The sequence below is a fragment of the Oreochromis aureus genome, linkage group 6, assembly GCF_013358895.1.
Source record: "Oreochromis aureus strain Israel breed Guangdong linkage group 6, ZZ_aureus, whole genome shotgun sequence".
NCBI lineage: Eukaryota > Metazoa > Chordata > Actinopteri > Cichliformes > Cichlidae > Oreochromis > Oreochromis aureus.
Window position 1 is genome coordinate 14,680,052 of NC_052947.1, and position 144,179 is coordinate 14,824,230.

A 144,179-nucleotide genomic window follows, 5' to 3' on the forward strand; every position below is an offset into this window, starting at 1 on the left:
CTTGTACTGAACTGTTTCCAGCTTTTTGGTGTCGTGCTTTGAGGGTCACTCTCAATGCTGACATTTTACAACTGCTCATTTTATGAAAGAGAAAAACTCATGGCCTAGTTTCTGTGTTTTGTTGCTTTTAGAGTAAACTCAGTTGGCTTTTAAGTTCTGTAGGAGGGCTTGATGTGGTATTCAGTTTGACCTGTGTGTGGGGTTCATTACAGCAAATGAAGTAGACACAAAATTGAGTATTTAAGGTGGTATTTAAGTCAGGGCATGTCTTGCTTTACATACAGGTGTATATAACTGACTGTGAATTATACTTTAGGAAATATTTTTGTTTCATTGCAACATATTTTTAGTTGGTTTAATAATTCAGCTGCTGGCCAACATGACTTTATGTATATCTGAGCAGACAACAAGTTGATCCATATAAATACTGACCACCCATTTCTAGAGAAGCAAAGTGGTTTTATTTAAAGATCTGAAAAACAGTGAAGAGGAAAAAGGAACTCAGATATAATGGAGACATTACAGAAAAACAAAAAGTCGGTAAGTTTCCATGGAGGCATTTTATTTAATCTAAGGAGTTTTCAGGGCTGTTAGTGAGAGCATAACAAAAACCTGGTCCCTTTTTTTAAGCGTCTCCAAGTCCACCAAACTGTTTGACTCCAGCCTGCTGTCCTCCTGCTGTGATGCGACTGAGGGGAATGAGCTTCATGGTGGTCTCTTTCAGGGAGTACCAGCGGTTGTGCCACGTGACCCAAATGATGCCGTTGTCGAAGCCAAATTCACCAGCATCCTTTTCAGTGTACCTGCCACCTGCATAAAGATAATTTAAACAGTTTAGACCTCACATTAATTTGTACTTTTGTCTCTGTTTATGCTAACTGTGGCTGCTTTTAGCCAGGAGGGTCTTACCCTGGTAGTATTTTCCATTCAAATGTGCAGCATGACATCTGTTCATCCACCACCCAGAGCCGTCCTGCTGAGCACAGTTGCCGTCGTACTTGTCGTTGTCCTTGTCAAAGGTGCTGAACTGCATGCCGTTGTGTGCTGTGTAGAACTTGTCGCTGGGGTCATCTCCAAAGTCAAAACCATCAAATGCATCTCCTGCATCTCCACCGAAGTAGAAACCGTAGGTCATCCGGTACATGTCGATCTCTGGCCCCACTCTGAACATGTTATAGTCGGCATACCTGGAGAAACACAGCCACAGAGAATCGTGGATCTAAAGTTAGTTTTTGGTAACAACTGTTGAATCATCTCTTTTCTTCCTCTAAGGTAACCTCGCTACTAGAGCGGTCATGTTTGCCTTGTCCACAAGTCCCTTTCTTACATAATCTGTTATCGTGTGTGTGTGTGTGTACCTTTTGTTGCCCTCCCAGTCAACAAGCTCTATCCTGAGCACAGTGGGGAAGTTGGTGCTGGTAGTGAGCGCGTGAATCTTCTCGTTACCTAACCAGAACTCTGTGGTGTCATCTGGTGAGAGATAACCGAAGCCCTCCTTGTACTGGACCCAGTTCTTGTGGAAGTCCAGACTGCCATCACGTCTCTGTAGGCAGGAAGGCGTGATCAGAGTCATCAGTTTATTGGGTGGTTTCACCACTTAGTTAACAAAACATGATTTAATGCCTTCATGACTTAATGAAAATTGTAGTGAATATTTAATTTTACACAAATGTAAAGATTAATTAAAATAGATTGTAAACGTTTAGATAAACAGTTATGTTACTTTTCATTTTATGATTTCTGTTATTAAGTCACTGTCACTGTCATGATTTCTCAGGTCATAGGGACGGTCCAAAGAAATGCTAATGACACTGAAGAGGACTAGTTTTTAAAGCCAAAGCCTCAATTTTTGGTTACTCTGAGGTGTCACGTGTACGTGACCTTTGTCTGACTCTTATTATCCATTTCCATCCCTCCAAAAATACACAGGAATCACTTAGTGTAAGATCAATGATACGTACTCTTTGTATTACTGTGAAGCCACGTCCAAAGCTGTCAATCTCACAATAGACCAGGAACTGCTCCGTTGATTTTATTGGCTTCACATAGTAAAGGCCGCTGGTGGTGGCGCCCTTGTTTGCAACGTCCTGGCAGTCTGATTAGAAAAACATATTTTTTAAAAATGAGCAGCCTATTATGAAACACAAAAACCTGAATATTTTCTAAGTTGGGTAAATAATTATGTAATCACATCCACTACAAAAGGTCACAGGACATTACATCTAGGATAAATGTTTGCTCTGCTCTGAAGCAGCATATTGATTTTAGCCTGTGACCAAACGCTGAAAGACAACAAATGTTGTTCAGATGAGACAAGATTGAGAAACTTCTTGTGAAACAGAAATAACCTAGAGGTCATATTATTTCTTCTTCTTCTTTTTTTACCTGTTCCTGTGGTGGGTTGGATCTCAACTGTGTCTCTGCAGGGCTCATTGCATTTCTGCTGCAGCTGATTCGAGAGCTGTTTCAAGTCTGCCATTCTTCTCTCATTGGAGGAGATTACGTTCTGAAGTTCACTGGAAAGAGAGGATTACAGTCTATGAGCTGTACCTTGGTTTTATACACAGATAAAAAGCTGAGATGAATCCTAAGTATGAACCTGAACTTATACAAAGATCTAATTTAACGTATAAGGTCAATAGATTTTTAGGGACGTAGTGTGGGTAACAAATGTCTCCTGAGTACATTGAACTGTGGGAATAGGTGGACACTGATGCTGCTATGTATAGAAATTCAGTTTCAAGCTTCCTTTGGAGTTTTGTGTTTTGCATCTTCACATTGAGAACCTGACAGAAGTTCATGTTTATTCAGCAACAACACATTATATTAAAAAAAGAATAATTTATATGTCGTTGATTAAAAGCAATCAATCAACAAACGAGCATTGTAACTAAATGCAGTGGAGTAACTAACTGTTGTAAGAGTATAAATTGAACTTTTGGTAAGGTAACTTACAATATTTGCTGTTCTTGAGCAACTATGGTCTTCTCAAACCGAACAACATCATCCAGGATACTTGTTGACTTTTTGAAATGTACGTCTGAAATGGAAAAAATGAGCCGGTTTGACTGTATTCTTGATTTCGCATCAATATGCTGCTCAACCTGATGGCATTAATGTAAGTGTTAAGATGATTAAACGTCACAAAATAACTGCGTTACCTGGGTCAGAGCTCTTTTGATGTGCCACAGTTGAATCTTTCATGTAAGTAATTGTTTCTTCAGCCCCTCGAGTCAAATTGGCAATTGTTTCCAGTTCCCTTAGCAACTGGTCCAAATCCTGGTCCACCATTTCTGTATATCTTTGCATGTAATCAGCAACTCCACATGTGGTTGGACAGTATTTTCCCTAAACACAAATGGAGCATGTCAACAAAACAAACAAAACTCTTTATGATGGTGTGCTTTTATAGAAATATAATCCATACTGGAAGAAGCTTTGATTTAAAGCTGCGCACTTACAAAGCCATCATTGGGGCTGCATTCTTGTATGTTGTCTCCTCGGATTTGCTGCACAAAAAAAGGAACAATAAATATAATTTTTATGCTCAATAAAACTACATCAGCAAAACTGCAAAAGTGCTCAGTGACTTACTGCTGACGAGAAGGAGAAAAGTAACAAAAGTCCTGCTGTTGTAAGAAGTGATGGAGCCATGTTGCTTTGGCCGCCAGTTGTGGTTTTGTCTTGTTGGAGAATGAAGAGCAGCTCGACTCTGTTGGTTATTTATCTGAACAAGGTCCTCAGTCCAGACTTTGATAAGGGGTTCATAGGTAAACAATCCCACTCACTTTGTTGTGAAAATCCCATGACTCAAATGTCCAACAGACATCATTGCCAGGAGTTGATGCGGTCTGCAACTGATAGCTGTGGTAAAGGACACTTCTATGAGATTGCCATGTACTGTACGTCTTTGTAAACTCTGATGATGGTAAGGCTGTCAACAAGTTTGAAGAAATCGTGACTCGCACTTTAAGACCTGACAGTATTATTGAATTTGGAAACCAGCGCAATTGAGCTCGCTCTAGCCAAGAGTTCAGATTGTAACATAGTTTATTTACTTTTCTTAAACTTTGCTTGATAAAACACAGACAACAAGCATTCCTTGAAAAAATGCCATAATATGTTCCTGTGAACAAAAACGGGATTAAACACATTGTTTTTATATTTTAGACTGATGAACAATTACAATTATTAACAGCACACATTAATAAATCATTATGATGATTACTGACTTTGGCTTGCTTAATTCAGACTTGCCTGAATGAGACTTTTCTCCCTACAACAGTAATTTTATTTAATGATCACTTTGATTCTCAGTCAGCCGGTTAAAATTATTGGTAAATGGTAAATGGCCTGTATTTATATAGCGCTTTAATAGTCCCTAAGGACCCTAAGGACCCCAAAGCGCTTTACATATCCAGTCATCCACCCATTCACACACACATTCACACACTATTACTATTCTTTACTATCCTAACAAGGGTCCCCTAACCCTAGCAAAGTAGTTATCTGTGGTTTCTGACATGTGATGATACGGTCATGGTATAAAGCAGGAAATGCCTTCATCATAACTACATCGCGCAGCCTGCTTGTAAAGCCATCACTGAATGCAAACAGCTTTAAAACCTTTCTGTAGTGAATCCACCAGGCTTTATAATGTCGCTAAAATATGTTGACTAGACAAATTGTTTTACTGTAACAGGGCAGGCTGTGATATTTTGAAACTTTTATTTTGAAAGTTGACTGCACAGGCATGTAAAACCAACCACTAGTGGGAGTGGAATCACAATAGACCCCACAAGACACATACAGGACACCAAACACACCAACAAACTGAAGACTTTAGCAGGATTCAGTCTGATGCAGTGAACTGACTTTTAAACGGTTATCTTTTTGTTGTTGCTGAGCAAGAACAGAAAACTTGGGACACAACAATAACACAATTTTCTGAACTATCTAAATCTTTGAAAATAAGCTACATTAGACAGCACTGAAGTTAGCTTTGCCTTACTGAAGTTTCATGAAAACAAGTTTCTGTTACAAAGTGTCTGTGAACAAAATGCTATTGGAAAGAATCATAGTGGAGTAATCCCTGTGGACTTTGCAGTCTGTATGTATGCAGGGGAACACTAACGATCCTCTTCCTTAATTCTGCAGGAAAAATCTACTTTTCTAGGAAAACAAAGCAGCTAAGTTACAGGCTTAATTTATAAGGAGCACATGTGCTGCTGCGTTATTGTTGACTGAGCTGGAGCTGAACTGAAGCAAATACAGACCAACATGAAAGAGCAAAGAAAAAACCCCAAACTGTGGCGTGTGGTCAAAGAAAACTCAGATATGATTAATGAGTAACTGGAGCACTCTTTGTCAGGGGCTAATTTCAATTTCATGGACAAATCAATGTAAATAACAACAGCTTTGTTGTAGATGAATGCATTTTAAAACATTTTATAAAGTTGCTTTATTTTAGAGGGACATATAGTCCTATTCAGTCCATCTGAAGTAATCTCATCATGAATGCACATGTAATTTTCTAGATGATTCTATGACTTCCGTGTCTTCTGTGTTTCTGAGGGAACTTTTATTGTATTTATCAATAGTACTTAGTTGTTTAATACCCATAAGACAATACATGAACACATATTCAGATTTACTCCACAGTGTCCACAGGCCCAGAGGGCTTTTGACCTTTATTATGGTGTTGGGAAATAACAGCTAACTGAGTTAGTGAAGCATGAATCCAGTGCATTTGAGCCCCAAGCCTTCTTGCTAACTACTGCATACATAAAAATACACATACTGATACATGCATACATCATGAGGAATTTTATACTAGCCTTTATACTACTCTATCACATGAATTTCACCCTTGGGGTTCCTTGTTGACAAATCAATCATCAAATTAGCTAATATCCTCTACCCATTTCTCTACAAGTTCATGCTGCCAGCTTATATATGTCATCACACAACGCTCTGGGAACGTGACTGTAATCCCTGCTCATACACGTCAAATGATCAGGTGGGTATTAAATCACTTAAATCAAGTGCTGTGGGGACATAGAAGCACCTAAACACCTAAAACAAGCAGTTCCAAGGACCAGAGTTTAGAAATGAAACATTATTGTAATGTAACTGCATAATGTTGTAGAAAATGACCTACAACAATGCTGTTTTGGTAAATAAGTTAAATCAAAGTGTGTCTTACTTCTTTAAATACTTTAATATTTTAAAAAAATATATTTCTGTACATGCATATTTTTAATATGTTTATTTCAATTTAAAGAGATAAAGGAGACACTAGTCTTAAAAGCAGCTGGCATTACGTCCAATCCGGATTTGGCTCCTGGAAGGATCTCTTCATCCCTGGGTCAAAGGTCAAACTCTCTTCTGAAATGAAATTTTAAGGATCAGTTGGATGGATCATGGATCATACCATGGAGGGTTAAGCTAACCCCCACTAACAGAGAGCGAGACACTACAGTTAACATTAAACTAAACTACAGGTAAAAATGCATGCACTAATGCGATTTTGTGTGTGCCCAGTAAAAGCACCAATTCAGCTCATCACAAGGCTCCAGTTTCATGCTGCTCTGCTTGTTTGAGTCACAGTTACAGGAAACATGCTCTCATGAGGCAGATGAGTTTGAAAGTACCTCTACTGTCTTTTTATGAATGAACTGACTTTTATTTCTACTGTCAAATTGTTTGCAGACTTCACTGCTATAATTTCAGAGTATGGTGGAAAAATCAAATAAGCAGACACGAGTAAGTAAACAGATCCTTCCAAAGATGCTGTGTAGTTTTAAATAGGTGTAGCTGCTGAAAATTGTTTTTCCCTGGCCATCTCTTCAAGGTGCTGTGAGCAAACACACCTCTTTTTATTACAACAGAACAAACACTAAAGATACATGTGACTTAATATAGCTTAATAATGGTTGATCTGTGGGCCCCATGTTGACATTAAATGATAAACCTTGACTACCTTTGTGTGACCAGGTTTTATTATGTGGAAAAAAACAGGCCCAGGATGGATATAAAGCCTCGCTGACCTGAGAATGAACTGCCAGGCCCATGAACCTAAACAGTGTTGAACTTTTGCTGAACTTTCTATAGACACCAGATGGAAAGTGCCTCTTTCTTTCTTTAAGTGCCATGAAGACACGAGCACACTCTCTAAACACCGGGTTCAGGATGTTTAGATGTGTTTTGGGCTGTTGTCGATGCGTTCACACACTCATGCCCGACTGACATTCTTACACTGTCGCACGTTATCAGGATGCAAAGCAACCAAAAAAAGCAAGTTTTTAGTTTTCTTTATAAAGACTGTGTATACTCTGGAAATAGGTCCAAAGAATATTATGCAGAATAAATGCAGTTTTCTTTAAAATGAAAACATTCACATTCCACATCTTAAGAAAATACGTCCTTATGTCAGTAATCAACTTAAGCACCAAAGCTGAAAAACAAAGTCAGCATAGTTCACAGGTCGTCTGACCAGGAATTAAATTTAAAGAGCCTTGTTTGGATGCTTCAGCGGTCACAGCTATAATTCTGGAGCTGTTTGACCGTGGCGTAAATCTCCCCAGGATGGAGGGCAAAGGTTTGCGGTTTGGCCACATTCGGGTTCAACCTGCGGCCGCGCGCGGTTAAGTCGCCTCAGCTGAAGGTGGTGTGATCTGCAGTAACACATGCGGGGACATTGACACTTTGTTGTCCACATATCACAAACTAATGTGTAAAAAGTACATTATCATCATCAGTAATTCTTCTAATATCAGGAAATGTAGCAGATTTGCAGTCAGCGTAATTCACACAGACTTTATTTGGTTCTGCTGGTGTGTTTTTGTGGCAGTAAACTTTTTATGTTAATAATGCAACTACCTGTGTTTGTCTGCTGTATATGCGCATTCATGTGTTAATAAGAAATGCATCAGATCAAACCTTTGTGGAATGCATAACGATAACAATCTTCTGTGCACTGTTTGTGGCCCTCGCACTCATTAGACACAAAGTCCTGAATGATAGCCTAACATTACTCATGATTCCCTTAAAACTGGACCAGGTAGCAGTTTTTATGAAACATTACTTCATCTAAAGTATTGTTGTGGGTTACGCATTTACTTGGCAAGCAAAAGGTCGCTGGTTCCAGCTGGAGACACAAATCCCTTTTGGGATTGTGTCAGAAAGAGCCTCTGGTGTAAAACTCTACAAAATCAAAAATTTGGAGTTACCCACTGTGGGGAGCAGCTGAAAGTGGCTTCTTCTTCATTATCATCCATCCACAGGTGAATTCACAGCTGTGCGTGCTACATGTTGCCTGTTGATGTGTTTTCGACATTAGATGTCAGCTACACAGAGAAATAACCTCCAGCTAAGAGCCAAATCTCTGCTTTTATTCATGAGATTGTTGGATGATGCATAGAAAGATAGAGGATATTAACAACCGTTGTTGTTTTCTACGCTATTGCTAACAACCACTGCTGCCCTGAGAGATTGATATCAGTTTTTCAACTGATTGCAACCCATCGCTTTTTACTTGAGTTTTTAATGAACTCTCATTGTAAATATTGTTTTAGACACTGAATTACAAATCACAGAATCCCTCTATCTTTAGGTCTAGATGCAATACCACTGATAGCAATGGCATCATGTCCCTGGTGTTTGCTGCGTCTACACATTGTAGGTTTTCCGATGAGCAGATATTGGCATTTTTAGACTTCATCCATCCAATAATACTAATAATAAAAGACAAACATGTCTTACTAATACTGTTCAGGTCTTCCTAATGTTTCTTTAGGTTACACTGAAATTAAAGTTAATCTTAATTAATCATAATCATAGCTTTAATTAGGACACCTCCAGCACAAATATTGATATGAGACTTTGATCCTCATCTTTGCTTATAATTTATGAGTGTAACTGAAGTTCTATAGTGAGCTGTATAGCTTATTGCTTTTTATAGTCATTAATCAAACACACACTTCATTAAACCGGCTTTCTCGCAGACACAGTCAAATACCAGCAACGTTTTATCCCTTTTTGAAAGGATTTTGCAGAATCGAGGTCAGCAGACGAATGTGCAACAAACACAAAACGAAACAAGCTGTTGTGTCTCTCAAAGTATTTTCTGGGTTAAAGATGAGCGTGTAAGTGAAGCCTGAAGGATTAAGGTAATCTCATCATATGGTTCCTCTGGGAGAGTGTAGGCCATCCAACATCCAACTTATTTTGGGAGACTGATCCTGGATTGATGATGGAAAAGGACGGCCCAGAAATGACTGTTTGGGCGATAATCAGCTTAATTGTCCAATTTGAAATCACATGTAATAAACAGTTCACATGACAATAATTAGCTTGACAGAAAAAAGCTCCAATGAGAACAAAGTTTTCATTTAACTTTTTTTTAATACTCTTTTATATTATTCTAGTTGTTTTATGTACAAGTATCTAACACCATTGAACTCCGTTGGAGCAAAGTGGTGTGATGGTTAGAACCATCTCCTGACAGCAAGACGCCCCTGGCTTTGAAACACTGGCTGGTTGAACCCACATCTGCATGGGTTCTCTCCACGTACTGCAGCTTCCTCCCCCAGTTCAAGTACATGCATATTAGTTTAACTGTTGATTTTAAATTGGCCACATGTATGCGACTGAATGATTTTGTTCATGCAAATGTTCTTTTTCTTAAGCTTGTGCTTTTGAAACTGAATACTGAATATCCAGAAATCCATCAGTTATTAAGTAAATAATAAGGCTTTGCTGACATGATGTAAAATATAGAAAAACATAACTTAAAAAAAGAGATTTTCCTTTGTAGTTATAACTTTGCTTTTGTTTGTCTCCTCCACTTTTAAACATAATAAAGGCTGGAGCACAAGTGGCTATCAGAGCAGTAAAGTGAAGCAGTAAAGTTGTTATGAATAGAGTTTATACAGCCTCTGTGAAAGCGGACTTCCCTTAAATTACAGTGTATTCAAAAACTTTTGATGCATATTATGATGAGTTCATCTTCAGATGTTTAATATTTCAAATCTGCAGTCTGAACGCAGATGTACTCTGCCGTTCCTCGTTGAACTAATATTTCACACGAGTTTTTTTTTGCGCTCGGTGAGACAGATTAAAGCGGTTTAGCGGAAAACAATTGCGCATCTGTGCACCGCAGAAAACAACTAAAGGCAAGATGCTAAAGAGACGAACTACGAGGAATGCGCACGTGCGCAAGGTCACTCCTGGCCAATCGTGTCCTTGGGATTTTCTGGACGGTCTTTCTCCTCCTCGTGCGAGGAAGGATAAAAAGGCCATTCCACAGACGCACTGTGGTGTACTCCCCCCGCATATGTTCAAGATGCTGCAGCTGCTGACATTCTTGGTGGAGAAGGTCTCCCTTCTCTTCAAGTTCAAACTCTTTGAGTCCAGCTGGTTAGAAAGCCGGCAGCGGGAGCGCGCTGAGCGGCGCGCTCCATCGCCGCCCCTCCGCAGGGGAGACGTGCTAGAGGTTCCCAGATCCCTCTTCACTCACTTCGGCATCTATTTAGGCGACAACAAAGTAGCTCACCTGATTCCAGACATCCTCCCCGTGCTCACGAGCAACGACAAGCTCATCAGCTCTGTCATCACAAACGAGAGACTCATCCTCGGCTGCATATACAGGTGTGCCACGGTGCGCGTAGACACGCTGGAGGACTTCGCGTATGGCGCCAACATCCTCGTGAACCATGCTGATAAGATGATGAAGACGCCACCTCTGCCCGACGACACCGTCGCCAAGAGAGCTGAAAAACTCATAGGAGCCTTTCCGTACAGTTTACTGTGGAGTAACTGTGAACACTTCGTGACGTACTGCAGGTACGGAGCAGCAAGGAGCCGGCAAACAGAGCAGGTATACATCCCGAATTGCCTGGGGCCATGTCTAAAGTATCCCGAGACTTTTAAGAAATGTTACAATGATAAATAACTTTTTTTTTTTTCTGTTTTCTTCCCTCTGCAGTTCTGTGAGGTCCTGAAATCAATCATCAGGGACCAGCGCACTGTTATTGTTTCCGGGCTGCTTGGAATTATCTCTGTTGTTTACTTTGGTATGGCACCTTTAACTACATTACCCACAATTCTTATTCCCTTCACTCTCTGGATGGCTGGTTAAAGGAGCTCAAGGCAAGAAGCCAATAAAGAAGCTGAGATGAACTTTTACTTGGCACAGAAGACTTGGCAAAACCTCCCTGGAACACTGAACTCCAGCTTCATGCTTTGTCACAGTTCTTTGATTTTACTGTCCAACAGTGTTTGATATATTATGTTGTTACAGCATCATTAGTTTCTTATTTTACTCTCAAAAATGTGGGGACTAAACTGATTTCTTTATTAGAAGAATACAGTGAGTTATTTTTGCTAACATTGAGTCACCACAAAAGTGAGTATAGAGTGGACTAAATCAATAATAATGTTGATGTATATAAATAAAGGTTATGAATATGACAGTTGTTTAATAAACAATGCATTTTTACGTGTTTGCCTCGTGTGAATCTGACCCTTCTTACATCGCCACATGAATGCCAGTGGAAGAAGATAACTGGTCACAGGGTCAGCTGTGGAACAGGCTGCATGAGAAAGCCTCCAAAACAATAGTTGACATACAGATAGAGAGCAAGTGATGGATTATCGCAAACGTTTATACTTTTATATCAAGAAAAAGTCAAACTCATCAAAAGACTACATTTGGCTTTAAGATTATTTGACATGAAATTATAAGAACCTATCTCAGCTGAGAGTCAGGGTACATCCTAGACAGGCTGCCAATCTGCTGCTGGACAACCAGCAACCACTCACACCCAGACCTACGATCAATACAGATCACAGATATCTATCTAATACATTTCTCTTAATATTCAGCAAATCACTGAATAATAATGAGACTGGTTTGAACACTTGCAGGCCGATCTAGTCTGCAACAAAGAAACTAACAAAGGGTGCTTCTTTGGGTGTAATGGCTCAATAACTGTGACCTTTAGATTGGAATTTAACTTGTTGCCCAATTAGCCTTCCTGATGGGGACGCTTGACCTTAATACCCCACAAATAGGCCTGAATTTCAAAATCCAACCACACAGAAAAGGGATTAAAGAAAGCTCCTTTGTTTTCCTGTGAAATTCACACTAAAACACTGAGCAACATTTAATCCTCCTCGGGAGACTCGGCCCTCCCATTTCTGTTATAAATAAAACGGTCAGGTGTCAGCCTGTGTGCTGCACACTGCCATCATGTTTCTCTACCAACTGCTCAGCTTTTTCTTTGTAGTTTCCAAAAAGGAAGAGAAGCCCAAATATGATCTCTCTCTGTACAAGCGCGGCGACTTGCTTGAGGTACCCAGGACATTATTCACACATTTCGGGATTTACCTGGGGGACGATCGTGTGGCTCATCTCATTCCTGACATCCTGCCTGCGATCACCAAAAACAAATCTGCGATTGCAAAGATGGTAACAAATAATCGCCTCATCCTGGGGGCCATCACCAAAGAAGCGAGCGTCAGAGTGGACTCTGTGGCAGATTTTGCTTACGGCTCCGAGATCCTGATCAACCACATGGATAAAGTGTGCGCACAGCCTCCCTTAGATGGAGACGAGGTGGCTCGGAGGGCAGAGAAACTCCTGGGCTCAGTCACCTACAGCCTGCTGTGGTACAACTGTGAACACTACGTCATGTACTGCAGATATGGAATGGCCATCAGCTACCAGACATACCAGGTAAACTCCACCTGAAAGGCCTCCCAGCAGCAAGACTAAAGGATGAAGTTCACTTTTTTCCAAGTCTGACTTCAAACAAGACTAAATAGGTTGTTTGTCACTGCGTTTAAACCTCGTGTCCATTCTGGCTGTAGAAATATAAATTTTGAATACCTTGCTGCACACAGAAGAAATGCATTTAAGGAAGTTAGACTGCTACAAAATATTCGTTTGATTGAATTTTGCAAAGCATTTTTCTAAATGAACTATAGAAGACAGTAGATTTTGCAATTCACTTCATTTTGAAAACCCTATTAGAAAGAAATCTCCTGGTATCTATTGCAGACGGGAATTATAATTAAAGCAGCCAGGAGCATATATACAATATCAGACATTTTATATATATTTTTTACATAGGTGTTATTTTAGATAGGAAAAACATTAATTTAGACTTTTCCTCAAATAGGGTGGATTTTACAGGCTGTCTAAATTCTAACTTTTCATAATTACCTCACTAAACAGTGTGTAAAAAATGGTTTATTATTATATTTAGAGATTTATATTGAAACGAAGACTTGCTTTTTAAAGGTTATGTTTATTTTCTGGGGTGGGGGGTTAAGTTTTCCTGCATTTGTTATTTTGAACTTAACTATTTCCTGAGGCGAGCAGCTCCATCTAGTGCTAATTTGTGTCCACATTGCTATCAGACATCTATTACTTTTCTAAATCTATCTCACACTTTGTCATTTATCACAGCCTAATGTTGACATTTTTCCCCCCAGTTCTGCACTACGATACGGAAGATCGTGTTCAGCAGACTGAGCGCCTTTTTGACTGCACTGTGTGGCATGTGCACTGTGCTGTACGTAGGCTGCGTGACGCCGCTGACGTTTTTACTCGTCCTGCTCGTCTCGTTCACCATCTGGATGGCTGCCTAATGACCTCTGGAGCGACGGACCTGAGAGAAAAGACTCTGGCCCAGTTTTTGCTGTGTTACTGAAAACACTGGGAAACAAGGTTTCTAGGTTGTTGTTTCAACTTCTTATATATGGCTGTTTTAATTTCTTTCTTTTTTCTTGTAGTTTTCTGAACTGTTAAGTAAGCTGTGATATTACTGTAGTTTAGCAGGTTTATTTAGCACAAATGTATTATGACTCAGGTGCAAAACTTTAAAGACTTTGAATAAAGCTCAAAGACATTTAAATTAAATAATGACTGAGATATATGCCAGAGTACAGGGATGAGGTGTGGAGTAAGTGTGATAGATGGGTTCAAGGTGCTGGTGGGATTACATCAGGGATCAGCTCTGAGCCCGTTCGTGGTTGCAGTGGTGATGGACAGGTTAGCAGATGAGGTCAGGCATGTCTTCAGATGACACTGTGATCTTCAGTGAGGGAGTGGCTGGAAGAGAGCCTAAAAGGATGGAGGTGTGCTCTGAGGAGGAATGAAATTCAGTAGAAGACAGAATACATGTATCCTAATGAGAGAGAGACAGGTGGATAACTGAAGGTGTAATGAGTAAAGACACTGAAGGCAGACGAGTTTAAATACCTGGGGCCAACCATTAAAAGGGATGGACAGTGCACAGGAGAGGTGAAGACGAGAGTGCAGGCAAGGTGGAGTGGGTGGAGCTGAGTCTCAGGGGTGATTTGTGACTGAAGGACAGCAGCAAGAGGGAAAGAGACGGTTTATAAGATGGTAGTGAGACGTGCTGTGATGTATAATTTGGAGACGATGGCACTGACAAGAAGACAGGAGGCTGAGGAGGTGGCAAAGTTCAAGATGTTAAGAGGGAAGATTGGGAGTGAAGATTATATATCAGAGGGACAGCTCAGGTTTCACAGTGAGAGAGGAAAGGTTGAGATGGTTTGGACATGTGATTATGATGGACATTTTTCCCCCAAGCAGCAGGAAAAGAGAAAGGAAAAAGAGGAGGTTCGTGGATGTAGTGAAGCAGGACACGCAGCGGGTTGGTGTGACAGAAAAGGCCGCTAAGGATCGGGTGAGATGGAGCCAGGTGATCTACTGTGGTGACGCCTAAAGGGAGAAAGATGATGAAGAAGAAGACGAATACAATATATGTCAGTGTGATGGTGTATGCAAATTGTATTGTGATAAGACTCACAGAAATGACACAACTTGTTACTTTTTTTTATCTTGTAGAATAAATTACTGTTTGTACCATGTGGACAAAAGTGCAATAAGTTCCTTCTATTGTAATTAGTTTTTGTCATTCTGTTAAACAATTTGAATTTCCAACCCTTCATGTTGCATTACTTTTATGGCTCATAGATCATATCATTACATATTATCTGCTGGCATTTCAATCGTTTATGACAACGCCTTGTCTGGGAAAAATAGGCTGAGACAACAATGCTCAGAATTAAATGTTATTGCTGATTATTGCAGAGACTGTTGTTAATCTTCTCCCGTTTTAACAAAAAAAAGTGATATATGCAGTACAATGTTCTGAAATCATCTTAATAAAGTCTCAGCAAATATTCAGTATATTATGATTTTTTTTTGACAGATCTGTCTTTGCCTGCAAAGCTTTTAGATATGGGCAGGTCTTTAAAACAGAAATAACAGATTTCAAACTGACCTAAACTGACTAATACATTCATGGGTTCCTTTGCAGAAGTATCAAAACTCAATGTGAAAAAAGGTTTTGGTAAAAAGAAGTAAGAGAAACAACTTTTTTTTTAAAAAGGAGAATATTATCTGATCGACTCAGAGAAGAGGCCGTTTAATTCCAGGATTTATAGACAGAACTAGTGACATGAAAGCAGACTTTACACTAGACAAGCAGTCAGAACAAATCCAGGAAAACAGATGCTAGAAAGAACAACAGGAAATGTGAAACACTGAGCAGGTACATATGTGTAATGTAAAGCTTATGAGGGGAAATGGAATGATAAAAAAATACATTTATATTCGTGTATGACGTAAACACAAAATGAGACACTTATCAGAATTTCACAGCATCAGATGCAAAGACTCAGAGCGCTCTAATAACTATAACTGTGCCCGCCTCTGTGTCAACCTATTAAGTAGATCATGAATTCAGATTAAGATCATGGGCAGTCCCCACTGGTGGGGTGAGGAACCAACACATGTGAGCGTGAATGGGTACGTCTCTCCTGCCTTTATCATATTAAAATTCTGTGGTTGCTGTTTTTTTATTGTTAAAGATAAGAATAAATGATAAAAACACTGATATGTGAAGTCAAGTGAACTTCATTCATTTTTTTCACATACAAACACATTCAACAACAACAGTGGAGCAGAGAAAAGCAATACAAGCACACTAACACGTATAAAATGCCATAAAAATGTATGTGGGGCATGAAAAAAACTACACAACCACATATAAAGTCTTCTCGCATAAGTCAAACTAAGTCCAAGATCCAACTCTTGATGTTTCCATCTGGACATCCACAATGTGAACATTTAACGAGTCATTAAATGAGTTTATAGGAGTCATTTAATGAGTCACTCTATAGGTGTAAGTGTATGTCTGACTTTTGTCTGTAACACAGGCAGACCAAGACCAGAGTTAAAGAAGGATAATTGCCTTACCATTACACTTAGGCACTAATCCCGCAGAGAAGCACTACATATTGATTTAAGATAGGTTGATGTAATGGGCTGAACCCCACAGGTTCTAATAAAAGGAGTGCAGGTGCACAGACCCTGCTGAGATGGAAGTGTAACTGGGTTTTGTCGCCTCTAAAATTGACGATTTCCAGGGCTAAGTTGGATTCACTAAGAGAAATCTAATTTTCATTTCTATAATCTCACACAGTGTCAGATGTTTCCCTTATTCAGCTTCTATTAAATACCTTAAGACATATTTCACATGGCAGCTTTAAGAAAAAAAGGTCTGTGTCTATGAGAAGAAAGTGGGCTGAATCTATTTTAAGAGCCCAAACGCTAAAGCAGGAGTACCTCTGTGCGTAAACACTCTTATATATTCAAAGACTTTCATTATAATCATTTTTTTAAAATTTAAAATACACACAAACTGATATTATTTGAATGACTTTTTTACAGTTGAGACATTGAGCTGTAGGTGCCTTGAGCGTTATTATTGCTATCACCAGTTTTTCCTACCCTAACTGTCAAACGTGGTCCAAACATTAACATTAGTGGCTGTATGACTGAAAAGCAAATAGTTACTCAACTAAATGTCTGGAATTGTCCTTTTAAAATATTTAAAGCACCACAGTGCATTCCGCTGGAGGTCTCTTCCTGTTACAGGGGAGTTCATTGTTGCCACTGTCGCTAAATGTTGCTGATTGGGGATTGTTCAGATCCGTGACAATACAAAGTGCCATGAGGCAACGGTTGTTGTGAATTGGTGCTATATAAGTAAAAATAGTGGTAGCTGCCAGTGCCACGCCTCAGCCTCTTAGAGGATGCACACGTGGTATAAATTTTATCATAGCTGACTTCCATGTTCAGTTATTGCATTCTCAAGATATTCAGAAAATGTGACCTTTGACTTTGACCTCGGGCTCAAGGTTCACTGATATTCGAATTTGTCCAAGGTTTTCAGTACATGCACCTATGGTATGAATTTCAAAACCCCGCATCACCTCCTTCTCCAGTTATTCATTCACAATCTTGGGTGTCCACGCCGTCCACCTGCCCGCCTGGCGGGGTGATGACAATAACCCATCAGCCTTTTACAGCTGAGGGCAAAAAAGTGAATTTTGCTTTCTTCTTAAGAACAGAGAACATTTTTAATTATGTACATCAGAAATCGAAAAATATTAAATGCATGGTGGTGCGGTGGTCAGTGCTGTTCCCTCACAGCAAGAAGGTCCTGAGTTTGACTCCAACCTTGTTTCTGTGTGGAGTTTGCGTGGGTTCTCTCCAGGTACTCCAGCTTCCTCCCACAGTCCACAGACATGCAGTTAATGAGGTTGTGTTAATTGGTGACTCTAAACTGAGGTGTGAGTGTGACTGGTCGTCTGTCTCTCTGTGTTAGTCCTGCATCAGACTGGTGACCTGTCCAGGGTGTACCCTGCCTCTCACCTATGATAACTCCAGCAAACCTGATAAGGATAAGCGGAAGAGAAAGGATGAATGGGTGCAATTTTACAAACTGTGTTTATAAATGTATTTAAAGTCTATCAAAATCCTTTTGTAATGACACCAAAGTTTAACATGGTTCTCTTCAGGACACTGACTGTTCCACCACAACATGATTTGGAAAATAACTAATCTATGAACATAATTTCTGTGAGAGAGATTTGTAATTGTGGTATAGGAAGTTACAACTACTTATCAGAAGGTTTATGGTTTGATCCGTGGTTCTTTCAAGCCTCATGTGGTGCACGTAGTGTATTATTGGGGTGTGGAATTAGCCTTTGGACAGATAAAAAATGTGTAGAATAAAAGCACTATACAAATGTGTGTGAAATGGTAAAAGTGGTTTGTGGTGCAAAAGTGCTTCAGGTGTTTGATAAGACTGGAAAAGGCTTCAAAGGCTTCAAAATACAGTAGCCAATAAAGTGATAAGTGGGGTGAAGATGGCACGAAATATGCTTTTCTGGAGAATGGATGTGCACTGAAGGACGGAATTGAACAGCAGTGCATCCTGATGCGCTGACGTCTTGAAATTACAGTGACGCACATCGAGACTCCACCAGTGTGAGGCTATAAAACATTTGCTACACAAACTGCTTGAGTGAGTTTACCTAAACTCTCCTTCTTACAGATTTAAACAGACCAAATGCAGCTACTGTAAATGAGCCAAAACTGAAATTTTAACCACATAAACTGAACCTTAATGAGGCTGTTGGCTACAGAAAGAACTTTACACCAAGCAAAAATACTGTTTAAATACTGGCGTACTGTAATGTCACGGTAATGCTAATGTATCAAGTGTTGGGGACGTTACGGCATCATCATAATAAGGGGTGGGGGTGGGGGGGTGTCTTTGTTTATATAAAAATCTCATCTTTCAAGTGTTTTTTAAAATGAATTTATACAATATAATAAACATATTATCAAGGTAGAATTGCTGTTAGCCAAATGTACATTTTTCTAGCGATTAGTTTTTAATAACAATAGCCATATTTTTGGTAATGGTAAATGAATGGTCAGACGTGTCATTGGTCAGCTGCATTGTTGATCCTGGACCAACTTTATTATGATGATATAGGAACAGCAACATGAGCATGGGGATATCAGTTTGTGCGTACTCACATATGCAAATGATGCCCACATTTACATGCAAATAAAGTCCAAGAACTACTCCGATGGCAAATCTGGAGGCTCAGGAGGTCCTTCAGTAAGTAAACCAAACTACCAAAACGACTGTATTAGCCTGCAATGATGTGAAAATAGTGTCGCTATATACAACACTGTTATTTGCTCTGAACGGCATGTTCCTCAGATCCATTACATCGCTTTTACTGAGCTTTTTAGCTCATGTCCCGCAGGGACAACACCATTTTTTCAGCATGTTCAACAAGCGTTTTGAACACACTGTCCATAAATGCTATCTTTTGATTGAGTTCTATGAATTTATTATTGTTGGCCACAATATCTTCCTGTTCCTGTTCTCCCTTATTCATTTATTTATTTATTTGTTTATTTTTGTTGCTTACATATTCTATTTGATTGACTAATGATAGTTACATGCTGAACTGGTCTGATCTGAAGGTCAGAACAGAGGCCGAAGAGTTGTTTTCTACAGCTTTATTAGTTACTAGGAGTAAATATGACACAGCAGCAACTGCAGTAATTATGATAAATACTGAGGCAGAAAATTAGTCAACCAGAAGGCAGCGCGGCTATTAGCCCTGGCTGTGCGAGAGCAGTGTGGCAATGCTAATTTTAATTGACTACACTGGAAGCCTTGCATGTGTCTTGTTGTGCACAATGAAAATGTGCAGCAGCCACGAGTGAAGAGACTCGTGATCGCCTCATCTAGATTCATGACAGACTTTTGAGATACACTGATGTAAACACACCAAGCAAGCTGGCTTTAAGTAAGAACTCGGTTTTACTTTAAAAAAAAGCACTGATAACAAAAACACTTGCAAATTTTAGTGTAGCATTTTCCATGCCATTCTTCCTGTCTTTGTGTCATCTCTCTTCAAAATAAAGTAAAAATAATCTTTAAAAGGACAAATAATAATCATGTCCGGTTTACATTTCATTTGGACATCCACATGTGAGACAACAAAACACATGTGGATTTGGCTACATGTTTCAGTTTTAACTCCATTAGTATTGACTCAAGGTAACACGTTTAACAGCATACAGCAAAAAGGCCCCTGCATAATCACTTTAACTACAAACTGACATCTGGTCTTTGGATCTTAATATGGTATCAGGTTCTGCAGCACTGACCAAGCAACATTTGGTTTATCACTATCTTTAATCGGTTAACATCAGCTTTCATTGAAAAAGAGACGTTTTTCTGTCTGGCAGCTTTTGCAGTCAGAATTGTGATCTGTATGCACTGTGGTGTTAAACTCAGTTTGCTTTTCCAAGAACAGCTATATAGAGTCTCTATAGGCTCCTCTTGCTCATGTGAATCTTTTATCTGTTGATTTATTTAATTCTATTTGTGAGTATTTCAGTTATTACATTATATGTGGTACAGTATGCCTAGTGCTCATAGGAAGCGGAGGGTGGGGAAATGTGGGGCAAATATAATAAAAGAATAGAGTACAAATGGAAATGCACAATGTATCGCCAACTGCTGCTCCTTTAAGAAAAACAAAAACATGCAGCACCTGGAACACAAAAATGAAAAAAATATACAGATACATAAACCAACAATCTTCTTGTAGTGTAAATGAGTGTGTGTGAGAGAGAGTGTGTTACAATGCCTGTGTCTTTGTCACAAATGTAATTGCTAATGAGGGTGGGAAGCCACAATAATGCCTCCCATGAGCCAGAAGCAGACAGAGATGGAACCAGAGATGGACAACCGCGCTATCCACAGCCCCCAAGAGTACCTTAGACCTGTGGCCACACATCTCGGTGTCAACCGCACGCCCATCCCAGCAGGAGAAGGAGGGAGGCCTCAGATGGGGTGCCCACGACCAAAGGGTGAGAGTCTCAGAGGCAATGGGCAGTCAACCCTGCCAGAGGCAGGCCCCCCTGGTGCAAGCTGAGAAGAGAAGAGTTGAGGGTCCCAGGCACCCTAGAACTATCCTGCACCTGCCAGAGCCTGCTGACAAAGAGGAGGTCCAAGCCACCCCCAGCCTCCAAGGGAGCGGGCCAACGTCCACACCAGAACATCCAGCCATGCACCCCTGAACCAACAAGCAACCTCATCCCAAGGAGGGGCAGAAGGCCCCAGCAGGGCACAGGACCATGTTCCACAGGGGAAAAAGGCATACAGCAAAAGAGTCCCCTGCATAATCACTTTAAGTACAAACTGACATCTGGTCTGTGGATCTTAATATGGCATCAGGTTCTGCAGCACTGACCAAGCAACATTTGGTTTATCACTATCTTTATTTGGTTAACATTTGGTTTCTTTGCAACAGAGACGTTTCTCTGTGTATTTTATCATATCAAACACTTTGTTGTTCAGAATGATAAATGTCCTGCCACCCTCTACAGACACACAGCAAGCAAAATTCTGCAGGTATTTAGGTTTGCTTCAGTTGTTTTTGATGTCTCCAGTGCACGATTCAATGCTGTCTATGTAAATGCTGTCATGTTCAATTACCTGCTCGCTGCCTGTTGAGTGCATCAAATAAGTCTAATTTCTAAGATGTGAGTTGCGAGAATGAATAACAAAACTGTACTGTAAAAAGGTTATCCATGCACCCATGCATCCATTCTATTAATTGCTTCTCCAAGTCAGGGTCACAGGAGGCTGCAGCCTGTGAGGGTAAGAGGCTAAATAGGATGAATAAAACATGAAATAACAGGCAAATAAATTCTGATTCATTTACATATTCATCCCTGCACTAGCTATTTAGTGAAACCGATGCAATTTAAGAATGAAACTATTAGAAAAAACATTTTATTCTTATTCCAGGGACATAGAGTACACACACACACACACACACACACACACACACACACACACACACACACACACACACACACATAGATATATAATCTATGCGGACCTCTCACTAATGCAGAAATGTTCTATTTTTCCTTGAGCAGGAGCTGAAGCCTTAAATCACAGTGTGAGGCTTCTGCAATGACAAATGAAGAATCGTTTCCTGCTACCATAGAAGATCATTTACACTCTGCTCAACCTGCTGCAATCTTCCTGAAACGCCTTGCCCATTTATTCGGGGTTTCCTGTTTTTTCCTCATTATTTCACCATCTGTGTTGTAGCTCTATGGGCAAAGTTTGGTGGGCGTTTGCCAAGGAGGCAGTTCGACAGTAACTTAGTTCCTAATGGCCACATGGTATCTTGGTTTATAACAGCGGTAATCAAATGATTGCAATTACAAGCCGCAGGCTTAACAATTTGAAATGGACCTGCTTCACTGAACTAGACCTTAAGCTGGAACCTGCGCTGTTATTCACCAGAATATAAAAAGTGAGGTCTCTAATGATGAGTTTGTGGGAAAAAAGAAGTTTCATTGGATGTTGATTGATGGCATCAGTGAAAGAAGCGCAGTTAATAAAACGATGGGAGACTCACGGACGCTGATATAACTGAAACTGATATGGTTTCACGTTAACAGCGTAATTTAACAATGCAAACACACTAATAAACAATCAAAAAGAAAACAACATCAATTACATACAACTTTAATTACAATACATTACATATAGGTGGACTGGTGATTTGAAAGCTTGCCTTGTTTGTAGCTTCTGTATGATTGAACCTGGCTGACAGACTGTACTGGAATAGCTGGCTCCAGCCCTCGTGTCCCTCAGCTCCTAAGTGTTCAGAGATAATAAACGCGTGGGTGGTAAATTTATATCACATTTGACTCACTGCTTACAAAGTTGAGAAGACGCTAAATATGCTCTAGCTTGTGACTTGATTTTAAGTCGCGGTAAATTTTGTTGTCGCAAGTAGAGCATTTCGAGGACATGCTGGAGTCACGTCCTAGCTGCACCTTGACGCATTTGGAGGAATCTGTTTAGAGTTTTTAATGCCATAAAATAGTGTTTATGTTCTAGGCGCAGTTATTAAACTGCAGATACTAATTATGAAAAACTCCAAAAGATAAAAGAAAAAGCTGTAACGGTGCTGCGTAACAGTCTGCAGAGGCACACCCAGACTTCATCAGCGGACTCCCTGTAATACGCAGATGCTGCAAGCACGCTGTCGCCAAGCTTTTTTATTTTTTTATTTTCTACATAAAACATTTTTATAATTGACTTTATAGTCTCATCTTCTCACAGTCTTTACACTTTGCTATTGCTCAAATGCTCCATATAAAGCACGCAACGCATCTGCGCTTTTAGGTTTTCCTATTGTTGGCGCACATTTATTACATTTTGTACTCTCACAGGATGAAGACCCCCCAAAAGACCGCGTTCTCGTTTCTTCTCTGTTACTTAACCCGCCTCGTTTTTCTGTATCTCTCAGTCTCACAGAGCAGTTAATGAACCCTCGATGCCAAACGGACCGCAGTGCGCACTGGCAAACTGTTGCGCGCTTTGGTGCTGCTGTTTCTCAGAATAAGGACACTTTTCTTCCCCCCGCTGGTGTTTAAATGGTTTTGCTCATCTGGACATGACGGGACCGAGAAGAAAAGCATCAAAACTTTCCTAGCGGCACAAACAATGAGCGGAATCTAAAAATCTCACTCTGCAGATTGAGGTGAGTGGATCTTGATCAGAGTAGCTGTCTCATATATACTCAAACTGTCACGTGTTTTTTCTTGATAAATAGCCATCACAAATTGCCACATGACTTAATAACTGTTGCATTTGCAAGTTTTTACAAGCCCCCAAGAGCGCGGTGCATCCAAGAAATAAGGCTGGTGCACTCCTATAGCGCATGTAAATGTTAATGTAAGATTTTCACAATCCAGCAGCTAAGCAGGGGGTTAGTATTCTCAGCTAGAGTCACAGATTTGTGATTGCCGCACTGAAAGATAATTGCGGCATTGCTCGTTACAGTATGTGGCTTTGGTTCCTGCGTTCATTGTATTGCAAGACCTCTTAAAAGGAAATCCACCCCATCAGAAGCGCATTGTGCTCTTGGATAGAAGCCAAGCCTTCAGAGTCAATATCTGCAATCACCCAGCACCTATGTGCCACCAACAAGTGTTCTGTCAAAACTCCGGTGTAACTGTGAGGTTTTTGGTAACTGGCTGATATTTAACATAAATGATGGACTTTTCAAAGTTAAACCACATACAATACTTTCAATGTATTAATTAATTAAATGAGGGCTGTCCCTCAGTGACTTCTCACCTGTAGATTTGCATTTTACAGAGCTTACTTGTGATTTTGACTAATGCAGACTTAATACTAGTACTACTAATAGAGCACTCATATAAACTACTGGCTAATAGTTAATAGACCATTACATGAGCCACAACTAACGTCCATATTTACTTTTTGTTCGACAGATCGACTCTGGTTCTTTTAGTCATGAACACAGCAGAACAATTAAACATGACTCAAGTAGAAGATTATCAGCTTCAACCTTCTAACTGCTGCTCAACCGCGTACACAGTGTATGGTGAGAACTTTCTCATGGAGGATGACAGCACAAGGCTGGTTGCAGTTCAAGTTATCCTGATCCTCGCTTACAGCACAATCATCTTGTTTGGAGTCACTGGGAACTCCTTAGTGATATACGTCGTCTACAAGTTCAAAAACCTGCGGACCGTGACCAATTTCTTTATCGTAAACTTGGCTGTTGCTGACTTGCTCGTAAACACGCTGTGCTTACCTTTCACCCTTGTCAACACCCTCTATGGCAAATGGATGTTTGGTCAGGTGTTATGCTTCATGCTACCCTGTGCTCAAGGCATGGCTGTGCACGTGTCCACCATCACTCTGAATATCATCGCTCTGGACCGCCACAGGAACATTGTCTACCACATGGAGACTAAGATGTCCAAAGACATGTGTGCTGTTGTTATCGTCATCACGTGGGCCGTCAGTGCCCTGTTGGCCAGTCCGCTTGCCATTTTCAGGGAGTACGAGATGCTTGATCTGTCACCGGCCGATACTCTTCACGTGTGTGCGGAGAAGTGGCCGGGAAGCAGCATGAATGGAGGCATCTACAGTATATCGATGCTTCTGGTTCAGTACTGTTTGCCTTTAATAATCAACTCTGTCGCTTACATTCGCATCTGGAATAAACTGAAGAATCACATGGCTCATCGAAACGATCGAAATGACCGTAATCAGCGAAGGAAGAAGACCACCAAGATGCTCCTGACCATGGTGGTGGTCTTCGCCGTCAGCTGGTTGCCTTTCCACGCCTTCCAGTTGGCCGTTGACATCGACAGCAGCGTGCCGTACATGAAGGACTTCAAGCTGCTTTTCACTGTGTTCCATATCATAGCGATGTGCTCAACATTCGTCAACCCCATCCTGTACGGCTGGATGAACAACAACTACAGGATGGCTTTTATGTCTGTGTTTAAGTGTTACCCACTTTCCAGCGTGACCGCGAGATGCTCCAAAGCCAGAGAGACACAGAAAGAGGAAGATGGGGTTTGTACTGACTGTAAATCCACAAATGTCTAAAGTTGCACAATTTAAGGGAATGGACTGATAATTAGTTGTTCAAATGTGAAGTGTGTATTTTATGTTTATTTTGGGCATTTTGACCACACATAATAATGGATGATGAAAATGACTTTTTAAATGTTTTAAAGGGCTTAAACTTTAAAGTAGCTAACTTCTAACATCAAATAGAGCAACAAAGGGGGGTATCATTAACACACCTGTGAAACTGTACTCATGGCTTCGTGACATACATGTCTATGTCTTTAATCTTAATCATTTAAAATACGTCAGGATCCAATCTGCCATCTGCAATATACTGGTGTTATCTACATTTTTGCAGTCTGAAAAATAGCTGACAAATACCCACTGCAATATGAACTTCTTCTCAATTTTGATTTCTGTTGCAACGCCACCAGTACAGCTCTCTTACAATATCTGCATGATATGAATTGATTTTAAGCTTTTCTGATTTTTTCTTTATTAACATTGTTTGAAGTTTATTCGAATTCTTGCCTTTTTCTGATTGTTCATCCTAATAATTTATTTTCCTGCTCACGCTGATGCCAGGCTGCACAGACCAGTACCCTAATGGCGTATTTATTGACACATTTTACTGAAATGTAGCAAAGTTTTGACATGTTTAATTAATTAATTTATTAGCTAATTAGATAATTCTCTCACAATATGAATAAATAATTAAAACAGTAAGCATTTTAGCACAACACCAAACTTCTATGTCAAAATGAAATTTTGGAGTCTAACCTAGCAATTACTTTTCAAACAATTAAACCTTTAGAGGTGCTCACACTGTATCTGGTGCTCACATTTGTGAACAGAGAAAAAGAGAAGTTTGACAACTGTATTGGTTGTTCTTATAGGGTTATATGTCGGTATAAAACTCACTGAAACAAAATAATTACAGAAAAATGAAAAATGTAAAGTAAAGAAAAAAAAAGTACTGTTTGATCCTGTCCTTTGTTATGCTCCACACATCACGTTGTCCACATCATGACCAGTGCCATCTGTGGCTTGGCAACGGGGAAGAGATCCCCTTGCTCTTCTGTTGAGTGGACTGAAATCACATTGATGTACTTGCATGCTTTTCATTGTTTGAAAAAGAGGACCGGACCAAGGTTTGTTCTTGGTTCTGATCTTCTCCCTCCTATTCCCCTTATCTTCCTCTTCCTCCTACTCTCTTTATCTCAAAGTTTGCAGAGTTCTTACAAAGGAGTTGAGCTACTAAGGTTCAGACTGCCTGTTGTATAACTGATTTCAAGTATGTGTGGGTGTTTCCAGGTATGTTTGGCAAAGACTGGAGAGAAGTGTTATCTCAGTGATTGCAAGAGATTTCATTCTTCACCAACGTGTCGGAAGAAACACGTGTGGTGTTTAACAAGCAGTGTTCTGCACAATTGCATCGGATTACAAAGTATTAAAGAATATCTGCCCTTCTCGTGCTTTTGCTAATAGATAGATTTGTTACTTTCATTGTGCATCGTTGTTCCATGAATCTTTGTTCGACAGCAGTCTTTTACACAGGAGCATATAGAATAAATAAAATAAGAAGAATAAAAAGAACCTAGGCCGTACTAAATTGGCTGTTGCTAAGTGTTTGAGTTGGATTGTGCAATTAAGAATAAATACACAATAATAAATAACAGACAAATTATGATATAATTGAAAGAATTGAATATCCAGTGAATTAAAAGTTTAAGTTGCCAGTTCAGCTCAGGCTTCCAGAGTTGTAAAGATATAGTTGGAAAAGTTAATGTATCCATGTTTCTGTCTAAGCATTCACTTTCAACGTGTAAGAAAGCAGCAAAGCTGTCATCACTGGTTTACAAGGTTAACAAACTGTGGCAAAATGCCAATGTGCTATTAGGAGCTCTATAATGACAGTGTTTGCAGTGATGGTACAAATATACTATAAATTCCATCTATACAATTACAGTTATGCTGATCATGTGCTTTCCTGTGCTTCTCATAGCATCAATACATTTAGAGACGATTCAGCAGAAGAGCCCAGCTGAGACAAGCAAGTGAAACCAAGAACAGGCTTTTTACCCGAATTATCATATAACTGTTAAATCCTTGCATCTACTTAATTTTTCCTTAAACTTTTACGTGTGGTTAATGCAAAACTCTTAAACTCTTATTTCTGACATTAAGCTGCTCTTTTCTAACTAATCTGCATCGTAAACAACACTTAATCTGATTGGGTTTTAAATACTTCTTTGATGCTCTTGTTAATGATCATGATTTGAATGCATGGTTTGAATAGGAGTCGTGAATACGTTGAAATTTTGACTGTGATCATCTGTGATTATTCTTCAATATATGAAAGCAGGTTATGCTGAAGAAAACTGTTTACAATGATGACGTTATTGCCTTCCTGTGTGAATTAACCTTCATACACCCTTATTTTATTGATAGACAATGAATATTAAATATATTTTAATTTGTGACATGTAAATTTAACAAATTTAAGAAATGGCATGTGAAGTAAATTCCACAAATTATTCTGTCCTTGTTTTAAATTTGAGATTCATTTGAAATTTAGTGGTGTCTTAGCTGTAGTTGCAGAAGTTTGCATGTTTTTTTTTTTAGTTTAATTCTGAGTTCAACAGGAAAGTAAAATAGTTCCTACCCCTCCCCGACTTGTCTTTGTTTGCAGTGAGCATTGTAATCACCACTATTTACTCTTGCACTGATTATCTCGGCGCTCAGGTTTTGAAGTGTTCTTCCTGTTGACCGCGTCCTTAGTGATTTACTTTACGTGTACGTGAGGAGCCGAGGGACTGGGATATTGGCTGTGGGTCTCCATTTTTAGTAAGCTATTCATGGTGTATTCAGCATTAAATCAATAATTGTTTCTTTGGCTGTCTGGCAGAGCAGGTGCTGCTGTCACAAAGCATCTGTCCAGGATGAGGGTACATGCTAATCAAGTAAATTGAACAATAGCTTTAAAACGAATTCGATTTTATTCTTTTTTGCTGATCGCCATGTCTTTTGGCTTTCATGCCAGAAAGCACTTAAGTCACCTGCCATGTCAATCTCACGACTTTCCGTCAATATGTATTAATATTTAATTAATGACATTTTGTTAGATATCGTGAGCATTGATTTTGCCAATTAATTTTATTCCCATTGTGAAATAATTAGATGGCGTGGCAGGATATTAATCAGTTGGATCACATGTAGAGAAAAGAGTTTTATTGGTTATTGGTGATTCCCTGGGTTTCTTCAGCCACTTGAGGTGGTTTCATTGGCTTTCTGTTATTATATATAGTATATGGCACTGTGCAAAAGTCTCGAGTCCTCCCTGATTTCTTCATGTTTTCCCAGAAAAATTTGAAATAAGTGTAGTGATTTACTGAAATGTGCAAACATACATGGAAATACAGCATATAAGGCCAAAACAAGGTTTATAATTTTAATGAGCTTGAAAGTAAATATTCATTATATATTCGATAATTGTCATGTGAAAAAATTAAGTCATGCTTTCCAGGTCATACTGCATGGTGAATCAAAATCTGATTTTTTTTTACAAGATCTCCAACACTACTGGCTGAAACATGGCCCCAAACCATGACAGAGCCTCCACCGTGTTTTACAAATGGCTGCAGATACTCACTGTTGTACCTTTCTGCTGACATCCTCCATACATACTGATGACAGATTGAGCTAAAAATGTTCAATTTAGATGAATTACTACAAGGCCAGTGATTTTCAGTCCAGTTCCTGTGTAATTTGGCACACCTCAGCCTTTTCCCTTCACTTCCTTTCCTGAAGAATTGCTTCTTGATATGCACCGTTCCACTGAGAGCATTCCTGATGAAGCTTCAGTGAGGAGTAGATGGATCAAAGGTTCAGATGTATCTTTTAGGTCCAGTGTCTGGTCTTTGCTGGATTTTTCCCCCCATTTCTCAAGGACATGACTTTCAGACACTGCTTATCTGCTAAAGATCATTTTTAAGCTTTCCACTTACTCTTTTGTCTTACGCGTGTCCACACTGCACATCATGTTGGGATATGCCAAGGTTTTGGCTAATAGTTCTTTGGGAATCAGTGTGTTGGTACAACAAGGCTATTTCATGTCTGTCAAACTGTATTATCTTTGACTTTTTTATGTATTCAACAAAGGAAATGGAAACAAATGTTGTGTTTTTGCAACAGCGTCATAGTAAAACTTAAATATTGGTTCTCTCTTAAGCTGTCAGTTACTTGTAGAAACAACACTTTTTCATCCTTTGGTCGTTTTTTTATGCTTGAATCATTTGTAGGTCAATGTTAAGTTTTGTAACAAACAACAACATTTATCTGAAAACGATCAGGCACAAGTACTGGACTGAAAATGAGTGAAAAAGCAGTATTTTCTGTCTACTATACGTTCATTGCACAACTGAAATACATTGTATTTGCTTGACTGAAATTTGCATCAGAGGGTAAAGTGGTGCAGGTGAAGTCTAAAATTTATGTTAATGTGTTGATCTAAAGTGAAAGTTTGTGTGCAAACCATTTCCAATAAACTTTTAAGTAATGTGACCAACATCAGATTTATTTTGTGTAAGCAACTAACATGTTAGCAGCAGCTACAGAAACAGAAAATGTCCATTCATGTATCATATAAAAAGTAGCTCATACCTACCGTGACATCTCCAGCTAGTGTGTGAGATACCAAGTCTGGCATTTTGGACCATACCTTCTTATTTATTTTATTTTTTAAAAACTTGGTCCTCAGAGTGGATAAAGCTATGACATTATAATAATATAAAAGTAGAGCTAGGTGCATCACTGATTGTGTTGTAATAGTAAATGTTATGAAACCTCCCGAGCATTTCCTCACTGGCATCGTTCAGCTCTAGGTGTCACAGTTTGTTTGTATCCTTTGAAGTTTTTTCTTTCCTCAGAGAAAGACTATAAAGCTAAATAGTAAATGGCTTTTAACTGTGATTTTGTCCAACTTCTGCAAGAGTTTTCTGAATCTTCAGCGTGCTAGATTTGTAGATTAGTAATGTGTGGTTGATAGCAGTTATGTTTTAATTGACTTAACCTCCTGCTTGGGTGTGTGAAACCTCTGGCTAATTTCCAGCACCTGATTAAGATGTATGTCAAATATACTGACAGGTTTAAAAACATCATCTAGAATGGTCACAACAGAACAAACAATAATGCTATGGCTCCCCCTGCTGTCTCAACAGGTTCATGTCATATCAACTAAAGTTACTCTCCAATATTTTAAGACAGTTAACCATAGTATTGGTAATATTGAGTATTATTGTTAATTTAACATTGGACTAGATCCAGCACTGCAATAGTTGAGATAATGGAGACTTGTATAATTTCAAGGATTTTATAACACTTAACCACATATTATATTTTTATTTTATGACTCCAATTGTGTGCTACCACAGTTTCAATCTGACATCCTGGAAATTAGAATCGGATGTTGACTGAGGATAAAAATAAAGATATTCGGTTTGGTGTGTCTGCAATGACAGATTCATCTGCCTGTTTTGCTCTTTTGCAGACTCAGTTGTGTAACTCTCCATTGTTCTTTGAAATGGTGCATAACAAGGCTAGCTACTCATTCACTCAAGAGGAATTGTGCGATATGGTGCCCAACTAACAATACAAAGAGGCCAACGAACTAAGGAGTGGCTGTCATATTGCATATAGGTGATCTCACAGGGTGGCTGCTGTCAGCGTTGATGAGGTTTTCCTCAAAAATTGTAGATTAGAGAGATGAGGCTGCTGTTTTTAATCAACGCAACCACACACATTCCCAAGAGGTCCAATCAACCACAGTAAGTGAAATCACTTTGATGACTTTACAAGCTTCGGGGCTATATACATGGTACATACCACATGCTATATTAGGCTTTAACTTTGATGGCATCCACTTAATTTGATCGTCTTGCCTCATTTTAGCTTTGCTTTTACTTCAAACTTGACAAACATGAAAATGTTGGTTAGCTAGACTGAAAGGCATCTTGAAATGAAATAGTAAAAACTTCTCACATATACACCCAATCACTGAATTCCCCTTTTCTAGTATCCTTGTCAATCCACCGCTTTACAAAACACTCCACAGACCTAGCATGCGAACTGCTAACAGCTAATGTTGTCGTGGCTAACAAATGCAAATAGCCATAACGCTTATAAATGTACAACATTTAATATCCACCTTTCAAATATGAAGCAGGTGGATATTTCACACCAATGACGGGCATACAACCATGCCAGAGATTTAATGAGTTTGTACATGTTGAATTTTAACAAATACATTCATTTTAGTTTGCTAGCATCTGTTAGCTTAAATCAGGGGTAGGCAACTCCAGGCCTCGAGGGCCGGTGTCCTGCAGGTTTTAGATGTCACCCTGGGGCAACACACCTGAATCATATGTTTATTTCATTACCAGGCCTCTGGAGAACTTCAAGACATGTTGAGGACGTAATTTAGCCATGTTGTTGTTGTTAATAAGGCTACACATACAGAGACCTTTAACATTATGAGCAGAGGCCTTTATTGGAAAGACAGATTGTGGTTTCTCTGGACTCTCTAAGCAACCAGGTGTTTACATTATTGCTTAGAAAATACATCATATCAGTAAGAGTGAAGAGTGTATTCTTACAGAAATATTATTACACACAGCACCAAAGTGCAGACGAACACATGAACACGTATGTAAAGAATAGAAGGGCTTCCTAGATTTTATGTGTCTGTGCTCATATAAAGGAGGCAGGGTTCTATACAGAGGGAAATGTTGTGACGAAGTCATGTCCCTCCGCTGGTCTCATTCTGGCACGAGCGTGGATCTCACAGTACAGCTGTCCCTCCACAAAGAAATAGCCCTTCTGTTTCAGGTTGACATCACAGTCAGAGCACACAAAGCAACCAGGGTGACGATATTTGTCCCGAGCTTTCACCACTGTCCCACTGAAGCATCAAAAACAAACCGATGTCAGGAGCAAAGAAAATACGGCACTTAAAAAGTGGTACAGCTTCACGATAAAGCATAGAACCCAGTTACTGCTGTGCTAACTGTTTATAGGTTAAAAGCACTGGTAGATGTACTCTAAACAGGCTCCAAGTGTAAAGACAATAGATGGACACAAACCAAAATAACTGGAACACTTGTTTTCCTGCAGTGCAACCTCAATGCGACTTGTGTTTTTGCAACCAGAAAAGTCGCCCTCTGCTGCCCATTTAAAAACACACAGGTTCAACAGACTTCTCTCTTCCCCACTCCCAGAAGCTATATCTATCTCTTGATAATGTATTGAGTTTCAAAATGTAAGACATTTGTTTTTCTAGCTGACATTCAGTGGCCACTTTATTAGGTACACCTTGCTAGTACAGGACTGGATCCTTTTTTCCTTCAGAACTGTCTGAATTCTCTTTGGTACAGATTCAACAAGGTTTTGGAAGCATTTCCCAGAGGTTTTGGTCCATCAGACAGCTGCTGCACATCTATATTAGTAATCTCTGGTGATGGTGGAGGCCATATGAGTGCAGTGAACTTACTGACACATTCAAGGATCCAGTTTTTGATGGTTTGGCTGTGCGATTTAAATGATGCTGAGCCAGTACTGGTGGGCTGAAAGTGTGCCAAGAACACATCCCCCATACCAGCAGCCTGAACTGTTTGTACAAGGCAGGATGGATCCATTAATTGCATGTTTATAACAAATTCTGATCCTACCATCCAAATGTTGAAGCAGAAATTGAGACTCGGACCAGGCATCATTTCTGCAATCTCCTGTGGTCCAGTTTTGCTGAGCCCATGTAAACTGCAGCTTTAGTTTCCTGTTCTTAGCTAATAGAAGTGGCACCCGGTGTGGTCCTCTGCTGCTCCAATCCATCTGCTTCAAGGCTCGACGTGTTGCACAGACACATATGCTATTCTGCATAACTTGGTTGCATTGAGTTACTGTTGCCTTCGTATTAGCTTAAAGCAGTCTGGCCGTTCTTCTCTGACCTTTGACGTCAACGAGGAATTTTCACAGAGAGAACTGCCGCTCGCTCGATATTTTCTCTTTTTTAGACCATTCTCTGTAATCCCTAGAGGTGGTCGTGAGGGGAAAATCCCAGTATATCAGCAGTTTCTGAACTACTCAGACCAGCCTGTTTGGCACCAACAACATGCCTCATTCAGAGTCACTTAACTTTCCTTTCATCCCCATTCTGATGCTCAGTTTTCACTTCAGCACTGTGTTACTGCCACTCAGTGCATTATTAGGCTGATTAGATTTTTGCATTACCAATGAGGTGAACAGGTGTACCTAATGAAGTAGCAGGTGAGCACATATAATTTATGCAGCTTCTGCGATCTTCAAATGATGCTAGAGCCTCTGGGTGTACTGCGCTGGACTGTGTTGTGTCTGCATAGATGGGCTTAATGTAAATCGCAGATGAGTCGTTCTATTTTTACTCACACAATCCCATTCCCACACTTGTCACAGACAGGCAGTTTCTGCAGGTTTCCTGTGGGCGTAGTTGGTTTGGTTGTGGGTGCTTTTACTGTCCTGGTCACAATGGGGCGAGTGCCTGATCACATGAGAAAGAAACCACTCAGCACAAAAACCCTGCGTGATCATAACACATACATGAAAAGAAAAACCACAGAGACGGGGACAAAGCGGCATGAATGATCATTCATTTTGGGTCTTTGTTTTTTGTTTTTCAGCACATTATACATATTCTGCTAACAAAGGAAACACGTGGAAAAGTGCTTTTGTATTAATAATACTCAAAAAATAAGGAGAATGACATGTCTCGGGAACACACTGTGCAGCTTTAATAGGGTGTGATATGAGACATTGTCACAGCATTGCATAAATGATCTACTTACTTTCAGTCCTTTTTGTCCAAGTAAATCACAGTATAATTTATTGAAAATTTGTTAATGCCACAGGTAAGTCATCAACATGTAATTTCAGCTGTGACTTTAAGCCAGAGGGTTTTTAGATCAATCCCTGGGCCTTTCTTCCAACCAGGGTTGAAAAATTTGTTCTTTATTTTTCTTACAGGGGGAAAGCTGAAAAAAAAAGGTTTAAAAACTGCAACTTTATGTGAAAAAACAGCATCTCGTGAACTGAAAAGTGTTTGATGACAAAACTACTGCCTGTCAGTGTCACTACAACCAGGTGAAGACTGAAAAAGTGGGAAGAATTATGAATGATTTATGGATTGATTTTTTGGGTAAGAAATGCATAATTTAGGAGGGAGCTCACCATCACTGTCAATAAATTCCTGGAGGGCTTTGAAGGAGCCAGACTGCCGAGGCTCCTGGGGCTCCTCCTGGTCTTTCTGTAACATCCGGTAAACGTCAGAATCCTCAATGCTGGTTAGAGCCCTGGGACTGAGCAGTGCATCGAGACACACACAGAAAAACCCATCAAATTACATCAAATTCTTCTAACTGTAATACAGAACTCGTCTTATAATTCTGACAAAAAAAACCCAATGAAAGTTTCACCCATCACGCTTTAAAGTTGGTGTCTAGCGTGTGCAACAAATGTGCGTAACCAGGTGACGATCACGCAGCATGATGGGTCAGCCTTACAAGGAGAAAATGGATGCGAGACAAAAATAATCACACGGATTTGATTAACGTACAATTTGAGCTGTAATTTAACCATAATTATAGTTTAATAAACAATGATCCCTTCCAGTGTACTGATAATGTGCTGCAGTGCTCGTGTAAATCAGTGTAGAAGTAATGCATGAGTGACTGGCTTTGGTCGGATGTGAACAGTGTCCTATTCAGAAGTTGTGGTTAAGCCACAAAGAGATTCTTTCCTATATTCCCTAAGACACCGTACATCAAACAAGCTAATGAAATCCATATGACCGCATGGGAAGGCTGAAGGCTGACATGCTGTAGCACATCTGTGTGACTCACTGGACAGGTGATTCTGGAGGTGAGTTGTGTAAAACGGGCAAAAACAATTGGTGCAATAGTAGCTCTGTAGGATCTACAGTGGTTATTATTCATTCCTGTTGTTGTATTGCTGGATCCTTATCACTCAAATAAAGAGTTGCCATAAGAGAGGCTCCAGAGGAAAGTAATTAGTTAATCAGTTATTTGGTTAAATATTCTGGGTCAGCTCAGTTATTTTCAACCATAAACGCCGTGCACACTCTTAAAAGCTTCCCCCATACTTAACAGAAGAGTAAACAGCTATTTGCAGTGTATAATTGTCCTTCGCAGAGGAAGAAGGCCTTAGTAAAGTGAGACTAAAAGCCAGAAGGCCAAAACTAGTCCAGAGAATCAGCATGTGTACTCATTTCATTTAAGCTCATGTAAGAATTTCCACTTATGTTTGCTGTGGCAAAGTAGACACACATGCAAGTGAAGCAGAACAGCTTTACATTAGTTGGTTAAGTGGAGTACACAGTGTGTACAAAAGTATTGTGAAACACCTGTTAGGCTTTGGATTCAGGTGCTTTCAGCCACAGGTGTATAAAATAAAGCACCTAGCCATGCCGCCTGCCTTTACAAACATTTGTGAAAAAATCAGTCGTTCTAAAGAGCTCGCTGAATTCAAGCATGGTAGTGTAATAAGATGCCAACTATGCACTTGCAACAAATTAGTTCATGACATTTCTTCAAAAATGAACTGTAAGTGATATTATTGCAAAGTGGGAGCATTTAGTAACCCTAACTGCAAAGTGGCAGACCCCAAAGTTACAGAGCAGGGTTGCCAAGTGCTGAGGTAGTGCGTAAAAGTCACCAACGCTGTGCTCACTCAATAGCTGCAGACCTCCAAACCTCCTTGTACATTAACATCAGCACTGAAACTGTGCGCTGGGAGCTTCATTACATGAGTTTCCTGTAGGTGTAATGTGTTGGTGGCACAGTGTGGCATGCTGTCGTGCTAACACATGTGACATCTTTCTCTGTGTGTGACTTATTAGGCTGTATACTTACACACTTTTATATTTCTGAACATACCAACACAATGACTGATAGAAAAGTATTTCTAAGCATCAGGTTTTTGCACTTAGTTTGTGTAATGTGGTGCTTTTAGAGAAACTAATGATTATTTGCACTGATCACCTCTCAGGCTTGTGCTGGACCAAGCCTCGGATCTGGCCCTCCATAGCATCCTGGATGTTGCCTGTGGAGTAGAGGCCTATAGGCGTGTTGTAGGACGTACTGACTACCTGGCGCTTGTCATCAATGTTCGCTGCTGCCACAAATGGCTGAGCTCTTCTATTGTGAGCTGTGCCAATTGGTTTATATTCCTGGTAGGAGAAGAAGGAAGCAAGGACACTACTGAAGCAGTAACAAGATACAAAGATTTGAGGCATCATAGCTACTAAACATACAGTCTCACAGACCTGCTGCTCTGATTCCAGGTTTATTTTAAATGGGTGAGCTCTCCCGTCCTCCATGACACGTGGAGTCCACAGTCTTGATTCGTTTCTGGAATTTAAAGGCAGATCCTGGTCAGAAGTTCACCATGATGAACTGACTGTTTAATGCCTGTTTTTGAAGCTTGTGCGCACATGTGAGTCTACTAATCCTGGCACATAAAACATCTAAACTGACCTTAGATTTATGTCTTTCCTTAAGTACCACAGGCTACATATTTCTTCCACATTTTTTTCCCACTGTTTTTCTTTTTTTGTAGTAGCAGTGGATATTATTATTATCATTAAAGGGTCAAAACACAAAATTATTTCAGTAACAATCTGCATTATCGAATTTGGATACATTAGTCATGGATTTATACCTTTATAGTAAAGCGAACACCTGTGAAATAGCTAACACCAAATAAATCCAACTTCAAATTTAACTTAGAGTTGAATCAAAAGCTGAATGACATTTAAAAAAAAAAAAAGGTTTGTGAGCATGTGTATACTCCCGCTAACCTTTCAATGGTGAGACAGAGCTGATGAGTGGATTCCTTTATCTTGTTCTGAGCTTCACAATGCAGCATGTTTGTTGCTGGGACTCCCTCAATAGCCAGGATGACATCACCAGGGCACAGGTTGGCAGCAGATGCCCTACTGCCAGGAGTGATCTGGATGGGAGTCAACAAACAAGGCGAGCATCATAGACAAGTGGATAACAAAAAAAAAGGAAAAACAAATATCTTGTCCTTATCAGGGTCGTGGGGTTGCTGGAGTCTATCCCAGCTGCCATAGGGTGAGAGGCAGGGTACTCCCTGGACAGGTCACCAATTTGCCACAGGGTTCACACAGAGAGGCAGACAAGTAATCACCAATTAACCTAACCCCACTGAATGCATGTCTCTGGACTGTGGCAGGAATTCAGAGTACACGGAGAGAACCCATTCAGTTCACTGAAGGTTAGCCCAAATCCTCACCCTTCCACCACCGTGCTTGACTGTCGGTACAAGGTGTTTGTGCTGATATGCTGTGTTTGGTTTTTACTGAAAGTAGCACTTACCTTTTTAGAGTTAAGAGGCTTCCTCCTAGTAACCCTTCCAAATAAGCCATACAGGACTTTTCTATATGTATTGCCATGAACTTCAACATTTACTGTCCCAACTGAAGCCTGTAGAGTCTAGGATGTAGTTGTTGGTAATTTTAGTGTTTCTCTGAAGATGCATGGCCTGATCTTGGGGTAAGATTACTCCTGTGAGGATTAACAGCTGCCTTAAATGTCTTTGACTTGTGAATAATGTTTCCCTGTAGAATGATGGACTTTGGAAATTGCCTTATAACCTTCTCCAGATTGATTGGGACCTGAATGTTCCAGGCAAGCAAACTCCCAAAATTTGCTGATGATCAGTTAATCTGGTGAATTTGATCAGTAGCTCATGGCTGCTACTTAGCCTTTTAAGCAATACGGGCGTACTTTCACAGACACAGTTCATCTGAGGTTGTATTTATCCAATTGTAAGTCCAGATAGATTTTCTCAATTTCCCGATATATAAAACCACAGAGTTTAAACTGGGTGTGCTTTCGTTTGACTGTGGCGGTGAGTAATAATGCAGATGGCTCCATGTAGGACCAAGGATACTTTAACAAGCATATTCTATGGCCTTTTTCAGTTCCTACACAGCGTTCCCTGGGAACACTAAATGGGGCAAAATCTTTAAGAAACACAACAACAAGTTTTTCACCAAGCAACTATTTCTGAAAATTATGGGAGTTAAAAACTGTACTAAGACACAGCATTCATTAGCTAATTCCTAAATAGTCTGTCCAACATCCAACTTTTAATTTCAGCAGCAGCTGTCTTAATTTGCTTTTTGTCCTACGATTTAACTAAATGTTCATATCAGTTTATTCCTCTGAGTTTCAGTGACAAACAAAAACATGCCCTCGACGAATTCAGGGATGCACGGCTGTAGTTGGTGGGGTCATGGGAAAAGTTTGGGACCAGAAGACCAAGTTATGCAGCGGAAAAGGTTGAAACAGCCTGAATTAGTGTCATTATCAATAGAGGGAGAGGAAAATAAGCACGATATTTACGTCTGTATTAAAACTATTTCCTGTTTGTTGTATCATAGTTTGCTAACAATCATAACAACGTTTTCTTCTCTCAAAAACATAGAAAACTTGGCATGTTTGAGCATTTAAATCCAGCTTCAACAGAGTCCAAATGTAGTTCTTTTCAACAGCACCTTACATGAACGAGCAAATACATATAATATGCTTAAAGTTATACATATTTACACACAAAGACTTGAGTAAAAAAAGAAAAACCCCCAACATATTCTGGTGATTTCATTTCTACGGTATGGTCGAGATTCTTACAGGGATTGAAGCTTTAGGTTTATTAAACAGAAACTCTGCCCTTGACTTGGATTCCCTCTGTACATTTATACAGTCCAGTACGTCCAGATGTTGCAGTGCTGTGAAAAGTCTGTTCTCCATCAGCGGCACGTCATCTTTTAATACAGTATTCAGGGGCTGGGCCCCTTGTTTCTGTTCTCCTGCTTGGATCAAAGCTTTATATTACCCCACCCCCCCAAATTCAGACCATTGATGAGCTAAATCTATAAATTCAGCAGCTCGTGCACTCTCCACAGTAGCTGTTAACAGAGAGACGTTGCTCTGGTTGGTATGCATGTGTGTAAACTCTCCTGTCATGGAGCCAAAGTAAACACCGAGTGACAGCGTCCAGATGGTAATATGTATTCTGGTGGTCAGGAAGTGACTGAGAAAAAGAACAAGAACTGCCAGAAAGCCACCAGGGTCACAGAGAGCCTCTCCCGAGGCAACATCAAACACAACCCAAAATTTCCACTTGCGCCACACAGGCCACGACCTGTGCTCAGTCATATTGCATTACTGGACATTGCAGACTGAGCTACACCGAGATGTTACACCGAAACTTAAATTAGGTCATCTGCCTATAAATAACAGCGGATGAAAGTGGTGAGGGGATGTCTCATGCTTCCAAAAGAGGGAGCGGTAATTTACAGTGGAGCATTTGTTTGAGAGCGCTGTCAGACTTTGTCTCGCTGCTCTCATGTCTGGATCGAGTAGGTACACAGCCATGCTTTTTATTTTTTTCTTTAATTACATTCTTTTGCTTCCTCGGAGTTCAGCTGTCATGTCAAACGTTTGTCTTTGTTTAAATTGCAACCACCTGTCTGCCTTTTCTTTCTGCCTGTCTCCTGTCCTCCCTCTCTCTTCTCTTTTTACCTCCCTTGCTTGCTCTAAAACTATTTTCTTAAGAGTCCAGGATAAAATAGGTGATGCAAGTAGCAAGACTGGGAATGTGGCAGGTTGAAGCTGTTTGTGAAGGAGTACCTCAGCCTCCTTGTCAGCTCCAATCTTCTTCTTTTTTTTTTTCAGCCTGTTTGGACCGCTGGTTTCTGATAAGCATATACAGTTGTAATCTTAAGAATTAAGCCAAAGTAATGACATCATGGGAGTAATTCTCTCACAGAGATCCTGCAGAGACACGTAATGCATGTTAGGCAATTGTTTCCATGTGCTTTATACCCCTCATGGAGACATCGCACAGAGATGCAGATCTTCATGGGTAAATCTGGAGCGGCGCCCACGTTAAGGCCCCTGTGCGCTGAAGAAAAAGATGATTATCACTTGTGTTTACTTTCACCAGCTGGGAACACCAACGGCTCATGAAGGGGAGGATGTTCCTAACCAAAAATGGCAGTGAACGGAGCGAGTCGAGTCACTTGTGCTCTCAAATGAATCTCGTGGGTTCACTGAAGTAGCAGCTTTTTAATCTGCCCTGTAGCCATTTTTTTTTTATCATATTTTTTTGTTTTTTCTTACAGCTGTCTCTGTTTCAAATGCATTTGAGGCTACAGCTTCTCATATTGCTGCTCTCATATCGTTTCCGCTTCCCCTCTCTCTTCAATCTCAGCCTTCTTTCATCACTGTGCTCATATAGGCCTCTGAGTGTCCACTAACACAACAGGTGTGAGTTTACTGGAAAGAGCTGCTGGTTTGTGAGCTAAAATTGCTTTTGGTCAGTATTTCCTGAGGTCTCTCCCTAAATATAGATTCACATAACCCCATCATACATAACAGGATTACTGATCTCCATCTCTGGCTGACTCTGGGGATTCAGCCCACAGGCGAGTTTTAACACCGGTGGAGAAAGCAGTGCTCATCGTCAAAATCCTAACTTTTGGATTTTGTAGTGATCAAAACATTTATTTGGAGCTGTAGCCAAGATAAATGCCTTTTAACTGTGGGCATCCATTGAAATAGAAAACGACTATGTAGTTTTTTGTTGTTATTCTTCATTTTCTTATGTGTTTTGTTAATTAGGCTTTTGGAGTCTGAATTATTGAAAAGTTTAAAAAAAAAAAATTGATTTTGACCAACATGGAACAAAAACGCTACAACCTCCAAGTACAAGGCACCATGTAATCCCATTTAGAAATAATCCTCATCAAAGTAACAGTGACTGTTTTTCTTACTCACAGGCTATATGTTCAAAAATATTGCGTCACCTACACGTTACACCTACAGGAAACCCATGCGATGAAGCTCCAAGTGCACGATTTTTGTGCTGATGGTAATGCTATAGGAGGTATGAACGTCTGCAGTTGTGCAGTCAGCAGAGCATCTCCTAAGCACCATGTTCAGCCCCGCTCAGCAACTTACGTGGCTTGCTGTGTTTCCTAAATGCTTCCACTTAGGAATAATGCTTAAAGTTGAAGACATTAAAGTAGTCACCGTGTTATGATCAAATTCACTGAGCTGAGCATGGCTGGGTAGTTTATTTTATACACCTGTGAGAATGGAAATGAAAACATCTGAAGTTATACTAAAAGTTGACAGGAAGTCACCGCTTTAAAGAGACTACAGCAAAAATGACAGATTTTTCACCCATAAGGAAAAAGTTCACATGCCGTTTAGGATATCTGTTTTGAAACTTTGCTTTTGACTGTATGATTAGGTTAGGTTTTGGAAGAAAAAGTTAGCTAGTTCTAAAAAAACAAAATAGTTAATATAATCCTTTTTAAAATATAAATTACATACTAGAAAGCAACTTCTACCAACTGAAATTGGTGGAAGAGTGGCAGCGAGGTTTCCTGCCCAAGCATTAGTAAGCTGGGTGCTACACCACTTTTCTGAAGTTGTAGATAGGTATTCCATAAATGAATGAAAAAACATTTTATGATAGCACTGACTGAAGCTTCAGAATAACAGTCTAAGCTTGCTGGTAGCAAAAACAAGCTTTTACTTTGACACAGATCATTGCTAAGTGGGATTAGCCTCCTTGACGGTTGTTGGTTTCTTGCTCCATATTAGAAAGTACAAACATTTTGGTCAAAAATTATTTAGGTAAAAAAAAACATTTAGGTCCCCCAAATTAGAAGATATAAATAGGTTTGAAAAATACCTGAATTTTCCTTTAAAAATAAGACAATAGGAGCCACTGGTTAGCATAGCCTAGCTTAGCGTTCTGAAAAAACAAAAACAGATAGAAACAGATAGTTGGACTCTCTAGTTTACCTGCACTTTGAAAACTTACTTATTAGAATGCTATTTGCACTCTCACATACACAAACCACAAAAACAATAATTTTATACTATTAGACTAGGGCCTGGTGACTTAAGGGCAGCGATATAAAGAGTCACTTAGTGAGGTCTGAGATATGAAAGACCATCTGTTATCATATTTGTACTAAACTGACAACAACACCCAGTCACTTATTTACAGTATTTATCTTCTTATCCAGCTTTGACCTACAAAATACATGAACATATTTAACATATTTTCAGAAACAGAGAATGTGAACTGTCCCATTTAATTTGTGCTAAATTTACAACATCATTATTGGTATCTGTGAGGATTCCCTTGTTAGTACTTCGTGTCAACAGGAAATACCTAATTTCTTCCAGGAAATTATCATTTTCATCACCGATGACCCCATAAAGATAAGAGTTTTTCCATTTTCTTGTCTTCCAAGTCCACCTCCAGTCAGTCATTCACATGTCCAAATGACTAGTTGGTATTTTTTTTTGTATTTGCAAGTTATTTTTGTTTCTTCTCTCATCTTTTATCTCTCTCTGTGCTGTTGAGGATGACGAGCTGCCTGATGCTGTAAGCTGATCCAAAGTTGTCGTACTTTCTTCTCAACAGCTGCACTGTTCTAACAGACATTTCATAATGCTGCGCTCATCACTCCAGCATCGGCACTGTCTGTTCGTCCTGTAACGTGAGGAGGTTCACACAGGTTTGTCCAAACATTTGTTTAGATCATCGCCTTTAAATTGGTGATTATTCACACAGGCAGCGGGATTAGAGTATGATTTTGGAAATATTTTCCATGCTTCAAAATTTACTCAATGAGACATCCGTGTTTGTGTGTGTGTGTATTCGTGTGTGTGTGCGCACATATGTCGGGTAACAATGCAAGCTGCTATTTGTATCTAAGCCTCTTGCATTTACTGCGGCACAGGTGCAAGCTTCATACCACACCAGAATGTTTCTAGAATGACTCGTCTGGAAGCACAATGTTTACCCTAAAGCTATTTGAAAAATGCACTGGGAAAAGAAAAAAATGATTTAAAGAACTACTTAAAAAAAACTGGCAAACTGATATCACTTTGCTTCTGTTCTTATAATGCAGACATTATGCCACTCACTCACTCACCCTGGAGATGGTCAGGGGCTGGTTGAAGTCCTTTCCTCCTGTCAGACGAAAGCCCCAGGGGGCCGGCCCATCCAGCACCACGTTAAGTGGCATGACCCTTTAAAGTCTCCCTGCTGTTTTAACAGCAGCACAGACAGTAAACTGCACACTGTGGGGATCACAGTTAAAGAGCAGTGGAATATCAAAGTGATGGAGATTTTGAACCAAGTGAGGGGGTCAGGGGGAGGAGGATGGACAGCTCCCGCCCCGTGAGTGAGGTAATTGGTCAGATTTTGGGAACTGACTCTCAAGTCTGTCTGTACTAATTCTGTTTGAGCATGTCTCGTTGCTTCTTTTACAGTACTATTCCTCCTCTCCGAATAGAAGCCAGTGTTTGTCACGAGGATGAGGTAAAACCAAAGCATTGCTTGTTTTACTCATAACCAGTTCTGGCTCAGTCAATGCTTACCTAAATGAACTCGTGTCCACACACAGGCTGAAGATGTAAACCAGCTTCTGTCAGGAGCCAGCCCCCACTAATGCTTCTCATCCCCAGGCAGCTCGAGGTCTGGCTGGCCTCCTCTTACTCTGGTTGATGGGTCTTGCTGCTCCTGTCCTTATTTGGTCTGAAGGCAAAGCTTCTCTCTGAGGCCTTGGAGGTCTCACAGGCACATTCCAGTCACTATTGATTTGGAAGGGACCCAGGACTTTCACTCCTAGCCGAGCTTGATAACAATCCAGCTCTGACTTGAAGTTTTTTTTTAATGTGTTTACAGCAGAAACCGGGCTTTGTCTACTCTATCAAACCAAACCATTTCTCATCTCTTTAAAGACTTCTTCTAGTCCAAAATCTGAATTCGCTCTTTGTGATCTCAGGATTTTATTTTTCAGCCAATACAGAATATTTTCTTTGCTTCCCTTTCATATCTGCATAGTACTATTAATAAGTTAAAATAAATAAATAAAAACATCAAATGGTCCATGCCTGTAAGGCATGCTAATCTGTGTCAACAGTGATAACCATTTAGCCTGAGCAGAGAGAGGCTTAATCATGTAAATGTGCCATTATGAATCCACACCACAAACTCTGCCATCGGCCTTGAAAACCCTTTCCCACTTGCAGTATTTCAGCGTGGATCAGATTCATGGTTTGTTTCTGTGGTTGCCATGACATGGAAGCACTCGTGTTTCCACATTTCTTTCTCTCTGGACAGAATTAACTGGCTGTAACAGTAAGAGTACAGATCCATGCATCCATTCTCTCTGTTACACCAAAACCATATTTAGCACACGTGCAGCGTTCAAGTACGCAATCATATCGGCATTATATGAACTTTATGTTTACCTTGCTTTACCTGAGGAATGGAATAATTATATATGTCATGCAAGTTTAATGCAACATAGATCAGGACTGCTCTACTGGTTCAATGTGTGCTGAAGCTTCAAAATCCACCAATAGCGCTGTTGAACATGACTGAAGCCAGGACTCTGCTTGTTTGCAGACCCACTGAAAGAGCTCTCCTTATTTATCCTTTATTTATTCTTGTTTTCAAGTCCGCCTAGAGGACCCGTGCATATGGTGGATTGTAGCCAGAGTGTCGCGACAAACTGCAGGGCACACGTTCCCCTCCTGATAGTGAAATTTACATCGCTTGGACTGAAGCGGACCTTCCACCCTCGCAGACACCGACTGCTGTTTCTTTGCCTCTTCGCAAAGAATTTGTGACCTTTTGCAAAAGTTTTGTTTGTAAGAAGAAAGAAATGTCCCTGTAGCTGAGAGCCAAAATACTGAGATGGTTTACTTGAACATGCAGCTGCCTTCTTATTGGCACACGACGGCCTTTTACTGCAGATTGGTTTCCTCTACTGGCTCCAAAAGAGAGTCAATCCCTGTCGACTCCTGTATTAAAAGATTGCCTCTGCGGTTGGGGATTCAGTTCAGTGATTTTACGTCACCTGAAGTCAACTGGACTGAAATGGATGTTTGAATTCTTTTTATGGCACCAACACCACAAAAACTTGCCTGGGTGCAGGTAATGGAATTACGTGCCCTGCTTTGAGTTCCAGTCTACAAAATTTGTGTTTTTAGTCAGCTAGCACTAATTAGCAGGTACTCGTGTCCATCTAAATTATATATCGTACCTTTAAAGCTAGGGCAGGCAACAATAACATAATTCAATATTATATAACTTAAGTATAATGAAGTACTCTGAGAGGGAGTGACCCGCCTCCAGCTTCTCTGGGCTCTGTTTTCTGGTTTAAAAAACAAAAGAAAAAGCATCCGACACAAGATTTCTCCAACCACAGGGCTTTTCACCAGTTATACATTGGTCGTTTCCAGTAGTCGTGTATACGTTGTAGCAGTTTACTGCCACCAGGGGGCATTGTCAGTAAGAATTAGTCTGTTGGTCCTTTAGCTTAGCTTCTACCGAGAATAGGGCTGAAGTAATAATAGACAAAGACCTTCTTAGTAGTGAAGTGAAACCAAGTGTTAAAAATGGTTTAAACGGTCGTTCTCTGCAGGTGCTTCCTTTGCTTTTCTGCTCTTTTGATGTTTTAATGAATGGGGAAAAACCCTTCATGGTGAATTCTGACGTCACTCGCTTTCGTATTCCAGCCCACATTTCTATCAATCAGCTTTCAGCACCTAAGCACCTAAGAACATCTGTGTAGGTTGTATACCCAGAACTTTTCACTCTGTTCAGTTAAATACCGATGCAAACCGACAAAAACACGGCAACATGAATTTACGCCTCAGTGTAATGTGTTAAGCAGAGGATTTTCACCTGGGAAATCAGTTTTTAAATCCTGGTTGACGTCAAAAGTCAACATTAATTCATTGTTTTAGACTTGCGTGTGTCCTGTGCCCTTCTGGTAGGAGAGGATTTATCTTGGGGAATTCTAGATTCCTGCCTATGGCACCTGAGATTTTCATTTCAGATGGATGACATAATCATTCTCTGTTGAGTTGAAAGAAAAAAAATGTTGGAATATTTGATCTACCAGCTGGATTTTATTAGCAATACAGCCCCTTAAAATCATCCAACAAGTCCTACGATACTGTAGAAATACTCAGGTCCAAGAGTGTGCATTGAGTTCAATAATAACATGAATAACATAAGATTTACACTTTCATACACGTATAAACATATCAGTAATCAAATTCATCTCCTTGCTTCGAATCTGTTCTTACGCTCGTATCAAAGGCAGACAGAGGGCCTAACGTTTAAACACTGAACACTTTCTATGTTCTCTGCACACTTTCATACACTTTCTAAACTACATATGCATAAATTATTATTTTTGTTTTTGCATCACAGGTTTACATATACATGGCTATTAAATTAGTGAGCTGGATTTAAGGCAGCGATCACCAACTCTACTCGGTCTACCTACAGTAAATTCACTTTAAATACCCCACCAACGTAAAAACGACGAACTGGAGCAAAGAAAATCCTACGAGCCCGGCTACACGAGACGTTCTCAGAAGAATGCGGGTTAGCACCACTGATGATGCGAAATGGAAAGAAAGAGAGGAAACCAAACGTGATGGTGGATGAGAAAAAGCCGACTTTATAAAGCAAGTGGATGTTGGCCATTTTACAGCTCACATACAAAAACAAAAAAGGCTTACAAAAACACGACACGCTCACACTCGCACACGGTGAACTCACGCCGGCTGAAATGGTGAATGACAGAGAGTGACGTGAAGGACAGTGAATGATAAAATATTTTAAGGTGCTTTTACATCGTTTTGTTGTCAGTGTCCATCCTTTGTGAAGAAAAAACAAAACAGAGATCAGTTACTGAGAACGACACGCTAAGATGGAAATTGCCAATCATTTCACAACAGTACACACATGGGTAATGACACACTACCCACTCACTCTGACAACAGCTATAAAAGATCCAACAGCAGTTCTGTGATTTTCAAAATTCCCATCCTGTATCTGACTTAAATAAATTCATCATAAAACAACAGGATGCCCGTAAGTTCTTTTTAGCCCATTAACCATCGTGTTTTTGTTTTTCTGTAATCACTCAGAACCTGGACATTGATTAATGATGACAATAAAATAACAATCATTCAAATGTAAGTTAGGTACTGTTAAAATATGCTTAAAAAAAAAAAAAGCAATGTGGTGCTCCGTTCTTTCTAAAAATCATCGTATAACACAGTGAGACCAGCCTTCGTCTTCTAATAAATATAATACCTAAAAAAGGTCAGTAACCTTTCTGCATACACTTTCAACACACTCCTCTCCCCCGAAGCCAGGCGCAGTCAAAATGACCTCTGCTGTGTAAAATCTGAAGTGAGGTTAAAAAAATAAACCAAAGAGATTGTTTGTGATCAAGTTCAGTAAAAGTGCTTCAATTCTAACGTGAAAATAACTGAACAGCAACAATGTGTTTTCTAATCTCGAGCTAAGTCTGTGATTGTGTTTTTCTTCACGTCTCCAGTATTGAAACTTATTGTTCATTTTATTAAATAATATCCCCCAAAATAAAACAAAAACCCTTTGCTGAACCGTCCTTTTACCTGGCAACACGTTGGCTCCTAATTTGCCAAAACACATCTGGCCTCCTGACACAATACTGCTTTCCTTTAACACTCTCTGCACTAAATCTTTGTGGAGATATCTGTAAATAAACACTGAAGTTAACTATAAGTGATTTAAATTTTGAGCTACTGCAGAAAAAAAGGTATTCTTGGTGATCTTAATGTCCTTAAACAACTGAAACAGAAAGGAAAGCATCACTGCAGATATACTTCCGTTATTGTCAAAAGTCAAAGGTCACTGGGTGCAGCACAAATCTTCGGTTCTCCATAATAGAAAAATAAGGGTAAAAAGATAAGTTTAAAAAATGCGTTATTACTTTATAGAAGTCTTCCATTAAAGATGGCTAGTTAGAGCTAAGTATTTTGTCTGTGTGAAGCTGACAAGCCACACACATACACGCAAACACAAACGTGTGCTGCAGGTCTTTGTTGATGTCCTGCGGGTGCTGTGCTGAGGAGGGCGATGAACGGGTCATAGAAAGGGGCGGGGTCAGTGGGAGTTTGGAATCATTATAGCTGCTTCACGTAGTTTCCTGGGAAGGTTCCAAACAACTTGCTCCTTCGAGAGGTCCCTTCACAAACACAGAACAATGAAAGGAAACTGTCAGGGCTGAAACACGACTATGGCACAAATGTCAGCTGTAGTCTAGAAATCCACCAACTGTGGAGATTCAGAGAACTGAGAACATTTAAGCAAGTTTCATTTTTGAAAAACTGACAAAAACAAAGAAATGTCACTTAAACTGTGCTCAGCTGTGAGGGATACTGTTGTTTTGTCTTCTCCCACAGTCAGTGCTGAAACCACACTGACATCTAGTGGTGTGTCTAGTCTTTCTACATTTTTATGCTTTAGTTTTCCTCTATTTTTTTAGAAGGTTTTAGGTCGAGTTTGTCTTTACACCCTGACTTTAGATATTAAATTAAGGAGGGGGTCCAAAGTCGGTGTTCTCAAATCACATTCATTTCATGGTGTGAAACAACAGCACAGGATGAGACTAAATGACAGTTTCTCTACAATTTCACCATTCGGTCCATTGTAACTGACTAAACTTTAGCTCATACATTAGTAATGGTTAAAAAGCTAGAAACCAGCACAAAAACAACAGGAAAGAAATAACAAACAAAAGCATAAAATGCACTGTATAAAGTGTAAAAGTTCCTTGAGGTAAATTCTGTGATTTTTGTGAGTATCTATGAAATTATATTGAATGCTTTGATATATACAGTGGTGGACAGAGTTATCAAATTCCTAATTTAACTGAAAGTAGTTCAGCGCTTTATTGGAGTCATTATCAAGTTAAACATTGACTGTATTTATTTTCTTCTTATTTGCTGATTCTCGACTAGAAACACTCATTTACCTTCACAACTTCCTTAATTCTTTGTTGGCATTATGACATCAACAATCTGCACATTGCAGCAGAAATCGAGACTCTGACCAACATTTTTTCAATCTTCTGATGTCCGATTTTTCTGAGCCCATGTAAATGGTAGCATCGGTTTCCTGCTTTTAGTTCACAGGAGTGGCTCCCTATATGGTCTCCTTCTGCTCTGTGTATTCAGAGATGCTCTTCTGCCTAAGTTGGTTGTAATGAGTGGGTATTTAAGTCACTGTTGCCCTCCTCTTAGTTGGAAACAGTCTGGCCATTTTCCTCTAACCTCTGGCATCAACACAGCATTTTCATCCAGTGCATCAACGCTTACTGGATATTTTCTATCCAGAGATGGTTATTTGGGAAAATCCTGTAAATTTTCAGCAGGTCCTCCTGATCATTACTACATGCCTAAATTCATTGAGATGCTGCCACATGACTGGCTGATTAGATTTTATGCATTTATATAAGAGGCAGGCGAGTGTAACAGTATCATTATACCACTTTATACACTTTAGTGATAAACTCACTTTTAGTTCATCATGTGTTTGGCTCAATGCGTTTTCTATTTCTATCTCTATTACTTTTGTTAGCTGATGTCTGTTCATCTTACCAACAAACCAGCCATCATCGCATTTCTCCATCACATCAACGATGTCTCCCTCCCGCAGCTCCAGCTCATCCTCGTTGCGAGGCATGTAGTTGTACAGCGCCTGGTACCTGGGTTGGAAAAGATTTGATTTTTATCTTTGGCAAGTATTTCTTCACTGTCAAGTACGGCTAATTTAAACTGGATGGGTGCAGTTGTTTTGATTACAGTTACTGCTATACACACACACACACACACACACACACACACACACACACACACACACACACACACACCCTTTTAAAGCACAGAGAAAGATGTTAATAGCAGTTCAAAGAAAATCATACTACTTACGGGTCTCCTCCACCGTGGAGTGCATCCTGTACAGACCGCTGAGTTTTAGGGACAAAGGGACAAAGAGAGAAACACAAATGATTAACACAAATTTGTGTTCTGCCATTCGTGGAGCTTTTGTTTAGTGTTTGAGGAGAAAAGATTTTAGCAAGTTTTTGCTCTAAGATACTTCTGATTTTTATCTTCTCACAAAGTGAAATTATAAATCATCATATGACAAAAGAACAAAAAGAAATGAACCAAAAAAAGCATACTGTAGCACGTTATCAGTCATGAATGACATGGTTATATCCCAACATCTCCCTCCTGCACAGAGACAGGAGTGCACTATGAGCATGGTTGAATGAAGACATGCCCCCCTACCCTTCGACCTCTAACGGGTGACAGATAGGACCTCCGGGACAAGATGGGGCTACGAGGGGGTTTACCACCAACAATTGGATCCTGCTTAACAGGCAGAAAGACCAGAAGCAACACACCTATAATCTTTAACAGTAACCAACAGCAACCTCGACTCTGAGCTCCACACACAGACAGAGAGTCTAAAGACATGCTGTAAAACATCATCCATCAACATGCTGAAGCCAATAAAAAGCCTCCTAATCACAACACAGTATAGTTACAGCTCACAACTCTATTAACAGTTATTCAAGCATGTATTCTGCTGCACTTAAAATCATCAGCTGGGTACTTACATGTTAACATATAATGAGAATTAGTGCCTAAAACTAACAGTTACTGCTTGTATTGCATCTATAAAACTGTTTATAAATTGTAATTAATCTTTGATATCTATATAACCAATCAGTTACTTTTTCACTTCACATCTTAGTAGTTAGGGAAATACACTATTATGAGAGTTCTTATCATCCTCATCACCACAAATCAATGGCATACTCGTTACATGCCAGCTTTACCTTCACCTTAGGCGACCTACGTCCTTGATGGGGTACAGTTGGGGCAGTGGGGGGACAGCGCTGAGCGGAGGGTGGAGGGGCAATGTTAGCGGGAGGAAGGGGAAAATTTGGCTCTGAGATGGGACATGTCGTGACGGGACTAGAAAGAAAAGGAGAGCTTGAGGGGTGAGAGACAGACCGCTGAGAGGGATCGTCTGGAGGGAAGTGGAGGGGAGGTGGTGAGACAGATGGAGAAACTGGAGGCAGCGGTGACGTTGTGAGCTGAGGAAGGGACGGAGGACGAGGGGAGGCATGGTCACAGGGAGGGACGACACTATGATTGTGCCGCTGTTGTGTGTGGGAGGAAGAGGATGAAGGGCAAGCAGAGGAAAAAGAAGTGGGAAGCAGGGAGGTCACAGGGGGTGGTATGGAGGGGGAGGAGAGACCAGTGTGGGGAAACTGAGTAGATGGAGAGACTTCAGCCTATGGGGTAAAGACACACACGTGAATACTAAAGTGTAATCACAGGATGAGCTGCTCTGTTTGTGATTTACTAAACCTCAGACGGGACATGGAGGAAAGGAAAAACAAAAACAATCTTGGGATAAGCATCCTGATAAACAAAAATGTATCCACTGGTTTCCACTGAGTATAAGATGTTTCCAAAAAATCTTGTGATGAGTGTTGAATGTAAATAAGAACAGAAGTCTATAATGTGATTATAGACTAAGTGATAATAATAAAGATAATGTATTATTTTTAATATCAGATGCCAACAATAATACAGTTAAAAAACCTGGATAGAGAACTCAAGTGCCTCTTGAATTCAGCACTGCCTCTTGTTTCCTGTTACACTAAATACACCCCAAAAAAACCCTGAGTGTACTGCACCTACAGGAGCTGCTCGGCCATGGAAACCAATGCCAAGAAGCTCCTGATGAACAGTTTTTATGCTGATGTTAATGCCAGAAGAGGTTTGGAGCTCTGCAGTTAATGAGTCAGCATAGTGCTAGCGACTTTTACGCACTATGCGCCTCAGCATTTCGCAGTTGTGCAGCAGGAGATGGGAGAAAACAAAACAAAACATAAAAAAAGAATGATGGGACACACTTGGTAATTTTGGGAGTTAATGACAACCTAAAGTATATTAACTTAATTCCTCAATGTCCCTTCTAGGGCCCTATAGCATTTCCAAACTCAACAGATGCAGTGCACACCATGCTGTACCTGTGGGCTGTGCATCTGACTTAAAACTCTAACATCCTCTTTCTCACTTCTAGCTTCATCGTCTTCTTCAATGAACAACTCAGCGTATTCCTTTGCTTGTACTGACGGTGGTCTATGTGAGTCAAAACGTTGCCCATTCACAGTTTTTGACTGCTCTCCCCACAAAACACAAAGGGGCTCCACTGTTACAGGCTTGTGAAGCTGCACTGCTAACTGAACGCTGCCTGTCGAGTTGCTTGCAGGAGCGACCACTGGGGCCTTTGCGTCCGGCTGATGGGATTCTTCCGCTTTTAATCGGAAGAGCCTGCTTTGAGACTTTTTGGTCAGCTTAGCTGCTGAAGAATCTACTGGATATGATCTCAAAACATCACCATCATCTGTGCTGCTGGAACCATCCAGAAACATGCACAACAGCTCATCATAAGGGTCTTTGACTTGCAGTTCAGTGTCCGGGGTTTCCCTGCTTTTGTCTACTCGTACTGTGGATTTGTGCTCTTGTGCAGGAGGTGTGGCTGATTTTATTGGCTCTGACAAAACCTCAGGCGTAGTAATTCCTAAGTTTGAGTCTTCCTCAGTGATATGTAGTCCTCTGCCACAGTTATATCGAAATGAAGAGTCAGGCAGTGGAGACGTTAATGAGAAATGGAGGTTGGGAGGAGGAGGAGGAGTAGGGGGGGAGATGGGTGAGACAGTTGTGGTGTGACCTAAACTGAGGTTTGCCTCTTTAAAAGTGGGCGTTCTGGAAAATTCTTTGCAGGTTGTGGTTGGTGGGGATGACAAGGTGAAACTTTTTTGTGGCGGTGCAGATGAGAGTGCTTTGGGCTCTTGAGCCTTTAGGAGAGATGCAAGGTCAGAGGGGAGAGGAGGCGGTGTGGGCGGCAGAGGGGTGTTCGTGAGGGAGCCAGCTTGAGTGGATGCTGACGGCTCCACTGTGAGGGACAGCCACTCGGTGGTGATGGCTTGCAGGTCAAGGCTTCTCAAAGAGGGGTGAGGGGAGGGGGGTTTGTGGGTGGTGGGTGGTGGAGGTGGATGATAGAAAGGCTCCATGAAAATAAAGCAAAAAAAGAAGGAACAGTGGGTGATTTATGAAACTAGAACAGAGACGTGCTGTGTGTTTTTATGTACGTTTTGACTATTCAAGGTAGAACAGAAGACTTACTTACTATAGTTAAAGTATTCACTAATTACTAGACTAACGTTACACCAGAGGGAAGTTTTGGATCTTTATTTTCTTTTTATTTGGGGTACAAGTTGATAACCAACAGCTTTTTTTAATATGAAGAAATATCCCCCAAAATCACATCTTAATGAATTTATGAAGGCCCTGAAAGAGATGCATTATTTGCATTATTGCATCGTCGTACAGTCAAGTAAAGTTTATTTATAGAGTGCATTTGAAAATAACCAGTGTCCTCTGTAAATAAACAGACACTGTACAACTGTACATACATTCCATACAGCTGTGAGGACTGCATAAAACAGGAAATAAAGAGACCAGCTTCACAAAAACACGTGATTTTAAACAGTAACAATGTAAAATAAACAATAGTTAGGCTCTGATTACTTATAATTTTGATAAAATAAATAATAAAAGTCAAGTCCAAGTATGCCTTAATCACTGTGTTCAAGGCACAAATCTGATCTGAAGCTGCTCTATTGTTTTTTGTGGCTTGACGAGTAAGCAGGCTCTAGACTCTCTTACCTTGACGGGTGTGGAGCTTGGTGTCCTGTTGCTGGGGTAACCATGCGGATCTATGTGATGGGCGGAGCTTTTGGATGGAGATCGCTTGACAAGGTCAACGTAGGACACAGGAAAGATCCCCTGTTTGGTTGTGTCTGGGATCTTCCCCTCATACCAATTCTGATCCACCTGCCTTATCACAATCACTCTCTCACCCTGCACACATCAGACACACCCAACGACACACAAACAAGGCACTTAACTGCAAATCAGGAACGGTGGAATGAACAGGACCCCACAGCAGGTCCTCTCACACTTACTAAAACCACAATGTGGCTTTTTTCCCCATGTAATTATACATCATTTTGGCCCACTCTTCTTAACGGCGTTGCTTCAGTTCTTTGTCATCAATTTATGTGCATATCATTATGCACTTTCTTGCTTTTGACTCGATCATTGTAACACATCGATTCTTTTCTTTTTTACCCTTTATGTTATAAATTTGCTGCTGTGCTTGAGATCATTGGCCTGTTGCATGACTCAGTTTTTTTACTACGATTTAGTAACATCTTTACCTTTAGACATAACTGCGAAACCCAGCACTTCAAATATTTAAATCTATGGCAAAAACATTATAAACATGCTTTAAGTTGAAATACCTTTCTCAGTGACAGCTCCACATTAGTATCAGCGTTAAAGTTGTAGCGGGCCACTGCCTCTCCAATCTCTCTGACATGTGCTGGAGGAGGAGGACGGATCGGCTGCTGCTTCTCTGAAGACGGCATCTTCTGTAAGTGTGTGAAAAATGATGTAAACCTGTATGCATGTCATGTTGGAGGAGATGCATATTCAAATACAACCAAGCCATATTCAGACCAGAAATCAGCAGCCGACTTACCTCTACATATGCTATAGGGAATATTCCCATTCGCCCACGGTGCTCTCCTTCATACCAGTTGTTATCTATCTGCCTGATGATGTTCACTGCATCACCCTTTTTAAATGTCAGCTCCCTGTAACACAGTTTTATGAGTAAAGGGCCTCTGCATGCATCTTTCATCCACTGCATGGACATAACATAGCAGCTGAACAAGACACGGCGACTTCTGCAGCACGAGCATCGGTGACAGAATGTCAGCCAGGAAAGCAAAATAATATAAATAATAAGAGCAAAATAAAAAGAGACAGCAATGCAGAAAGCAGCTTTATTCATGCATACGTCTAAAAGAGAGAAAAAAAAGCCATCCGAGTATGGTGGTAAGGTGTGTTACTGGTATACATGAAAGCAATATTATAACTACAAAATCTGAAAAAAAAATGTAAATAAAGGACATTGAGTTTGCGGACGTGCAGTTAGATGTCTGCGTTCTTAGACTCGGCTCCCTCACACGTGCACTGTAAGCTTGTTGTACTCACTTGCTTGTTTGTGCCTTAAAATCATAAATGGCTCTCGCGGGCTGTTTCTGATGGAGGAGAGAGAACAGAATAAGTTGTGTCATCTGTTTATGGGAGACCTAAAAGAGTGGAGTGAGAGAAAGAAAGCCCACAAGCATTACCAGGTATATAAAACAGGTATGTAACATAATTATTTTGAATTTTTAAGAATAAATATAAATGTCAATGTGCTACAGAACTGGGAAATTGAAGACAAAGATGTTACCCTTTTGAGCACATTGATTACATGTTATTTGAGAGAAATGCACTGTGTATAAATGTGTTAAATGCAGTCTGGTGTTGACACTCCAAGCCACCAGTTCCAGTGTTGTACCTCTCTGTCAGGAGTGGGTCTTCTGTTCTGGGGTGTGTGGCGTCCATCCAGGGTGGAACTCCTGGAGATGTCCTGGTCTGTGACGAGCAGAGACACATGAAAAGGTTTACGGGAGTTACAAAGGGAACATGTCACATCACCTACAATACAAAAGTGTGATCTGGGAAACAGTGATGATGCCACTCAAACAGGTAAATGAGGGAATGAAAGCTTGGGTCATAAACAGGTGTGTTTTATTTGTTTTTCATAGGAGAAAACAAGGTGATTGGACAACAGCACAAATAGACACATGCAATGCTACAAAAGACCCAGAAAACAAAATGAAACACGGGGAATACAGAGCAAAAAAATATGACAAACAACAAAAACGTAGGATCAAAAGGATTACGGGAAAGAAAATGACCTGGTAATAATGCGATAACTATAAATAAATGTTCAAAACAGACAAATGATACAAGAAAAACAAAATGCATTTAAAAGAAAGAAGGAACATTCACAATAATTTACCCCAAACAGCAACCTTGTCTCTTAGAAGATATATTTCTTTACAAATAAACTGAAATAACAAATACAGTTTGTAGGAAACTGTAACCAGATTATTATTTCTTACTTTGAACATGAAAGTAGATTGTTTGAACACATTCACTGACAACACATTTAAAACCAAAGCATTTGATCAATATCCACCTGAAGCAACTACACATCCTGGTCTGTTTTGTGATTTGAGACACAAAACAAGCTTTATCACTGCCTAAACCCAACTATAAATTCAAGTCTACATGTAAACCTCGGCTTCTGGTGAGAGAATTAAATTATTTGTATACCCAAACTCCAAAATCCAGTTAATGACTCATTCAACAGGAACCTAAAAGTAAGTTGTAAAGAAATATTACATCTTTGAGACAGGATTACAGAGCAATATACTGTAAATTCTCAAGTATCTGTCTTCCTAAATTGCAGAAAACAAAGCCAGCATTTGAAACAATCCCACTCCTGTTTCAAACCCTTTTCATCAGAGCTAAAACAGTCTTATTATACTTGGACCACGTAATTTGTATCCCTCACAGTTTCACTGTAATAGTTCAGCTTCTCCACTGTTTTCTTCATCTGTTCATTGAGGATCTGCCAATAAAACTCCACATTCTGTGCAGTGTTTCAAATTAAAGCAGAAGCACTGTCCTCTTATTTTACTAAAAAATTAGCAGGAAGCTTCACCCACATTAACTTAACAAAATAAACAAATAGCCAGATTTGTCTTGAGAATTTACAGTAATTGGGTCTTAATCAATGCCATACAATTAAACAGAAAAGCATGGTAATGGAAGTGTCAGCAGATCAATGAGGAGAACTGGGCAACGAGTGCAGACAAAACTGAAAGAGACACTGAGATAAATGTAAGTGGATGTATATGTGCCTTTGTGTATTTATGCTTGTATGCATGCATGTATGTGTTGTGAAACACACTCATGTTAAGTGACTGCTAAGTGTAGTGTGTATCTGGGGTGTTACATGTGTGTTATTTCCACCTGAGTAACAGAGACCATTTCCATTGCCCTGCTCCTCTCCATAATCATTGTTGTTTGAGGTCTCCAACTGTCGTCCATAACAGGCACTGATTGGTGACTGTATCCGTGGTGACTGTATCCGTGGTGTTGAGGGCTCTCCTCTATATGAGGCGTATCCAGTGGGGCTGCTGTCTGGGTACAACGATGCAGAGGAGTGACCGCCGTGCCAACAACCCCTCCTTCCCCGCAACGAGGAGCTGCGTTCTGGCACATTTGGCAGCAGTTCTGCCAAGATTCTTCTCAGGATGCTATCATCAGGTGCCCGAGGATTTCTGTGGCCTCTCTCTGCTTGAATGTGCTCATATATGTCTCTCAAGGCTGCATCTAGCGCTTCGTAAATTGCCTGTTTAGACTTGGGTCTGCTACCTCGACCTCCGCCCCCACTGCAACTTCTAGAGGTAGGTGGTGAGCCCTTTTTCCTGCGGAAAGGCACTGGACTGACCAGGAAGGCCAGTTTGGACATCGATTGCTGGGATTGTGAGCTCTGGTTTTGGGAATGGCTGCCGCGGTTCTGCTGTGAAGGTCTCTGGTGCTCCTGTCGTGCGCGTTCCCGCTCATGACGTATCATGGTTGTGAAACGAGTATATGAGGCTGGGCAGCGGCCTTTGCAGGTGCTGATGAGATGGCGGTGTTGGTAGCCTTGGATCTGGCCAAGACTCTGGTGACCAGGATGATGGTGGTGATGGTGGTGGTGGTGACGGAGTTGGTGGTGATGGTGGTGGTGGAGGGTGGAAGAGCCGTATAGGCTCTCAGAGGAGGTTAGTGAGCAATGGTCAAAGTCACTCTCACTGCAAAATGAGGAGCCTTCAACCTGAATGAAGTCACTGAGGTCAGAGGCAACAGCGTCTTGTTCACTGTCAGAATAGTCTGGGTTGGCTTGCGGGCCTTGGAGAACAGGAGGAGCGGGGAAGGACCGTCCACGCCCGGGGTCTGGTCCAACACGAGGCTGTCCCTCAGGGGGGCTACGAGGTCGGTGTAAGTGATCCATGGTTTGAGGTACTGTTCCACTGTTTCCATTATTGTCTTCTTCTAGTAAAGACTCTATTGAAAAACGGCGTTTTGGATAACTGGGTGTGACACCACCACCACTGCTAGCTCGAGATGATGAGCCACCTGGTGTGGTGGTGCCTGAAGGCACCTCGCCATCACCCAAGTTAGGCATGGATTTGGATTTCTGAATAAGACGCTCATATTCAGAAATGCGGTTTGGCACCATATCACGTGGCACTTCCACACCCCAGGAGGGTGTCCAAGGAGAGAGGCGATGCCGAAGCAGATGAGGCTGACGCTCTAGATCCAGGATGCGCGCACGGACCGACCGGATGACTTCAGATGGAATTAGCTGAGCTCTGTCGATCTGGTGCATCTTTCGATAGAGCTGGAGAAAGCCCGGCGAGTCGTGTGCTCGTCGTCGATGGAGCCGGGGTAATGAACGAGTAGATGATGATACTGTGGAGAGATTTCCATCGCATACCAGTGACCCAGCACTCTCTGAGCGGGTAGCATTTCGTCCACCTGAGCTAGAATGCCCATCATTGAGTAGGTCATCACAACTGCGTGACTTTAGCTTGGCAGGAGAAGGTGGCGCTTCCTCCGCACTGCTCCACGTCTCAGCATTCTGGCGTTTTGTCTGCCAGCTGTTCTTACAACAGACAGACTGTTTGGAGGAAGAGCTGCCATCTTGGCTGCCATCCTCAATTGAATTGAGAGGGTCAGATGGGACTGGGGGAACAAAGGGCTGCTGATAAGGACCTGGAGAGGTCAAACTGTTTGAATACATGCTGCATGCGTCCCCACCTTTTAGATGTCCAATAGAAAGCGTGGTGAGAGAGAAGAAGGAGGAAAGCAAGTTAAGAAATAATACCCAGCAAAACAGTAGAAGAGCTGGGGAGAGGGAGAATAAACAGGAGAGAAGAATGGATGGAAAAAACAGATGACTTGATGTTCTTTTTTTTTTCCTTCAGACTTCCACCAATCACTGAACTTTAAGGTTTATACCAGAAAGGCATCATATTGCAAAAAACCCAACAGAACCTTTGTCAATTAACTGGTCATATAAGCACAGTTCACATGCATGTGTTGGGAAAAGAAGGGAAAACAAACACAACCAAAGGGTGAGCCTTTGGTGGCTAAACAGTAATGGTAACTTTCTTCTGACTTTGTCAAACAGCAAAATACAAAAAAATGTCTTTATTCGTGAAAAACCCAGAAGTGAAAGAAGCTGCATCTGTGAAAGCATGGCTACCTTTGGCTCTGGAGGGTGAGGATGGTGAGGAACGAATGACAGGTTTCTTTAGGCTGCTGCTGGGTCTGTAGGCATCCACTGGTTTAGGGGAAGTTGCAGCTCGGCTCTGAGATGGAGCATTCACTTGGGAGCTTGACGGCTCAGACTTCCTTCTCTTCCTGTAGTCACTGGCAGCACTACAATAAAGAATAGGCCAAACAGTCAGTGAATCCAGTTTGCAGAAAGCGAATATAGACACTATAAATGTCCTGTGGGAGCACTGTTTATTTACCAAAGTCACGAGTGGTTGAATTGGCAACAGGCAAAAATAAAATAAATTAAAAGCAACCCAATAGTTTTAATAAATAACCTCTTTTGTAAGAAATGCTGCTACTGACAAAAGGAGATGTTGAATTTACATAGAATGCTTTATAGGTTTTATATATATTGAGAGAATGTTAAAATCACTGTCAATATGAAAACCTTGAATACATTTCCAGTATATCTAAGATCATCATACAAAGTACCAAATTATACTTAAATCCAAAAACAAAACAAAGGGAATAAAGTAACTTGAGTTTTAAATGTTAAAAAAAAATCCCAGTGGGCTTTCTATTCAGGACAGTTAAATAAATGACCCGGCCTATTCATCACATCCCCGCTCTGCCCTCTCTCTTCACAGAGTATAATGCATCCGAATAAGCAGGCCAGTGATGAAAGGGAGTGGGATGAGGGGAGGAACTGGGGTTGAGGGAAGGACAGGAGGTGAAGAGCAGCATCAATAGGTTTGCTGGGTTCATTTATTCTGGCTCAGCTTGTGAAAAAAAAAAAAAGAGGCAAAGCGTCCTACCATCAGTGAGAAAAGCAAAATTAAGACTTCACAAGTCATCATTTACTGCACACGCACGGGATGTTTGTGCGAGCGACAATGTGAGAAAGACCTTAGTTTTTCTACTGAGCTGAATCACAACAAGGACAGCTGAAAGGATGGGGGAGGGGGGGATGAGGGTGATGCAGGGGAAAATAAAAGAAGCAGCAGTTACCTTGCAGGTCTCTCTGGAGCCTTGTCAGCAGGAGTGATGTGGAGGGATGTCTGGAATAGGGCAGACAACAAAAGAGAAAAGTGAGCCCCGCAGGAACAAAGACTTGAGGCAGAGCAGCTTACAATGCACAGCCTGCATGCGGTTGTTGCTGTGCCACACTCAAAACACTCCCCCAGCGTAAGGCGCAATGGATGCTGGTTCCACATGGCACACCTGACCAAGAAGAGGCCCTGCTGGTACACACATACCAAAGACAAATTTCTGGTCTCTGTCGTGCTGCTCTGAAGGATGATGGAAAAGGTGATGCACTGAAGGGTGTTATGGAGGTTCAGCTCAGGGGGGCAAATGTTGCCCTGCAAAAACTGGCATGGATCAGCTGGAATGGGTCTCACTGGTATAGAGTGTTCAATGCTGATGATAAAAGTAGGGAAATCAACAGCATCGATTGCAATCACATTTACACTGGGATAAATGTGTGATTACCCTATGATGACCTGGGTAGGTGCTAGTCCTCGACCCCCATGATCATGAACTAGACTGAACTGGATTGAGAAAAATGATGGATGGACACTTATGTCTTAGTTTTCTGAAATTTTGAGCTCCTACTTCTCCAAGACAAAAAAATGTTACCAAAGGCAGATAAAAAAAGAAAGACATCAATAAAGTGCAATCAGCAAGTTTTCATTCCACTCAAAGTAAACAGAGAACCAGCACTTCAAAGCTTCAAATGTTCAACAGTCTTCACAAAACAACCCACTCAAATTTAGTAAATGGCTAGCATTTTAATTTAAACTCACAGTACATTCATTTTTAGCAGTCGTATCTTAAATATGTCTTAGCAATCGAGATCCTGATTGCTGTGACTGGTTAGAAATTGTACAATTAACACTACTGGAACACTTGTGAATGTGAGATTACCTCAATGCGCTGGCGAGCGGAGATGTCTGGATTATAATCCAGCCGTTTTTTAGGAGGCTTGAGCCCCAAGCAGCAGCAGTGAGCAGGAAGGGGGGGAGAAGAGGAGGAGGAATAGGAAGGTGAAGATGGAGGAGGTGAAGGAGGAGAAGCGGTGGTGACATCATGGGGGGAAAAAAAAAAAAAAAAACGTGGAGAGAGTGACACCTGTTAGAGAACCTGAGTAACCACACACAACCACAGCACATGTGATTTGCTTGTATCAGAAACGTGTGCACTCACTCCAACACACTAACACACACCTACATATATCTATTCATCACACACGTTCCTTGATATACACTTTCTAATGTATTCTATTTATTATTTTTTTCCCTTAAACTGCAGATTGCAGAGGCTAAAACAACGCAGGCCTACTACACCAACCTAAAAACCACACCAACACACGCAACTGTGCCTATTTATCACACACACATGCAGAGTGTAAGAACAAGCTGTAAGCAAAAAGCAAAGTGAAGCACAAGCTGCAACATTGTGTTTATTTGAGAGTGCAAGGACTTGCACAATCAAATGCTGTGACTTATCGCCTCAATCGAAAACTGAACACAGTGTGTGGTTCTGACCGTGGCCGTATCAGTCAGATAAAACGTCTACACTCTAAGGGCTTATTGAGTGATGTGAAACAGTGGAAACATTGTAGGTAGAAATCTCACCACACAGCTAAACATGACTGTGAGAAGACAGAAAGTCATGCCAGATCTGAATGTGAAATTTTCACCTGAACATTTCGAATAAGCCCAGCAAGTCAACACCTGATGTCATGCGCTGGCATGGACAGAGGCATGTCCATGTGACACTTTGTAAATCAGACAGGTTGTGGGTAATTTGATCCCACATTTATGACTAGAGGCGATCTCTGCCTCAAGCCACTATGACATTATTACCACTTACATCCATCAGAGGGCACTAAAGCATTTAGCTTCAAAGTATGCAGAGAATTCCCTCATAGTACTGCAAGGATCAAATGAATAAACAGGGTATGTAAAGGCAGATTGACAAATAAATACTGGCATGTACAGTACTACGCAAAAGTCTTGAGCCATTCTTATTCTTTATGTGTTCTTCACCACAGTCTGAATTCTCTCAGGCAGCTTTCTTGTTATTTCTTTAAGTAGCAATAGTTCTCCAGGCTCCAGCTCTTTTTTCAGTGTTTCTGCCTTTTGTTTTGTTCTCTGTCAAGATGATACCACAAGGCTTCATTAATATTAATGTCCCGGCTCTGGGAAGGCCAATACATAACTGATAGTGTTTTACCTCCCAGGTATGCTTTTACAGCATTGGCAATGTTTTTGAGGTCATTATCATGCAAATGAAGCCACCAGACGCTTTCTCCCAATACCACTGGCTGAAATGCAGCCCCAAACCATGACAGTGCCTCCACTGTGTTTTATAGATGGCTGCAGACACTGTTGTACCTCTCTCTTGACCTCCTCTGTACATACTGATGACAATTTGTGAACCAAAAGTTTCAAATTCAGATTCATGATTATAAAGCCTGCTGCCAATCAGCTGAAGGATTAGCTGCATCTCTCAGGGCTTGTCAGGTCTTTACTGACTTTTTTCCTACTTCTTGAGGACATAACTTTTAGCTGTAACCATTTTTTATGCCTTCTTAGGTCATTTCTTGTTTGGTCCCCAACTTGTCCAGTTTCCTAGAAACTTTTAAAACTCACACTGCACACCAAGTTTTACAACAATAGCATGTTATGCCTGTCAACTATTTTCATGGATTCAGCTAAAGAAATGGGAACAAATGATGTGTTTTCGTGACAGGCTGCTAGAAACAAAGCGCCTAAAGGTAATATTTAAAACTGCTTCTTTGCTAAGTTGTCATATGTGTAGAGACAACATTGATTCATTCCTTGACTTAGGAGCCTGTTTTATGCTTGAATGATTCATAGGTCAGTGTTGTGAGGCGTAGCTAACAAAAACACATTCTTCTGAAAATGGTGAGGTAGAAGGACTGGAATGAAAATGATTGAAAAAGCAGCCAATGTCCAAAGAAAACTTTGGGAGACCTTCAGAAAGAGAACTAAAGAAATTACAAGAAAGTCTGGCTTCTTAGAAGCAAAATATGAAGAAATGAGAGGTGGCCAAAGACTTTTGCAAAGTACCCTATGATAGATACTGAAAAAAATTACACAAATTATTTATGAAAGAGTTTAGAGCAAAAGGTAAATATCAGTAGAATCTCTGCTACTGCATCTTTTTATTAATGTTTTGACTGTCATCTCAAACGTTTGGAGGCCACTGCCTTTAAACCATTTCCTGCTTATTTTTGAACAAGATGCAGAAATGAACCAACTGAAATAAAAGTGTCCAGGTTCACGTGTGAGCATTTTAGTGCCTGCTAGTCACCAGACCAAAAACCCCAGCAGCACAGAGATATACCGCAGTTTGTCACAAAGGTGTTTTGGGGGTAAGGAAGGGGGCACCAAACAAGCACCAAACAAGTTATCACATGCCCAAACAACTAGCCCCACCCAGTCTAATAGCACAGACATAAAAAAAAAGTCCCGGGTGGAGTGGAGAAAGTGGGTGTATGCCTATGGCAGAGTTGTGTTTAAACGAATAGCTAGGCCCTGACTTACCGGCCGCCCAAACTCCAGCTCGGAAAAGAACTTATACCAAGGCTCGTTCTCTAAATCTATGTCATCATAGGTCTGGGAAAGCATGACAGTGACAGAGAGAGGAAGTAGAAGAAAGACAGGAGAAAGGAAGTGTGGAAAGAAGTCACACACAAAGAGAGACATGGTCCTCGTGGTTAGGAATGGGCACAGGTGGCAAAGGGAGATGGGCACAGGATGAACCAGGATGAAGGCTGGCCCACGGAAACAAAAGTGTAGCAGCAGAGCCCATTTACAGCTCAAGTTTCACTTCTACAGTACAGTGGTCAGTCAGTGTAGAGCAACAAACTGCCACACTCCAAAAAGGGCTCAGGCTAAACATGTAAATAATAACTGTAACTGACTACGCTTGTGTGCTGCTGTATGCATTTATAGTCTATAAACATCAAGCACAAACAGCACCATGAACCACTCAGAAGTGAATGTTTTTGAATGAAAAAAGACAACATTTAGATGTTTTTCATGTTTTAAAATGATGTCCATATTAATGTTTCAGTTGCCTTAGTTTTCTTGTATGTCTTGACGCCTTTTAAGACACGTTTAAATAAAGGGTCAGCTTGTTTGATTTGTTTCCATTTACTGTTACTTGAACTGTAGAGATGGCATTGTGTGTTTTACCACGCTGTCTGCTCTTTCTAACCCGAATCCCATATAAAATGGAGTTTTCATGCCAAATGAAACACTGCCAGGAGATGTTTTGTAGGTGTTGTAGTGCTACATCTCTGGCTTAAAAGAAAATTCAGCTTTCAGATGGATGAGTCACCCTGGAAAAAAAAACAAAAAAAACAGAAGCCTGGAGCAGAGACTGCCAATCACACAAATGCATTAGGGACACTTGCACACACATCTAAAGAACAAGAGTAACAGAAAAACATTTTTTGCCTCTTAAAGGCCATAATTACCCAAATGGGTGCGTCATCAACATACAGGTTGTTTTAGGGGTGACACTTTTTTACTTTGGTTAATGGAGAAAAAAAATTATACTGAGCAGCACATTAGACAGCGTGGGTCCTTCTACAGCTTTCTCCTTTATTACCTCTGTCTATCAGGAACTGACTCATGCATTATTGCCCTGGGAGCACTCTCAGCAGTCATCACATTAAACATCTGCGAAACATCCACAAAACGCTTCCTTTATTCCTTTTTTTTTTTGCAAACACACCTCATCTGTAACACATTATTCATTATTCCGTCCTAATCTCAAATACTATTTTTTTTCAGTCCCGCCTGTCAACACAGTCAGTTTTTGCATTTTTCCCTGTTATCTGCTTTGTCCTTCACCCCACACAAACATTAACACTGAGTACTGTCGCTAGCGGATGTAAGCACTGGAAGCGTTTAACGCCCACATTGTCTCTGACAGAAGGAGAGCCATGTGAAAGCCAACAATATAATGACATACTAATGTCTGTCTACCAGACTAGCAAGTTTAAAAAAAAAAGAAAAGAAAAGGCGCTCTTGCTTGTGACTGTTTTTTCACTCTAAAAAGAGCCTGAGCAGTGACTGAATTATTTAATCTTTTACCAAACAATACCAAGAAATACTGTGAGGAAATCACTTGATGTGTCGCCGTTCTCACACGATGCCAGGGTGAAGATAAACAGGGAGGCATTTTTCTGTGTATTTTAAGAGGGGTGGGAAATTTCAGTATTTCCCCAAAAAAAAAAAAAAAAAAAATACTCACTGGTCTTTCATGCTCCAGGATAGAGGACTTCCCAGGCTCGTACTCGAAAATACTCTTGGGTTCTGCGCGGTACTTTCGCGTGTCCACTTTTCGGTCTGGAGGACCCCACTCATTGCTGGTGTGAGAGAAACAAACACATGCTTTTTCAGAAAAAACGCTTGAGATAACTGACATTAAAATAAAGATTATTATAAACATTATAGCATATCAATATATCATCAATATTAGATAATATTGAGAAAGTTTGCACTTACGCGTCTGTCAAGTCCCTCTCCCGATCACTGTCTCTCGCCCTCAGTTGGAGAAGGGATGGCATGGGTGGAGGTGGTGGGGGTACAGGGGATGGTGAAGGCTCCCGAGGTCCAAGATGCCCTTCATTGTTATCTGAGGGGCTCTTGGACAGAGGCCTGTACGTATGTGTCCGAGGGGGAGGGTGGGCCATGGTGGCGCTGGATGACAGGCTGTAGTTATCTGGCAAGGACAGGACGGAGGAGAGAGTGGAGGCAGAAGCAATGAGGCCAGTAAGCCAGAAAGGAAGGTTGGGAAGAAATTATTGATTTTTAGGAAATACAACTTGTGTTACACAGAAGCAGGTCTCACCATTGTTTACGAGAGCATATGAAGCATTGTATGTGTCGGAATAGTCGTCATCTGTAGAGGAAATGTACAAAAGAGTTGATTGGGAACACGTGTAAGCACACTTTGCTGTAGACAAGGTACAAGTTTGTCCTCAAAATAGCACTTTTAACCAGCCTGAAAATGAACAGTTACACAAGTAATTTTCTTTTCAGCAACAAGTATAATAAAAGCACCAAAGCAACATGAGCCACTTTCCCAGAACTCTTTCTGAACCTTAAAGATGAAAGATGACTGAAATTCTGACTAAAATGAATCAAGGTTGCAGGATAGGGAAAGCATACTACTGCCTGTATTTCCAGTAAAATCACAAAAATAAAATGCATCAAGACCATATTTGAGCCTTTGGATGAGTTCTCAGCGCACACACCCATGAAATAGTCTGTGTATCTGAGAATGCATGAGTTTTTTGTGTGTGCTCTTGTAGCAGAAGGCTGAGCAGTTTAGAACAAACAAGCCTTGTACTGATTCTGTGATTCTGTCAAGCCCACAAAATTAGAGCAGATTTCCCAGGACGGCTCTGTGTCTATTAGAGGTTTCTCTCCATTCCTCCTCCTCTCCAGACTCTGTTGCTCGCAATCTAACGAGCTCTGGCTCTGGGATCATCTGGGTCTTTTGGTTTAATGAGAACTGGCATGCAAACACACACACACACACAAAATATGCACATGCATACAAACAGCATGCATACATGACCAATTCTGCATGAAATGTCTAATAATCTAGTAGTTGCACATCGTTCAGCACGCTACAGCAGAGGCCTTACCTGCTTTGTGAACTTTGTGAATCTGTTTGAACATAGTTTTGTACCAGTCTTTGGGCCTATCCACCGTCTGCACAGAAAGAAATAACCATAAAGAGTTATGTGCCGTTAAATGTAACCCAAACGTGAAGGCTGAATTTAGAAACTATAAAAGGACTCGCAACATGTTATTGGACATTCTAGAGCTGAAAAAACACAGTAAGCCTTTTGAAGCATTTATACTTCACACAGGGATAATATAACTAATATAAATAATTTAACTAATATAAACATACTAATACTAATATAAATATAACTAATATAAAGAATAAAACCAAGACTGTGTCTTATCCAAGAGAAATATTTATGTTTGCCAATAAGGTTATTCTGTCATGGCCGCTTGCATGTTGTTGTTTTCTGTTGATTAAACAAACAAACCCGTTAAATTAAGTAAGCACTAATTATGAAACCCTGGCCAACGTTTCGTTGGTGCATCCCTACATTAAATATCAGGCTAGTGTCTGACCACTGGCCAAAGTCGCTTTATTCACGCAACTCCTGCTCTGTATGGCTGCTTTTCACATATAGTGTGTTTGTCACTTGTATAACTGTTTTTCACTTGACATTTGTTAACATTTTAAAAGGTTAAGATAGTCTTTTGTTTAGACAGCTTCAGAATATCAGTTTGCCAGAAATTTTGATAATATTCAGTAACCATACAAGTCTCCCAAGAACTTACACTGAATATTCATATGAAAAGAAACACAAGAGCTGTGAAAAAACAGATTTTTAGAATATTTGGCAGTGATAGTGTTTAAATATATGGAGAATATGTGGAACCTCTGTTTGTGTCTGCATATTGTGCCTCTGTTTGTGACCTTTAAGACATGTTTTGGTTATATCAGCTATTATATCGTCATTTTTGCAAGCAAACAAAACGGCTAAAATTACTCATTTTTAGCATTTTGTGCCTATAACTCCTTATAAAATCATCTTATAGGTTAAATTTCATGAGAATAACATTCAACAGATATACACAAAACTCAAATTATGCATGATACATTATTATTACATGACATCATAACTTAGCAATGGGCTAAAATGACCCATTTTTAGCATATGGCCCATATCTACCACTCCTATTTTTTGCTTTTCTCAGTGTGATTAAGTGTCAACAGGACAAACGATACTGTATTATGGGCAATTACTTTTGTAATATTCTAAAATCAGACACTTGCTGCAGCCCTTAGTAGGACTGTGGGGTCCTTCTTTATAACTATAACTTTGAGATCTTAAAATGAGCAATTGAAAAAAACAAAAAACATGATGTTTATGTAAGGTCAGAATATTCAAATGCATAGCTTAAATAGCCACAAATGATAGACTATCACTTACCTGAATGACTACTGTGTCAGTTTGTTTTGGTATGACTATCAGTGTGTATGTTCAAGTCAAGCTGCCTCAGCAGGTTCAGTTTTGAACCACAAAGGTGTCGAATCCTTGTTGGTACAAAACCAAAGTGGGGGCTCTGCTTGCTGTGGCTGGAGAATCAAGGAGAGACCCTGGTATGTGTGCCTTTGTGTAAACAGTATAGATCTAACAGACACTTAAAAAAAGACCCATCAAATGGCAGAGAGACTTAATCCTCTCTTTATTCAGTAGCACTAAACAATGTGCCTGCATTCCGGTCAGAGAGGAGGCATTTTGGCTCCACAGAGAAAGAGTGTGTGACTGTGCACGCAGCACTGGCACAGCCAAGAGACGCGCCAATTACCACTTCACTCTCCACGGTTACCAAATAGAGTGGCCGCAAAAATGTTAGCCCGCTTAAAACAAGGAGCATCTGTTTTTCTTCTCTCCTGCTTTCGTCTCTTTTCAACTCTTTTCGTTTATTGCTCGTCTCTTATTCTCCCCATTTCTCTTTCTCTCATTTTGCAGCTCAGCGTGCATTCCTTTAAATGCTGCTCTTCAACCAACCGATAACTGAGTGAAGTGTTAATACACGGAAAGCCTTAACAGAGATAACACACAGGGACACGCTCCTTGACAAGTAATCAGCAAGAACCTTGTAGTACCAAAGCAAAGACCTTGTTTGAGCACATCTTCATGACTAGCACACAGAAGGAAGCGAAAGCGAGATAGTGAGAGTGGGAGAGAGTCTTTGAACATGGGGTCAAAAGCTGCTGACAGCTTCAAGTAATTCCTTGCTTAAAAAACCTGTTCACACAAGAAGGCAGGAGGAAGTGGCTTCAAGGAAACTCCTCTGCTTTACTACAGCGTCTATGAGAGGAGGTCTACTGGAAAGCAATGTGTTGAGCTCCCTGTACGAGTTCTCTCACCGTGCGGATGGCAATAGGAATGCCTGACTCATCAACCGGGCCGATGCCTTCGTAATGGGGGGCTTTGATGACAGACACCTTCTTTTCTTCTTCTGAGAAACGGGCAATGGGCACAGTGCTGCTGATGCTGGTGTGCCCCGACACCACAGACTCTCTGGTGACTATTTCACTGCCCTCTGGATTCGAGAAGGAAGCAGAGAAAGAGGAGACAGACGTGTTAGTAATACAGGTCCTCCACAGGCTCCAGTTTAATGTTTGTAATGGATAGACTGCTACAGATATAGATTATATATGAATCCTAAGACATAGATACATACACCTTACTTAGCATCTTAACGTTTACAGTTACACTGTAAAGACCCTTTTACATTTACAATGATGTCAGCGATGATGTAACGTCCTCTGTGAAATGTTTCAGTTCACTTATCTGACTGATTTTAGGTTCTATTTTCAGCGTGTAGTCTTAAGTCTTAAGTCCAATGTCTTTCGTTCTTTTTAGGATTGTCATATATCACCACAGATCAGTGACTCACCTGAACTCCTGCTCTGTCTCTGAAGCCCCGTGTGGAATGAGACAGGGGGTGGAGGATAAGATGGGGGAGACAGCGGCCTATGTGGATGGCTAGTACTTCCATTCATTGCGTGAGAAAGAACCTGGCCCTAGGAGTGACCCAAAACCCAGAAACAGAGAGTGTAAGAAAATCACCAACAGCAGACAAAACCTACACTACTTACGGTTGTAAAGCTCTATAACATTGGCTTAACATAATATATATATATTAAAAAAAAAAAAATTGTGGAAACAAAAGGATTAGCTGCCAGATAACACTTCATGATAACCATTGCTAAAGATGGATACTGGTGGACTAAAAATCACAAGACTTGGGAACCTGGACAGTGACGTCTGTGTCGGTGTGTAGTTTTATTGTCACTTGCTGTTTACATTTGTTGTTTGGTTTGGTGCAGGCCCTCAAAATACTGCATATGTTTATGAAAAGATTGTGGTTTGGGTAAATATTCAACCAACCAATATAAGACCAAGGCTAAAGGACACCTTGTGCATACAGGTGAGACACCTGCACAGTTGAATAAACAGCAGTATTTAATCCCCGGGAGTGAGAACAGGCTCCCTCAACAGTAAGGAAACTCTGTTAATCATTAGCGAAATGCTAATGCGCTTTTGCAATAAACACATAACAGAAGTTTATCAAATGTTGCTTGTGTTGGTGACATCATAATGTAACAGCTACTAAATCTAAGTTATAACTTCATTAACACTATTAATAATCATTTGTTTATAGTACATTAACCATTTAGTAAAGATTAATTAACAATCAATTTGTGGTTTATTAGCAATGGCTATTACAAAGTCTTACCATCCAACATTAGTCATCACATTGTTCCAATCAGAGCGGTTAAAAGAACCAGTTCTGATTAAGAGTGGATGGACATGTGAACATACAGTGAATGTGATTCACAGTAAGTTGTGAATCTGAAGTGACTAAAACATAAAGACAGTTAGTGGGGGGAAGGGTCACTCACGGAAACACGTCACAGTGTACATAAAACACATGAAAAAAGAAAAAAAACAAGACTAAAGCAGTGACAGTAAGCCCATTTACATTCACACACATCTCATTAATTAGTTAACAAACATCTGACATAAACAAGATAGTGGACATGATATCTTTACAATGGGATGCTCTTCCCATTCAATATGCCACAGGAAGAAGTTATATTAACTAAAAAAAGAATAAAAAGACTGTACAGTGCTGTGAAAACTATTTACCCCCTTCAGGATTTCATAGTTTTGTTTTTTCCCCCAAATTTGTCCCTCTTAAATGATTCAGATCATCAAACAAATTTGGACATCAGAAAAAGATAACCCATGTAAAAATAATGCAGTTTTTAAATGATGACTTAATTTATTAAGAGAAAAAAAAATGGCATCCATGGGAGAGTTCCAACGAGCAAACCACTGCTGACCAAAAAGAACACAGTGACCGTCTCACATTTACCAGAAAACATCTTGATGATCCCCGAGACTTGGATACAAAAGACAACCAACAAACCAAACCAAAAGGCAAAGTCTGGACTTTAATCTCATTGAGATTTTCTGGCATGACCTTAAACAGGTTGTTCATGCTGGAAACCCTGCATGAATGGGACAACATTCCTTCATAGCGATCTGACACAGATCATTGACAGTTACACTTGCTGCTGTGGGTGGCATAGTTATATTTTCTGAAAGGTGTGAGAATTAAGGGCGAATACTTTTTCACAGCACTGCATTTCAGTTTTAAAGTTTGCCTGTTCACACCAAAGATTCATGGTGAAACAAGAGGGATGTGCTACAGAGCCAGAGCACCATCATCTTCAACTATGGTTTTAGGTTTTGCCAAACCAGCTAACCCAAAGAAAGAGTGACTAAAAATCTAATTGCGTTTTTAAGTGTGCTTGGCTTATAATGCTATTATGTTGTCATATGAGTAGTATAAAATTATGTAAAAAACAAAAACACACACACACTTATTATTATTTTTATACATAGGTTCAAGTGAGATTGCCTGCCTGTAGTACCCTAAGCTACTTACACAGAAAATACTAATTAAAGCTACTTATTAGAATAAACATTTTTAAATATCCTAAATAAAGAAAGGCCAATATGATATTTTAGTCATAGTGGTCATACAGTCATATAGCAGAAAGATAAATAATTATTTATATAGTGCCAATGGCCTCAATGTGTTTCATACTGTAAGGTAGAGACCATACAATAATAGAGAAAACCCCAATATCAGACAACCCCCCTATGACCAAACACTTTGTGACAGTGGGAAGGAAAAACTCCCTTTTAACAGGAAGAAACAACAACAATGACTAATTAACTTCTCAGGGTAACATTGTATATCTCACTGAAAAAAAAAAAGGTTTGAAGAATTCTGTATTTAGAATACTTTTGCAAACACTTGTTATCCAGATAGCGATTAGCAGTGTAGTTACATACATTTGAAAAGCACTGCATGCTCTCCCCAAAGGCAAAAGTTAGATTAAAACGCTAAGAAACAAGTTTAACAAATGAAATCTACTGCTTTCAATATCATACTTGCATAACTGCAAACACAACATACACATGCATGTTCTCCTAGCATAACATAGAGAAACAAAGTAGAATATGTCTATTCGCAGTGTAATATAATGAGCTGAATGGCCACATAAATACAGTCCAAACACATGCTGCAGTGCTAAAAAAAGAAAAAGAAAAACAGCAAGAGTTCAGTCTTTTTAGACGCTAATAACCGTAGCTAATGGCTTCCAGCAGAGTACTTCACCTTCACCTTAGAAAAATCACTTCATTGCATCATGAATTTTTGATATGAACTGGCCTTAAGAAACAGTGTAATAGCACACGATGGCAAAAACGACAAAAGAAGGAGAAATATAGACACGCATAGACATGTTTGAATGAGTACAGACAGTAACATAATAAGGGAACGAAGAGGATTTAATTTCAGTATCTGACAGGTAGGATGTAGCTAACAGTTAGTAAAAGTTAAAAATTGGTAGTGATCACACACTTTTAAGAGTTCTGATTCAGCCATCAAAATGAGTGGAGGGAGCGTGGGAACCAACTGTTCTTGGTAATGATGTATGTTACAGAGGTGACTTGGATAATTACATTAGTGAAAGTGGCTGCTGCAGCAGTGGAGGCCACAGAGGTTGTTAGCACATCATCACGGCCAGCAGTGGGCGTGTAGGTAGAGACATGGCTCAGAGTGGGCGATGGCGTGGGTGAGGCGACAGGTGAGTCCAGGCTACAGATCTGCAGCTCGTCCAGCAGACCGACCGTGGATGTCGAGTAGTGGCTGAGAGCTGACACGGTAACGGGGGAAGCCGAGGGCGAGGCACAGCTCACGCTGCTGACTGCGCCGTGGCTTGGCCCGCTGGCCGCACCAGCTGTGCCACCAGCTCCACTTGGGACATACGGAGTGGGTGATAGCGCCTTGGGCATTAGACCTGACAGGTAGTCAAGTGACTCTGAGCTGTGGTAGCGATAGGGGGAGTGCCGTGCTGTGGGGTCAGGCGAGGGAGGCCCCTGAGGTTGGAATAAAAGGTAATTCATTGGAAAAGGAGGAAAGGAGGAGAGTGCTTAGTGATATAATTTATTAGACATGGTGTCAAAAGGGATGTGTAAAAATAACATGTGACAACAGGTGAATTACTGGTGTGAAACCAAACTGTGTCATAAAGCTGCAGCACCCTCTTCTGAACGCATTAATGCTGGAAACTGAAGATGTTTTGTTAGTTCACACTTTACAGAAAAAGCACCAGATTACATGGTAATTAACTGTGGTGTACAACATATTATACACTTGGTTAAAATGCAGTACAAGTTCACACAAATATAGAATCACTGTTTGGTTCAGTGGAAGGTATTATCAACAACAAGAATGAACTAAAGGGCAACACACACAAGTAGAAGGCATCAAAACCCCTACAGTATATCTGCTTTAACAGAATGCCACAGTCAGACTCAACATATAAGAAAAGAAGCTAGTTTATCTCTTATTCTCTTAGAATTTGTCCCATCACTGTAATAGTAGCTTGACTACTTCTGTTATTTCTGGGGACTTGCTGCAACCAAGTGACGTGATGCAGTTGGTGTGTTACCCTTTAATCAGTCTTGATGTCACCAAGACGTAAACCCAGTGACTGGATTAAAGTGACCTTAAAATGAACACATCTGTGTATTTTGCTCTGTTGTACCGGTCTGTAGTCAGTTATGTACCAACAGTTTTGCAGGAGAGGGTCTTGGTGGAATTGCAGGAGGAGGCTTCGTCATCTCCACCTGGGATGGATCTGGAGCTGGGGTTTGATCTGAGACCTTGAGTTCCACTTTGGAGTTTGTCTTAGATGAAGCAGGATTTTTTTTATTCTCTTTGTCCAAGTGGACAGAAATCGAAGCTGTCTGTGTCACGGGTTGGGATGGGACGGGACTTCTTTGTGGAGGTGAGGAAGTGGGTGGAGGGGACCCTGTCGTTTGGGTCTTAGGTTGGGGATCAACACAAGAATTGAGGTGTGCAGGAGGGTCAGGGATGGTGACAGGGGTCAGTGTAAGGGAAGACACCTTACGCTCTTTTGTATTAGCATTGCTTGTGTCATTCGAGACAACAGACTCATTCAGCTGCTGGACTGTGTTTGCACTGGTTTCTGAGTATGAGTAGGATGATGTGCTTCTTACAGTGTAGGACTCTTTCAAGACTGCTTGCTCATTTTTAGTGATTGTTAGCATTCCAGGACTCAAATCATTAGCCAGGCCAATAAGGGAACTGTAGTTTTGAGGATTAGTGCCTGCAGGCGAGAAGTGAAAACTCTCTTTCCTGGGGGGTGGCAATGGCAATGGACTGACATCCTTGTTAGCCAATTAGAAAGTGGCAACCAATGTAAATTCAAACAGCAAAAAAGAAAAACAAAACAAAACAGAAAAAAAATCATCAGCACAAAGCGTGAGATCAGAAAGTTTAAAATAGTTGTTTCAGAATACAACAAGATATTATCCAAATTCCTAATGATATTAAAAATAACTTTTTTCCCCACTCAGACACTCAAAAGCCAACAGAAGCACAACACATCATGAAATTACACTTGTAATTAAATTTTAAATAGCAACAACAGAGAAATAAATGCGTGAGTGTCTGTCAGTGTACTGTGAATGATGTTTCACCTGTGAGGGGGACTTTTTGTCCTGCAGATTGGGTCTGACGCTGCGAAAGCCTTTGGCAGCAAGCGATGAGCTGCTAGCATCTCCGTTTTTAAGGCCGTCTGTTGCGCTGTGTGACCGCCAAGAATCTGAAGATAAATTTAGTAATTTTAACATCATGTACTCTGTTTTCTGACCAAGTTTGCTGGGATCATGTGGGATGTTTTACAGCAGTGTTAGGATTGTCCACCAGAAATCACCAAAAGGATCAGGCACTTACCCAAGTCCGATGAGTGAGAATCACTCCCTGGGGAAAAAAGGACACAGCAATAATAAGCAACATGGCTGAGTGTTCCTTGTATTCATCTCTGTAACAAACTCCAATATACACCTACTGTGCAAACATTTCAAAAAAGCTCTTAAACATCAAGATAAAATTCACACCTAATTACCAAGAACTACTTCTCCTGCATTTTTAACAGCTAATGATTTTCCCCCCTGCATGTTACAACGTGTCTGTGGGTTTCCTCTTGAGGTTGCTTTCCCGTCAGCTTAAAGGATAGAGATAGAAAACTAATTCTTGAAGCAATTTTCACGCTTCAGGCTGTAACAGGACCATCATCTAAAGCAAACGTTAAAATCCACTATGAGCCACTTCAAGAAATGCAAGTTGGAGCTTTAGGAAAATATGTGAGATAACCTAAAAATGTCTTTGAGTGAACTTAAAATGATCTAAAAGGAAGAAATCAAGAATATGAAGACTCTATAGAGACAGTTATCAAACTGTAATATCAAAATCTATGCCAAAATGATTTTTTTCTGCATTTCAAGCTCCTGGCATAAAAAAATAATCAGCATTTGGTTCAGTGACTGAACTTGCTTCCTATGACTAAAAATACAATCAAATAACTGTAATCTAATTTAACACTGAACTCACAAACAATTGTACTCTGTGGTGAATCTAATGTAACATTAATTTCATTAACGATGCCATTTTCTGTACACACAGTATCTGAGGATAATTTAGCTTAGGGTCAAGGAAACAGTGTAATGCCTAACCAAAAAAGAAATAAAATAAAGAAACATATATTTAAAAAACCCTTTAAAAACATTAAGGTAATATACACATATAGACAGGGAGAAGACATTGTGGGATGTGAGAACACAATATCACTTTCACAAAGAAGAAGCAAAAGAATAACAGCACGTAGATACAAATATGATATATGAGTGATTTAGGAAGCAAAAGAAGGAAAAGAACAAAAGGAAATGAAAGAATTACACAATGAACCGATTAGGAAAAAATAGCATCCCACAATCCAAACATTGCTTAAGCATACTGAGGCAGCCACAGCCTATTTCAAAGTATTTCAAATATGTTCAAGCCATAACAGGATTTTCAACAACAACAAGCTATTTAGACGTACCTCATGTCCTTGACCGATAGTTTGACCCAGCCAACACTTGCAGTGGCCTTTTATTTGAGTTATTCTGGGAAATAGTTATGTTCATTCGTATATTTGTGAGTGTTAGTACCTGTGGCTAGATTTGGTGAGCTCTGGACCCTCTTCATGGGAGAGAGCATGAGTGACAAGGCCACACTTTTGCGAGCATATCCTCCGCTATCTGAGAATCACAGCCAGGCAGATGATCATAGAAGCAAAAGCTGAAGCATACATGCACATGCTTGTGCGCATACTGCCATAAACAAATGCATTCAGCCGGGAAAATAATAATTACAGTAACAATATTGCAAACAAAGGCAGATTTGGAGGCAAAGCACATGCATTTCAAGTAGCTGATTTTTACTGGCGCTCAATAGAAAATTAGGAAGCTGTGCAAACACGAGAACTGCAAAAGTGAACAAATCAAAGTAAATATGTTTTACTGCATTAGCTTACACTAACCTAAATATTTACAAGAGATAAAGTGAGACATTAGTTGTTTTTAAATCAATGTGATTCTGAATTGGGTTATTACCAAGAACTAAATACAAAAAAAATCCCAAACTAATGATTTTATGATCATGACATGATGACAGGCAGAAATGTAAAACATGCTCTTTCTTGTTATATTTCTCCCATTTTTCTCATAGATGAATCAATTTTACACCTATAATCTGAGGTCTTATATAAGACACCGTTTTGTAGTAAAAGTTTCATGTATGCTCATCTGACATTAGCGACTTCACTGTCATGGCTGATAAACCACATGACAAAATTATTTTAACTTTTCCAAACAAAAGCAAGACATGGATCGGACAGGTGGACGGGGGACTTCCCAACACTCCTGTAAACGCTGCACTCTGTACTTGTTTCTGGATATGTACTGTACCTGTATTCATATTGAAGAGCACTTCTTACTGATCGACAGCAGGGGCACACACTTTCCTAAAAAACAAAACAAAATACAAAGTATTTTAGAAAGAGATTTAAACTGTTTGAATAGAGTTTCAAATCCAAGACCTCAAATTGATCTTCTTGAGGGTAAAACCTGAAAAGCAGATTTTGGAGATGCCGGTGTTAAAACACAAAACTGTAGCGAGGTACCTGCTTTACTGCAACAGCACCAAGCATATGACTGTGATTAGTTTTTTGTGTGCTCATTAATTTGGCTTTGTTTCACTCTGAGAAATGATGGCAGGCTGGGTGCATAATAGGATTTTGTAAACATGGAATAGATCATTTTTCACTGAGAAACAGCAATAAATGATTTCTAAAAAACTTTTTCTGACATTTAACAGATTCATTGGTTTGAAATGTTTATATAATTTGATTTTTAGTTTAGTTTAGCCATTACTTATTTTTTAAAGTAAGTAATGAAAGAATATATCATGTTTACACAGTTACATAATCACAGCCATACAGTATGAATATTTTTTCTTTTTTATGAAACTATTAGATATACGAGTGACAGGAAAGGAACACCAAACGCAAAGAATCATTACAACTGACAAGCAAAGAGCACATCTGTTTTACAAATAAATAAGACTCACATTGCTAACACTGTCTAATTCTGTTTAACTCTGTTCTTTATCTTTCTATTTTTAGAGCTGAGGAGAGAAATGCACAGATGTTTGGGCTATATGCCCCATAGCTGTATGTTGCCAGTTTCTTAAAAAGGATGAAACAGATTATATTCACCGACAAAACACATGTATCACCAGACATTTGTTTCAACACTGTGACAGCTTAGGGCCTCTCTGCACGCATGTGAAGTCCTGATAATTACAGCTGTCATTTACTGGTGCTTATTTGGGGGAAGGTATGCAACTGTATTCTGACATAAATGTGTAAACTGCCTTAGCAGTTGTCCCTAGTAATGAGTGGCACGAGATGGATGACCCAGCATTTTAGTACATCCTGTATTAGACCATACTCACAACTCCAGTCTTAACAAGGAGATAAATACAAAATAGTTTTAATGACAGACTAAGTTTGAAGTAACTAAGAAACATTTATTGCTGCTAACTATACAAGACACTGCAGCACCAGCCTCTCAGAACCATTTCATTTACAACCAAGTAGGTTATGTGCACATGACAAACAAAAGACAAAAAACATGCAGCTACAATCATTAACTTGTAATACAAAACATAGTGAAACACATCTACCATCACAGGGACTTTATTTTCCTGTCAGCAGATTATATTTGATTGCTTGTAATGGTTTTAAGAAATGCACAAGGTGTGATGAAACTGTCTTTGGCCCCAGTCACACAGAGCTAAAACTCATTCAGGGCTAAAGACCATCAGGCAACTACCTGCCATGAGGGAAAACTGTATAATCCCTGATCGGTTAGGAGACAGTTGCTAGCATCTGCTGTGAAATCAATTGACGCAGGCGTAGAGACTGGAGACCCCTGGTAACCACTAGTCACTAGGGAAAAGTGTGTCGTGGGAGCCTGTTGACAGTCGATTTGGTTGCAGGGGTATGCAGTGCTGCACGACAAACCTTCTTGTGATTGCTTTGGTTCCCAATTGAAGACACAGCAACTTATACAAATACTGACAAAATACTTGCTAAGCAATAGTAAAACTAATAAGTGTGATGCAAACGGGGGATGGAGACTACTTTCCTTCATAGTAAATGTTTTGAAACGTGTTGGTTGCAGCAGTTATGCACAACTTTTACTATGAAGGCAAACATTCTTTGCTTCCAGATTGTGTTGGACAAAGTTTCACAGCTTGGAGAGTAGACAGCGAGTGTTTGTAGACGAGTGGCATCTGTGCGACAACCTCTTTTCGACTGATTTTATCAGGCATCAGCCAGATACCTCCAGCCAACACTGGGGGAATAGACTACAGCAACCAAAGGTTGCCAGGGGGTTACCAAACAGCCCAAGCCAGGGTGACTGAGGTCTTACCTGATTTGGCCAATCACCCAATAAAGGTTGTCCTTTTAGATCACCCTTTTGGCCTGATAATGCTCCTCACTTGACTGTAAGGAGCATCATCGTTGATGAGAACAGCTATAAAGAAGCAGTTTTCAGCTGCATCGTCACTTTGGTCTTAAGGCTGAGACTGTCAGCTACACTATAACTGTGTTTTCTAGCCACACAAACACAACCTTCGCTCACCACCTGGACTAGTCACCAATCTTTGCTTCCTGCAACTTCAACCACTTTCCAAAATTCAAAATCCAGCTGAAGGGTAGTCACTATGACAATGGGGGAGATTCAGCATGCACTGCAGAGGCACAAGTGCAAAGGGATAAAATGTAGCAGTTACACAGTGACCTCAAAATGCTTGAGAGGTGTGTAACAAGTTGAGGAGGGCCAAATATAAATCAGGTAAGGGTTTTTATTTTGCCCACAGATCTTTATTATCATAACTTATAGATATTTTGCCATGGCTTTGAGATTTTGAGTGCTGAATCTTTTATCACTTAGAGTTACACAATATTATTTTTACTACACGTTCCTCTGCTCAGCCCTGTGTCCATCTGCTTCAGAGCAGGGTAGACCCACAGTAAAACAGTTACATAAGCAAACTCACCCTGAGATGGAACGAAACAAGAGTACATTAAATAGATAAATTAAAACACCAGAGGTATCCTGCTTATCACCCAATAAGAGCTGGGATCAGCAATAATGTTTTTCATTGTGAAGTAATGTTTACTGACAAATTCTTTTTTAATCTGTATTTTTCTTGACATAACCTTCAAGCACCATGTCTTTGAACAGTTTATCCATATTCACTGCTTTGTTTTTCAAACACAGCTAATTTTGGTTAGCAAATAAAATCCTAATATTTGTGGGAGTGCATGAAGACAACATGAAGGCAACATGGGATACTTTCTGTCCCTCAAGACCTAATCCTCACCCTCATACCCTGTGTCCTCATAAATCTTGCTCTCAGAAACAAACATGCACACATACACACAAGCGCAGGCACCCAGGGGTAAATCATGGGTCTGGCGTCACAGGCTGTCGGCGTCCAAATGATGGTCAGATTATAAACAGCATCATGTTTCTTGGGGACAGATCAGCGGCGACACAGCAGCTGTGGCCGTGGTGTAATATTAAGGCTACACACTGGAAGTAAAACGCTCTGGGCTCAACACCTCAGTTCAACTCTGCCTACTTGTCAATATAGACCTTTTTAAAGCTTTTAAATACAATCTAGCAACCCCGTCTAAACCCTGGGATAGACCATTAGTAGCATTTTAGCATGTGCCTCACTCTATTTGAAAGGAAGTTTCCAAAATAATCCTGCAAATACTCCTCTAAAATGCTTACTGTGTTGCTTGAAAAGGAAGCCTGGGAATAAATGCAGAAAGACCAAACATCTGATACTCTGTCAGCTCCCAAAACCTTAAATAAATACTCAATAATAAAGAAGAGGACTTTATTTTCCAGCAAGATGTTTTCGATTCTTGTACTACTTTTTAAAGGCCAAAGCATGTTGGTATGTTAAGTTTCTTTCGAGACATTTTTTTTAACTTTGCCGTGGTTTTTCCACCGACTGTAATTTAGACATTGGTTGGCCACTCTGGAGACCAGTGTGTATATAATTACTGAGTGTAATAGCTGTGGGACAGCAAATATACAACTCAGAGCTAGAAGCTGCAGAAAGCTGTGATGTCCAGTATCGGGGCCATCAAGTCTCATTAGTCTGCCGAGTTGCCCTCTGAGACCTACCTGGTTTACATTATTGGACTAATAGGGCTTAAACTTTCTATAGACAAGAGACTGTTACTGTAAGAGGAAGTTTGTGCTGTGTTGTGCCAGTAGTAGAAAAACATTTTTGCTAATCTCAGCTTCTCACCATGAGCCGTTTTCTTAATTTTCCTTCCCTTCATCACATGGTAAGCTTAAACAGGAAGACTTTTAATATTGTTGACTTGATCAATCACGTGTTGACACAAATGTCCTTCTGAAAACAACTGATAAGTTTGAGTACATGTAAGGGAATTTCCATGTGTAATCTGAGTGTTGTTTTAATTATCTCATAAAATCCGAGCGGAGACAGAACAACAAAGCTGGACCACTAGAGACCGGAAGGAACATGTGTCTTTGCCAGTATTAACAAAAAAAACCAACAACAGTCACTTAGCTAGGATGCTGTGAAAAATTAAGATATGCCCTCAAAAAACGTTCGTCAGGATACCATTAGTCACTGACTGCTTTGACATAAACAAAACAAGAGTCTTAAGAATAAACATGCCACCATCTTTTAGGGGGAGTACTTAAAGAGCTGAGAGAAGCACTTTTTAATATCATGTGCCTGCAAAAACTGACCTTATTAAGACTGATGGTGTTTCCTTATAAGCTATAACTGCACTGAAAAAAATAATTATAAACACAATTCTTTGCTGTTCAAGATTATACAGAAGAGTGTGTATGGGGGAAAATCACCAGGTGAGAGTGAATGGTCATTAGTGATGAGGTGACATCAGCCTCAAAGGTCCTGGTACTGAAGTGGTCACTCACTAAGATGCACTCACAGATTAAAATTTGAAGCAAATCTGTTAAAAGTGTTGCATATGACCCTGAATGTCCCACTGGAGGAACATCTGAGACCAAAACAAACATTTGCACCGACCACACCTTTGTGTTTCATATACAACCAGAAACTGTGTGTGCACGCAGTCCTGCAGAACACGAAGCCAGCCTGCTTCAGTGGCAGCTTTAATTACATTTACATCAAGATAAAGGCCATAGTTAAACCAATGAAAACTCTGGTTGACTGAAACTGTACCTACTCTTTAAACGATCAACTGGTCTTGAGGAAAAAATATGTAAATCAATGCACTAAGACCACTGTATATGATAGCTTTATTGGACTATGAGTAATCAATACATTTAATAGGTAGCATTTGCAGTATATTAAATCTGTATTTTACACAGAAATGATAACAACAGACTCAGAGCTGCCCAGATTCATCATCCATATGATGTCAGAAAAACAGAACAGCTATATATCAACTTTATGTCCAGCTTGGTTTGGCTGTGGCTGCTTACTTGAAGGTGAGGCTGGGCATGCCTCTTCATATAAAGTGACTTTGATATTTTGGGCCTCTGTTTTGACAAAATATAACCGCACCAATGTCTTCTTTGACTTCTTGTCTGTTTACAGTTGAGATTTGTGCACATATGTTGCGTAAATTAAGCAAACCAGTTTTATTATTACTCTTTATTTTCTGGGGAGACCAGCTGATGTGCCCGACTGCACTCTAAGGGTGGGAAAAAATGTTTGATACAACACAGCATTGAAATATTTTGCATGGCAATATTGTATCAATACAGGGGCACCAAATATCAAAAACTATAAATGATGTGAGCAAACGTATATTAAATAAGTTCACCCGAAAAAAAACAAAACAACAACAACAACAACAAAAAACATCAAACGCTGGACACACTTAGTTTGACAAAGTTACCTTTTTAATTTAGAGCAAGTTAACGGCGCAGTCACACAAGTAAAATTATGACAGCGGCCTCCTTACGTCACCAAAAGTCAGAGGCAGCCTGGTGACAGTATTGAATTTTCCCCACGTTCTGCCACATAACTCGTGGTGACTAAATAGATACCCAGAACTTGAGGGCGTTGTACAGTCACAACCACTCTGATCTGATTTTAATGCAAAAAATAATAGACGTGAGACAAGTTTGTCAATATCTTTCTTATCCAATAAGATATTGACAAAGTATAACTTTCTGGACATAATTTGCAGTTAAAAAAGGTGATGAATCACAGTTTATGTTATTGCAATACTCAGCATATTGCAAAATGTTAAAACAGCTTCATGAATGTTCAAAATGCTTGTTACAAGCTTCAGTGAAAAAAAGAAGAGGCAAAAAACAAAATACTGCAGCAGAAATATTAATGGACACGAGCTGGAATGTGTGCTCTATGTATTACCTGTAGGGATGCTACACAGTCAGCATCAGTAACAGCCAGGCCAGTGCATTTGACGCTGATACAACAACAGCAAACAGAGAAATCTGGAAAACCTATCTAGGAGGAATCAGAGAAAACAAACTCCTTTTTTAAACAGGGAAACAGAAGGTCCCGGGAGATTCAACATAAATCTCAGTCAAGATATGACGAGCCTGAAACCAAACCGACGGGGACAACAACGCCTCCAAAAAAGGCAGGATTTAGCATTGCTTCATTCCTTAATTACTGAAACTGAGCCAAGTTTTTAGGTTTTTTTTCTTCAGTGTTGCATTTTTGTGGTAAAAATGTGGGGAGTGTGGGATTGTGGTAAAAGAAACGAAAGAATCAAAATAGTAAAAAGAATTGCCCACTGTGCTCTAAATGGACACTGTAGCCACGTTAGCCCAACAAATGTTTAAAAAAGTAAACATTTAAATAGTTTATAAGCCTTTTAATAAAGCTGCAGAGGAGGCTTTAAGAGCATGTAACCTTTTCCTTTTTCAAATAATGAAGAGCATAAAACAAACCAAGTTTTTGTCTATGCTTAGTTTAAAACTCCAAGTATCTTGGCATCATTAAGCAACACATAGAAATGTCCTAATAAAGTAATGAAAAATATAACCTCCCATCATGTTGGCAACAAATTCAGATTTAAATATTACATTCAGAAAGCGATGAGTAATCCATGTCACGGTGATTTTAAGCACTTTAACACAGAGGCACGTGTCAAAATCTTTGCTGAGCAGCGGTGTTAAAAATCCTTTAATGGCCACATCACAATGATTCCTGGTAATATGCTGGTCATTTCCCATTCATGTGATTGAGGTGCTATTGTTTCAGCATGCTGCCTTTCCTACATACCTTAAGAAACTTCTGACCTGCATTTCACTTTAGAAAAGCGGATTAATCGAACCATGAAACAGTTTAGGCCTCACACTCCAGCCTGCTAGAAGTATGTTAAATACCCAGCCATACCACTAAAATCTGAATAAATGCTCTTTAATGATGCCTTAGAAAGGTTTCTTTTTTTTTTTTTAAGTACAAAAAGAACAGCCCCAATCCTCAAGTAGAACACAGATTTAAGCCTCTCACAAAAGCACTAAAGTATTTGTTGTTAGATGCAGGAATGTTTTGTCGGTGCCATGTTACTGTTCTACCAGCACATTACTGCCAGTAGTTGAACAACAACCACTTGCAACAAAGTCTCTGTTATCAGCCTTGTTTGCTCAACCTTGCCACTCATTAGCGGACCCCCCTCCCCTCTGGCTGTAAGAATGGACAGGGGAGGTCAACACACTGACCCTGCGTGCCCACTCACTGCCCATATGGCAAACAACAGAGGGCCGTGTGTTCTCCAGATTGCATCACAACGACGCTAACAAGCACAGCCATTGGCCCGAGAGCACTAATGCAATTATGTAACACAAGCCCTGGTACTTTGAGTCGGGGATATGGGAGAAAAAGAATGAACTGGATGTGACACTTGGTGGGTTTGTTATCTCAGTCTTCCTATACAGAACTTACGATGCGCTCTGTGTGTAAGGAGAGAGGGATTTAAAAGAAAAAAAGGTACACAGAAATCTAATAAAATCAAGAGATGAAGAGAAAAGCTTCCTATTGTGCTATGTTTAGTGAAGCAAGTGCAAAATAAATGGCATCCTACTGAAAATGGAAAATTATATTAGTTGCATTATGTAAGCTCTGTGCCAAAAGCCGCCCGAGGACACATCTGAGCAGCCCCGCTCAACAATACATTTAGAGCTGCCACAGTTTCATGCCTGCGCCTTAAGAGTTAGCACAACACACACAGAGATCTAACAAAAGCTTGAAAACTATTATTCAGACTGCAGCCGACACAACAAGCTAATATAGGCAGAGCTACGAGAAGATAATAGAGTGAGCAAATGAGAGGACAGTGTGACATTAGGCTAAATGTCAAAGCAATTTCAAAGATGAAGCTTGAGCGTTTCCTGACTTGTCATTTTGACGTAATGTAATAGTCAAGCTCCAGCTTTCTGAGTGAAGGAAGAACAACTGTTGTTCAGCTTGGAATCTGAAACATTTTGAGTTTAAAATATGATGTTTGAACTACAAATGCCATCAGCTGATGAAGAAAACTATGCATTACAACTTAGTGTGGACTTCATAAAAGCAATATTTTCCTTTGTGTTTGCAGAGGATGCAGAAGTTAGTTTTTCCACATGCTACGAGTAAACACGCCCATCTCGAGGGTGACAAAGTATGATGAGGTAAAGAAATGTATCCTGAAAATATGCAAACACCTCAGAGAGATGACAACAAAACAAAATTCCAAATTACAACATGTAAAACAAAGTGTTTACTTTTAAGACTTTTTTTAAGTTAAACAGTTCGAAAATATATTTTTTGATTTGAGACAGGAGGTACACTGAAGCGGCAGGGCTATCTGTTGTAGCCAAGATTAAATTCCCCATACATAGTCTGGATTCCCCAGGTACCAGTGTTAAGTGTCGAGCATGAAGATAAGAGGAAGTTGATTAGAAGAGGCGCTATATTTAATGCCATTAGACGAGACCTTTTAACCTCGAAGCTGCTCAAGAATATTATAGAAAACATGCAGCTTTAAAATTATTATCAGTGCAACAATCGGCATTTCTACTTAAAATTGACAGTTTATCCATGAAAACATTCACAAACTCAAAGTTCCTGATTATTTCAGGGCTTCAACAATGTGTAAATAAACATTTTTCTTCTTCATGAAGAGCACTGCTTACTTTGAGGCTTACTGGTGCCAACTGTGAGAAGTGACAGTAGACAGCAAGTATCTGTTTATATGTTTATGTATTAAGTATTTCTACACAGAGTTTTAAATGTCAAACAGAATGAAAAAGATGTTTTTCCTATTTCCAGGATTCTAGATATTTGCATGAGAGCCTCAAATAAGAGCCTTGCATTTGCTTTGATTCAGTAAAATAAAAAATAAAAAAAAAAAAAAAAAAATCAGCTTTAGAACAAACAACCAGTAATCAGGAATGCGGAAAAGAAGGGCTGAAACAACAGTTTGTTTTTTTTATACAGCCCGGGTAAGCTCATAATCATAACTACCACAAAATATTCTATCCTTAATTGTAAACACAGATACTGCAGAAATAAAATCCCTGATTTCATCCCACATTCATTTAATTTTTCTAATAACACCAGCTTCATAGAACTGCCACTCCACATGACACACATCTAACCAAGCAAATGCCATCAGCTGAAGAAGAAAACTATTCATTACAATGTAGCGTGGACTTTATAAAAGCAACACAAGGATTTATCTAACCAAAAAACCTTTACAAAAGTATTGCTGACCTCTGCAATCAGTTTTAATGAGGCTGGAATGACGCATATGAAAGAAAAAAAAAAAAAAAAAAAAAAGAGGTTGCCCTGTGACGTTTGCAGGGAACACACAAAGTGACTGTGTATGTGAGATCCGGAAGAAAACAAATCCAGCGGTCCGTGATACGAACCGAGGCTGGGAACCACCCCTTACTGTGTACCCAAGGGGTCAAGGTGACATTCCACAACACCTCTGAGATTGGCCTAATGGAGGAATTGGTGCATGGCTTTTGTTGAATAGGAAATAAGAAACCATGAAAAAAGGCTGTAACAAGAGCCTGAAGTATGTAAAAGGGCCTGACGAGGTAAAGGATTCTGGGGCAAAAGTTAAAAGGTTACGGGGTTCTTATAAATATATTTACAAACAAACGAATAAACAAAAATCTGATAAAGTGATGCTCAGGAAGTTAACGCTCAAAACTGTAATCTAAGCTTTTTTTGTGATGCTATTTCTTAGGTGACCGCGGTCAAAATCGCCGTTTTTATTTGACACCATTTCCTCTGTCCACTGTCACAAAAGACAAAAATTCTACACTTGGGCTATAATTTTTGGTTTTGGCAGCACAGATAAACACTATTCCCTTTGGGTGTTTGGGCTGTAAAAGCTATTCGGATCTCTTTTAATTTAAATCTTTTTAAAGCGTCTGTGTTCATAACAAGTAAATATAGACACATGACAACCGAGTAGACAGCGCTGCGATATCTGCGTGCCTTCAAGAGGGTCTTTGAACAAAACAGTATAAGGTATACTGAATAGCACAGATTAGGACAGGTTAATCCAAAATATCCACAGATTTAAATCTGTTTTAATAAAAATGGTTTTGTGTGAACACCAGCAAAATGTAATCCTGCCCCACTGCAGACAACAGAGTGCAGGTGCAACGGTCCATCAAGCAAAGTAAATGTAACTCTTACCGTCATAAAACCAAAAGACTGGAGAAGTGCTAAGAAGAGTCACGTATGGCGTTGTGAGTTAAAGTCCCCCCGTGCCTTCCACTTTCTCTCCTCTGCTCAGGACAAGTATCTCCTCCCGGTCAAGCTTTAGTCCCAAGATCCCCGTTCAATGCCTGGGAAGCACAGAGACAACAGACCGAGGAGAAAGTTAAGAGACGGAGTCGAAGAGTGGGAGTGACAGGGAAAGAGAGTTGCCTGTTTGGGTGAAGCAGTGATCAGATACGGTTATTTTCAGACTCTGGCATGCTTGTCTTTGAGACTGGAAAGTAACCCCCCGGTGTGGATGGGTGGGGGAATAAGTGACAGGCCTGAGTATCTCTATTTTACCACACACATGTTTGCATGCATGCCACGCAGTATAAGCGCACGCATGCCCATGAAGACAAACTACATCTAAGCACAAGTTCACATAACTCATACATTCCAAAGGAGTCGCAGAGTGATTCTACTGTATGCAACATCGGGTAGATACACCTTTCAGATGTTAGGCTCGCCTGAGGCGTGAGAAGGGTGTAAGAGAACCTCGATGTACTCATCTCCTCCTCCCAGGTTTTATGTCACACTGTGGCCAAAGTTGTCAGTTTGTGGCGATGTAAAGTGGCGGCATCCACACAGAAACTGACAGGAGTCTTAAATCCTTCTCACATGAGATTTTCTCTTTCCTTTTTTGTTGTGGTCAGCTTGACTTTGTGTCAAGAATGCTCCCTCAGAGATGTGAAAATCCAGCCACATAGACATGACATGCAATTGCACTTTTTCTTTTCCCTTTTTAAATCCATGTAAATACATCTTGTACTGTCAACGTCATACCAGGCTCTAAATATACAAATAATATGACCACTCACCTGTACCATTAATAATCTTTCCCGCGCTGTAATCCATATGGGACTGTATATTTGGAAAATGACCACACACATGCACACACAGGCCGAATATACACAGGAGAGAGGTCAGCCAGAAGCACCTCTAGACCCCAGACTCCCTGCTATTCCTAGAATGATGAAGTAACTACTGCTATTAGCATGTCATATTTAGAGCCTGGATACCTAAAACCAGCCAGGCAGCTACTGTGCAACATGCTATTTGGACAACATCCAACGCATCCACTTCGAACAAGTATTCGACAATAAACAGAAGAGGCGCAAGAATCCGCAACTTACAAATTAAAGTGCGGTAAAGGCTCGGGCAGAGCCAAGGTGCCACAACAAAAGAAATTAATTAGCTTCCATAAACCAAAACCTGAGATATAACAAAAACAGATGAGATTCATACTACAAACCGTCCACCAAACAGTGAGGGGAGCTCTTTAGTTTGCTGTCATTTTAAATGTATTTATCTTACTCTACAGTAGCTGAGCAGCAACTATTTTAGTTTAAGGCCATAAATTAGAAAAAAAAAGCTTCATAGCCTCTGCCAAACCTGTTGCCAACTTTTAAATCAAACATGGACAGAGCTAAGTCTTGATCAACACTCTCTGCGCCTGCTGTCATCGTGCAGATGATGAAGTGGTAATGTAAAAATCCTGTCTACATGGGCACGAATGGATCCAGTGACGAGTAGCACTCCTCCAACTATGTCTCCCAAACACCCAGGCTTCAGACCTTGGGTTCCCCAAAGGCCCCACAGCAGCGATCAGTGTGTCAGCAAACATAATCAAACAGCAGCTGCCCCCCAGAAACATCTCATCATGTGGGAAGGATCACTGAGGTATGGTGAAAAGCTGACAACTGACAGGTGCTAATGATGCAACCTTGAGGCCAAAATCAGGGCAGTACCAGGGGACCAATAAAGGTCTATCATAAGTGCTATCAACTATAGACTTAATCCTGTAACCTGGCATGATAAACACAAGCAGCAGGATCTACATCACACATCAAAGCAAACAGATTTTTGACCACATTCCTTACTTGAGATCTTATTTTGGCTCTTGTAGGTGTGTCCTACTGAGTACTGCATGTGGAAGAATGATTTATAAAGACAATTTAAAGCAAAGGGACAGAGCAGCAGCTTAGTAATGATCTTATTAAAGTACCAAAGCAAACTATTTTTATAGTGACTGACACAAACTCACACTCAAACGCACCGACACTTTGACCTATGAGCCACTCTGGACTACAGTAGCCGTGTCGACATGCTCTCACCCGTACAGTTTCAACACCTAATTCATTATCAGCTTCTCCAAGGCCCTGCCATTCCCAGTTAAGTAAGTGGCAGGATATAAAAAGCAGAAGAGCTGCGCATGTAGTAAGTGTCACTTACTGGAAAACACTTAAATCCGAAGATCAAAAAAGGAAAAGCATATTCACAAAGCAGCGTGCTCTTTAATAGAGACGGTGCTAATATTTGTTTTTCTAAGAACTTTTTTTTACATGTATTATATAACTGGCGTCGTGAGCTCCTTCAGTATAAAGAATACATTCAGATCTGCCCATTTTTGAGTGGCCAAGTACCGTACTGGTTGGCCCTCTCAAAGACGATTCTCGATTTGAACCACTTGCGTGATGAGTTTGCTCATTCTCCCTGTCCCAGTTTGGGGTTTTGTTCAGGTTGCTCCAGCTTCCTCCCATAATTCAAAGACACGAATACTTGGTTGGTAGATAATTCTAAAATTGTCATATGTATGAGCGTGCATGTTTGCCTCATGCGGTAGCCCTGTCTGTGACGGTATAGTGACTTGCTGAGGGTGTGCCCTGCTTCTTGCCCTTTGTCAGTGGGGATAGGCCTCAGCCCCTAATGATATAGGGATACAAGGGGCTTATTCTGATGTATGACAAGCTGGATGTTACCGCAGCAAGTAACTGTGCTGTTGCATGGGCTTTTGGTCCACTTTTCTAGATTTACCATAATTTGAAAGCACCTGGCAGGACTTGAATAACATGAAGTGTAACAGAGGTATAGCAGGCCCACTCAGTGTACTCAAAGGCTTAGTGTTTCTGCTGTTTAACAAAGCTGGCTGTGTATTACTTTCTGTGTTTAGCCTTTATATTTAGAAACCTGTGGTTGTTCTTACAACCACTGAAATAGATTAAAAGGCCTCATGACTGAAATAGGATTGACGTGTAAGGATTAAATTAGGGAAGGATCTTGGCTGGAAATACAGGTGAAGATATACTTGTCAACTTGCAGTGACAAGTACAGCTTTTAGACTTTTAATTTTCCAGATACAGTATAATTTGAACATCCCTAGCGGTGTATAGATTCAGAGGTTTTTCACAAAGACAGAAAAAAGTGTTCAAGCCCATTTTATAAGATCAGATATTACCATTTTTACACCTCTGATTATTACACATCACATACATATGCACAAGTTTGCCACTAAGCAAACCATATTGGGTGGGATTAAGGTCCCTGTATGGTCGTCCGCAGGTGCAACACAGAGGCTGGCTGACCTGCGTCTGTGTGCTGTCGCTGTGTACTGTCTCCAGGGGGCAGTGTAAAAAATATGTGGAACAACCGGTAATGTGGGCTCTTGTTTGCACTCTTGTTAGTCATTTTGGTCTGGCTACTGTCAAGTCATGATCTACTAGAACGTCTCTACAATGGAGTGGGACTAATAAAGAATCAGAACTGTCCATCACAGCCATTGTTCGTGTTTCCTATCCATGCTTCTTTGATCTCTGTTGTTTTTTGCTTTTCTTTGTCTTTGTGGTAACTCAACTACATTGCACACCACAATCAGCATCTCTGTTACACAGCCAGATAACTAAGCAAAATGATTCCAATGCAGGACCATATGAAGTCAGTTTTTTGTGCTACAATGTGTTGCTTGTTTGTCAGAATAAAGTATCTCTGGTTCAGTAACCAAGAATGACTGATTACTGTGCAAAAACCAGGATTTCTTTAGGAAAAAAGTGGCTCAGCAGATGAGATTAAAAAAAAAAAAAAAAGTCATCAGCATGACAGTTTATGATGCACGCTACAGGACATTGTTAAAGGGCTCTGGGAGCAGGCTCACACCACTTCTCAAACACCACTTGAGCCATGACATCAGACTCTGGAGAAGGGCAGAGTGAGGGGGAGATAAAGGAGGAAGCAGAGCAGAGGAGACAATGAGAAAAGAGAGGGCACCAAAACAAAGAACAGACATGGGAAAATTAAAAACAAGTGTGAGAGAGTGATAGAGTGAAACAAAGGAACTGTGATAGTAACCCCCTCTGCTACATTCTGTACTTTCAGAAGAAAATGTATCACATTCGCCTATTCCCTGACGACCTGCCTTGATCCTCTTTCTTTCTCTCTCCCTCTCGGACACACATGCACCACACAGCTTCTCTCCCAGTAACTCTAAACTAGCAGGTGCAACTGAGTTAGCAACAGATACACTTAGTTTTGGGCTCTCTGGCCATTAATCAAATCAAAAATGCTACGATTGCTCATTACGAGTTTATATTTAAGTCCCTGTTATTGGTCCTCTGCGAAACAGTCAGTAGCCAACTGTTGCTCGTCACACTGCATCCTGCCCGCTGCTTCCTCATCAGAGACAGAAGAGTGTAGTCACAGAAATACATGAAAGACAACATCAGAAACACCGGCCAGTATGGCCTAAGGCACACACACACACAGAGCAAAAGACACTCACAAGGTAGGTAGACAGGTAGGCCTCATTGGGAGTGGTATGCGGTTCCCGGAGTGATAGTGTTACAGTCTGTGCATCCTGGACACATCCCCATTTTCCCTGCTCATCCAGCATTCAAATGCATCTTACAGATACTATCCATTGCCCCTCGTTACATCATCCTTTTAAACAAGTTAGAAGACTGGATAGAAAAAGCTGTGTTGTCCGTTTCATTTTTGTTTGCTTGTTTTGAACTGGGACAGCAATGGCTTTGAGGAAGTCAGACAGCAAGGCAGCAGATTAGTTTTCCCATCTGCATAGAGACTGACTGATAAAGCTTTAATGGCAGGTGAATGTGAACTCAGGAAGCAGGAATAAGGAAAAACTCAGTGATGACTGTAGGGTGGCCCTGCGCAGAAGCATCGCTCTACATATTACACACAAGATGAAGTGAAAGAATTGCAGGAACAGTGTTACTATTATCATCACAAAACCAAACTCAATAAGTTATTTATTTTCTAACTGGCCGAAGAACATATATCTGCTATACGCTTACATCCTTTTTTCTTATACATACGGGAAACTGTATTGCACCAATGCACAAGTGCAAGCTAACAATAGAGATTATCCTAAGCGTTTAAGATCTAGGTTAAACGTGGATATTTCAGTTCATGTTTACAACTATCAGGAGGCTGCATGTTCTTCCCACACTGCTCTCATAATGTCGGTCCTTACGGTTTTAGAAATATTCTTTGTAAAGCTTAAAAGCTTGTGGTTTCGCTATTTATCATCCTCCCAGTCCCAACCGCATCTTCCTCTAATGCACTGGAGACACCAGTCCACCGGAATGCACTTTAAATGGAAACCGAGTCGACCCGACCGCATCCCGGATAAGCTAATTCATTTTCTCGAGTTTCGTCAATTACAACTGTAGGGTCATTGTTGCTTGTAAGGCAGTTAAAACAACCCAAATAGCCTTGTTTACCAGCTCTAACACCACGAAATTGAGCCGAGGGTCAGATCCAGTGCTGCTGCTGGTGGTGCAGCTGCTAAAAGCGACGCGGAGGGAGAGAGAAATATATAGCCCCCCTGTGTTTTTTAAACAACAAACTGATAGTGTGTACTTACCTTAACAAGGTGCCACCTCACCGGACAAATTCCCGAAACATGTCTAATAATCAGCCTTTTCCATATAAAACGAGTGAAGTCCTCGGACAGGCGCAGAAGTGACACACACCGTGAAGCTACGGCGGCTTCGGGAGCTACTGTGTGATGAAACCGTACACCTGTTTTCAACGCGCATGGATGTTGTGCCAACCCTTACTGAAGGCTACTCCCTCTCTCCCGGGGGGTCACTGGGCCTCGGGCAGCAATGCGGTGAAAATAACCTGTCCCCTCTCCTTAAGACACTCCAAGGAGAAGGCGGCACAATTAAGTTACCGCCTGCCTTTCTTTCTCGACTACATGCGCGAGCCGCGCCGCAGTCCCGACCCTAGCGACTCTGGAGAAGAGAAGCGGCGTCAGTCCAGAAATGGACCGGCTCTGCCTCCGTTTCCGTTTTTCGTTATTAGTGAATGATGTCTTGGCTTCGTTCGCAAAATGGCCTCTGTTATTTTCATTCAGCAACAGTCTACCGCGAGCTTCTCATTGGGTCTGCGTGTAGCCATGGCAACGCCCGCGGTTCAATCAGTGTTTGCAGAGGACACACACAGCACACAGCACACGGGAGGCCTGTGTACGGCTCACTAACAGGAAAGTGTCACTTTGCCTTCTATCTGCAGCAGAAACACACAATAGACTGACCTCAGATATGAGGCGGGGTGCTGACGGTTTGTTTTAATGGTTAGACCATGACAGTAACACAGGCTAAGGCTCGAAGCCTAAATAGGAAATGATTCATAGATGTTTGCTAGGAATAACTTTGAAGCTGTGTTAAGATTTATATCTATGCTGTCCTGGTAGCATTTTGTCCTTTGGCTTGTAGGTTTAAATGAGTTTTTGTAGCTACCATGTCCCTACCGTGAGCTGTAGGTATTTGCTTCTAGACACATTTGTTTCTACTTTTTATTATTATTATTTGGCAGCAAAATCCTGTAATTACCAGGAAATACTCAGCTGTGATAGTGTGGGTTTATTTGAGTGCTGACCATAACCTGTATATAAAAGATGCACATGTCCACTATGACATCATCTGGCCATAAGTTTGACATTTTGGCATGCGCCATCTTGGATTTTTGATGATCATATTTGGATATAAGTTTTGAGCTCTGTGTCATCAGCTAATGCTAGCTACCTGTTTTGCGGTTTGGAAAAGGCCTTGGAGGGGACTGGCGTCGGCTCTTGGGATGGGCAGATACCCATGTACTTATGAGAAGTGAATAAATTGAAAAAGAGAGGTAGGGTGAGGGATAAAAATGAGAACAAACTTGTAGCTTGTTGTGCAGGGGGGTCATATATAGACAGAGAATCAAAAAGGGAGTGTACAAGGTGTGGTCCTGGATTTAAAATTTAGATCAATTATCTAAGGTGAGATCTAGGAGAAAGCCAGCAGCTACAGCTGCTCAAAGTGGCTACACTCTTTATGTATGACTTTAGGCTATACAAAACTCAAAACAGGTCAGTTTTAATTGTTTTAAACGCTCATTGGCTAACGACTTGTCAGTCACATAATATAATCCTCCTCTCTGACACCAGACTTTACAAAATGGACTTCAGTATGCCCCAAAACACGCAACACAAGTCAGTTTTTACAGAGGTAAAGGGAGAGAGCTGTTATCTCATAGACTTCTGTAGGACCTGAAGCCTTTCATGCAACTACAGGTGTCGCCCCCTGGTGGCTGTTAGAAAAGAATGTATATTTAGGGCACTGATGCATTGGCTTCACTTTGGAAGCTATGTGCATTTCCCCATCCGAGCCCCTGCTCTGAGTTTAACTGTCTGTAACACACCCAGATATTAAATAATATATAAACTTGATCTACAGTAGGCCTTTATAGCCAACATAAGATATTCTTTATGCACATTTAATAATTTGTTTTTAATGTGTCCAATAATATCTATCTATCTATCTATCTATCTATCTATCTATCTATCTATCTATCTATCTATCTATCTATCTATCTATCTATCTATCTATCTATCTCTCTCTTTGTTGTGGCTGGTCTGTTTATCTATTTAGGTCTCAGTGTAACAGAGACAGACTGCAGATGTGGTGTAACTCTAAAGTGAAAGTAAGCAGCTTATTGCTCATAAATTCTTAAAAACCTTTTGAGGGCCATTAGAGATGGTCTAGCGAGTTGATACAGAATCACACACAAAGCCAAAAATTTGAGTTGTTGTAATTTTCTAGTAATATGGAAATTATTGAAAAAATTATATGTAGGGTTTTCATCTTTAGATGATGCCAAATTTATGCTTAAACTATGTCTTGCTTTGATTTTCAAGTGAGTTTCTTTACTATAGTGCACATTTCTGATACAAATTCACTGTTTAATGCTTCAGTAAGAGTGACTATTATTTGTGTCATCTTATAACTTCAGTCAGATTAACAGCATTTCATCAGCAGCGTTAAAGCTGAGGTGTTATGTTGCCGTTAACACATCCATAAAGAGCCCTTTCTTCTGTCAGCTTTAAAGCTGTACGAATTTAGAGCATTATTGATGGCTGACCTTTGTGAGGTGTCAGCAAGACCACATCTGTTAGTGTGTATGTGTGCATATGTGTTTCTGCGAGCGCGCGTGTATGCAGGCATCTGCTTGGTCTTTTATCACCAGCACTCATGTGCTGTAAAAGCAGCCCTTACTGTCTGTTACTGTGGTCAAGAGGGTTCCTTTTTATAGGTGATATGTTATCCGCTGGCATACTATCAGGCATGCATTCTTACAGGGCCAGGGAAGACGATGATGATACATTGTGTCTGGTATGCAGAGATCCACAGGAGGTACAGGTATAGACATACTGAGGGAAGAGGCTATGGACTTTGAAAATTCAAGTAATAGAAATGAAATAACTAGGCTAGAATGCCCACCTGGACTAAGCACTTGATTAGGTAGGTAGGTTTCAGCGAGTCTGTGTAAATTGGAGCCTCAGTTTCCTGTTCTTAGCTGACATGTGTTGGCGCTTTTAGGTTCAATGTGCTGTGTGCTCTGAGATGCTGTTCTGCATACCTTGGTAGTAACAAGTTGTTATTTTGACACAGTGTAGCCATCTGAACCTCTGGGATCAACAAAAGCATTTTTTTCCAGCTCGGTGGATTTCTTTTTGCTCTTTCTCAGAACACTATCTATAAACCATAGAGATGGTTGTGTGAGAAAATCCCAGCAGATCAGCAGTTTCTGACGTTAGCCACTGGCTTAACCAACCACACCACATTTAAAGTCACTTAAATCACCTTTCTTTAAAGCTTTGAGCTTCAACGGAACATCTTGACATGCTTAAATGGACTGAATTGCTGCCATACGATTGGCTTTTTTGATATTTGGAGTTGAAGAGATGTAGCCAAACAAAGTGGTCAATGAATAGAATTGCAGGAATCCTTACCAATCTCCCCTGACATTCAAGAGTCATCCTCAGTGCAGGCGACTCTCATAGTGCATCATTCATTTAGTCAAGTCTTAAATGCATTCCAAATACTCACATTAAATACAAGACACACTGACGCTGGCCACAGCCAAGAGACAACACACTGTATGTCACACACAGTATCTCTGTACCTAACGTTTAAACAACTGCAAGTGTTTCATTTTCTCGTGACTACAGCTACATCATACTGTAGAACTCATTCTACATAAAATACATAAAAGTTCCCACATGACTCCCTCATAATCTACTGATGTGTTTATTTAATAACTTTATTATATTTTAATGAATCCATGCAAAATGACACTTTCATCATGGACACTCACTGTTTTTTCCTGGAATGTGGTGTTTGAGGCGTTTTTTGTAGCCCTAACATACAGTGTATACTAAAAGCACCCTCGCAGTCTCTCTCAGAATAGCCCACGGGACAAAGGACAGCAGGGTGGCACACTGATCTTGTGAGAAAATGACTCTTTTATCTGAACAGTGGCACTCTGTCACATCTTTCAGCCATTGCTATCCAAAGAGATCCACATTTGGAACAGCTGATACTGAGGTCCACTCGTCTGGCCAGTGTTAAACAAGTGGTACAGAATGAGTGCATGGCGTATGAGTACAGGAGGACATTGTCTGGGAATGACATCATGCTACTTTCACTTCTATTCCTGGCTTACTTTGATGTCTAAGAGCTGAGCAGGTGAAATGCCAAAGCAGATCTGTAAGAGGGCGATGATGTTGAAGTCTACGTCCTCTCTCTGTTTAGCAGAGTCATTAAAGACAGCTCAAGTATTAAAGTTAATCTTTGACCCCCTAACTTCCATTTGCTCGCATTTATTTTACCCAGCATGACTGCAGTTAGTCAGATATCTATCTTAATCAAGCTAGCTATTTCTACAGTGTTTTACTTGGTTAAGAGTCAGTTTCCACCTTACGCAGATAGAATCGAAAGGGGAAAAAAATCTTTCAGCCTCCCATCAATCATCCAGTGGATAGTGTAATTTACCATGAACCCAGCACTTTGGCTTCTGCCCTGCTCCTGTGCTGTAATCGGTCAGAAAGAGTGAACATTGCCCAGTGTAAAAGCCAGTGTCACTCATGACTCTTCAGTTTGAATAAAGTATTGCTCTTCCAGTGCTTTGACAGATGTTAAGGAAACGCTGATGCAGCTGAAATAAAAAAAATGGTGCATGAGAGAAGTTCAGGAATACCAGAGAATTGAAATATAATAGCAATATAAAGGACTGTGTAGAGCTCAGAGGACGAGAGGGGAACCACAGGTTGATGCCATAATTACAAAATTATACTTGATAGCATGTTGCTGCATGCAGAAATTGAATTAAATTATTCTGCAGACGTGAAATGCTGAGCATAACCCAACCACACTGTCGTGTTTATTATATTTCGAATTAATTAAACAGATTACGCATTTCAGCCTTTTTCCTCGACCATAAATTCTCACCTAGGCTTCTCAGACTCTTATTGCCCTTTGGATGATAAAATCAATCATGACTCACTTTTCTAGCATACTGGTACAAAACCGCTGCCGATTCGGTTTTTGATATTTTGCAATTACCAGTAATCCAATAGTGCTGAAGATGTTTGGCACAGTCAGACTGGAGGGAGAGGAAGAAGATGCAGGACTAAATTAATTTTCTGCAAGATTTCCCATGCACGTGTTTTCAGTATTGTAATAGAGCTCACAAATGAATTTGCTGACTCAGTGGCTTTAATAATCTATGTGTAGCTGTTTGGAAATGCTCCCGGCAGTGTCTTTGGTCTGCTTGCAGTGCTTGTGAAGTCTTCAAAAAGTCCACTAATCAATATGTCCTATAACAACAAAGGATAAAATGACTATGTGTATTGTGTAAATTGCCAAAGCTACAGATTATTAGGCCTGACTCTGCAGTACTGTTGAGCTTTTTAGGCTAATTTCGCTAATTGTTTTGATGGTACTGTCCCCAGGTTCCACTCTCATAAACTCCTCTTTCAGGGAACTGTTTTCATTAAGATAAATTGAATAGAATAAAACAATATTGGACTTCACTAAAACCACAGAAGCCAAAGCAATCTCTATTTCTGAAGAAGCTGAGGTCTTTTAATATTTGTTGGATGATGCTCAGCATGTTTTGAGTCCGTGGTGTCCACGGGCAGCAGACTGAGGGTAGGGGGCATCAACAAACTGCTGCTGGCCCAGTAGGATCGTGGCTGTAGAGCTTGACGCTCTGATGTCAGTGTCAGAAAGGAGGATGCTGTCCAAGTTAAGGACAGTTTTGGATGCTTTACACGCTTTCCATGTCATGTTGGCCAGTCAGAGCAGCATTTGCATAAAAAGACTCCTTCCACCACAATGCAAAACAGAATGCCACAGGAAATCGTTCATTATGGCCATCAAACTCTACAACACCTCCCTTTGACATCCTGAACTATTTTTTCACTTGCCATTTTTTGGATACGCTACCTTCCCAGCACCACAATTCAGAGAGACAAAGTTAGGTACTAGCTGTGTTTCCCTAAACTATGATTTAGCAACTATTGAGCAATCAGAGGCCAACAGAGGGTGTAGCTATATAATGAACACTGTAATTACCGCAGCAGGGCACAAGGATGCGTTTAAGATAACTACTAACTTCTGTCTATATCATTCCCTCTTCTAATCTGTGTGAAGCTACACAGGGCGTCAAATTTACAGCTGACATACAGAGATAATCTTTTAAAATGGAAAATAGTATGCTTTATAGAAGGAAATAGCCAAATACTGGACATGTTAAGCAATGTCATCAAGATATTAAAGATGTCATGTCTCTTTCACTCTGAATGCTGGTAAGTTTCTCATGTTGTAATAAACGTTTAAGGCAAATTAAAGTTCAGCTTTCACCCAATTTGAATAACCAAATTATCCTCACCCTTTAACCCATCATTATGGAAATCATTAAGTCCTCATAGGCCTATCTCTTTTTTTAGCCATGATAATACATGAATAGGCTCTTTAACACCGTTCTATTGAGTGAATCAGTGTTAGTCTGTTATTTAGTAGTTCCCACTGTGGTCCAGACTGAAATATCTGACTAAATATTGAACAGATGAGCCATTAGGTTTGGAAGACCTTTCCATTGTGTCCAGAGGATGAACTGAAATGACACTGGTGTTCCAGTGTCTAACATCTACCCCTCCTGAAAGGGTAGCAGTAAAATCATTTTGAATCATTCTGTGTGTTTTGTCCAGTGCCTTCATTTATGATAGGCCTGCAAAAATGAATGGCATTCCATCAGTGTCAGATGGATTATTACACTTAGTACTGTGTAATCACATGCATGTGTAATTGTTGTTTTGTCAGTGTTATGAAGACTGCAACACCATTAAATCTGATCTAACCCTGATATTGAAACGCACAATCTTACATTTGAAACCTTTGGAACCGCATCCACCTCTCTCCTTTTCCTTATCAGGGCATGGAAGGACGGCAGACTATCTTGTGCTCCTTACGCAACATAGCTACCTCTTCATGTTTCCCACGTGCGTCTTCTAAGGGTAATTGCTGACAGACTCTCTGGAACACATTTCTAATACACCTCTCTACTCTTCACTGTGGGTAAGCCAGGCCTCTCCTGTGTGACCGCTGAGTGGATTGATAAGTGGTGCTGCGAAATGTGGCCGGTTGCTGATGCGAGCTTTGTGAATATGCCAGTTGGCAGAGCCGACGCAGAAATGAGAACCAACAAATACAAAAGCAAACTTGATAGATGTGGAGCTGGGTGGGGGACCCTGACAAAAAAGAAGATAATGGACTATTAGCAAGTGCACTGAGAGAGTATGGAGAAGTAGAAAGTATGAAAAGTGACTGATAGTTAGAGGTGCTAGTCAAGTGGGGATGCCAGCTGGCTCATAGTTAGCCATTCCTCACACATCTAAGTGTTTAGTGAGGATAGACACCCCTTCTCAGCTCAGAGCCTGAGTGTTTGGAGAGTCTTTGGTTGATTTTGTAAATGATTAGCTTACATTGTAATCAAAGGCCAAGGATGGAGTCTTATTACAGTTCAATTTAAGAAGTATTGAATATTTGATAAGTTAACACATCTCTACTACTAACTACTGACAGTATAAACATTTCAAGTGTTTGCAAACTCTTTTAGCAACCTCTTTTATTTTACCATGTAAAATAGCAGAGTTTGGTCCATAATGACACGATAGCATCACGCTGTCGCTGCACATTTTTCTGCTGCACATCCACGATTGTACTGAGATCTGGTGACTTGCATGATCAACAAACCAGTTTGAGATGATATGACACTTGTGACATGACGATGCAGCCAGCAGGGGATGGGTACACTGTGGTCACAAAGCGATAGACATGGTCAGCAACAATACTTAAGTAAGCTGTGGGATTTAAACAACTCGCATTTATTATGCTTGTGATTATTTGGCCCCCCGCCCCTCCCCTTCCTTTAAGGTGTGTTCATGAACAAGTTGGAGCCCAAAGTGTGCCAAGAAGATATCTCCTACTTCATTACATCACAATTAGTTGCCTGAATGGTTGATACAAGGCAGGATTGATCCGTGTCTTTATGTTGTGTATGCAGAAATTGAGCATCATCAGCCCAGGCAACATTTATCCCATATTCTATTGTTCAGTTTTAATGAACCTGTGTAAATTATGACCTCAGTTTCCTGCACTTAGCTCAGCAGAATGGCACCCTGTGTGGTCTTCTGCTGCTGTAGATGCTCTTCTGCATACCTTGTTTGTAACTTGTGTTTATTTAAGCTACTGTTGCCTTCATATTAACTTGAAAACTCAAGCCATTCTCCTCTGACCTCTGAGGGGCTTGCTAACTGGATATTTTCTCTTTAAAATGTGTTGTATAATATTCTGTAGAAGTATAATCTTAAATCATCCCAAACTGTTGATCATGCAAGTAGGCTCGCTGTACTCAAATGTACAGTCACCAGATCTCAGTACAGTCGTGGATGTGTGGCAGACAAATGTGCAGCGTGATGCTATTGGGCCAATATGGAGCAAACTCGCTGCTGTTTTACATGGTAAAATAAAAGAGGTTGGTTTGGAAACACTTAGACATGATCTCAACTCTAAAGCAGTGTTTACGCCGTTAATAGTTAGAGAGTAGTAGAGATGTTGTGTTAACTTAGCAAATACTGAATATTTCTTTTCAAAGCTTTTTTTTCAGTTGTAATGAGACCCCATCCTTGGTCTCTGAGTTCAATGTAAGCTAATTATTTACAAAATCAGCAAGCAATGAGAGTGTAGCAGTGAACCATTATGCCAAAAGTCTACAGTCTAAGCCTACAGTATGATGGAACAATTGCACTGCTTTCCTTTGCAATTTAGAGCTACTAATCCTGATTGAACATTTTAATCATAAATTTATTAAACCATTTTCACATTCTAACAGTGAGTAATTATTGTAATGCTCCTGAACAGCATTGGAAATGCTACCTGGGGATAGCAGAATCAGCACCAACACCAGCTCTTTCCTTCATTTCCTTGCTAATGATCCTGTTAGTGGAAAGCATTTATGAAAAAAAAAAAATCTGTCCTTGATTTATGGGAAGTGCTGTAAATCCTCCTCATAGATTTTCAGCTTCTTCTCAAGCCTGTAATTAAGTAATGGCTCGATTAATCCTATCCAACCTGGGGGGAGCAGGGATATTTATTAGAAGCCAACAGGAGGAGATTAATACAGGTCAAACACATGATGGTGCTGGTAGACAACTGTACAGTCACAATCACGACAACGCACAGTTTGCAGTGGGATTTGAAAACTAGGCGACCAAACAAAATGTCTAAGTTCAGTCAGAGACCAACAAGGGGATCCAAACAGTAGCAAAAGGGCAAAGTGTTTTGTGTATGAAAAAACAGTGCTTACTTTTAGTTTGCCTAAAAAGGGAGAACTGCAGACAGGACTGTCAGCAAATATTGACTATCTCGTTCATCAAAATACTTTTCCTCTCAATTTTCAGTGTCCTTCGTTCTGGTTCTGTTGCATTAGGAGTAAAGCAGTCTGTCCATTTTTTTTTTCCGGTGTGAGGAATGTGACCCCTGAAACTCCCTCTTCCTTCTTTGGTAACACTGCTGCTCTGCTACATCAAAAGAGACCTAAATCGCTAAATCAGTTTTGACCACATGACCAAGAAAAATATTTGTGTTTAGCCCAAAGGGGATGAACTTCACACAGCAGTGAATGAAAGTATTTTATTTAATTTATCAGCTGAAAATAAGACATGTAGTAATTACTACGTTGAGCCTAAATCGTTTTTTTCTGTTGTTTTTCTGTTTTAGGACAATCTACCCTGTTAGACATTAGTTATATTGTAATTACACATTAATTACATGAACAATACTAAAGGAGGATCTGCAGGTGACTGTACTTTAGGATGCTCTTACATTAGAATTAAAAAGACTGAAAAAAATGTATTCTAAATATAATGCCCTATTTTTAACATAAAAGCAAACCACTGAATCTCAGCACTCACTCAGTCTGCTTGGCTTTTTAAATCAAGGCATTTAGTCCCATCTGCTAACCATAACAGGCAGGCTGGGTTGTTAAGACTGCCAAAGCTTAAGGTGTTGGAACAAAGCTGTGGCTGCCTCCTTTACTTTAAGGCTGGCGCTAGAAAGGTGTAATCTCTCTTTGAAAAGGCCACATGTCCAACAGCATTTATCACACAGCGAAAGCTCAGGTCTCAGCTCTTCACAGAAAGGCTCGCAACCTTGGGAAACTTGGGTCGTGGGTCAGCTTGGGCACTGTTTGTGCTGTAGGCAAAAATAAAAATGTTTGCTGTAGATCGCGTCAGGTCAGCCTGAAAAAGCTGCACACTGTCTGTAAGTCTGATTAGAAGGAAAGCCACAGCCAATTTTTAATTCATTAAAGCTGCTCTAATTTTTATTTTATTGTAACACAAAGTGATAAAGATGTGAAATCATCACATGACTGCCAGTTTACCTTCTCAACTACAGCCCTAAGACAAGTTCTACAAAATGTGTTTAACTACTGTTTCGGCCCACAGGTGTTCAGTACGTGGACAAACAAACCTCTGATGCTGACTCACTGCCCAGACAGCAGTAGCTGCTGTTTGGTCTAAATGTGGCCCACATCTGCAGTTTTCTATGGGCCACTGAGAGAGATGACTCACTTTGACTCAGACAGAAGTTCCACCTTAAATGAGCCAGATGGAAGGCGTATTGCAAATTTTTGGCCAAGCATAAAAAAACAGAACATTTTCTAACACTGTAACTGAGCATAAGAACGAAAATAAGTAGAGATTAATTCAAATGTGAAAGAAAGAAAATTAGCAAAAGGAAAAGAAACGCCACTTGCAAGACAACATTTTAAAATTTCTAAAAACAAGAAGCTGATTTCAGGTCCTTCAGATCCATGCATGCATATTTGTCTGGCATTTTTTTCAAACTGTGCCTCTTACACACTGAATATCACTGAGCTGCACTGCACACTGCAAAGAGTTAAGAGTATGGTAGTAGATCCATGCTGCTGATTCCAATTCAGTATTGATGTCCTGTCACCCCCGGGGACTACTTCTAGTGAGAACAGACCCGAGTCAGCACTTAGTGAGCACTAGCCAGTGATGAGAAACACTCACATGCAGTTAAAAAAAAAAGTAATTATTTTGTTTATTCCTCCACAGCACTTGTTTTAGTCAAAATAAGGAAAAAACTGTTAAAAATCTGAGTTTCCATGTGCGTGCAAACCTAAATTATCTGGCCACATCTCTGTTGTCTGACATCGGCTGCTCGTTTTCCTGCACTGAAGACAAAACAGCCGTTTCTGTGCAGGGTGACACATCATGCAGTCATCCGTGCTGAGCAGCTTTATTTTTTGGGTAACAGTATGCTGAATGCATATATTTGCACATTTTCGCTCACTAGCTTCTCAGCAGATGGCATAAATATGTGCATATATTTTGCTTGTCATTATTTGCCCCCCCTCCCCTCCGCTTCCTTTAAGGTGTGTTCCTGAACAAGCTGTGTGTCATGGGGCTGACAATAGTCGCAGAGCTGGGAGTCTGACCTCCAAACATCATTGGTCAGCAAACTGGGGAGGGGGAGATATGCTGCAGTGTCTTTTTTTTCTGCAGAGGGAACATGCTACAACATTGCTTCTACCGCCTGCACCTCTCCTTGTATGTGCACTAGCCGTTCCCTTCTTCCTCTTCCTCTCTGCAAAAATCTCTTCATTCCAGTTTTCCACTTCACCTACTGTGAGAATTTATCCCATCGCTGCTAAAAATGTCAGGCTAACAAAGACTTAAAGTAACACTGCTTGTCTTTTTTAAGTCCACACATGTCCACCAAACAATGGCAGTATGCTGCTATAAGACTACAACTCCCTACAACCACACGCGCAATCATATTCTGGGAGCAAATAAATGGATGCATGTCCAAAAGCACAGGTGTCACTCAGTCAGTGTGTAGTGAGGGTTTGGACACGCTGAGGACGAAGATTTATTTGCGAGTTAAGCCTGTTGACATAATTACATAGCACAGGTTAACAACCGCTACAGCGAAGAGCCAAGAGGGCAAACTCACCTTTTGTGTTAGGGCATTCCAACACTCCGGAGACTCAATCTATAAATGAGGGAGAGGAGATTAACCCAAGCCGCACACATACTCCCACTGATGGAGCTGCTGCCTCCCACCAATTATCCCTTTTGCATGAGTGCATTCAATCACAAGCGCATGCACGACACGCACTGGCCGCAATCTGGCTACAGTAAGTGAAATAAGTACAGTAATGCCTGTCACTCAGTCCACAGGTAAGTAGGGATGTTTCTCCTTATTCTTAATCCCTCATTCCAGCGCCAAGTTGTTCCTCTTGGTCAGAATCAGATGGTTACCTGATGGTTACTTTTCTTCTTCTCGCGAGCTGTTCACAGTGCATCTCATGAGTTAGTTGGTGTTATGGCAGAGGCTCCTGTTCTCATCACAGCCCTTTCCACTCCATGCGCCTTTGATCTCACTTCATTTGATTGCCCCTATTCCTGCCCCCCCCCCCCTGCTGAATCCTTTCAGTCTATTCTTCCTGCTTTTATTTATTGCATTACTAGCTTGACCTCCACCAGCACCACCACAGTGCTGACCATGCTAGCTGTCTTCAGGTTTTACAGGTCTTCAGCAATCCAGGAGTTGGCACAAAGCCCTGTAAGCTGCCTCAGCTTAAGCGGTGGGGTAAACCAATCAGTGGCCTCAGGTCTGTTCCAGGAAGGACCTGCTCTGCAGCCCAATAATCTGAGGGGGGGATGAAGGAGAAAAGGGAGGTGACAGAATGGTGTGTTTACATATCTTCGGGTCTGACTACAGAGAGAAGAAGGCTTTTCTTTTTCCAAACTGAAGCAATGTAATGTTTCCTCCTTTTCATGCAACACAGCTGTCCTCATCCATAGCACTAATCCAGTTACTAGACAGAGTAAACATGCTGTGTTGAAATGTTGCTGCAGGGTCAGTGACCTTCCTTCATCCATCTCTGCATAATTAATCGATTAGCAGTGTGCAGGAGAGATGGAAAACGAAAAAGACAGGAAGAACGCTGACGCGGTCTGTGGAGTTTAAGAGATTTAAGATGTTAATCGCACGTTGCTACCTCCACATTTTAAAGATATTACTTATGTATGCAGTTCTATGATACTATAAATCCAGAAAGTGCACAGCTGCAGCTCTCTGAGGCTAAATGTTAACACGCTCACAGTGAGAATTCTTAGGATTGGTCAATTTTTTCCTCTTTTTTTTTTATCAGGCCACAGTTAAAAAAATAAATAATGGGTGAAAATACAGGAATAGTTCAGTGAAAACGATTTCAGTAGCACTTCATTGCAGGTTTGAACTAGGGCAGTGTTATATGGCAAAAGATGGGACATGCAACCCCTGCAGTATGATAATTGATGTTAAGATAATGAAAATGCTTTCGCTCAACTGGCACTTGTATCTTTATGCTTCCATAAAAAAAATAAAGGTTTTTATCTCTTTTATCTGAAATTCAGTTTAAAGAATAATTGTCAGTCTAACATTATTGCTTTTAATTTAATATATTTTTTAATGTGGTTCAAATGAACTTTGTGTCACTTAGCACCAGCTGTAAGTAATTTCTGCTTTTCTATCACTGCTGACCTTTTAAAGGCCTGCCAGGGTGATTACCTTCAGATTTATAGGTATTTGGACTGCCTCGGTAATGCACTTAGCTGCAGCCTACAGCTGCAATGATAGTGATATATACTTTAAAATGAAATTACCTGCACTGTACATCTCTGGAGGAAGTCATACATCTTTAACTCCCTGCAATAAATAATTATGGCGAACTGTCTGAGATTACTCGGATTTGAACTAAAATAAATATAAAAATAAATAAATAAATATAATCAGTGTCACAGGTTGCAAGAGTCAGGAGTGAAATAACATTGATGTTTCATTTATGTCCATAGTGTAGATATGATTGCGTTCTGAACTGTGGTGTTCTGGGTCCTTACCAAAAGGCCTTCTTATTATTCTATTTTCTAATAGAATAATAAGAAGAAAAGTTTATGCAAGGTCAGATAATATATTCAATTATAGCACCCTGCAAAACAGAAACAAAGCCATAGATTTTTAGCATATTATCCAGTATGTGTAACACACAATCTCCAACACAAAGATGCATACAAACTGTATAATACGGGCTCACTGACATTTGTTGTGTCATTCTGTTGCAAGACGTGTCACTATAAATATGTGCTGTACCCTGAAAGAGGACTCATAGCGCCCACCAACAAACAGCACAGCATTACTGTGGCCGTAAGATGATGGTTTAATAGCAGTGTTTTACTGCCCTCCAGTGGTTACTAACACCAAGTTCAGATTTACAATAACAAGATTTCACTTCTCTGTCGTTCTGAGTAAGGACATATCAGGTCATGTAATGAGATGTCAGTTTGTACGCTGCAGTGTTCCTGCAGGCCTCGGAACAATCAGGGAGAACTTGCTACTCTGTGAATAAATGTAATAAAAGTAGAGAGAGAGAAACTGTAACGTGTGCTTTCTGTACATTTGTTCAGGGTGTACTCTTAAATATAACTTAACAAAAACACAGTCTTAAATGACTGTGTTTATGCCTCTATATTGATTCTGCATCTTTTGGCTGGATCGGGAACATCTCGTTAGTGGTTTATCTAATACTTAATTTCTTTGTGTTGCATTTTCAGATGGGTTTTAAAAATGTCGAGTGTTGGAGAGATCCTAAGATGAAGAGGCAGACTGTTCCAAAGTTTGGGCACAGCAATCGCAAAGGCCCTAGCTTGTTTCTAGGGACAACTACAAGTGACTTATTAGCTGACCTGAGAGTTCTATTTGGAGTATTTTTAGCTAAAAGGTCTGAGAGGTATGACGGAGCTAACCCGTCATAGCTAATTTAGAGACTTAAAAAACAAGCAATAACATCTTAAAATCAATTCTACAACATACTGGAAGCCAGTGTAAACGAGCCAAGACTGGACAGATATATTCATGTTTACTAGTGCCTGTCAAGAGTCGGGCAGCTGCATTCTGAACTAGCTGAAGATGAGAGAGCAGAGCCTGGCTGATACCAAAATAAAGACTATTACATGTATGAATGGCCGTGAGGGAGGCCATGTAGGAAAAGCTTTAAAACACAGTTAAAAGTTCAAAATTAAGTCCTACAGATTTAAAAAAGTTATGCAGTGGGCCGGATTGGACTCTTAGCAAAGCCAATTTTGGCACCTGGGCCTTGTGTTTGTGACCCCAAATCTAAACCTTATCAGGGTAAGGGAAACCATATCCCACAGGTGTGTGGTTCACTTGCTATAACAAGTGCTTAGCTATGAGATGCTACTCCTCTTAAAAGAGAAACAGCAGTTTTTTTGGATAGTAAAAACCTCATATTTATTTTGGTCCTGTCACTCTAATAAGTGTGCGTACCACATGTGAACTTTGGGCTACCTAAATGACATCTGGCTAGTTTCATATCCTAAAAAAACCTAACAACAAACAAAATAAATAAATAAATATAATGTAAAGTAACAAAATTATTCTTTTAATAACTTATAACATAATAACTATAATTAATTAATAATTTAAAGGATGCCTAAAAGATAAAAAAGAGAAATAACTACAAATGTCTGTTGTTTGAAAGTACCTGCACATATTTACTACACTTTTCCTACACAGCAGTGTATTTGCTCAGGCGCATCTCAGTCGCTGTTTAACTCACCGCAGATGTTAAATATGTTTGAAGAAACAGTTCCCGATTTAATTTATGAAACCACCGACAAACGTTTCAGAAGGCACGAACATAATAGACGCCGGCTGGGTGTAATCTGACTCAACCTGTTTACACCACGCCTTCCTGAATCCTGTCTACGGTCTACACGCAAGTCCAAAAAAATATGTTCGGAAACTAGAGACGTTAAATCACCCGAAGTGTCTCTGGAGTGTAGGATATGATGCATATAAATTTTATGCAAACTTAATATCTCAATACTGTGGCTATCCGCCTGCGTAAAATGGTTAGGTCTCCAGTGGATCCCCACCACCGAAGAAGAAGCGAAACCAGAGTTTCGTTTCCTCATAAGCGCTGCTGTGGCTGTGTGCATTCAGCGATAGAAGCTGTGCAGCTGCAAGAGGGGATCTTCTATCTGGACTCTGACTGTCGAAGGTATTGTGCAATGTCCACATCTGGTAAGGAATCTTTATGGACTGCATTCAAAATATTAGTGTGCTTGTAACGTCAGCGTGGCAGCGCTGTAGTCCCCCGGTAATTACGAGGCCGGATATTTTTGAAAGCTTTTAAAGTTACAGAACTGCGCAAAGGGCTGGATCCACCTCTCATCTCTTTATATTTTGATAGGAAATACGAAAAAGTTGCCGCGACTTATTGAAACATGAACGGAAATACAGTGTAAAAGGTAAAAACAACGAGCTTGACAGTGAATATTTGGTATGATCACCTTTACTTTAAACAAAGCCTGAGCTCTCTTAGGCAGCTTTCTTCTAATATCTTTAGGTAGTCTTCAGGAAAAGTTATCCAGGCTTCTTGGAGGACGTTCAGAGCTCTTCTTTGGATGTTTCTGCCTTTTGTTCTGTTCTCTGTCGAGATGATCCCACACTGTTTCAGTAATATCGAGGTCTGGGCTCAGTGAAGGCCAATCCATGACTCATGATCTTTTATTGTTTATTTTTCTATTCAGGCTTATCTAGCCTGTACTGCACGCAAAGTCTAGCGAACTACTGCCCAACAATGTTTGGCTCCTTGGAAGCAAACTATAAAGAAATGAGGGATGGTCCAAGACTTTTGCACAACAGTGTTTACTAGTTCTACAGTGTAATGTCAGAATTTAAATCATTGGTACATTGTTTTTGTAATTTTCCCAGTATAGCAAATATTATATTTTTATTTAAACAAATTGTGTAGAGTTATAATTGCTATTAATATGGACGAAATTTAAAAAAAATGAATAAGTAAGAAAAACATGTCTCAGTTCCACTCAGCTCCACAGAGGGCTTCTCAGCCTTTTCTTTAGTCTTAGCATCCCAGCAACAAATTTCAATGCAAATCCACCCTTCTCTCTTCTTTAAAGTTCTTTGAAATGATGTGCGCCCATCATGCCCGTCTCCTGTCATGGATCCTCGTCACGTGTTGTGTTTTGACGGGACCGTACCATTGCGATGCCTCTGAGAAGAAGACCTCCTGCTATGTGGAAGACGGCCGAGCTGACTGCAGTCGCCTCCGCCTCAGTGCGATCCCTTCAGACCTTCCCAGGAACATCACCAGCCTGGATGTGTCCCACAACATACTGAGAGGGATTACCCCGCCGTCACTAAGCCCGTACCCTGGCCTCCTGCACCTCGACGCCGGTTACAACAGCATCACCAAGGTGGACGCGGGTTTGTGCCAAACACTGCCTCTGCTGCAGACGTTGAACCTGGAACACAATCAGGTGCATTTGCTGAAGACTGGAGATATGAGCCACTGCACCAGACTGACATCGTTGAACTTGGCTAGTAATAGACTAAAGCTGCAGGGAGAACCCTTCTCGTCACTGCAGGTATGGATATGTCGGATCACTTAGATGGCTAATTATCGTTTGACTCAATTATATTTCAAGGCCAAAAATTGTACATTTGCTCTCGATTATTAATATGACAGCTCTGTTTCAGTTTGTTTTCTTTTTATCACTCAAATCATCGGTGATCAGTGTTTTGGGGATTTAGGTTATACAGCCTGCTGCCCAAAGCTTGCTGCCATTTGTTTAATATTTACAGATGTGTTGGTATCCAAACAAACTAAATTTGGGGTAAAGAGTATGTGTGTGTGAGGAAATATGGAGCTTCCTACTTCCTCTGAGAGAGATATTGAAGCAGGTTTGGCATATAGCATGGAAAGGTCAAGTGTATTAATTTCAGTTCGATTTTCCCAACTTCCCATGATTAGCAGGAAGTGAAAGTTCCTGCGTTTTTTTTCCAGTCTTATTTGATGGTCTTCTTATATACACATATATACATCAACTTTTTCTAAACTAACTGTTACAGCAGTTGTCAGCTGCTGTTTCATCACAGATTCTGTCTTCCAATCATCTTTTAGGCTGGGATGCATTTGTTGCTTAGCACATTTCTTCCAAGCCACATATTTCATATGCGTGACTCACCCCCACCACAATAAACTCTGACAGTCTTTTTCCACTTGCTTCAGCCAGTCTTCATTGTAGCCTTATTTCCTTTTTTTAATGGTTGTTTCCATTAAATTACAAAATCTGCACCACTTATATCTTTGTGGTGACTTGTAGTTTTCTCGGTTTTGCATGCATCTGCAACAAAAGACGGGCACATGGTAACCTGCACTTGATGTTTCCTGGTTTCTTCACAGCCACTAGATAAAAAAAGCCAGACTTTTTGACAAAAAAGCATCCGTCCTGCATTGTTAACTTTGGGAAACAAGAGCCAGTGAAAAATGTGGGACGCTTTCTTTATGAATGGAACGATGGTGGTGTTGGGGGGGTTATCCCCCCGTACATTGCAGTCAGTCCCTAGAGAGTGGGAAACCTGATCAGCCTATGAGAGTGCTGCAGATATTCTCATGCATTAATGCTAACCCACACTTCTGTGCAAAAATTTGCACAATGGCAGAAGAACCCTTTGGAGTTTCTCTGCCATTCTTTAATTTGTACTTAATGGAAATAAAGGCAAATAAGAACAGTTAAAACCTAATAACTATGGACTTTCCTGCAAAAGTAATACACATGAGTAACGTAAATTCCACCTACCATCAAAATTAAAATAAAATAAAACAATCATAACAATAATTTAAAAAAAGAGCCGAGAAGTTTAATATGAAATGGATGGATGGTGCATATGTGAGCTGTCTTTGTAGAGAGATGGAGCAAACTATCCTGTGACCTGAGAGAAGTGCTGCTTATGAAGTTATGTCTGACATATGCTGTGGATCAATTGTTTGCCTCTTGTGCACAGCATTTATTTTATTTTTATTTTTTTTTAGAAAGAGGGGCAATACATATTAATGAACATTTTAATAAATGTAAATATGCCAGATTATAGCCTTGGGCTAATTTCCATCTGCAGACCCTCTGGCAGGTTGGTGTTAAACACAAGTTAGTAAAAACATACAGAGACACTATTTACAGGTCATGTAACAGAGACAAAAACAGTCATCACATTATACTAGAACAAACAAATGACAAGAAGAGTGGACACAGAGGACAGCATAGATAACAATAACGGAAACACATCAATTATATTGCACAAACCCCAGTATTGCATATGCCCTGACTGTCGTGATATTGCGTTCACCCATTGCACTAACAGTTGTTTCCCTTTTAGTACAGTTGTTTCCCTTTTAGTCATTAAATAACCCTTCTTCTTGTCTCCCTCTTCTTTAATAATCCACAGAACCTAACCTTTCTAGATGTTTCCAAAAACAAACTGCAGTCACCCAAGCTCGGCTCTCAGCCTCAGCTGCCCAGCCTGGTGAACTTCAGCCTGGCATTCAATGAGTTCACCACTCTGAAGAAAGATGACTTTTCATTTCTTGACCATTCATCCTCTCTGCAAGTCCTCAACCTGTCATCTGTGCCTTTAAAAACAGTAAGAAACTTGTTTAATCCAGAAATGGGAAATGAAATTCCGTCAAAATCGGAACTGGCAGTAGAAAGTAGCGTTACTGTAGCATGTTGATTTCGGTTGTCTGTTTTGTTTCCGTTTTCCGTCTCACTAAAAAAATCTCTGTGATTGTTTGTTTGCAGTTGGAGCCCGGCTGCTTTCAGGCCATTTCAGGCCTGCGCACTTTAATCATGGATGGAGGCAACTTGGGAACTCTGATGGTTTCCAAACTGTGCTCAGAGTTGTCTGGAACAGCCATTGATGCTCTCTCTCTTCGAAAAATGAGTCTGGTCATGGTCACAAACAAAACCTTTATGGGACTGCAGAAGACAAATCTAACCTTCTTGGATCTGTCCAGTAATGCCATGGGTCAAATTGAAGAAGGCTCATTTCAGTGGCTATCTAATCTTCAGACTCTAAATTTGTCGCACAATAACATCAAGCACCTGACCAACAGGACATTTCAGGGGCTCAGTAGATTGAAAAAACTGGCACTTACAGAAGCACTGGTGAAAGGTCGTACCTCTTCCCCAGTTATCGATGATTTTGCTTTCCAGCCATTAGGCATGCTAGAGAGTCTGATGTTACAGAGGACTGCAATCAGGGAAATCGGAGAGCACACCTTTGCAGGCTTGAAAAGTCTTAAAAAACTTGACATAAGCTGGATTAACTGTCCGTCACTCCGAAACATCACCAACAAGACCTTAGCGTCTCTTGCAGATTCACCAGTCAGATGGCTAAATCTCATAAATACAAATATAGCGCAGATCAATCCCGGAAGCTTCTCTGCTTTGAGAAACCTCACCGTTCTTCTTTTAGATTACAACCATATCAAGCAAACTTTGACAGGCAGAGAATTTGAAGGCCTAGATCAGGTTCAGGAGATTCACATGAGCAATAACTTCCAGTCAATTGACCTAAGCTCCAGTTCCTTTGTTAATGTGCCCAACCTTAGAGTCCTGACTTTGGGGAGAAGTCTTAAAGCTTTAGCCCTAAACCTAGATCACTCTCCATTCAAACCCCTGACCAACCTCTCTGTCTTGGATCTCAGCAACAACAATGTTGCTAACATCAAAGACAATCTGCTAGAGGGGCTTGCAAACCTAAAGGTGTTGAAACTCCAGCACAACAACTTGGCCCGACTGTGGAAGAGTGCCAACCTTGGTGGGCCGGTGTTGTTTCTCAAAGATGCGCAGAGGTTGGAATCCTTACAGATGGATTATAATGGACTGGATGAGATCCCACTGAAGGCTTTGAAAGGTTTGACTCACCTCAGGGAGCTAAGCCTTAGCAACAATCTCATAAACAGTCTCAAGGACTCTGTTTTCGATGACCTGAAGTCACTGCAGGTATTACGTTTTGAGAAGAACTCGATCACAAGCGTGAGACCTGAAGTGTTTCGTACTCCCATGAGCAACCTCACCCAGCTTATCATGGGCAGAAATCCATTCGACTGCACGTGCGAGAGCATCCTGTGGTTCGTGACGTGGTTGAATACCACAAATACGACGAGTGTGCCAAATGTCAGGGACGAGTATGTGTGCAACACTCCACGAGCTTACTTTAACCACTCCATCATGGATTTCGACCCCCTTTCTTGCAAAGACATGACCCCATTTCAGACTCTTTACATAGTGAGCAGCACAGCCGTCATCATGCTAATTGTAACCGCACTCACGGTGCGGTTTCATGGCTGGAGGATCCACTTTTACTGGAACATAATGATCAATCGCACATTAGGATTCAGTGATGCCAAAGTTGACGAAGGCAGAGAATATGAGTACGACGCTTATGTCATACGTGCGGAGGAAGACTCCAGTTGGGTGGAGAGGAGGTTGGTCCCTTTAGAGAATGAAAAGTGCCAGTTTTGTTTAGAGGATCGAGATTCAGTCGCTGGCATGTCACAGGTGGAATCCATTGTGACAAATATGAAAAAGTCCAGAAAAATCATGTTTGTCGTCACCGAAAGTCTCCTCAAAGATCCCTGGTGTAGACGGTAAATCAAACATACACTAGATTATGCTTTATTGTGATTTTATGTATCAGGTGAAAGCTAAGTAAAAGAAAGAAAATGGTCACGTGCAAGTCAGTTTTATCAAATTGTCCTTCCTTTGATTTAAAATCAGTACACTTACTCTTTTCATATAGTGTTTTTAAGGCAATAGTAGTTCATTTCAAGCAATATGTAGAACTTGTCCCTATTCACCTGTAAATTTAAGCTCTCCGAATTGCTTGTTTTTTACATATTCACACACTAACTCTATAACTTTGAGATCAAGCAGTCATTTATTTATTGCAAAAGTTGCAAAATTATCTTAGTCAGATAATATTGTTTAATAGAACAATGTCTTCTCTTTCTTGTCATCAGATTTAAAGTCTATCATGCGCTTCAGCAAGTCATCGAAGAAAGCAGGGACTCAGTCATCCTGGTCTTTCTTCAGGATGTGCACGACCACAAGTTGTTTCACTCACTCTTCCTCCGCAGAGGAATGTTACGTCCACGTTGCATTCTGGACTGGCCTGTCCATAAGGAAAGGATAGCAGCATTTCACCAGAAGCTTCTCATTGCGCTCGGCTTGACTAATCGGCTGAAGGACTGACTGTTTATCTTTGATAATCATGACAGATATCATTCTTACTTCCTTCAACAATAAAGACAGGATTTGACGACCTCAAGTGTATTCTAAATGATGAATTTCACAACTCAGTGTATATCAGTAATGATGTATACAGGCAGAGACCGCCTTCACTTAACTTTAATGCACACCCAGTGATTTTATTCTACAAGCAGCTTAAAATATGACAGAAATCATTCCGTTTGGAAAAGAACCTCAGGGGTTCTTAGTAGGCTTTAAAGGGTAAAAGAATTAACATTAGCTAGTGTTTGTATGTTCCTTCCAATTTCTGATTGTGTTGCCTTTTGTATAAACATTGCACTATATTACAAGAGTTGTATTTTTGCATAATAAATGCAATAAAACGATATAAATATTTTAAATAAAATATTAAATGTTTTATTAATAATATGAAAATCGTGGGATTCACACATTTATTGCTTGCTCATTTGTTACATGCTTCTTATTTATTGTTGTTTCCAGTCTAGTCCTATTTTATATTGTTTGCTATTGTAGAGGGTAATATTGAAAAACAAACAAAAAAGAAGAAGTTGACATCTGACATCTAGTGGCTAAAGCTCAGTATTACAGTTTGTACTAAGGAGTCAAAAGCAAGCCACGACGTTCTAATTTGCAGTATATTTCCAGCGACTCAGGCACTGTCTTTACCTAGTTTTTTGTTTTTTGTTTTTTGTTTTTTTTTTGTTATTTTTACCAGCAGAAATGTTTTACCGTAAAAACTACCAAAATAATTTTTACTTTATTATCAGTCAATATTTAAATAGCATGCTTATTTTCCAACAAATTCTTTTTCAAAACATTCCTAAGGCTGAACAAATTGTCTTAAGGATGTTAGTTTCTAAAAGTGATTTTTAAAAAAGCACAGACAGACATTTTTACAGTCTTTGTAGACTCCAGTGTCTGGAAATTGCTGAAAAACTAATCACAAACCCAGAGGTTCAGTCTTTCTTGGGAGGATTTATCTAAGAATTCATCACTTAGACACATGATATCCTTAAAAGATTCAGAGAAGTCTCTGCATGAGTCAAGGCCACCACTAAATTAGCACAATCTCCAGTTTAAATGGACTGAGGCAAAGTTAAAAACTCTCCTGTCATAAACTTTTTAGTCCGGATTTTCAAATCCTTTTTGGAAACCTCGGGCACCACATTGTCAAAACAGAGACTTTCCTTCTTGTTATCAGCTCACAGTTCAAAAGCCAGCATCCGGGAAGATATGAGTGCTTATTAATGCTGATGGGCAGGATACATTGTTCATCTATTACGTTAGCATAACATTAAGGAGAATGTCAGACCACATATTTTAAAGCAGGGCTCTCTAGTAAAGGAGTGTGGGTGCTTACAGTAGCTGTGTGGCCTGGGCAGCAGAAATCCTGGATCAAACAGGAATGAGATATTACAGGCTCACTCCTTCCATTGCTAAAGGTAATTAGCGTTCAAAGCTGAAGAGCTATGATCACATAAAAAAACAAAACCTAAGGCAATCACAGATAAGACTGTCACTTATTAACCAGGCAGGTAGGACAAGAACTGTTAATGTGGATAAATACACGGAGATAATAAATCGGACAAAGTTCTTGATCACGCAGTAAATAATTAACACGGGTCATGTAATTCGTGCCTGCAGAGAGCACGTTTTTCATATTTTAAAATGTACGTTTACCTGTTGCATTTATCCCATGCTATAAATGTCAGTTTAATAAACTTTCTATAAGTCCCCTACACATCCTCATCTCCTCCTGGGCAATAGATGGCAATGTAAGACCGGGGGTCCCCTTTACCCACTACAGGACAGTAGAGGAGAGGAGGAGTAAAAGGCAGGGCAAAAACATGTCACAGAGCTTTTAAGGACAGCCTGGCACTGACATTTCAGCACACACAGGCTGAGCACACACACAGGCACGAAAAATGGCAGTTTTAATTGGCAGTTACAGCACAACTTTACTCGGAGTTAGCATCTTTGTTGCTTTTCTGACCTACTTAACCTACAAGCTGCTGAGCGATTACCTGCACAAATGGTTTGAGATGAAGCCGATCCCTGAGCTGGGAACCACTTACCCCTTCATTGGGAATGCTCTGCAGTTCAAAAACAATGCGGGCGGTAAGGAAGCAAGATCATTTAAAGTACTCAAAGTGATGAAGCACATTGAGTTTCTCATGATTTTTGTACCCAACATCTTTATTTTTCTCTTTAAGACTTCTTTCGTCAGATTCAGGATTTTACCTGGGAGTTCCGAGATAAACCGCTGTTTAAACTCTGGGTCGGGCCGGTCCCCTTTGTGGTTCTGTATCATGCTGAGACGGTTGAGGTAAGCTGACTGACACCTATCCAAAATACAGAGTGGATGCAGCACGTCTTATACTGTAAATATGCCTGTGATGAGTAAGCCCATGGATAATTTCCATCCCCGTTCAGTGATGCGGAGCAGGTAAACAAACCACACATGCCACTGAAGTGGAAGCTGCACTGTCGTTACAGATGGATTGGATGAGATCCCGTTGAAGTCTTTGAGATCAGCTAAGCAGTCTGTGATGAATTCTTAGGATGTTTTTGCACTTTTATATAGTGCAGGATACAGAATTCCTGCCACCACTCAAACATTAAACTGAAGCCAGTTCTCTCCTCTTAGCACAAATTCCTCATGTTCCTTAAAGAGGTTTCAATCTGTCCCACCTAAACTGTATGTGAAACTTGTTTTCATCATACATCTAGATAAGATAATGGACGAAGGTGGATGCTTGCAGGGTCAGTCTGAGTGAATCATTTCTTTCACCCTGTGACGACAGGGACTGTTGGAACATAGCATGCTCGATTGTGCACGAAAGATTTCTTTAAGTAAACAACTTTTTGCCTCAAATATTACTCATGACATGTTTCTGTCTCCTTTTTCTTTAAGCCGGTTCTGGCTAACAGCATTCACATGGAGAAAGCTTTTGCATACAAGTTTCTGCATCCTTGGCTGGGAACTGGTCTGCTTACTAGGTATAACTGTGGCATAGCAAACATCCCATCTGTCCATCAGGAAAGATCAAAAGATTTAGATAGTTCATATATATTAAAACTTGAGCTAAGACTATGCACAAAACAAAAAGAAGCTCCTATCTACAGTATTATTATTGCAAATGAAATAATATAAAGTGCATAACGCCTTCTTATCTTTGATCAGCACTGGGACCAAGTGGCGTCAGCGGAGGAAGATGCTGACGCCCACCTTTCACTTCTCCATCCTGGAGGACTTCTTGGAAGTGATGAACGAGCAGGCCGAGATTCTGGTGGAGAAGTTGGAACGGCATGCAGGGAAGGGTCCATTCAACTGCTTCAGTCTCATCACCCTCTGTGCTCTCGACATTATCTGCGGTAAGCAGAACGTGCAAATCTGGGACAACTTAAAGGAAAACCCTGCGTTAAGGTGATACGCATCCAGAAAGGAGCAGATTCAGCATGGCATGGTTTCTCCTTCCAAAATATATTCTCTCATTAGAATTGGTAATGGTAGGGATTAGCAGTGAGACCATTCATCCACTCATGCAGTCTAATTGGGTTGAAATGATGAGTGGGTCTCGGTCGCATTATTTGAGGCCTTATGCATCATGTCATTCTGGAAGAGACGAGTCCAGTCATCAAATGATGACGATGATCTCCCAGAACCACTCTAGATTAATTTGTCTATAAAAGGTGGAAGGCGAATCCAATCCAGTGAAATATTTGCAACGGCATAACAAAGATACCTGATCCCTTTACTGTAAGGTCTAAAACTGTAAAGGTTTTTCCTTTAATTTGTCAACCCTTTAAGTTGGATAAACTTTTGACCCTTTTTGTGCTTAACAAATGCAGGTATATAAAATAAATAATTAGAAAAAGGGTGTTTTATATTTATATACCCTTAATTTCTTGACAGAAACTGCAATGGGAAAGAAAATTTATGCACAGAGTAACTCTGACTCGGAGTATGTTAGGAGCGTGTACAGGTGAGTTACTGCTTTTATCATTCTAATGCAAATTATAGTAGAAGATGAAAAATGATCTAATCTGCTGTCTTTGTCTTTATTCTCAGAATGAGCGACATTGTCAGTCGCAGACAGCGGTCACCTTGGTTATGGCCTGACTTCATTTACACTTACTTTAGTGAAGGCCGCGACCACGACAAAACACTCAAGGTCCTCCATTCCTTTACATACAAAGTGAGTAACGGACTCGGTCGCTTTTCCACGATCATGCAGAAATCATGAAATTGTTCAGAGAAAGCATCTCTTCTTCTCTTCCCATTTATTTTCAGGTGATCCATGAAAGAGCTGAGAACATGTCCTGCAACGAGTCAGACAGCGAAAACGACCAAGGCAAGAGGAAACGACGGGCATTTCTGGACATGCTCCTGAGCACCACCTATGAAGACGGCAGCAAGATGAGCCATGAGGACATTCAGGAGGAAGTGGACACTTTTATGTTTCGGGTTGGTGGTTAAGCAATAAAAAGGAATACTTAAGGCTGCGCTTATTAATACATTTATATTACCCAAAAAAACTGCACTTTGTGCCAAGAAAGGATTTACTTTCTGAGATAATGATGTGAGACTCTTCTGGCAGAGTAATCCACATGTCCTGTTTCAATAAAGGGTCTTTTAAAAAGTCTCTAATTAACTCTTTATTTGCAGGGCCATGATACTACAGCCGCCGCTATGAATTGGGCTCTCCACCTGCTGGGCTCGCACCCTGAGGTGCACAAGAAAGTTCAACAAGAGCTACAGGAGGTGTTCGGTAATAATAACAGGCTCTACCGCTTTAATGGTGTTGTTTTGTTCCTGCCTGAGGGCTTTTTGACTCATCTTTGTTCAAACTCATTTGTTCTTTGTAATGCACGGGGAGCTTTTTCAGGGATAAGAGCTGTGAACATCCCTGCCAGAATACACAGAAAAAAGTGCAGCATAATAACTGTCTTTACCGATGGCCTTGTAACCATAGGCAACCAGGCTAATTTGTCCACAAGTAGAGAAGGATAAGTTTGCCATATGGTCATCACTTATATTTCCAATGTAAACCCTATGCTACAGTCACAGCTGGGGAAGCAGTGATTGGAGACCGTGGCATGACTTTTGTAGCCGTGTGGAGTGAATTTATAATCTTTTTGTCTTTGAAATGGTTGCTTTGAAGACGGGGACCAGGGTCCGTTGCCGTCTTCAGATCGACTGTGGTGCATTAAGATGGTGATAAAACAGCCATAACACGGAGTCAGTCTGCTATCAGTCTGATTGTGATTGAATGGGGGCAAGTTAGCAATAACTTTCAATCTGTTTATGATAGTACAGCAATTTACTGCAGTGAATCGACCAAATGTCCGTACACAGAAATTAACATTTCTGACATCAACCACTTATATTCAGATTACAGACAGAACTGCATAGATCTAAAAAAGAATTTAAAAATTCCGATTTAACTACCAGCATAGATGCAGCTTTTTATATAGGACTATAACAAGAACATAAACAGCTGGTATCCAGTTGAGTCAAATCACAGATTGCAAAGAGATGCATCCCAGATGAGTTGCACTGACTGATCCAGATTGATTGCAATGTCCTCATGATCTGCCTGCATTTATAAATTCGGCCGCAAACGTCTGCAAACCTTCACCAGCCCATATGGGCTGATTTGGATCACGATTATTTGGAGACAGGTCGACTCCCACCACGCGACCTGTGCAATTAGTTGGAATTAAAAGCAGTTGTTCTGAGATAGCTGGCCACTGCAAGTACGTGCAGTCGGTTGCTAAAAGTGCATAAAGTTACCAAAATCCTTGTAGCCCCACCCTATTTGCAAAGAGGTTACTGTCCTATTTTTACCCTGTTGTGTCTGAGCTATTAGATTACCTTACCACACCTAGTTAAATAATTAATTTGTTATGTTAATGATTGTTGATTTATAGTCACAAGGTTGATAACAATTATTGCTCTATAGAGAGTTACAGATCTTGAGTGCTGTCCTATTTACAGGTAATTTTTAGGATGTCTTAGATACTGTGCTGTTGCACTTTTACCTACTGAGGCAGGTTAAGTATCAGCGTATCTCTAATCTGTGCTGTGGTGCTGTTTAATGTTCAAAGGTACATCTTCCCGGCCCACCAGCACCGACGACCTGAAGAAGCTCAAGTACCTGGAGTGTGTGATCAAGGAGGCTCTGAGGCTGTTTCCCTCTGTGCCTTTCTTTGCTCGTAGCCTCGGTGAAGACTGCTATATCAGTGAGTTAAAGATTAGATCGTTGGCACCTGAAACAAATGGCTCATTGATCCCAAACACCCGAGGGCGCTGATACCTCTTCACAAAAAGGGAAGCCAGTCTTCCTCTGTTGTCCTGGCCATGTAACAGATGCATCTGAGTAATCGGTTTTGCCTGTTTTTGGTGTCATGAGTACTTATCTCAGCTGAAGTTTAGTTTTTTCTTCGTACTCTTAGATGGTTTCAAGGTTCCTAAAGGTGCAAACGCAATCATAATCACCTACTCTCTTCACCGTGATCCACGGTACTTCCCCGAGCCCGAAGAGTTCAGGCCTGAGCGTTTTCTGCCGGAGAATTCGGTGGGTAGGCCCGCCTATGCATACGTCCCCTTCTCAGCTGGACTCCGCAACTGTATAGGTAAGGACTTTTAAATTTATAGTCTCCATATGCGCTCCGTTGTGTGAGGTTTCCAAATAGGTGCGTCACGTCTTCGTTTGTTTTATTGTCATTTTCTTTAGGCCAGCGTTTCGCACTCATGGAAGAAAAGGTGGTGTTGGCGGCTATTTTGCGGAACTTCACAGTCGAAGCCTGTCAGAAACGCGAAGACCTCCGCCCGGTTGGAGAGCTCATCCTACGACCAGAGAAAGGCATCGTGATCAAATTAGAAAAGAAGACGCCTCAAACGTCATCAAACTAACACCTGATCCAGCATCCTGGGGAATTTTCCCTGCATGGTTTTTATCTAATGACACATAACAAAGTGACATTTTTAAAAAAAATATTGTAGTAATTTTAGAAAATTCCTATTTTCATAATGATAAATATTCATAAATACAGATGATAAAGCAATCCTGAAATGCTGTTTGCTGTGTTGCGTGTTATGTGTGGACACAGCACTGGTCCATCTTTGAGCTGAATGATTCACAGGTCAGTGTGAGGAGGCTTAAAAAATCCTTGAAAGCAAAATATAAAGAAATGAGGAAAACTCAAGAGTTTTCCAAACTACTATTTCTTTAAGATTTACAGTATAGATTTACACCATATTGTGAGTTACATTAATAAAAATGAACCGACGATTTCAAAACACGTGACTGATTAATAACTCGTGGAAAATGAGATAAACAACTACTTAACTGGAGTCAGTCACAGATAATTATTTTCTGGGTTACACCCGTTTTACCAAAAAAATGAAAGCATTCATCTTGATTCCCAGCTGGGATAGGCTCCAGCCGCCCTGCACCCTGAATTGGATAAGTGCAGGAGAATGGACGGATGGATGATTCACATCCACTATGCACTCTGCAAGAGTTTATACCCATGTATGAAACATTTCTGTTATTTTGTATGTGGCTGTGTAACGCAGATAAATAGTATGGAGGATTAAAAATGTAACTTTTTAAATGTACATGCATATATATATATGTATATATATTTTGTAGTATCAGCTTGTAATGAAGTCCTGAATCACACCTTAAGATATTAATAACACTTCCAGCACAAACAAGATCTGTCTTTTGACTGTGCAGTGTTTCTAGTGCTATAGTAATTTTCAACCTTTAGCCATTGTGTTTTCTGTGGAACGACCCCCCCTTTTAAAAAAGAAATAGTTGCTGTCTTTATGTGTAGCTTTCCTTTTCTTTACTTACAGAAAACCTACTATTCAGTAAAAATATTCTCTAATAAAAAGTGTTGCTTAAACTGTGTTTTTCTGGGATCATTTCAAAGAGTCATTTGGACTTATGAGAGATGCACAGATGAACCGGTCAATTTCCACATCATCCATCAGCTCACAAGCCACATTTGTGCAGCCAAGTCTGTAGCCTCGAGTCAAGCTGAGGCTGTAGACTGCATGGAAACGGCCGACACAGCCACCGTCATGTAAGCGTGGGGTGAATCTGACTGTGGAACTGAGATATTCTGCTTCATCATAGTTGTGCTCAATCACAAGGCTGGCCTGCTCCAAAGTATACCCTTATGTATTGTTCTTGTGGACACTGATGTGAACCGTAAATGTACAAAATGAAGATCATATTGAATTCATAACGAGTCCATAAACCAGATCAGGAAAGTGTTTACTGTGGTCAAAGAGAAAGTTAGCCTTGGGTCATTTTCTTATAGACTACTATAAAACTAGACGATTCCCCCCCCTCCTGTTGGTTACTCGTCAGGTTTAAGGTACTTCTGGGCTAAATCCATCTTTTGTATACCGTCTTTGGTCCTGTTATTCCAGCTCTGAACACATATTTCTAAAAACTTGTCCTTAAAACTTTTTCCTAAAACTTCTAAAACTCTCCTCGGTGTACTTTCAAGACCAAAACTCACTAAATCAGAATTGAGGTCAAAAAGGCTCCTTTGTAAGAACAGGTAATCACAGCATGATACAGTTACAAATGACCCCATTCATTATGTCATCGAATGATTTAGCAGGTGCGCCTCCAAGGGTCATTGCCTAACACCCAAATGACTTGACTGATGATGAATAGCATCCTCTTTCCCAATGCTATTTTTTGAATTATTGAGCACGTCTCTAATCAATGAGCAGAGCTGAGGTGCCCGAGCTTTAAATGAAGCAGGAAGAGTTCATTTATCTGAGGATCTCTAATAAATGGCTGAGATAGAGGAGCTTTATGTGGGGCTCGAGTATAGGCGGATTATAAGAGATGACTTTTCAGGACACCTTTATAACAATAACACATACATTTACTCAAACTGAGCTCATAATACGCAATAAATTTAAGTATCAAAACACTGTAATAAAACTATAAATTGAAAAGTATGTGATACATCATCTTACAATGTGATGCTGTTGAAGTTTGAAACCACATTGGTTGTAAAGACTGTCAAGATCAATTTACTCTCACTGCAGCCTCAAGCAACTGTTCACTTTATTAGACATTTCTGCACAAAACAAAGTAATGTTGGTATGACAGAAGACCTGCAAAAGCTGCAGAGGACTGACCCCATTAATCTGCTAAAGTAACCTCATCGCGTACACCCTGGCTGCTTTTATTTTACAGCACTGCAGTTACATAATAATTTCAACAGCATTTTAGATTCTCACTGTAAAATCTTTGTGGCTTTTTCTCCGTGAACAACGTTTTTTTTTCCCTGCTCTGCAGACGTAATACTAACTCGGAGTAAGCCAAAGTTTAAATGTCTCTAAAGTGTGCAAAGGCAGGTTTGCCGAAGAGGGGCAACAGACAGTTCAAAGTACATGTGCAGTTGCTAAAACAGCACAGGTTCATAACTGGGCCGTGCACGGGGTTGCAAGATGAATTTGAGTGGTTGTGAGAGTCACAAGACATACAGAAACAAAATATGGCTAATTTGTAGGGTTTTTTCTGAGTTTTTGTCAGTCTTTTAAATATTGTTTCAGTTTGAGTTGCTGGTTAAACTGCAGACAGCTCACAGACAGAAAGGCCAGGAGTTTTGTTTTGGTAATACTGAGGTTAGAAGTCTGACAGCACCCTCCCACGCAACACTGAAAAGGCTCTTGGAGCGAATTACAGTTGCTTTGAATTCTTTAAACAAAAAACACAAACCCCAGTGTGCAGTCAAACCTTCATGTCCTTAACTTTGAAATACATTCATGTTACCATAACCTCAGTTAAAATACAGCAGGTCGTGACCTCTTTAAAGGACTCCTGACATTGCTACATTTTGAGAAGCAACTGGAAAAAAACCCTCTCTTCAGTTTCTGACCTTACAATGGTGTTGATATACTAAACACTATTTTTTTAAAAATCTGATTTTAATTTTGTGAACCTCTGAACATTTTTGCCTCTTTCTTATTGTTGAATCATGAACTCTGACCTGAATTGAGGCAAGTGAGGCCTGTGGTCCTCCTTGCTGAATCATCTGTTGGAGCTGGAACCACAGACATTCCTGGGAAGGTTCACCATAGCTCCAAGTTTTCGCCATTCGTGGGTAAAGACTTTAGAAGAGGCTCTGTAACCCTTTCCAGACTGATAAATGTCAGTGACTAATGCGTTGCTTTCTGAGATCTTCTAGCCTACTTCACTTTGTCAGACAGTTTCTATTTAAGTGATTCCTGATTCAGCAGGTGTGGTAGCAAAAATTAATAGTGGAAATTAGTTTAATGATCTGAAACAAGTAAGTGTGACAAATATGCTGAAAAAAATCAGGAAGGTGGCAAATGCAAAAAGCCCCCGAAAAAAACAAACAAACAAACAAAAAAAACCATGATCCATCAGATGCAATGAAAAACTCTGTGAACTAACAATAAAAACAACATAAAAGACTCCTATCACATTTCAATGTCAGCAAGCTTTATCCGAGATGTGCGTGTGCCTCATGGGGCTCTCTGACGAAATGAAATGAAACCAGAGGAGAAATGTGAAGACAGTTTTTTTTTCTCCCGTTTTGCTTTAAAATTCAGGTTTTGCTGAACGTGTTATGAAATCCTGCTACTTGACAGAGAAACACATCTGTACTGTACTCCGAGATCAGAGAGACCACACTGCTCATGAATACTGTGCAGTTCAAACTAACGCCCAGAGAGTGGCAGTAGTGTATGGTTTTTCTAGAGTGCAAAACAAAGACAAGGAGGAGTTGGCTCTGTGTGTGTGTGTGTGTGTGTGTGTGTGTGTGTGTGTGTGTGTGTGTGTGTGTGTGTGTCTCAGAGAGAGAGAGAGAGAGAGCAACACACACAGCAGACTATATCTACATTTTTTTCTGTATCACTGCCCAGCAGCTTCATGTCGATGTGACTGACAGCTGTCTTCAGCACGTGTGCAGCCTGTGAGTTTCAGATCCTCTGCATCTTTGTATTTGAATGACACGTTATAAATGTATGCAATGTTCCTTTCAAAATCCTTAATTAACACCACGTGTCCAATCTTAGCAACAGCCAACAGCGAAAGCCAGATGCATAAAGAAAATGCAGAAAAATAAATCAAAATTCCGAATCATATTTAAATGAAAAACTCGAATGACACTGATTTACATATGACAAGATCAATCTGTGTGTGAGACGAGCAGTGTGTCCCCCAAAGCTGCCAAATGGCTGCTGTGTTTGCAAATGGCACAAAGCATCGTAATCTCTCAGCAGTCTCTCGTCTCCTTGATGTGGCAGACCTGAACTGACCTGCTTAAAACTCCTCTTAATCCTCTGGATTTTCTCAAGTTTAGAGTATAGCAATACAGAGTGACCTGCTGTCCAAATAAGGTTTCGTTTTTCCACTTCCTATGACTCACAATATGCAGTCACAGTAATAACATGAACAAACAGGCACTCTAGCAGGCTTAGATCACATATGTTTGCCAGGTGGTGCATCGCTGGTTAGGCTTCTGCTTCATTTGTGCCAGCTCCCTCATTTTGTCATGTTCTGTGATCCTTATAAGGTATCGTTTCGCACAGAACAAACAGCCAGAAATGAAATTTAAAGGTAAAATAGAGATTTAAAGGATCAAGCTTACAGCATTATACTTCCATCAAGAGACCAAAGGCGTATTAAGTGCAGCTGAAAAAAGTTCCAACATGTGCATGTTTCATTTTATTTTTTCACTCTTCTATTATTTTATTTCTTGATCGGAAATTCCTCACCCTTTGAAAAATGATTAATTCTTTTCTACTACAAACCTAACTTGACCTCACAGGAAAAAACTGGATTGGATCTGAGTGCCACAGACTGTAAATGAAAAAGTAATACAAGGGCAGTTTTAGAAAAATGACAAAACTTAGAATGATGCTAGTGTAGTCTGAAAGAAAATCTGAACTAACCAGTTACCACTAATAAGGGTATTAAAAGCCATATCACTGAACTTTGAAAGGAAAATAGAAACAGTTAATGTGCATAATCTGACACTGGCAATGCATAAAAGATAAAATTTAAATATCTGAATTCTTGGTGATGTTATGCACCTGATCTACTGAAGCACAGACTGCTGGTTATACACAATGAATCCTTGTATTATTATGATTTTAAGTGCTTTCTTGTATGCTACCAATAAATCATTCATATGAGCCTAGACTACAAATTTAACCTTCAAGTATTTAATGCTAATTAAAGGACCCATTAAAATCAATGGAGTACTGTTTAGTGAAGCTTCACTCACTCCAGCACCAGTGTTGGGTTCCAAGGTTGTGGGGCTATAAAGCTGTTTGTATCTGATCTTAAATGTTGCAGATATTCACTATACTAACTGTGTAAATGGAACATTTGCATCATTGCAAAATCTGACTGAGAAACAGGCCACTATATACCCATACCACACTGTCAAACAAAAGGTGGGTTGGCTAAGACAATGTTTTTTTGTTGTCGATTTTGGCTTTGTTGGGTAACCCACATATTTAGCTTGCACTATATTGCTAAAAGTATTCGCTCTTCTATCTGCACACTCAGTGGCTTGGATGCAGCTGCTCAGCCATTCCATGAAGCTCTCTACGCACTGTTCTTGACTCTGCGGAAAGTTGTCAGCATCTGCCCACTATGCACCTCAGCATCCGCCGACCCCACTCTGTGATTTTATGTGGCCTACCACTTCATGGGTAAGGTGCTGACGATCCCAATTGCTTCCACTTTGTTATAAAATCACTAACAGCTGTCTGTGGAATATTTAGCAGCGACAAAATTTCACAACTTGCATTTGCTGCATAGGAGGCGTCCTGTCACAGTACCAGTGCTCCTGAGAGCAAATAATTCTTTCACAAATGTATGTAGAAACAGTCAGTGTTGATGTGGGGGAGTAGTCGCTCTACTCTGAGACAGAGAAGCTAATTTCTGCCACTTTTATCTGCAGTTCTTTCAGTCACTATCCAGAGTAGAGGAGTTTAAGTATTTGCCAGTTGAGAACCATGGCCTCTGACTTGGAGGTGCTAATTCTCATTCCCACTGCTTCACACTCAGCTGCTCATCTGTTGATGAAGAGATGAGCAGCACACAAACACACCAAGAGAACCACATCATCTGCAAATCTATGAATCAAATCTTTGACAAAGAACAGCCCAGGTGGAGACCAGCATCCACCATTGTGCCAAAAATACAGCTAAAAACAAACCACAAGCAGCACAAACATTTGCCTCATGCTATGTTCAGGGCATGCTAATGTGTGACAATGATGATGAGTACTTACTTTAATTTAGGATCTATAGCAAACATTAACTGATTAAATGGAGGAGTGGACAGTTTCTCCCTTTTTATCTGTTTGTTGGGCGCAAAGGTAACAGCTTTTTCAAGTCAATTTTCCAGCTGACTGTTGGACAGTCACGACAGCACTTCGCTCCTTGTAGGGGCATTGCTCACTCTGAGCCTTACAATGCCGAAGCACCAGCTCTGTTTTTTCATGTGTGGTACGTCCAGGGCACGAGTCAGCCGTCTTCGGTAGATCTGGTGCATCTCCAACGTTCTGATAACTTTAAATCATGGGAGTTCCCCTTCCAAATCATGACACTGATGATGATTACTTACTTTAATTTAGGATCTATGGCAAACATTAACTGATGAAATAATTGCATTTCTTAAAACTGCATTGGAAGAATCGGATTGTTTTGACTGGGGTCTTCTGAGACCCTACAACATTTTTATTTTTTAAGAAAAAGCACTAAACAAAACAGAAATGTGACACGACATCACTGGGAACAAACTGATTGAAGTTATTTCCATCTTTCATGTAGTAGTCCAGAGTTATTAAACTAAGGGTTCATGTCACTAGTTAAAGCAATCTACTATATTGAGTTGCTTTGCTGTTATCCCCAACCCTGCTCAGGACAATAGAAAAAGTTATAGTTAGGATGGTGAAGTATTTACATCTGCAATATCTTGCAGATCTCGCTGGCACACAAAGTCTGACCAGTGATGATGAGGACAGGATGTGACAGCATCCCTAGATCTGACCGACATGACACACTGCCGTTTCTATTGGTTGCTTTCAGTCACTCTTCCATACGCACACATGCCTGCACAAATGCACACATACACCAAACCAGCACTTTCTTCTCAATCATCCTTGATTCCGCCTGTTTTCACATCAAACGAATGCCCGCATTAGATAGTAAGTAATAATAAGCAATAAGGATTGTGTTGTCCAGCGTGGAAGGATGCAGGGGGACGTGAAGGGAGAAAAAGCTGAAAAGGAATCAAGCGAAATCTGATTGATGGGAAAGCAAATAAGATGTCAGACTGAGTAAAAGCGACAGATTGGCTGTCTAGAAGAAGGACAAACTAAAAATGGGGATCAGTGAGAAGCAATGATCAGGCAGCTCAGAAAATATACCAAAACTATCAGCCAAGGATATCAGTGTCGCAACACAGAAGGCATTCTTCCATGTTAAAATAAACCCCAGTGCTCGCTAACTCACCGTTCCCACAGAAATGTGAGGGGTGGGTAGCCACCAACTTTGAGGTGCACCGGTGCACAATGCTCAAGGCACCACGGCCACGCATTCTTCACTTCCTTTGAAGTACACCAGTACTTAATCTCGCCGCTAAATTGTTTGAAATGTGGGTCATGGCTCCAATTTTACTACAGTGGGGGTAAGACTTAAAAGCCATCCACAGCTCAGTATATCAGTCCCTTTTGTACCTTGACTCCAAAATAATCTCTCTATATTCATTTCTCATTAATCACAAGAGTTTCTGGACATGCTTCTGATTAAGTTTCAATTATAGGAAGCTCAGGGTAAACAAAGGTGTTGGATTGGGGTCAAAACAATTTGCAGAAACTGCTGATGAGAAGTCCAAAGAAGGATTAGACGTAAATGAATGTTTGAACAACTGAATGTTAACTATCTAGACTTTTACTTGTTCTTCTTCCTCTCATTCTGCATATCCGTGTGTTAGACTATGCTTTTGAAAGCGGTGACTTTCTATAAACTGACTTGGTGATTATTGTTATTATTATTTAAGCTTGCTGAGTTTTTATTATTCATCAAGAATTAATCCTTTGCACTCCACAGCTTTCCCCCCACAGCACATATTCTCTCACATGATCTGACAACGCTCCAAAGAACTTCATGCCAGGAATGTTTGGTTTTGTCAGGCTTCAAATCTCCCTACAAATAGTGAGTGGGGTTGAGATCAGGTGGCTGTGGAGGAAATTCTATAACCGCTTTGGCCTTCAAGTAGTTCTTGCAAAGCTTTGAAGTGTGCTTGGAGTTTGTTTTCCTACCAACAGTGCAGTATGTCTCTGAAAAATGAAGTGCTATTTCACCACGGCCAGTGTGGAGCTAATTCAGCAAAGGTAACCAACACCAGTGAAGCTAAAACTCCCCCCAGACCTGAATATTCCCCCCGCCATGTTTCACTGTCGTTTTGATACGCTGAGGTATCATTCTTAGTTATGTTCATCCCCTCTCATTCGCCCTTCTTCTTATGTTACTGCCAGAATTCCTTATTCCTTCCCAATAACTAGACTGGGACCTTTTCCCCGGCCATCCACTGTGAAATGTATTTGTTGAGGCCAGTTCATGGTTTTCACAGCCGTGTGAGGTGACTTTGAATGTAGATTCCATTTTCAACCTTGCTGCAGGTCTGCTGCAGTAGATCTGTTGCATTGTTCCTCTCATTTAACAAAGAAAAACACAAAACATCCACAGGGCTCCTGTGGATGTTTTTTTGGAAGTCTGACCAAGAAATTATAGCAGCTCGTTACAGATACAGAGAGGTGTGCCAGGTGCTAAGAAATAGCCCACAACTGTATTTTGTTGACACCCTATCTCAAGCACAGTGGTTGATATTTAAAAGTCAAAGTTGCTTGGCACCACTTTAATTACAACTCTTTAACAAATGAATAACAAAGATGTGGATTAAGGCCAAATTTCCTCAGTCCTCTATGTGTTCTTGGTGACCGTGCAGTCAGCCTGCTTGGAGTGTAATTGCACAAAGAGAAAGCAAAGTAACCCCTTAGAGTTCCTTGCAGAGATGTAAATATGAAAGCATGAATTGACCTTTAGCCCACCCTAAGCATTTGGCTTTGTTTTCCTTCAAGTAGTGCGACATTACTTCCACTCTGAGATCACGACTGGATTCTTGATGTATTATACAGCAAATTCTGTACTTGTGTATTTCTCTTATGGTGGAAAGGAACGTTTGTGTTCAAGAATTGCTTTATTCTACCATTTATTCTACTAATACTATTTATTCCACTTCTAACAATAAAGAGGAAGTTACTCAGCTCGTGAAGCACTGTTTCTCATGTAGCTCTGTTTATAGTCAAGCCCTTTGCTTTGTTATTTGAGAGACTGTCTTGAGATTATTCTTTGTGTGTTCTTTCTGAGTTTTAATTTGAGTCTTTATCCTGATACTCAGTTAATACAAGAAGGGATCCAACTCTACTTTTGACCTTTTTGTAAAACAATGCTATTGTGTATATATGCAGGTGTAATTGTTGGCTATTGAAATAAAGTTTGTTCGATTTACATTAGTTCATTAGGTCAGACACACCCACACACAAGTGAAACTCTGTTGTATTAAGGTGCTGGAACACAAAGACAGAGAACTGCTTCAGTGCCATCACTGTTAAACACGTGCTAAGCAGATTTTTCATATATAAAAAGATGATCACGGCTGTGTTGAAAATGTTACAACAAAAGCTCAGTTGTGCTATTATCGGTCAAGCCATCAATGTGGCTCAAGCTGAACGCAGAAGAGGATGAACACTGATAAGTGACCTCTCTGCAGGTTCTCTCTAATGCAGTGGAAAAGAAAAGAGAGGTTTTTTTTACACCTTATCAAGTTCTCCGAGACTGGTTTCGTCACGAGCTCCTGAGGTTTGTCCAGTGGGACAGACGCACACACAAAAAAAGGAGGAACGAATGCCATGAAGTGCAAGCAGAATGGATGGCGTGGCATCGAAAATTGCTCCACACCAAAGTGCGATTACCATTTTCAGAGTGAAGGAGTGTGCGGAGAAGCAAAGTGGCATAATTATTAGCAGAGCCCAAAATGCACAAGAGGACCGAGGCTAAAGCGTCACAAAGGTTAAAGCAGGACTTAATCCTTATCGGCTTCAGCTCCATATATGCTGAAGACTTTTAGTGACCATTCAACTATCAACTGCCCCCCTCTCTTCAACACACTCTTGTCCAAAATGTAAACACATTCTCCAAAGATGGAAATTAAAAATTTAGCTTCAGGGTCCTTTTTAACCAGTGGCTTTGTTTCCTTGCTAAGCAATTTGTTTTCCTTTCATTAAAGCTCGAATTAGAATAACTGCTCTCACGCTTGACTTCTTGTCCTCCAGCTCCTTCACTGTCTGTTGAGCTTTCTTATTTGTGGCCTGTGCTGGAAAAAAATATTCGGCTCCATTTGAACATCGAGAAATTACACCAGTATAATTTGATATTAATAAATTCATCTAAGTTCAGTTTTGCATTTATTTGAACTGTCAGTTTGGAAAGGAAAACCTCACAGTACATCATGGAGAGGACGGTGAGTGACGTGTGACGCAGCAACAAAAGACAGCAGAGAAATATTTAGTCTGGGAGTCAAATTCGGCCAGATGAGCTCTGTTTATTTGGATTGAAACAGATTTGTGTATAATTGTCACTCATGCTTAAATTGCTGGACTAAATCAGACCATCTGCTTGACTTATAGAAGATGAGATCATGCGTCAGCTTATCCTATATTTTAAATCAAAACAGTTTAAGGGTACTCAGTTACCTATATTAATTACAGTTAAATAGGCCTGAGATGATAATGAGTAGAGGTATCTGGCTCCTCATCTGCACATGAAATAATATTCCAGCTAAATACATACATAAGCTGTTTTACCTCGTGTCCATCTCGATTTCTCATCCTAGTTCTCGTGCTCCGACCACCTAACCATAAAAGGCGATACTTTCCAGCGCTTCACAAATCAAAGTCAGGCAATCGCTTCTATTGCACATTAACAGCTACAATGACAAGGTCATGGTGTGATTATCGAGCATTTATCTCTGTGAACCGTCAGTTGTTAGCCCTTTGCTAAATAACTGCGTAATGGAGATTACTGCTGAATTGACTCTCTGGAGAAAGCACTCCTAAAAAAAAAGAAAAAAAGAAGAAGAAAAGAAATTACTTTCATTGTTCACCTCTCTGAATAAATAAAGGCTCTAATAAAAATATTCACTACCTTGATTCAGCTGAACATAATTGCATTCATCTGGCAGAAAACTGCTACAGCGGTTATTATCAAAAATAAATATAATTAGGTAAAAAGAGACCCGTGATATCTAATCAGAAATGGGACTTTTTGTTGGAGCTTGTCACAGATTTAATGGCTCACACAAGATATCAATAAAGTCACAATTAAAGGAAGACATGTCCAAATAATTTTTTCACATAGTTTTTTTTTAAAGCTGAATTAACTGGTTATTTGACGATGCTGTAGTGTGACTTTTTAAGATGTCACAGTTAAAGAAAGAAAAACCCTTCCAGTGTCTAATGTTGCCACCATTGAACGCCCGCAACCTAAATGAGGAGGATGCCAAGGCTTTGTCCCTATGACCTTTTCTCTTGCCCTGGAGTTGTCCTAGCTTTGATGTGGCCATTTGTAAAGACATAACAGTGATGAATTAACTCAGTCCTGTATAGGATGCCACTGACCGGGTATAAAGTGCCTTGCACAAGGCCTAAAGTTGTTGCTTGTGTCATATATAGAGAATCAAGATTCTCATTTTATTGAATATCTTAAATATATATATAAATATATTTTATATATACGTGTTATTCAGTTTTTTATGCCTATAACCCATCATCAGAAAGTGGTAGTACTATATTTCTGAAAATATCAGTACTGTGCAAATGCACTGAAATTTCTTTAAGAGTTTTTGTTAAAAAAACAAAAGCAAGTGCATGATGTACCTGCTGCCTGGAGGATTATTGTAAAGATTTCAAGTAATGAAAATGTTTAATATGTTTTTGCTTTGGGATTTTTGAGTGTTTACCAATTGCAAAATGTTCACTTTTATTCCTTTGAAGTATTTTAAGTTTTCAAAAGTCATTATCATTGTGTGGACCTCATGAGGTATCAAATTTAGTTCTGACTACATGGACAGTGATGAATGTATATGAAGCCATATTAGACTCATTCATCCCCATTAATGCTTTGCAGTCTTGATTTTTTCCCCTATAGGCTATACTTATCTTCCTTTGCACTGCTCACAGTGCAGAGGGTATATTGGGTGGGGGAATATTTTCAAATTTCAGCTTACCCTTCCATATGAAACACATTTGTATCAGATTTTTCATAGTGATTTGTAATCTCTTTACATTGATAGCTATAAGCTGCAGTCAGGAGTCATGTGGCTTTTAAACACAAAACATCTGTTTGTGGTGATGGGTGTCTCCACACAGTTATCAGTTTTACGATCCTTGCAGTTTTGAATGACTACATCGCATGAGCCCATGGACATGGATCTGACTGATGTCTCCCAGTTATAAATATGCTCAGAACAAAAGATTATGTGAAAATGGGCTTTCAAACATAATAACTGAGATTATCCTACTGACTCCTTTGACGTCACAACTTCTAACCTTTCAGGAACTTGCACAATCCAATGTGACACCAATCAAAACATCAGTGGAGACAGGCACGCACACCAAGATTATCTTGCTTTCCTGATAAATAGCTTTGACTCTCAGCCTCCACTATTGTAAAAATGCACAGCCCAGGATGCTTTACACCTCCTGTATATAATAAAAGTTTGTGTTGTGGTACCTTAATCTTAGCAATTTAAATGGTAAAAAAGCAGTGGAATAGATTCTGTTAAATATTACATTGAGTATCTTGTAAAATTAATGCTTACTCCTGAAAATTGTAGTTAGTTTCTCATATACAGTCGTCAGCCACTTCATTAGGTACACCTGTTCAACTGCTCAATAACGGAAATATCTAATCACTTGGCAGGAGCTCAGGTTTTAGATGATATACTGAAGTTCAAAGTAAGCATCAGAATGGGGAAGAAAAAGAAAGAAACTCCTGTAAACCAAGAACGAGAAACAGTTGGTAAAATTCACATGGGCTTATGAAAACTGGACAATACATGATTGGAAAAATTTTCTGTGGTCTGAAGACCGTAGATCAGATGTTCCACTAAAACATTCTGCTGGTAGGCTTAGAATTGGGCATAAACAATATAAAACAATGAATCCATCTTGCCTTGGATCAACACGTCAGGCGGCTGGTTGTGTAATGCTCTGGGTGGTACTTTGTTGTGCCTTTTGTACTAAATGAGCATTCTTTAAAAAACACAATCTGAGTATTGCTCATGGGCATGTCCATCCCTTTTTGACCACAGTGTACCAATCTTCTGAAAACTGCATCCACCATGATAATGCATCGTGTCAGAAATCTTAAACCATCTCAGCTTTGCTGGTGACATGACAGTGGGTTTATACTAGTAAATAGTTGTTTTGTTTGTTATTTTGGCCTTAGCTCATCCTTATGTTGTCTTATAGTCTTTTGTACTTCATCTTAATCTTTGATTAAAATGTGGATGCCTTTTTCATGAATGGATATGACATAAATTGGGGGATTGTCCGAGATAAAAATCAAACCCACTGGAAAGGAAAATCCTCTTGTGACAAGGGATATGGGACATGGAGTTTTAATTTCAAGGTTCAAATACTAAAAAAGCTAGATATTACAAAACAATGAAAAACATAACCAACCAAATTCTGAATTAATATAAAACCAACCATGATGCATATTGCATGGTTCCCTAGCAACACATTTTCTTTACACACATTCATATGAAGGCTGCTATAATGTGAGCCAGAGCTAGCCAGATATGCTGGACTAGACTGTAGTCAGATAAAAGATGAGTAATTTCTGCAGGGTGAACAGGTCACAGATGGGTCATAGAGGTGAATGACGAATGAGTGAAGAACTGGGATGAGCCGGGTCCAAAGGAGCACTAATCTAAGCAAGTAGAGTGAAATTCAGAGCAGAATGCTTGAGGAGCAGAGCCGAGGAGGTGAGGGGCCACAGACTGATGGAGTGGTGTGGATGGTGTAATAAGAAAGAGGGTGCAGTTCCAGTGCTGGATGGTGTGATAAACTGCAACCATTGTATTTTTACAGTAATTCTTATCAGAGTTGCAGGAGTGCTGGAGCCTATGCCAGTTACTATAGGGGGAAAGGTGGGGTACACCCTGGACAGGTCGCCAGTCTCATGCAGGGCTAACACAGAGAAAAATACAATCATTCACACTCACATTCACACCTATGGACAAGTTAGAATCACAAATTAACCTAAACTGCAGATGTTTGGACCTTGGGAGGAAGCCGGAGTACCTGGAGAGAATCCACGCAAACATGGGGAGAATATGCAAATTGCACAGAGAAAGGCCCTGCCCTGATGGTGGAGTTGAAGGAGTCTATGTAAATAAAACTATATTGGGTTGTAGTTTAGGGTTATGCCAACAATCCATAAAATTTGGCTTGCGTTAACCATGGTCTTCAAGGTCTCCAATTTACTGATTTATTGGTCAAAAATTGACAAGAAGCCTTGTCTATTTTCAGCATGTAGAAAGGTACTACAGGGTGGGCCATTTATATGGATACACCGTAATAAAATGGGAATGGTTGGTGATATTAAAGTCCTGTTTGTGGCACATTAGTATATGTGAGGGGGCCAACTCCTCAAGATGGGTGGTGACCATGGTGGCCATTTAGAAGTCGGCCATCTTGGATACAACTTTTGTTTTTTCAAGAGGAAGAGGGCCATGTGACACATCAAACTTATTGGTAATGTCACAAGAAAAACAATGGTGTGCTTGGTTTCAACGTAACTTTATTCTTTCACGAGTTATTTACAAGTTTCTGACCACTTATAAAATGTGTTCAATGTGCTGCCCATTGTGTTGGATTGTCAATGCAACCCTCTTCTCCCACTCTTCACACACTGATAGCAACACCGCAGGAGAAATGCCAGCACAGGCATCCAGTATCCATAGTTTCAGGTGCTGCACATCTCGTATCTTCACACCATAGACAATTGCCTTCAGATGACCCCAAAGATAAAAGTCTAAGGGGGTCAGATCGGGAGACCTTGGGGGCCATTCAACTGGCCCACGACGACCAATCCACTTGCCAGGAAACTGTTCATCTAGGAATGCTCGGACCTGGCACCCATAATGTGGTGGTGCACCATCTTGCTGGAAAAACTCAGGGAACGTGCCAGCTTCAGTGCATAAAGAGGGAAACACATCATCATGTAGCAATTTCAAATATCCAGTGGCCTTGAGGTTTCCATTGATGAAGAATGGACCCACTATCGTTGTACCCCACATACCACAGCAAACCATCACTTTTGTTGGTCCAACAGTCTTGGAGGGATCCATCCAGTGTGGGTTAGTGTCAGACCAATAGTGGTGGTTTTGTTTGTTAACTTCACCATTCACATAAAAGTTTGCCTCATCACTGAACAAAATCTTCTGTGTGAACTGAGGGTCCTGTTCCAATTTTTGTTTTGCCCATTCTGCAAATTCTGTGCGTCGATCTGGGTCATCCTCGTTGAGATGCTGCAGTAGCTGGAGTTTGTAAGGGTGCCATTTGTGAGTAGCTAATACCCGCCGAAGGGATGTTCGACTAATGCCACTCTCCAGTGACATGCGGCGAGTGCTAGGCTGGGGGCTCTTGCTGAATGAAGCTAGGACAGCCACTGATGTTTCTTCATTAGTGACAGTTTTCTTGCGTCCACATTTTAGCAAATCCAACACTGAACCAGTTTCACGAAACTTAGCAAGCAGTTTGCTAACTGTAGCATGAGAGATGGGTGGTCTCGTAGGGTGTCTTGCATTGAAATCTGCTGCAATGACCCGGTTACTGCGTTCACCAGATATCAACACAATTTCGATCTGCTCCTCACGTGTTAACCTCTTCGACATGTCAATGGCTGTGAACAAAGAGAAACTTGTAAATAACTCATGAAAGAATAAAGTTACGTTGAAACCAAGCACATCATTGTTTTTCTTGTGACATTACCAATAAGTTTGATGTGTCACATGGCCCTCTTCCTATTGAAAAAACAAAAGTTGTATCCAAGATGGCCAACTTCTAAATGGCCACCATGGTCACCACCCATCTTGAGGAGTTTTCCCCCTCACATATACTAATGTGCCACAAACAGGACTTTAATATCACCAACCATTCCCATTTTATTACGGTGTATCCATATAAATGGCCCACCCTGTACATAAAAAGGTCAAATGTCATGACACATTTGAGCTTTGGCTTTTCCTTCAAGGTCAATAGCTTGATTTGATAATAATGCCATAAAGAGCTTATTAAAACTATGTTTGCTACTTTCATTGTTGATATTGATAACATTTAGGCATAAAAGGAACGATATATGGAAATTCTAAAAAATCTAATGTGCATTACAGTAACAGGTTAGAACTATTTAAATACATAATATGTACAATGTTCTTGAATAAGTATATTTTCTTCTGGAAAATAAAAAAAACCTTGTTTAATTAGGTCAGCTCATATGCACTTTATATTCTGTGCGGTTTTATGGATAGGACAAGATACTAACCATTTTGATGTGACCTGCATTGATCACTTCAGGGTTCATTGCATGATTCACCGATTTATTGCATGAGAAGTCAAGCCTGAAGTTATGATGAAGCAGACACTCTTTACTGAGCATGATCTCACATTCCAATAGAGACCGCAGGGAAATCCACGTGATACGCATTTCGACAGTCAGTCAGAGGGTTTGTGCTTCAAGGTCGACCACTCATCCCGTACTGAGAACACATCACAACATTTATGTTTCACACAGAATTAAAACCTAGCATCTGCCAGACACAGATGTTCCCACTCAACATCAATAAATCTTAATGGGACTGAAAATGTAAGAAAATCTATTTATGAAGCTCCTCAACTACTGTTATTTATCGCTGAAGTGAGTTCTTGAGAAGCAACCTGTTCCGAACGGTGAATAAGACAGCTGGCTGCTATCATCTGTGTACTTTGATGAAGTGAGATTTAAGAGTGCCAAAAAATTAGGAGCACAACTGTTTGGTCTGCCAGTTCTCCTGCACCTACTAAACAAATAAACAACTTGAAGGTTACAGAGTGCACTGACATTCTGCTCATGTGCTGAGATTATGGGAGGGGGTAGGATTAGGGGGGGGGTCCTTTTGAGTCAAACACCCCTTATTTTTTCATGATTTGATAGGAAAATGGGAATAGGTGCAGTGATTTGTTAAAATATGGGGAAAAGTTCTCCAGGCTTCCTGAAGTACATTCAAAGCTCTTCTTTGGATGTTGGCTGCTGGCTGCCTGTATTGTGTTGTCAGTCAAGATGACCTCATACTGCTTCTGTATCGTTGGAGACTGGGGAGGCCAATCCATGACTGATATTGTTCCTTTTTGTGTGTGGTTTTTAATCCAGGTATGCTTTTACTGCATTGGCAGTGTGTTTGAAATTACTGTTTTGTGGAAAAGATGAAGTTGCTGCCAATTAGATCCTTTCCAGATGGTATTTCAGGGCAGATCCCCAACGGGTGCTATAAATCTCTGGTGCTGGTATCCTTCTCCTGACTTCCTTCATACATACTAACAGAAATTTAAAGGAAAAATTTCAAATATGGATTCATTATAAGATCTGTTGGGGATTATTTTTAGTCTTCCTTAATACTGGCTTCTCGGCAGCCACACTTCCACTGAGACCATTTATCCACTCAGTTTATTTGCTGTAGGGAGTTTTTTAGTCCTTGTTGTGTTTTCAGCTAAAGCTTCGGGAGCAAGTGTTTTTGCAACAAGCTGCCAGTAACAAAGTGCCTGAAGATACAATTTAAAATGTGTTCTTTTTAACTTTTAAACGAAGTGCAGACACACACATATTAAAGCATTTCAATTCAATTCAATTCAATTCAATTCAGTTTTATTTATATAGCGCCAAATCAAAACAACATTTGCCTTAAGTTGCCTAAAATTGGAAGGTAAAGACCTGATAATACAGAGAAACCCTATCAGACATTTCCCTATGAGCAAGCACTTTGGTGACACTTGGAAGGAAAAACTCCCAATTAACAGGAAGAACCCTCAGGCAGAGCCATGGTCAGGGAGGGGCAGCGATCTGCCACAACCAGTGTCCAGTTAGAGACCTTTTCAGAAAGTTTGGAGAAGTGTTGCTCAAGGCTGCTTTAAAAATGACAAGAAAGTCTGACTCCTCGGAAGCAAAATAAAAAGAAATGGGGAGTGACTCAAGACTTTTGCACAGTACTCCATTATATATTCTTCTGAACTCTACAGGTGAGCTAAATTAATACTCAAAACTTTCTCTTGGATTGCCAAACAGCACATTTTTACTGACATCCCTGTCAGTCTGAATGCTGCTTCTTTTCCGTCCCGTTTTGTAATTGATGCTTGCAAGCCCCTACGCTTTCATCTTAAGATACAGCATCTGTGGAAAGGGGAGAGCATTTTGTTTCAGCCTTGTCATCACATTCTCGCACACACGGTGAAAACTGAGAAGCGTTCAAAAGCTTCCATTTTGTCAGCAGAAACACACACATGCAGCCCTCCAACAACACAAATCAGATTTGATGTGTTTTGGCTTTTTAAAACGCTCCTTTAAATGACCCAACTCACTGAAATCTGTATCAAAATACAGCTTTTAATTTGACTCAAGCAAATCTCAGGAATGTGTCTTTACTGTGTAACTCTCACAGTAAAGATCTTCCGGTGTCAGTAAATGTAATGCAAGAATTTGCAGAAACATAAGCGGACCTTCCGATGTTGGTTGTGCACAGATTCCTGCATGAGGTTTTCCTGCAGCAGAAAGGACAAGTGCTTCATGAAATTGAGAGGCATGCGTGCGTTTATGCAGGTGACACAGCGGCTGACACTTCATTAATACAGGATGTCAGGCTAAAAAATGCCCTGCTCTACTCTACACATCTGACTGGGCAGCTGTTACACACAGATCTCAGGTTTATACCATGAAATTGTTGGCAATAAAGCAGCCGTTCTCTCTGGTGTTACTGTCTCTTCTGTTAGAGCTTTTTTTTAAATATCATGTTTAAAATTACATGTCAGTGTTTTAATTGTCTCATAGCAGATAAAGCTGCAGAAGCAAAGGCTTTAGCAGCTCAAATAAATCTGGTCCTCTTCCTTTTTGACCAGTTTACAGGGTTACTTCACCCTTTCCCCCCCTACACCGTTATTGGAATCATTCCATTCAGAAAACTTTGGCTGATCAAAAGCCTGATGATCACAAGTAACAGACATCCAGCAAAGCAGGAGCGCTTAGCATGACGGGAAGAATAGGATTGGAAATGGCAGGCACCAACCCTGGTCGGAGACTTGCACGGACTGATTTGCATACTGAATCAAAAAACATTTACTGGCCTTAGAGAAAGGAGTGCAATGATCCAGGGCTTCAACAAAGCTATAGTAGTGTAAAGTTTATTTTCATTTTCTCAGTCATGGTGTGTTGCTCCAGTTTAACCCCCGAGGCGGAGAGGCAAGTTGGTGAGCCCTTTTCTCGCCCTTTTCATCGTGCTCCATTTTCAACACCATGCCCTGTTAATCGCTATTACAAGCAAGGCATTCATGGTTCATTTACCAGCCTTTTACTGCAGCTAGATCACATTTATCAACAACACAGTTTTATATACTAATTGAACAATTCTAATTAAAGACATGAAAAATAGGTATTGTTAAATGTAAATGCAACAACATTTTTTATATCATTGTTGATGTTGAATAACCTAACCCTAACCCTTTAACAATGTCTTCAAATGGTAGCATCTAGCTAATTTATTCACATTATAAAATGTAAAAAATGGTTAAATTAGCTTCCTGTTCTTAAAGATTAAACTAGTGCTGTCAGCGTTGATCTCGTTAAAATGATGTTAACGCCATTGTGTCTATCTTAATTGCCCCTTGGGGTTAAATAAAGTCTCTCTGGCTTTGACTCTGATAACCGCATTAACACGGCAAATCTCCGTTAGCAAGTTAACGTGGATCGGCCCGTGCGAGGGGCTAACGCGTTAACGAGCTAACCGTGCTAACGCGTTGACGTCGTGCAGCCCTTGCACGGGCCGATCCGTGTTAACTCGCTAACGGAGATTTGCCCTGTTAATGCGGTTATGGCGTTAACGCCATTTTAACAAGATTAATGCTGACAGCACTAGATTAAACCAATACTGTAGTGCCCATTCATTCTAATGTCCAGCAGGGGGCGACTCCTCTGATTGCGAAGGAACATTCAGTCATCTAAAAATCTGCAGGAAACCAAGTCTTTGATTCTCCTACCTATGACCACAGTAAACACCTTCAACCTAAGATTCTAGTTTCAAGTCTTGCTGAGTACAACATGATATTAATCATCTAAATCCCAGGCCCAATGAGAGAGAAACAGGTTATCTGTGCAACTGCAATCAATTAAAATATGTCTGCATTTTTCACTGCAAAGGACTCAAACAGGAAATCTTCAGGACAAAAAGACAAAAAGTTCGCCTACCGACCCAACAGATCCACTGAAGACGCCATCGCCCATGTCCTGCACACCACCCTCAGCCACGTGGACAAGAAACAGGGTAACTATGTGAGAATGCTGTTTGTTGATTACAGTTCAGCGTTTAACACAATAGTGCCCAGCAGACTGTTCACAAAGCTGAGGGACCTGGGACTCAACAGCCGTCTGTGTGCATGGGTGTTGGACTTCCTCACCGGCAGAACTCAGGTGGTGAGGGTGGGTGGGTGTGTCTCCGACAGCATCACCATCAACACAGGAGCACCACAGGGTGTGTCCTCTCGCCACTGCTCTACTCCCTCTACACTTCAGACTGTGTGGCCACACCACGGCTCCAACACCATTGTGAAGTTTGCTGACGACACAGTGGTGTTGGGTGCCATCTCCAACAGCGATGAGGCGGCCTACATGGACGAAGTGAAGAATTTGGCATCATGGTGCCAGGACAACCACCTCCAGCTGAACGTCAGCAAGACCAAGGAGCTGGTGGTGGACTTCAGAAGGAGTCAGCACAGAGACTACAAACCCATTTTCATCAAT

At 40.4% G+C, this 144,179-nt stretch overlaps 8 protein-coding genes and 1 long non-coding RNA gene across 11 annotated transcripts; 6 read left to right on the forward strand and 3 right to left on the reverse strand.

Moving 5' to 3' along the window:
- Positions 1–442: 442 nt before the first annotated feature.
- Positions 443–3,754, reverse strand: fgg (fibrinogen gamma chain). The gene is made up of 9 exons (XM_031729799.2): positions 3,595–3,754; positions 3,462–3,509; positions 3,162–3,348; positions 2,956–3,040; positions 2,386–2,516; positions 1,962–2,095; positions 1,359–1,543; positions 910–1,187; positions 443–810 (listed from the first exon to the last, which is right to left on the reverse strand). The coding sequence occupies exons 1-9, from the start codon at positions 3,652–3,654 to the stop codon at positions 626–628; spliced, it is 1,293 nt and encodes a 430-aa protein (XP_031585659.1). The 5' UTR covers positions 3,655–3,754; the 3' UTR covers positions 443–625.
- Positions 3,755–10,345: 6,591 nt separating this feature from the next.
- lrata (lecithin retinol acyltransferase a) lies at positions 10,346–11,475 on the forward strand. Its single transcript, XM_031729827.2, has 2 exons — positions 10,346–10,879; positions 10,988–11,475. The coding sequence occupies exons 1-2, from the start codon at positions 10,346–10,348 to the stop codon at positions 11,138–11,140; spliced, it is 687 nt and encodes a 228-aa protein (XP_031585687.1). The 3' UTR covers positions 11,141–11,475.
- A 778-nt stretch (positions 11,476–12,253) lies between these two features.
- si:dkey-30k22.5 (lecithin retinol acyltransferase family protein) lies at positions 12,254–13,656 on the forward strand. The gene is made up of 2 exons (XM_031729815.1): positions 12,254–12,739; positions 13,501–13,656. The coding sequence occupies exons 1-2, from the start codon at positions 12,254–12,256 to the stop codon at positions 13,654–13,656; spliced, it is 642 nt and encodes a 213-aa protein (XP_031585675.1).
- A 9,637-nt stretch (positions 13,657–23,293) lies between these two features.
- On the forward strand, positions 23,294–29,903 carry npy2r (neuropeptide Y receptor Y2). The gene is made up of 2 exons (XM_039613175.1): positions 23,294–23,496; positions 24,254–29,903. The coding sequence occupies exon 2, from the start codon at positions 24,276–24,278 to the stop codon at positions 25,383–25,385; it is 1,110 nt and encodes a 369-aa protein (XP_039469109.1). The 5' UTR covers positions 23,294–23,496; positions 24,254–24,275; the 3' UTR covers positions 25,386–29,903.
- A 1,967-nt stretch (positions 29,904–31,870) lies between these two features.
- LOC116312387 (PDZ and LIM domain protein 3) lies at positions 31,871–43,583 on the reverse strand. The gene is made up of 7 exons (XM_031729800.2): positions 43,444–43,583; positions 37,252–37,403; positions 36,718–36,802; positions 36,434–36,621; positions 34,605–34,732; positions 33,807–33,918; positions 31,871–32,307 (listed from the first exon to the last, which is right to left on the reverse strand). Exons 1-7 carry the CDS (start codon positions 43,534–43,536, stop codon positions 32,118–32,120), a joined length of 948 nt encoding a protein of 315 aa, XP_031585660.1. The 5' UTR covers positions 43,537–43,583; the 3' UTR covers positions 31,871–32,117.
- On the forward strand, positions 37,410–44,340 carry LOC120440680. Its single transcript, XR_005613442.1, has 4 exons — positions 37,410–43,023; positions 43,420–43,700; positions 43,784–43,832; positions 43,918–44,340. It is a non-coding gene; the product is annotated as an uncharacterized LOC120440680 (long non-coding RNA).
- A 2,075-nt stretch (positions 44,341–46,415) lies between these two features.
- LOC116312388 (sorbin and SH3 domain-containing protein 2) lies at positions 46,416–94,308 on the reverse strand. The gene is made up of 26 exons (XM_039613343.1): positions 93,788–94,308; positions 88,066–88,217; positions 77,742–77,797; positions 76,944–77,033; positions 75,688–75,714; positions 75,432–75,556; positions 74,496–75,119; positions 73,386–73,802; positions 70,240–70,366; positions 69,707–69,882; positions 67,392–67,458; positions 66,590–66,640; positions 66,244–66,460; positions 65,990–66,104; positions 64,270–64,341; positions 61,622–61,678; positions 60,704–60,753; positions 59,682–59,857; positions 55,872–55,948; positions 55,520–55,617; positions 55,002–55,116; positions 54,763–54,891; positions 54,125–54,319; positions 50,300–50,337; positions 49,970–50,076; positions 46,416–48,555 (listed from the first exon to the last, which is right to left on the reverse strand). Exons 3-26 carry the CDS (start codon positions 77,749–77,751, stop codon positions 48,494–48,496), a joined length of 3,222 nt encoding a protein of 1,073 aa, XP_039469277.1. The 5' UTR covers positions 77,752–77,797; positions 88,066–88,217; positions 93,788–94,308; the 3' UTR covers positions 46,416–48,493.
- Positions 94,309–109,587: 15,279 nt separating this feature from the next.
- On the forward strand, positions 109,588–116,361 carry tlr3 (toll-like receptor 3). Of its 3 annotated transcripts, none has more exons than XM_031729805.2 (5): positions 109,588–109,928; positions 110,828–111,295; positions 113,154–113,348; positions 113,507–115,359; positions 115,732–116,361. In XM_031729805.2, the coding sequence occupies exons 2-5, from the start codon at positions 110,837–110,839 to the stop codon at positions 115,961–115,963; spliced, it is 2,739 nt and encodes a 912-aa protein (XP_031585665.1). In that variant the 5' UTR covers positions 109,588–109,928; positions 110,828–110,836; the 3' UTR covers positions 115,964–116,361. The 3 variants fall into 3 exon arrangements, with proteins under 3 accessions (XP_031585665.1, XP_039469803.1, XP_039469804.1); XM_039613869.1 differs by having other exon boundaries at positions 109,588–109,905; XM_039613870.1 differs by lacking the exon at positions 109,588–109,928 and adding an exon at positions 109,979–110,155.
- A 1,439-nt stretch (positions 116,362–117,800) lies between these two features.
- LOC116312391 (cytochrome P450 4V2) lies at positions 117,801–123,905 on the forward strand. Its single transcript, XM_031729807.2, has 11 exons — positions 117,801–118,099; positions 118,195–118,307; positions 118,896–118,981; positions 119,166–119,356; positions 119,898–119,967; positions 120,054–120,180; positions 120,276–120,449; positions 120,651–120,753; positions 122,093–122,227; positions 122,441–122,620; positions 122,722–123,905. Exons 1-11 carry the CDS (start codon positions 117,907–117,909, stop codon positions 122,898–122,900), a joined length of 1,551 nt encoding a protein of 516 aa, XP_031585667.1. The 5' UTR covers positions 117,801–117,906; the 3' UTR covers positions 122,901–123,905.
- The last annotated feature ends 20,274 nt before the right edge of the window (positions 123,906–144,179 follow it).

Excerpts from the sequence above, each read along its gene's own strand:
- fgg (XM_031729799.2), bottom strand. The coding sequence starts at position 3,654 with ATGGCTCCATCACTTCTTACAACAGCAGGACTTTTGTTACTTTTCTCC. Across the intron at positions 3,349-3,461 it reads GCAGCCCCAATGATGGCTTT|GGAAAATACTGTCCAACCAC; the intron begins GTAAGTGCGCAG and ends ATTTGTGTTTAG. Across the intron at positions 3,041-3,161 it reads TCAAAAGAGCTCTGACCCAG|ACGTACATTTCAAAAAGTCA; the intron begins GTAACGCAGTTA and ends TTTCCATTTCAG.
- lrata (XM_031729827.2), top strand. The coding sequence starts at position 10,346 with ATGCTGCAGCTGCTGACATTCTTGGTGGAGAAGGTCTCCCTTCTCTTC. Across the intron at positions 10,880-10,987 it reads GGAGCCGGCAAACAGAGCAG|TTCTGTGAGGTCCTGAAATC; the intron begins GTATACATCCCG and ends TTCCCTCTGCAG.
- si:dkey-30k22.5 (XM_031729815.1), top strand. The coding sequence starts at position 12,254 with ATGTTTCTCTACCAACTGCTCAGCTTTTTCTTTGTAGTTTCCAAAAAG. Across the intron at positions 12,740-13,500 it reads TCAGCTACCAGACATACCAG|TTCTGCACTACGATACGGAA; the intron begins GTAAACTCCACC and ends TTTTCCCCCCAG.
- npy2r (XM_039613175.1), top strand. The coding sequence starts at position 24,276 with ATGAACACAGCAGAACAATTAAACATGACTCAAGTAGAAGATTATCAG.
- LOC116312387 (XM_031729800.2), bottom strand. The coding sequence starts at position 43,536 with ATGCCACTTAACGTGGTGCTGGATGGGCCGGCCCCCTGGGGCTTTCGT. Across the intron at positions 36,803-37,251 it reads CTCTGTCTCACCATTGAAAG|AAACGAATCAAGACTGTGGA; the intron begins GTTAGCGGGAGT and ends TTTAAATTCCAG. Across the intron at positions 33,919-34,604 it reads GGAATTTATTGACAGTGATG|GCACTCGCCCCATTGTGACC; the intron begins GTGAGCTCCCTC and ends TCATGTGATCAG.
- LOC116312388 (XM_039613343.1), bottom strand. Across the intron at positions 66,461-66,589 it reads ATATGCTCTCGTAAACAATG|ATAACTACAGCCTGTCATCC; the intron begins GTGAGACCTGCT and ends TGTCCTTGCCAG. Across the intron at positions 54,892-55,001 it reads TCCCTATAGCATATGTAGAG|AAGATGCCGTCTTCAGAGAA; the intron begins GTAAGTCGGCTG and ends ACACACTTACAG.
- tlr3 (XM_031729805.2), top strand. The coding sequence starts at position 110,837 with ATGATGTGCGCCCATCATGCCCGTCTCCTGTCATGGATCCTCGTCACG. Across the intron at positions 111,296-113,153 it reads AACCCTTCTCGTCACTGCAG|AACCTAACCTTTCTAGATGT; the intron begins GTATGGATATGT and ends AATAATCCACAG. Across the intron at positions 113,349-113,506 it reads CATCTGTGCCTTTAAAAACA|TTGGAGCCCGGCTGCTTTCA; the intron begins GTAAGAAACTTG and ends GTTTGTTTGCAG.
- LOC116312391 (XM_031729807.2), top strand. The coding sequence starts at position 117,907 with ATGGCAGTTTTAATTGGCAGTTACAGCACAACTTTACTCGGAGTTAGC. Across the intron at positions 120,450-120,650 it reads TGGACACTTTTATGTTTCGG|GGCCATGATACTACAGCCGC; the intron begins GTTGGTGGTTAA and ends CTTTATTTGCAG. Across the intron at positions 120,754-122,092 it reads AGAGCTACAGGAGGTGTTCG|GTACATCTTCCCGGCCCACC; the intron begins GTAATAATAACA and ends TAATGTTCAAAG.